Below are 143,841 nucleotides of genomic sequence, written 5' to 3' on the forward strand. Positions count from 1 at the left end.
ACAATCAATGTGAAAACACCTACCTTAATATGGCTCTCAATCAGAGGAAATGAAAACCACCTGCCTCTAATTGAGAGCCATATCAGGTCACCCTTTAACCAACATAGAAACACATAACATAGACTACCCACCCAAACTCACGCCCTGACCGTCAAACACATACAAAATAACAGAAAACCGGTCAGGAACGTGACATTCATTCAGTATTGTTGTAATTGTCATTATTACAAATTAATGAATTAATTAATGTATATACATTTTTTTTTTTAATCGGCCGATTAATCAGTATCGGCTTTTTTTGGTCCTCCAATAATCGGTATCGGTATCGGCATTGAAAAATCATAATCGGTCGACCTCTACTTGGCACACCTGTTTTTGGGGAGTTTCTCCTATTCTTCTCTGCAGATCCTTTCAAGCTCTGTCGGGTTGGATGGGAAGCATTGCTGCACAGCTATTTTCAGGTCTCTTCAGAGATGTTCGATCTGGTTCAAGTCTGGGCTCCGGCTGGGCCACTCAAGGACATTCAGAGACTTGTCCCGAAGCCACTCCTGCGTTGTCTTGGCTGTGTGCTTAGGGTTGCTGTCCTGTTGGAAGGTGAACTTTTGCCCCAGTCCGAGGTCCTGAGTGCTCTGGTGCAAGTTTTCATCAAGGATCTCTCTGTACTTTGCTCCGTTCATCTTTCCCTCAATCCTGACTAGTCTCCCAGTCCCTGCCACTGCAAAACATCCCCACAGCATGATGATGCTGCCACCACCATGATTCACTGTAGGGAGGGTGCCAGGTTTCCTCCATATGTGACGCTTGGCATTCAGGTCAAATAATTCAATCTTGGTTTCATCAGACCAGAGAATCTTGTTTCTCATGGTCTGAGAGTCTTTAGGTGCCTTTGGGCAAACTCCAAGCGGGCTGTCATGTGCCTTTTACTGAAGAGTGGCTTCCGTCTGGTCACTCTACCATAAAGGCCTGATTGGTGGAGTGCTGCAGAGATGGTTGTCCTTCTGGAAGGTTCTCCCATCTCCACAGAGGAACTCTGGAACTCTGTCAGAGTGACCATAGGGTTGTTGGTCACCTCCCTGACCAGGCCCTTCTCCCCAGACTGCGACGCACAATTGGCATAGAGTCGTCCGGGTTAGGGAGGGTTTGGCCGGTAGGGATATCCTTGTCTCATCGCGCTCCAGCGACTCCTGTGGCGGGCCGGGCGCAGAGCGCGCTAACCAAGGGGGCCAGGTACACGGTGTTTCCTCCGACACATTGGTGCGGCTGGCTTCCGGGTTGGAGGCGCGCTGTGTTAAGAAGCAGTGCGGCTTGGTTGGGTTGAGCTTCGGAGGACGCATGGCTTTCGACCTTCGTCTCTCCCGAGCCCGTACGGGAGTTGTAGCGATGAGACAAGATAGTAATTACTAGCGATTGGATACCACGAAAATTGGGGAGAAAATGGGATCAAATTTAGAAAAAAAAAAGTAAAAAAAAAAAAGAATGATTGAGGCCACCATGTTCTTGGGGACCTTCAATGTTGCAGAAATGTTTTGGTACCCTTCCCCAGATCTATGGCTCGACACAATCCTGTTTCGGAGCTTTACGGACAATTCCTTCGACCTCATGGCTTGGTTTTTGCTCTGACGAGCACTGTCAACTGTGGGACCTTATATAGACAGATGTGTGCCTTTCCTAATCATGTCCAATCAATTGAATTTACCACAGGTGGACTCCAATCAAGTTGTAGAAACATCCAAAGGATGATCAATGGAAACAGGATGCACCTGAACTCAATTCCGAGTCTCATAGCAAAGGGTCTGAATACTTATGTAAATAAGGTATTTCTGTTTTTATTTTTAATACATTTGCAAAAATTCTTAAAGCCTGTTTTTTCGTTTTTCGTTATGGGGTATTGTGTGTAGGTTGCTGAGGAATTGTTTTTATTTAATCTATTTTAGAATAAGGCGGTAACGTAACAAGATGTGGAAAAAGTGAAGGGGTCTAAATACTTTCCGAAGGCACTGTATGCCGCTCTGGATCAGAGCGTCTGCAAAATGACTCAAATGTAAAAATGTTATATATTTCCCTCCCTGCTTGTTGCCAATTCAGGATTCCATAAAAGTTCTATGCCCATAAAATGAGCACCAGGCCCTATACAGAATGTGCTCGTTAGGATGATGAGGCAACCCACTGGGCACACCACATCATTTCAACATGGATAATTGGGTATTATTTGGTTGAGACGTTGATCAATGATATTACTACCTATATTCACCCACTCAAAAACACAGCCAAAAGTTTGTTGAATTTCCAATGTGTTATCACTTTGCTTTCTAGAAGCACAACCAAACAATGTCTGATTTTTGGTTTAGCTGTCACCCAAATGTCTATCCCTGCACTTTTAGAAGCACAGCAAAGTTCAAATGTGAATATAATGTCAGAGAATAATCAGGGTGATGATGAAGTCCAGGTGTGCGTAACAATGGGGAGCAGGTGTGCGCTATGATTGTTGACAGGTGTGCATAATGTGGGTTGCCAGGACTGGTGGGTAGTAGGCTGGCGACCTCAGTCGGAAGTTTACATACACTTAGGTTGGAGTCATTAAAACACATTTTTCAACCACTCCACAAATTTCTTGTTAACAAACTATAGGTTTGGCAAGTCAGTTAGGACTTCTACTTTGTGCATGACACAAGTAATTTTTCCAACAATTGTTTACAGACAGATTACTTCACTTATAATTCACTGTATCACAATTCCACTGGGTCAGAAGTTTACATACACTAAGTTGACTGTGCCTTTAAACAGATTGGAAAATTCCAGAAAATGATGTCATGGCTTTAGAAGCTTCTGATAGGCTAATTGACATCATTTGAGTCAATTGGAGAAGTACCTGTGGATGTATTTCAAGGCCTACCTTCAAACTCAGTGCTTCTTTACTTGACATCATGGGGAAATCAGCCAAGACCTTAGAAAAAAAATTGTAGACCACAAGTCTGGTTCATCATTGGGAGCAATTGCCAAATGCCTGAAGGTACCACGTTCATCTGTACAAACAATAGAAGCAAGTATAAACACCATGGGACCACGCAGCCGTCATACCACTCAGGAAGGAGACGCGTTCTGTCTCCTAGAGATGAACGTACTTTGGTGCGAAAAGTGCAAATCAATCCCAGAACAACAGCAAAGGACCTTGTGAAGATGCTGGAGGAAACCGGTACAAAAGTATCTATAGCCACAGTAAAACGAGTCCTATATCGACATAACCTGAAATGGTGCCCCTGTGACAACAATTTTGGACCCCCTTGTGGCCCCCCTAAATGTGGAGTATGAAATAATTTTTACATAACACATTTTTGCTATCGTTCTTTTTTTACATCCGTTATTAGACAGTGGCAACGATGATGATTATGAACATGGTCTTTTGCCTGCTATTGCCTTCAATGCAGTGAAGAAAACGATGACAACTATAACATCTAATGTAACTGGCCCCTCTAACAGTACAACTGGCCCCAGCTTGGCCCCCCCAGTTGAAATGGTCTAGAACCGCCACTGCCTAAAACAGGGAATTTTTACTGGGATTAAATGTCAGGAATTGTGAAAAACTGAGTTTAAATGTATTTCGCTAAGGTATATGTAAACTTCTGACTTCAACTGTATCTACTGCTTGGATAATTCCATGTGAGCAACTGGTTTAATCCCATTCTTTAACTTACATTTTTGGTTGAGTTGGAGACATGAATCCAACATATCATTTTTTAACTTGTCGACTCTTTATTTTTTATTATATTTCAAAAGTGACATTGAATTGTGTTTGGTTGTCAAATCAACAAAATATCAACATTTGAAGTAGATTTATTTTATGTTGGATAGTTCCATCTATTCCACTTACTTAGTCTGGCTTTAATTCCAGTTTGTCTATAAATTAATAATTGTTATGTTGGATTCATGTTGCCATCTCAACTAAAAATCTAGGTTAAAGGATAGGACTAAATCAAATCAAACTTTATTTAAAGTGCTTTGAAAGTTTTGATTGGATTTGATTTAGTCCTATTCTTTAACTTAGATTTTTAGTTGAGATGGAGACATTAATCCAACATATCAATACATATAATAATCACCCCCTAAAACCTGTAAACTCAGGAGTTGTTTACTTCACATAGAGTATGTTTTACTAGTTTACAGTTTTTATTACATTTCTGCAACAAAATGTATCATATACGTCAGAGGTAGAAAGGGGGACTCCATTACCAGTCTCTTTTTTCCCCCTAAGCACTCGCTTCCTCTTTTTGTGCTTATGTCATCATGATTTTTTAAATGAAAGTTCCTTTGAAGACTTTAGTGTGCTTCCTATATGATAATGGAGCTATTGTAGAAGGACACCATTTGTTTCTTTATGCTTGTTCCTATAGGAGTATGCCCTATAAATAAGAATGTAAAAACTGATGTAGAAAAAAGATGTAGCCCCACCATCCACCAAACTCACCCAGCTCCGACTCAGTGATCACAGCGAACAAGGACAGCTCCATTGTTCATCTGTCATCTCACTTTCATAGTCATATTGTTCCTCTGTCATCCAGCTTGACTCTTTAACAGCATCTGGGCACTGAGCCCATGGGTGGAGGTGCCATGGCCCTTCACATCTGTCTGTGAGTCTGAGGAATGGCTGTGTGCCAAGGCTAGGCGCCATTAAACTACTGTACCGTACAGAGCAGATTGAGGTTAGGTTTGTCATGGTGGTAGGAGACAGACGACCTGAAGAGTTAGACATGTTACTCAGCCCTCTGGAATAGTTTCACAGGCAGTCTATTAATAACCATTTATGCTCTGAAGAGAATGAGTCAGTTAATGTTCAAGAGGTCAACCCGTGTGGTTCGTGTGTAGACTCAACAGACCGTGACAACTTAAGTACATTGAAAATACAGTGATGAGAAGGAGTGGGACGGAGTGAGAATGATTGGGCCTATCGAAACAGAGACTGAATTTATAAAAGGATTTCGAAATGATAGAGAAACAGAGAGATTAACAAAGCAAGCGACAGGCGATTGGACTCATGCCACCCGTGGAATTTGAAACCCCCAAAGGCTCATGGGACAGCTGTGAAAATAAATCTTCACATGAAGTGGAATTTGAGGGAGAATATATATCAGATATTTTTCTATTCGACCACAGAGACAAGTTAGGTAACTGGGGTGGAAATTAGGGAAGATTGTGGCTTGTGGAAGGATTTAACAAATTCTGTGACATTCACAATATGCTGTAATCGAATTATCACTGGTCCATATTAAATGATCATCTGTTACATTAGAATAAATGTACACATTTATTATTAAAGAAACATTAATCCCATTGAATAAACATGAGTGTAATGTGCAGTGTTTATATTTAATGTGGTATTAGCATAGTTTCTATATGGCAAGTATAGAGATTGTTGTGGTTTTGGCAGGCTTTCCCCCCTTCTCTGATCACCTCCTTCCTTATTTTAAATGTTTGGTCATTTTGCAGAAGCTCTTATCCAGAGCGAGTGCATGCATTTTCTTACTGGTCCCCCGCGGGGAATCAAACCCGCAACCCTGGTGTTGCAAGTGACATGCTCAACCATGCTCTACCAACTGAACCAACCTTCCTTCCTGTCTGTCTGTAGAGATAGACATTTCAAATAAAGACAGATAGGAACATTGGGCAATGTTGGCAAGACTTGTTGAAGGGAATAGAGAGATTGAACAACCGTGAAAAGAACCAGACTCATACGGGGATGCCCATTCTATGGCTGGCATATGGCGTGATTGCATCACAGTCTGTTTGGGTTGCTGGGAATTTTTTTAAAGCATAAAGCTCAATTGCTCACATCGGGTGGTGGGTATATTACTTTTCATGTAATAGTGCAATGGAAATCTACCTGATTACTTTACGAAAGGACTCAGTCATGCCATGAGTTTTGTGCCAGTGACAAACCTAGGGTAAATGACTTTCTGAGTGGATTCTAGTCAGCACAACGGATATTGGGGAAATTGAAGTTTCATTTAATGACATCTTAGCCCTAGATACACAAACGATTACATTACCCAAAGTCTTAGCTGGACCAATGATCAACATTGACTAAACGTTAGCTGCCACATCCCCCAAGTCCTCTCTTTACTATAACACATCTATACTGATGTCATCTCTTCCTCTGCTTATGGAAGTCCTCACTGAATGGTTTGTTCGAAGGATTAATAGATGAGGTACTGCTTACATGACATATTACAGCACTGTTGAACTATTCACATTGCCTACACCCCAGGAGCTAAGATGTTTAATCCACACACTTTGCCTTTTAAGAAGTCGTAGGCCACCAGAACCAAACCTTTTCAAGCTGGGAGAGATTGGCAGAGCCACACATAGATCCAAAATAGAAACTGTTTATTTAATCATTGTCTATTTGACCACGATTGCAAACTTCCCAAACTGTATGCATATATTTTTTTTAGGAACTGAGTCGGGCTTCAACCTACTCTTAAAAGTTGTAATGGAAGAATGCAATTTTGAAATTGGGTAGTGCATCATCAGTTTTCCTCTTGTCACTGCAGACCTTAGAGAGCTATTTATAACTTGTCGGAATGTCCAGATCAACTAGTCCATGTCAGCTAACGTTTTTGAGCTAGGTCTTTTAGCCCATTGATTTTGTTGTAATGTTTGAGTCATTCAGATATCACACGAACACACAGAAGACATAGCAAAATGTAGAACTGCAGGTAATTAGCTTTATTAACCGCAACATCTTCTCTCCACTCCATGGCAAAATGTGTAGAATTGCAGGAAATCAGCTTTAAACCTGCAAAATGTTCTCTCCGCCAACAAGAGGGATGTGAACAGTTTTTGTCATCGACAGTACTTGTGCCCATAGAAATAGACGTGGCACTCGGGCACCCCTTCCATCTCCAATGAAAAAGTTTGGGAACCACTGAGACTACACCTCTGATTGCATTGCATTGCAGGTATTTGTTATGAGGGTTCATTCAGTGACGACTGTTCTGCAGATTCTGATCATAACCATTAACTGTCTTAGCTCATGGTCAGTGCAAATATTTGATTATTTTCACATACTCCATACTCTGAATCTTCAACATTTGGGAGGGATCCATGTTTTAGATCACCATGACCACTAATTAATTCCCACAATAAGATGTATTACTCAGCAGTCCAGGCCAGCCAGAAGGAGAGGAGGGTGTGGTGGAGTTCTAATCATATGGCATAAAGTCCATTGCTTAGTGATCAAACTGTTCTCTCAAACAAGGGTGATACCGGGTCCCATACTTGTCAACTGTCTTAAAACTGCTAAGCCTAAATAAAATCCTTTATTGAACCAAATGCAGGAATCCCTGAGGGAAATATGAAATGGACCCACACTGGAGACATCCAGTAAAATTAAACAGTGCTCTTTTGTGTCCATATTCATATTCGACAGGAAACCTCTTTCAACGAACAGCGGAGGGTTGCGAAAAAGTTGTACCGAGGACAGCTAATACCAAAGGTCTCCAGCTGGAGACACATGTTCGTTCCCTGCCCACCACACTACCGGTCGGACTATTCTCCAGAGGGGCATGTTCTTGGAGATGAGAATGGGAAACCACAGTTTTAGATATGAGTTGATGTCAGTCTAGTGATGTGTAGCTAATTATCATTGTTAAAGTGTTATTAATGCATTATGACACCTTGACTAACACAATAAGTGTTTTCATTGAAAAGGATTGTAAATAAACTGTCAGTGTTTTGTTGAGATTCATTTTGGATTACCTCTGCGCAGAAAGTAAGGTGAGGTTGCAAAGCTACAAAATAATTATTTATTTGACACATTACACAGTTAGATCAGTAATGCTGATGGAAATCAAGCACGGAATGTAACCATTACAATACTTATTTCAAAGTTCATTAGTCAAAGGTTGAAGGTCAATAGTAGCTCAGACCATATGAACCATTCAATGAAATGGCTGATTGAAGTGGAGTAAGTATAATCGGTTAGCGCTATCTGGTATGCTTGGGACGTCCCTACCCTAAACCCTAACTTTAACCCCTGCACTTACCCTAATCATAAACCTTACCCAACCTTAACCATTTAAAATGTCAACTTCAATGGGGTGTCGTCAGAGTTGGGACGTCCCAATGATCCCATTTAGACTTTTCCAAATAGAATTGTTCGAAACGGGTCCTCATCAAGACTGGTCTAATTGGAGTAAAGCGAAATGTCTTCCTCAGTCTTCCAGAAAATCCTTTTTCAACTCCTACTGTTTTTACACAAGAGATTATGATGTCATATTTCAGTCGGGGGAGAGGGGCTGCCTGGGAAAGTAATTATGGATGGGAAAAAGACATGGAAACTTTGAGGAGCTACTTTTCACCCTTAAAGTGTCACGTAAACCCATCCAGGGAAAGTTTGAGAATGATACTGTATTTTCAAATATACCACAAATTATAATATATGATGTAATGTCGTATTCAGCATATTAGTGAAATAACAGTGATGGCATAGCAGAATTGGGAGTAATCAACAATAAATGATCCATTATAAATGTTATGGTATGTGTAAATATACCCACCATTCATTCTCTCAATATGATTTGAGAGATTGATCCGATTGGATATTCCGATTGGTCCGATTGGATATAAGTCCAAAAATCAAACATACATCAAAAAGATATCTAAATCTATAATTGCTGTGGTTTGTCATAGATAGCCCTATCAATCAAATCAATGCTAGAAGATATACATAGTCTGTAGGTTGTGTGTCAATGCAGGTACACCAGTCTCTCAGTCCATCTTTTCACTTAACGCTAATTGACCATTCTGTATTTCGAGCTTATCCACTCACTCTCTCTCAGGCACCAAATCACCCCCTTATGGCAACATACAAAGAAATATGTCACAGGTTGGGTACTTGTACACTTAATTGAAGCTTGTAGCCTTAATTTATGTTAAACATTTAGAAATAATTTATTCATTTAGTGTGAACAGGACTTTTTTATGCTGCCAAATTGCTTCTGATTGAGTGTATGCTCAGAAATAATAAAATTCCATTACAACCCATTTTGCAAGTGCTTTCCATAAAAACAAATATTTCTTTATATAATAATTTAGAATATATGTATAATGCATAATAGTCATTTATAGTTAACATTTTATATAATATTGAAACTAATCATTCTTGTTATTTAAAGAACACAAAATACAGCTTCAAAGATGACTCCAACAAATCCAGACATTGACTCAAATTTCCATGAGCTTTAATGTCTCCATTCCGGCCGCCGCTACAACGTTGCCATGGCAAGCCACAGGTATAGTTGCTTGTCCATCATCCGGTTAACCATATATGGACAATAAGCGCTTCGACAGATTGTACGGGCAGCATGCTCAGCCAGTGACAAATCGCAATGCTCTTGCAGAAATTGTAAGGGAGGTGGAGCTCTTGTTGAATTAGTCATTCAAAATTCCGACCACTCGCGAATTCAGTGTGATATAAAAGAGAGGCACCAGCAGCACTGTGCAGTTATCTGACAAACTTTGATGACTTCTTAGACGAACAGCAGCTACACGCGTTTCACCTGGGGGAAAAAATCTATATTCGCATTCGATAGTAAAGAGGCTACTGTAACAATTTGGATTATCATAATGGAGGATGTAAGGACTTTCCTTCACTTTGGAGTTTTACTCTCATCGGTACTATTCACAATTGGAGCAGCTGGTAAGTTTGACCGTTTGATAATCAGATAATTTGATAATAACTCAGCCCTGCGGCTCAGAGGAAAAAAATGTAAAATATGTGCATTTAAATCCATATATGTAGGCTATAGATCCTATTCAATCTTTAGGTTAAAGGCCTACTTCGTGGATGATATCTTGATGTGTTTTCTGCTTTATCAATATATTGTAGCACATCTACGTTGTGCAAAACAGAACTAATTAATCATGGCTTTTTTCTCCTGGGTTACAGGTGAAGATTATTTCCCTGAGGCAATGGATGTTCAGTGGGTGTCCAATAACTTCAAGACTATTCTAACATGGGGCCCTGAGCCTACCAACTACACATACACTGTTGAATTTTCTAGGTAAGTAGCCTACGTCATATCGCTGCATTATCACTCTGCACTGTTCATCATCACTATTGCTACACAACAACAACACAAACATCCCGTCAGCACAAACAAATGGACCACTTTCTGGGTGAATACTTCACTATATGTTAACAGAATGCCAACTTAAAACTGAGTGTGCAACCTACAGTGCCCTCCGTAGTTATTGGGGCATGAAGCATTTTTTCTTCTTTTGGCTCTATACTCCAAGTTTGGATTTGAAATCAAACAATTACTATGTCGTTAAAGTATAGATTCTCAGCTTTTATTTGAGGGTGTGTGTGTACATATTGGTTCCACCAATTAGAAATGACAACACTCTTTATTCATAGTCACCACCATTTTAGGGGACCAAAAGTATTGGGACAAATTCACTAATGTGTAGTAAAACGTTTTGTATTTGGTTCCATATTCATAGCACGTAATGACTACATCAAGCTTGGGACTACACATTTGTTGGATGCATTTGCTGTTTGTAGAAATGAATGGTAAATAATGTATTGTGTCATTTTGGAGTCACTCTTATTGTGAATAGAATATGTTTCTAAACAGTTCTGCATTAATGTGGATGCTACCATGATTACGGATAATCCTGAATGAATCGTGAATAATGATGAGTGAGAAAATTAGACGCACAAATATCATACCCACAAGACATGCAAACCTCTCATTACAATAACAGGGGAGGTTAGCATTCTCACTCATCATTATTCACGATTCATACAGGATTATCCATAATAATGGTAGCATCCACATTAATGCAGAACTGTTTAGAAACATATTCTTATTTACAATAAGAGTGACTACAAAATGACACAATACATTCATTTCTATTGGGCACAAAATAATCTGAAACACAACCAAAACAAACAGCAAATGCAGCCAACAAATGTGTAGAGTCTCAAGCTTCATGTAGTTATTGCATGCTATGAATATGGGACCAAATCCTTAACTTTTTACCACTAAGTGAATTTGTCCCAATACTTTGGTCCCCTAAAATGGGGGGGGGGGGTCTATGTATAAAAAAGTGTTGTCATTTCTAAATGGTGAAACCAATATGTACAAAAATACCCTAAAATAAAAGCTGATAATCTATAGTTTAACCTCATAGTAATTGTTTGATTTAAAATCTAAACCTTTGGAGTATAGAACCAAAAGAAGGGGAAAAATGCTTCAACGTCCCAATAATTACAGAGGGCACTGTATACCTAACACCCAACTACACACTACCACTTCATTCATTTGATGTGAATGACAGAAAAGTACAGTTCAAGGACTCTGACTGATGGACTGTGTTTTGTTCAGGTTTGGTAAGGACAGACAAAGGAACCCTCACTGCATCCGGAGCTCGAGGACAGAGTGTGACCTCACCAACGAGCTGCGGAACCTGCAGGAGACCTACTCTGCCGACATCCTATCAGAACCCCTACCCGGCGTTACCTCTGACCTTGTGGAGTTCCCCTACACCCGAGCCGAAAGGTTCAGCCCTTACAAACACAGTGAGTGTTATCACGTTATTAATCTGCCCTAAATTGCATTGTCATATAGTACAATTTTTCTAGGTCATTCATTATTTACATTGTTATTGTGTTGTACAATAATTACATTATAGCATTATTATATTAGAAAGGTTAATTTCGCTGGTTTTTATTTTTATCAAATACTTCATTGCTGTGTTAGTACCGCTATTCAACTTAAGGCTATGGTGCCTAACTTGCATCCTCTTCTCAGCTAAAATAGGAGGACCCGCTTTCAAGATTGTGCAGAGCGAAGACAAGACCAAGATGACACTCCACATCCAGGACCCTCTCACTCCCCTCTACAAAGATGAGCAGCTGTTAACGATCAGAGACATCTTCAAGAACGACCTGAAATACAGAGTGGTATACAACAAAGCTGGGAGCACAGGAAAGGTGAGTTGAACAGTCATAGACATACATTCATTGTAAATGCTTTTGAGACTATACCGGTCAAGGGAGGACTGGCCATAGGGCAGTTCCGGCAAATACCAGATCGGCTGGTCCATTTCTATCCCAGTGGGCAGGTTTAAATTGAGGGGTTTGCCCAAAATTACAATTATATGGCTAATAATGAGGGCGTGTAGGCAAAATAATTGCCATTGTGGGGACCTGGACGGAAGGAATTGGCCAGTATGTTAGAAATGCCCAAGCCGATTTCTGGTCCCAGTCCGTCCCGGATACCTGTCGATTCCCTCCAATGACAACACAAACAGTGTGCGACATGAAATAATACTAAACTGTAAACTCATATCCACAGAAAGAGAAGATGTCAGACCTGAGAGATGTAGAGCTGACCAATCTGGATAAAGGACAGAGCTACTGCTTCATGGTGGCAGCCTATATCCCCTCTCGTTCTGCACAGAAGAGACTGGGAGATTGGAGCAAGCCGCAGTGCTCACCCAGAGAGAGCAAGACCATCTTTGAGGGTAAGTGACCCCGCAATGCAAAACACATGTGTTAGGAGTAAGGTGGAGGGAATTGAAGAAGGGTGAAATTCAATTAAATGTGTAGTGGATTGAGTAACTACAAAAAATATTGTTGATGAAGAAATTGCAATGTGGGCAAGTTAGAATAGTAATTTTTACTGTAGGCTACAATGCTTAGTAACTTCAAGAACTTCAATTAAATGATCGTGTTAAATTGTAAATTCTTTCTTTCCTCAGAATTCAGCTTTGGTGTGATCTCAGGTGCCATTGGCATCATGCTGGCTATATTCATCATCCTCATCATTCTCACCGTGGTGTGTTGCAAACTCTGCTGCTGCAAAAAGACCAAAACAGTGGACAAGGATAACCTGCAGATGAGTCCAGTGTAAAGGTGTGTGTGATAATGGTGCTACTTGACCAACCCTTTCAGAGGGAGGAAGCTGTGCTCCCAATAATCTAGCACAAAAACATCATAACACTGGAAAATGTGAAATGTTAGTGTTGTCTTTTTAAATGTCATTATGAGCTGGTTCTTTTAAATGGCTAGATACATTTTTTACATTACTTATTTATGTTTTATACCAATGTTGAACAAGTACATTTGATTAATTGAGAAATACATGTTATTTTTGCCACTACGTATATAAGAAAAATGTAATTGTATTTATTTCAATCAATGTTTTATAATGTTAAATGTGTATTGATGTATTTTCTTATATGTTGATGATGTGTAGTTCATGTTGAATAGGATTCGTCCATGTGCTGTTGAAACATGGATTTGGTACTTTTGGATGAGAGGAAGGTTAGTCGGAAAATGATTACTTGTGATCACTTTTGTGCATTCTAGTACTTTTTACAATTAAATTCAGATGTATTCAATTCTCATTTGTCTTTCATGTAACAATATCCATGTGAGGGAACTTTGCCATAACAGTGCCATCTGGTTTGCCTTAAAATTATCTATCATACTTAAATCATGTTTGAAACTGATATGAGACAAGAGGAAAGCCTTTTCATAGAGAGTGATTGATTGTAGCTCAATGTCTGCTTATTAGCTTATGACCCAGTAAGCCATGTGGAATACCCCGGGAGAGGAGTGACACCACAATCACATTGGCGTGCCAGAGACCCCTGAGACATGCCCTGGAGCAGGTCCAAGTCATGGGTGTAGCTCAATCTAAAAAGTGACCTCCTCTCCTTCATCCAAATGCCCCACTAACTTAGTCCTTGCCAGAAGCCTTCAGGGGGATTTGCTTTCAATTGCCAACTGTTTCTAGATCAGTGTGGATAAATGAAAGGATATAAGAAGGAAGCCATTTTAGACTATTGGGATGCACAAACTATGCTCTGATATAAGAGAACGCGACAATGAACAGAAGACAGAGGGCCTTAATTGTTTTCGAGAAATATATATTAATGTGTAGTTCAGCTCATAGCGATTGCATTTGAACTGTCCTATGAAAACAAACAAATCCCACGTCCTTAATACCCTTAACAAAATAATCAAAGCTCAACTTACAGTACAGTTACTGTACCTTAACCTAAACGGAGGGATTTTACTATAGGAGACAAAAAAAGAAGACATTTTCAGGTACATGTACTGTATGAACTGTAGTTGACTGAGTCAGACTAGCTATGCTTAAGATACAGTAACTGGCTTCATGAAAGAAGAATGCACTTCAGTATTTAACCTGCACTAGACAAACATTTTAAAAAACAAATCACTTCATGGAACTCTGACATCTCAATTCATAAACATCAAAACTGAACATTTTAAATAAATAAAAACAATGCAACATTAACGGAAATAAAACAAATCGGTAAGGCTAGCTTTTTAGTACATTATTTGCTTCATATACAATTAAAACTCACCCGTACAGACACACACGTCCTTAAATGGTAGACCGCATATGACATCATCATACAGTGGGGCGACTTCCTGTTTCCAGGCATAAACAGAATTCAAAATCTGCCCTAAGGAAGAACCAATACTGTCGGTCTCAGCAGACTTACATTTTGTTTAATATTTCTGTAAGCAGGAAGTGTACCGTGCATGATGATGTTACATTGTGGACCCTACCTTTAATGTACAGGTTTAAGTTTTTCTCTCTTGACATTGAGAGAGCTCTGTCTTCATACTCTAGCGTAACATTTTAAGATGTTAGGACTTGACCTCTGTGCTCTAGGCTTCATGAAGTGCAGAATTACTTAGGACCATCTCTGTGTGCAATACTTGGCTATGGTGAGATCGTTATGACCCAAACTCCACCGTTTCCTGGGTGATGGGTTTGAACTCATAGCTCCCCCTTCCGTCCATGTGCAGGTAGTACTGGAGAAGAGACAAATCACTGGTTAGAATTTGAACAGTATGCTCTAAGCAAATAGATAATACAAGAAAATGCTCTTTGCATTTAAAAAAATGAAAAATAACAGGGTTCTGGTACTCACCTCCATTTTATTGGTATTATATGCAGTAATTTCATGTTTCTTCATTCAGTGTGAAAGGACTTACCTCATGGTGCTTCCACAAAGACTTCCTGTGAGAAACCGTGAACAGCGTGATGCCCACCTGAGGAAAGGTAAATATGACATCCCATAAGCTCAGAAACCACTTTCTCAGCATCCTGTAAACATGCATCAGTTTCCTGGTTCTTTTTCATTCCTCTTTCACAATGTGTGGAAGGATCCCATGGATAGTAGCTCAGCCCGGCATGTGAGTCAAGGTGATCAGAGGCAATTAAGCACAGCTGACAGTATTAATGATCTATTCTCTTTCCCCTACAAGAGAGAGGAGGGAACCAGCAGTGGGGGAGACTGGAGGGGAAAAAAAGAGTGATTGCTTCTCCAGAGACGTGGTAGCCATTCTCGACTCTGGAAGTATGGTTACGTTAGTGGAGGAGCAGATGGTGACCACAGCAACACTGCTACCAGACAAAGTAGCCGTGTCCTGTATCCATGGAGACACCCACTGTTACCCCACCGTGAGTCTGTCCATTCTCACCCTGAAAGGAAGGTGTACAGTCAGGGCGGGGAAAGTACCCCAACTGAAGGTGCCATTATTAAATCGGGAGAGACTGTCCCTTATATAAGGAGCTTCGGCAGATTACTTTAAGCACCGTACAAAAAGGGGAACCGCAGGGAAGCAGAGAAAGACAAAAACCAAGTCCAAGGTAGTAGCCCTACAAGGAAACATAGCCTCGGCCTCGTACTCTGGAGCAGAGGAAGAAATACAGACCCAATGCCTCCGACAGCTATTCCAGAAAACCTCCGATGAAGACACCTGCGAAGGGTTATACACAACGGAGGAAGGAAGGAGCGACCAGAGGCTACCGGATATATTTGAAGCCCCGTCAGAGGAGGGAACCTGGAAGGGATTCTACTCGGGCACCCCACGACGGGGATGGGGAACAACCTCCACACCCCTCTATCGAGGTCGACCTGCCCCAAGAATGAAAGGGACAGTTCGGCACCGCTCAGCATAGAGACCCAGACCTACGGGATGCCATGAGAAAGGTGAATGATGGGAGAAATGTTGACAGATCAGGCGGGCCCTCTTGTATTGGGTCGTGCAACGAAGAGGGGAAAAACAGGAATTAATAATGATGCCTAGACCATGCAGGGATACTGTCCTACAGCTAGCCCATTCCCACTTCCTAGGAGGACACCTGGCACGAGACAAAACGATCGACAGAATCATGCAGAGATTCTTTTGGCCCTGTGTCACCCGAGATGTGGCCAGGTATTGTAGGACGTGTGATCAATGTCAGCATACGGCCCCACCTGCGTAATCCTTTGATTCCTCTTCCCATTATAGAAACCCTCTTCGAACGCATCGTTATGGACCTCGTGGGACCCCTCCCGAAATCAGGCAGAGGACACGAGTACATCCTGCTTGTCGTAGATTACGCTACCAAGTTCCCCTGATGCCATACCCCTTCACAACATGTCGTCAAAGGGAAATCGGCAAGAAATTGTTCATGCTGTTCTCCCGGGTGGGCCTTCCGAAGATGATCCTAACCGACCAGGGAACCCCGTTCATGTCCCGGTTGATGAAGGACCTGTGTTGGTTATACCAGGTTCAACAGATACGCACAAGCATTTTCCACCCACAGACAGACGGTTTATGCGAACGCCTGAACAAAACGATTAAAAGCATGTTGAGAAGAGTGGTGTCCAGAGATGGGAAGAACTGGGACATGCTTCTGCCCCACTTAATGTTTGCCCTGCGTGAAGTACCCCAGGCGTCCACAGGGTTTTCCCTGTTCGAATTGCTGTACGACAGACCATGTCGAGGGATCCTCGACTTAGCCAAGGAGACCTGGTAAGCCCAACCCTGCCCATTCCGGTCGACGATAGAACATGTTACCCTGATGCGGGACGGCCTGTCGGCAGTCTGGCCCATAGTAAAGGAGCATATGGAGAAGGCGCAACAGACTCAAGGCCGGGCCTAAGATAAGTCAGCGACACCCAGGGAGTTTACCGTGGGAGAGAAAGTGATGGTACTCGTGCCCACTGCCGAACACTGCTTGCTGGCACAGTGGAGGGAGCCCTACGAGGTAACGGAAAGGGTCTCACCGGTCAATTATCGCATCAAGCAACCTGACAGTTTGACCTTCTTCCTCCTATCATATCAACCTGCTGAAGAAGTACCATGGAAGAGAGGGTGTGGCTTTGATGGCAGTGGAGGACAAGGAAAAAGAGGAGGCCCCGATACAGGTGTGCCGTGGCCGATCTCTCCTGCCGGAGCAGTTGAGACAGCTAGACAAGCTGATTATGCAATTCGGCAGGGTATTCTCTCCCCAGGACAAGCAGATGTCCTGTTTCACCATATCCACACAGAACCCGGCAAGAAGGTGCATATCCGGCCTTACAGGATTCCTGAGGCACGCAGAGTAATCACAAAGAACGAGGTAAGGGTAAGGATGAGGGTGATCGAGCCATCTACGAGCGGTCCAGTCCCATAGTCCTGGTCCCCAAACATGACGGTAGTATGAGGCTCTGCAACAACTTTAGGGGCGTAAATGCCATCTCTACGTTCGACGCGTATCCCATGCTCTGCTCCGTGGCTCCGGAGGACCGCCCAAAGACTGCCTTCGCCACACCGGAGGGGCTTTTTCAGTATGTGAGGATGCCCTTCGGACTGCATGGTGCTGCGGCAACTTTCCAACGCCTCATGGATGCCATTCTACGGCCCCATCAAGAGTACAGAGCAGCGTACATAGACGATGTGGTCGTACACAGCGAGGACTGGGATAGCCACCTCCTGCGATTTGGGGGTGGTGCTCGTGAGCCTGTAGGCTACAGGGCTGACAGCCAATCCCCCAAAAATGCTGCCTGGGTCTGTCCGAAGCAGAATATCTGGGATACACCATGGGGAACAGAAAAATACACCCACAGGCAGAAAAGACGAGGGTAATTCGGGACTGGCTTCGGCCCCAGACGAAGCGGGACGTCCGAGCCTTCTTGGGGATAACGGGATATTATCGCCGTTTCATCCCTGGATATGCAACCATTGCCACCCCCCTCACAAACCTCATCAAGAAAAACCTGCCAAACTGTGTAGCACGGAAGGAAGAGACGGAAGACGCCTTCCAATTGCTAAAAGATATCTTTGCTCCGATCCCGTCCTGCAGGCTCCTGACTTCTCCCAAGAGTTCACTGTGCAGGTACACCTCAGATACGGGGCTCAGGGCCGTCCTAGCTCAGGGTAAAGGCATATTCTCTTCATAAGTAGAAAGCTCAGTGATCAGGATCGGAGATATGCTACCGTAGAGAAAGAGGCCCTAGCATTAAGTGGGCCCTCGAGTATCTCTGATACTACCTACTCAAGCGTAGGTGCGCCCTCGTTACTGACCATGTTCCCCTCATGTGGATGGCCGGTAAGAGAAACAATAACAGAATAGCCAGATGGTTTCTTGCATTACAACCATTCTCTTTCCATGTCATCCACAGGGCCGGATTGAGGAACAGGAATGCAGACGCCCTGTTCCGAAGCGACCAAGACGGCACTTCTGGTGCCCGATCCTCTGGTCCGGTCCTGAGGGGGGAGGTATGTGGAAGGACCACCAGGGGGCAGGCTGGTCCCACGGATAGTAGCCCAGCCCGGCATGTGAGTCAAGGTGATCAGAGGCAATTAAGCACAGCTGACGGTACTAATGACCTATTCTCTTCCCCCTACAAGACAGAGGAGGGAACCAGCTGTGGGGGAGACTGGAGGAAAAAAAGAGTGTTATAGTTAAAAGTTACTCACCTTGTGTTCCTTGTTCCTGTAAAGAAGAATATTTGTGTTTTCCTTGTGAGATCATCCTTGATTGTTTGAGAAGAAAGAAATACCTCAATAGAGAACTTTGTTCAATATAAGAAAACCTGCTCCCGACTCGTTTATTCCACCTTTCCGCTTTAGAGCAGCCTCAAAGTACTTGGTCCGCTCACAATATCTACATAAATAATATATTTTTTAATAATCATCAATATATTGACAAATGACCTAATAATTTATCATCTGAATAATAGTCTACTGTGTTGCATCTTACCGTCCTACAGTGGCTATAGATGAAGTCCTCCACATCTACACTCACAGCACTGGTGCACTCATCCAGGATGGCAAACTGGGGCTTATGGTAGAACAGACGGGCCATCTAGATACCACACAGAGATAGAGACAGCGAGACAGATCAATGAAAAGCTCCCTTCACACATTCTATAACCCAATGTGCTTGTAAAATGGACTCAAGTCATCACAAGACAAACGCTGTGAAGAGACAAAAAAGAATGACCGACATCTTCACTATTGTTTTCTTTGGACTTACAGCCATCCTCTGTTTCTCTCCTCCACTGAGGACGTCCATCCAGTCCTGGACCGTGTTCCAGCCTCCCTCCCGCTCCAGGATGTGACCTAGCTGAACATTGTCCAGGTACTCCTTCAGCACCTGTTCCCCAGCACAACACACAAACACCATGTCACAGAGATGTGCACACACATACACACTCACACACAAAGCTATGTGTGCTGTTTGCTCAAGGAGTGTCTCTGCGCATGTGTGTGTGCGCGTGCTCTGACATACCACACCCTACTGACAGAGGCCATGTATGACTGTTCTATTTGAGGGGCCTTACAATATCTTGGTACAGTGAAGAGCAGATGTGATTGGATATATGGTCCAGTAAAGGGCTGCTGTGATTGAATATGGCCTAGTAAAGAGATGTGATTGGCTAGGTAGACTACCTTATCAGAGGTCCCCTTCCTCATCTGGTCCTCCACTGTATCTGGGTAGATCACCTGATCTCTCAGAGAGCCCAGGGTCATGTATGGCCTCTGGGGAACGTAGAAGAGCTTCCCTCTCTCAGGTTTGGTGAGACGGCCACCAAACAGAGGCCAGAGCTAAGAGACAGACATCCATTAATACCCATGAGTGGAAAACTGTTAACACTAAAGCAGCATAACAGGCTTTTTCGTCAAATTGTTGATCTCTCTTACCTCTCCCAGGACTCTGAAGAGTGAGCTCTTCCCACAGCCGTTGGGGCCACACACCAAGACGTTTGTCCCTGACGTCACCTTAGGTTAGCAGATGAAGGGAAGGCACAGTTCAGCTGTCTGCACTTACAGATGAAACAGTCCCACAACCATCATCATAGGTCTTTAGATTTCACGAATCTAAAAGGAGTTGATCCTTTGAGATACTCACCTCAAAGCTGAGGTCTTTGATAAGAATGTCCCCATTAGGCGTTGCAAGAGGTGTATGCTCAAACCTGAGACACAAGGAAAATAAATGTCAAACCAGGTGATGCCTACTTTATGAACCCGTTTATTGTACTGCTATAATACAAGTATCTGTTAGACACCTACTTGATGATCTTGTCTTTGTTGATGATTTCACCACTTCCTGGGACCAGGGTGATTCTATCTAGCGATTCACTATCTGAAAATGTATGACAAAAGAAAATCCCAAAAGCAACCATCTTGCACTTCAACTAGTAATATGTTTTAATTTTCCTGCATGACACTACTTCCACATGAGACTACTATCCAACAACAATATCATCCCCAATAGATTATCAGGGAACATGCAGCGGTCACCTCTACCTCCCTGCTGAGAGACCATGGTCCTCTCGTATTTCCCAGAGTTCAGCTCTTTCAGGACCTTCATGATCTCGGTGATGCGAGCGGTGAACCTGTAGGGGGACAGCAGGAGTCAGTGAGGAGGGGACAGCTGGAGTCAGTGAGGAGGGGACAGCAGGAGTCAGTGAGGAGGGGACAGCTGGAGTCATTGAGGAGGCCACAGCAGACGGAGAGAGAGAAGAACAAGTGGAGAGACCTGAGACTGGTGAACCATAAACTCTGAAAAAGTCAACCATTGACTTACTGAACCAGCTAACTATTGATCCAACGAACCAATTAACCATTGAATACACACCAATTGGTTCAATGGTTTACTGGGTCAACGTCTCAATATTTCCCAGATCTGTTTGTGCTCTTGCTTACTCAATTTTTGTCATTGTCAAGCCAAACAGTCTGGCCTCACACCAATCTTCAAATATGAATGAGCATTCTATCATTAATGAGGTCGAGGAGAACAGAGGATAGGATCCTGATTCGATAACCCCACAACTGCCCTCCAATCTCAAGGGTTATGTAAATATTGGAACTCTATCGCAATAACTGACAGGGAGTCAGCATGGTAGTGCAAACAGATGGGCATTCAGGCTACCAGTGAACCGCCAAACCAGTTGTTTGATAAGAGCATTGTGTATGACTGACCCTGAGAGCCTGCTCATCTCCCTGCCAGCCAGGACGATCCTGCCCAGGGCCTGAGACATGCTCAGCAACATACGCCCACTCTGGTAATAGTCCTGAATGAGAAACAGAGAGGGAAGTTAGGCTCTGAACCATACAGAACACACACACCCTCCCCTTGTCTCTCCTCACCTCTAGCAGCTCAGCGTGGGTGCTGTGTAGGTGGCGTGGGTGGGTGTGGTTCAGGAACGGCCTGCTCACCACCAGGTACCCGACAACAGTGGCAATATCTACAGAGGTGGGAAAAACAAGTATTTATCTCTGCTACTACTAAACCACATCAGTGGAGATTATAGAAATACCGCAAATGATAATACTACAAACTCCCATTCAATGACAAGACAAGTATTCTCACACTTAGCAATGACGCTGTCCACAAAACCCGTTGAAAAGCGGAAGACAATGAAATTGTGTAAATGATCCACCTAGGGGTAAAAGGGGCAGAATGTAACGTAAGACATTGTATATCCTTACTTGTCTGACACCATAGTAAGTCAACTACCGCCACTGATACATTGAAAGTCCTAAACCCTCTCACCAGTTTCTGGAAGGTAGAGTGAATGGTCTGCTTCTCCCTCAGGTTTCCATTGTAGAAGGCAATCTCTTCACTGTGGGAAACAAAACACTCAACCTTTTATTTTCACAGTGGAAAAAGAACGATGACTTGTCCAAAAAAGCAGAAGAGAGGAGGAACAGTGGAAAGGAGAGGTGTGCGTCTGACTGACCTGTTGGTGATGAGGCGAGAGTTGACGAATCGGTACTCTCCCTCGTACCTCTGCTCCATGACCGTCATCTTCCCAATGGGCCTCCGCAGACGTGTCAGGATGAGCCCAGAGAACATCAGGTATCCTATCATACAGGCAGGACCCTGTGGGGGATAGATGTATGTAGAGTAGAAGCGTTAGAAACTCTATTCTACTATGCGGATGCATTGGGGATGATCATTTTCATGGTTTCAATTGAAACTAGATATTAGGCATAGAAGGCTACTGATGGGTTCTGACTTCTGAACTTGAATATATGAAGAATCCTAATGTCACTGAGGGAGAGAGGGAAATGTAGAACGTTTACATTCTGTCAGAATATGTTATTGTTAGACATCAGGGATCCTACGGGGAGGAGTGAGGAATTTGGGGCCGAGGTCAGGTCAGATGAAGAGAGGAAGAACAGATATCCCTAAAGTTCTGTTTAGCAACAGAGGTGTATTGGCTGTTCAGAGGTGTAAGGAGGAGACTCAGCATAGGAGGAAGGTTTAAATACTGTACTAGTGCTTGTGTGAAGATGTCTGTCTGTTCAGCTGTCTGACTCTTTGGGCGAATAAACTTGGTTTCAGCTTTAATAGTCATCCGTGACTTTTTACTCTATTTAGAACCTAACACTACATTAGACAGATCAAGACTCACCTGTGCACCGATGGCTGAGGTCAACTTGAAGATGTACAGACCAATGTCCAATAAAGGCTGAAGGTGGGGGGAAAAAACAAGTCTACTTATCACAGGCGCAGTGTATGGTCAATAGCAGTAGATTGTATCAGGCTTTGAGCAGCATTGGTTGTCTCTACAACAGAGGATTTTCTTTTGTAGCCTGGTTGAGCCCGACTGAATGGTGCACTCCCCATAGTTTCATAAGTCTGAAGCATTCAGTCTGGTATAACCAGGCTATTAAAGTGCAGGTTACCTTGCTGACGTTGGAGTAGAGGTCCACCACACTGTTACAGAACCTCTCCACGTCCTGGGTCAGCAGCTGGTCAGGGTTACCGATGCGGTTGTCCAGGTTACCAATCTTATAGTATGTGTAACCTCTGGAGAGGGGATGGGAGGATGGTGTGGTGAAAACATGAAACTCGAGTTTGGCAGGTGTGTTATGTATTTTCTATTACTTTCAGCTTCTGAAGTCATTGTTCCTCACATCAGTAAGTAACTATTGGATTTGGGGCTAGGAAACGTATAGAGAATCAAGGCTAAATCCTTCCAATATAACTCTCTTGCTAAAGGCTAATCATCACCCAGAACCAAATCTCCCGCTACTCGATTTGGCTTACGTTTAAAATCTTAGCGTCTGTCACAAGACACCAGCTAATGGCAGACAGACATATGTTCTGTCTGTTTAAAGACACTAATTTTCTCTCCAAGAAGCAGGTATCAGAAGGACTTACTGCAGGTACTCCTCATAGAGGTGCTTGGTGAGTCGAACCCGGCAGCAGAGCTTCAGTTCATTCAGGCCCAGCTTCAGGAAGTTGTTGACTAGCGAGATCTGAAAACAGGGAAACGGGCCATGATAGTGGTCTCATTTAAAAAGAAGTGCATGACATTTTATAGTGTGAGTATACCAAACCAATGGCATTTATGCACTGAGTAAATAAATCAGAAGAATCATAATAACCTCATAAAAACTCAAAGGCTTATAGGCCAGGGATCACCAGTCTGTTAGTAATCAAGCAGGGTCTTTGTTTTAGTACAGACTCCCACAAAATTACACACAAACTCTCTCCCTAATAAGCACAATATTAACCCCATCCTAAACCACAATTCCCAAATCATGAGGTTACCTGTTTTACAGTAGGATCATAAGTACAGTTGAAGTCGGAAGATTACATACACCTTAGCCAAATACATTTGGATACAGTTTCACAAATCCTGACATTTAATCCCAGTAAAAATTCCCTGTTTACGTCAGTTAGGATCACCACTTTATTTTAAGAATGTGAAATATCAGAATAATAGTAGAGAGAGTGATTTATTTCAGCTTTTATTTCTTTCATCACGTTCCCAGTGGGTCAAAGGTTTACACACACTCAATTAGTATTTGGTAAGCACTGCCTTTAAATTGTTTAACTTGGGTCAAATGTTTTGGGTAGCCTTCCACAAGCTTCCCACAATAAGTTGGGTGAATTTTGGCCCATTCCTCCTGACAGAGCTGGTGTAACAGTCAGGTTTGTAGGCCTCCTTGCTCGCACACGCTTTTTCAGTTCTGCCCACATATTTTCTATGGGATTGAGGTCAGGGCCTTGTGATGGTCAATACCTTGACTTTGTTGTCCTTAAGCCATTTTGCCACAACCTTGGAAGTATGCTTGGGGTCATTGTCCATTTGGAAGACTCATTTGAGAACAAGCTTTAACTCTCTGACTGATGTCTTGAGATGTTGCTTCAATATATCCACATAATTTTCCTGCCTCATGATTCCATCTATTTTGTGAAGTGCACCAGTCCCTCCTGCAGCAAAGCACCCCCACAACATGATGCTGCCACCCCCGTGCTTCACGGTTGGGATGGTGTTCTTCGGGCTTGCAAGCCTCCCCATTTTTCCTCAAAACATAACGATGGTCATTATGGCCAAACAGTTCTATTTTTGTTTCATCAGACCAGAGGACATTTCTCCAAAAAGTACGATCTTTGTCCCCATGTGCAGTTGCAAACCGTGGTCTGGCTTTTTTATGGCGGTTTTGGAGCAATGACTTCTTCCTTGCTGAGCGGCCTTTCAGGTTATGTCGATATAGGACCCGTTTTACTGTGGATATAGATATTTTTGTACCCGTTTCCTCCAGCATCTTCACAAGGTCCATTGCTGTTGTTCTGGGATTGATTTGCACTTTTCACACCAAAGTACGTTCATCTCTAGGAGACAGAACGCGTCTCCTTCCTGAGCGGTATGATGGCTGCGTGGTCCCATGGTGTTTATACTTGCGTACTATTGTTTGTACAGATGAACGTGGTACCTTCAGGCGTTTGGAAATTGCTCCCAAGGATGAACCAGACTTGTGGAGGTCTACAATTTATTTTCTGTGGTCTTGGCTGATTTCTTTTGATTTTCCCATGATGTCAAGCAAAGAGGCACTGAATTTGAAGGTAGGCCTTGAAATACATCCACAGGTACACCTCCAATTGACTCAAATGATGTCAATTAGCCTATCAGAAGCTTCTAAAGCCATGACATAATTTTCTGGAATTTTCCAAGCTGTTTAATGGCAGTCAACTTGGTGTATGTAAACTTCTGACCCACTGGAATTGTGATACAGTGAATTATACGTGAAATAATCTGTCTGTAAACAATTGTTGGAAAAATGACTTGTGTCATGCACAGAGTAGAAGCCCTAACCGACTTGCCAAAACTATAGTTTGTATGTAAACTTCCGACTTCAACTGAACATGATCAAATATACTGTATAGTGTCATGTGTGGAATTACAAATTATGTTATATATAATTATAATGTTATGTGTATATATCTATATATATATGTAAATATCCACGGGTGGTAAAAGACAATTAAGAAAACAAATAAGCTAGAAAAATTGTATGAAAGTTGCACTTACAAATGGCATGACTTTTATAAAGTTGAACAAGAACCTCTTGAAATCTTTTGTTGAACGACCAATGATTGCACTGCAAACCAACATGCAAAGTGAACACACACACACAATGTCACACACAGGGTAAAAGTGGGGTCATACTTTCTACATTTAAAACCAGAGGTGTTCGTTCTGTGGATTGTCAGCCCCTTAAACTGACCCAACTAGTTGGGGCGAGAGTGAGATACTGGACCTTGTGAAAGGCTATCACCAGTATCCTGATAAATTACTGAACAGTGGAAAAGGCCACTGGTGAGAGGTCAACAAAGCAGGATGGGGTCTGCAAAATGCAATGGACACAAAAGAAACTAAGAATAATCAAATTCATAACTTGGGCCAGTTTGGTCCTGTAGGGCTGCGGGGATATCATTTCTATATTCATCTTTTACCACCCCAACCACAAAATGAAACCCGCTCTAGAAAATAACCTACTGTACCAGGATTACGTTAAATGACTAGAAGGTTAAAAAAATATTTATAATATGTGCAGGCCCGCAACCCTTCAAGACCAGTGATGTCCACAATGCAATTAAAGCACAACAACAATACACAAGTAAATTCATAAGCACTTAATTATATTCTGCTACCAGGCACCACAAGCAGCACCGTGTTATATAGGGGTTTAGTGCTTGGCCAAAGTTTTCCATGCAAATGTAGCATGGACACTAGTTTACCCCTGGTACGGCAGCAATATAGTAATGAAAGTGCTTCTTAAAGAGATTGACATCTCTGCTAATGATTCCACTGTGGAGGAACAGAGAGGATGATTACGAGCTGTCGAATAAGACAAATAGTGCTAAACAACTCCTTCATGTTGAAGTGTCGCTGGTGTGAACTTAAGTGTTAGTGTGCAATAGGGTTTTCTATGCAGTCCTACCTCTCGATCATGGTTCCATTCTGGATCATCCACACATCACAGTAGGTTCTGGCCACCAGCATAGCAGCGATGAGGAGACAGTATCCTGACTATAGGCAGATAGATGACCAGAAATAGGCAAATGGGAGATGTGTTGAGATGTTACACAATACATGTCCGTACAGCAATTGAGAAATGATTGGAATCAAGATGAAAATGTTAAAGCGCATTCAAAGTAACACGTTTGTCAAAAAGCTCATACCTCTTTGCAGAACACTCCAGGAACCATGATCTTCACTATCTTCAGGACACGTGCAAAGAACACCTTGTCCACCACCGTCTTTTCCTGCTTGGCCTCCTGCCACACATCACACCAAACATTTATCGATGAATCAGATAAATAAACTCAAATTTAAATCTCACCGACTCAGTCCTGCTTCTTAAATCAGGGGCTAATGTCTGTGGATATTGACATTATTGCTAAGATTTTGGCCATTGGTGTGGTGAGAGTAGGGTTGCACATTTTGGGGAATATTCAGAGGTGGAAACTTTCCGTGGGAATTAACGGGAATATATGCAAATGACTATCATTTAAAATGTAGATGCTTTTTTTGCATTGGATATATTTACCATATCATATGGAGACAGAAACATAAACCGTTTACCTTATCATAAGTAGACATAATTGCAAATGATTAAACCCTTCCAATAGAAATTTAAAAAACGATTTAGTTACAATTTGAACTTTAATTAAATGAGTTGACTAATCAGATGGGATGATTTCAATGAACAACAAAAGAAAGGGAATATTGAATGATCCATCGCATCTCCCAAAAACATTTTCAACATACATCTGTAAAATTATAGTATAGAAACTAAAGCTTTGGTTGTCTTCTTCTCAGGCTTCCATGTCTTCTCCCTGGACCTCATCAATGTCCACCTCTTGAACATCAGACTCTGAGCCCTCATCTTCACTGTCACTTTCCAACCTTGTTGATGATGGCTCATTGTCAGGCTCAAAAAGCCTCAAATTTGCCCGGATGGACACCATTTTTTCAACCCTTGTATGGGTCAGCCTGTTGCGTGCTTTGGTGTGTGTGTTCCCAAACAAGGACCAGTTGCGCTCTGAGGCAGCTGATATTGGTGGGATTTGGAGGATGATGGAGGCAACAGGGGAAAGGGCCTCAGATCCACAAAGTCCCTTCCACCAGGTGGCTGATGAGATATGTTGGCACAACTGCCATATTGCATCTCCAGACTGCCAAGATCCTTGCCCTCATCCAGACCAAGGTGGCGAGACACAGTAGTGATGACACCGTAGGCCTTGTTGATCTCTGCACCAGACAGGATGAACTTGCCAGCATACTTGGGGTCCAAAATGTACGCTGCGGCGTGTATGGGCTTCAGGCAGAAGTCTTCATGCTTTTTTATGCATTTCAGAACTGCAGTTTCCTCTGCTTGGAGCAACAGTGAAGTGGGCAGGGCAGTACGGATTTCTTCTCTTACATCTGCAAGCAGAGTCTGTACATCAGACAGGATGGCATTGTCTCCCTCAATCCGTGCAATGGCTACAGCTATAGGTTTCAGGAGTTCAGGCTGCTTACCACTTTCTCCCAAAATACATCATCCAGGAGGATCCTCTTGATGGGGCTGTCCATATCAGCAGACTGTGATATGGCCATTTCTTGGAGACTCCTTCCCTTCCAAGAGACTGTCAAACATGATGACAACACCACCCCAACGGGTGTTACTGGGCAGCTTAAATGTGGTGCTCTTATTCTTCTCATTTTGCTTGGTGAGGTAGATTGCTGCTATATAGATGACCCTTCACATACCTAACCATACCTAACCATTTCCTTGGCTCTCTTGTAGAGTGTATCCATTGTTTTCAGTGCCATGATGTCATTGAGGAGCAGATTCAATGCAGCACAGCCAATGGGTGTGATGTGAGGGTAGGCCTCCTCCACATTAGACCAAGCAGCCTTCATGTTCGCAGCATTGTCTGTCACCAGTGCAAATACCTTCTGTGGTCCAAGGTCATTGATGACTGCCTTCAGCTCATCTGCAATGTAGAGACCAGTGTGTCTGTTGTCCCTTGTGTCTGCGCTCTTGTAGAATACTGGTTGAGGGGTGGAGATGATGTAGTTAATTATGCCTTGCCCACAAACATTCGACCACCCATCAGAGATGATTGCAATACAGTCTGCTTTCTCTATGATTTGCTTTACCTTCACTTGAACTCTGTTGAACTCTGCATCCAGCAAATGAGTAGATAAAGCATGACTGGTTGAAGGGGTGTATACTGGGCGAATAACATTCAGAAATCTCTTCCAATATACATTGCCTGTGAGCATCAGAGGTGAACCAGTTGCATACACAGCTTGAGCAAGACATTCATCAGCATCTCTGACTACGTTCCTCCAATGAGTAAAAAAAAACTCCCGCTTCCAGGAGGACCATGAGCTGTTGCTATCGATAAGGTGTCCGATTCATCCTTTTCACCTCGAATAGAAGTAGAGGGACTTTTGTCAGAGATTGTTTGTTGTGAGCACTGAGGAAAATTTAGGCACTTGGCCAGATGATTCTGCATCTTTGTTGCATTCTTCACATATGATTTGGCACAGTATTTGCAAATGTACACAGCTTTTCCTACATTAGCTGCAGTGAAATGTCTCCACACATCAGATAGTGCCCGTGGCATTTTCCTGTAAAGATTAATAAAACATTTGTAAAAAATAAAACAAATACAATTCCATGTACATATAAATAGTTAAGCAGTTAGATTAAACAACTCCTTTGTAAGATAAATGTTTATAAATGAAACGTGTATGGAAACAGGTAAATTAACACTCCTCAGTTAGCAGGCTCAAGCAAGCTAAAACCTACATGGTAGAAAAAACTAACTAGCAGAAATTGAAAGTTAGAAATGATTTAAACACACTTTGCTGCAGGCTACTATTTACTGGTTAACAAAAACTCATGTATGTCATAAAATATATTCACCCCAACCAGTATTGTAATCAAAACTTAACAGAAAGCATGTAGTCCTTGGCTCAGACAGTGTAGTAGTGTGGGCTCAATAGCATCTCATTAGTAGTGTGCAAGATCTTGAGAATCAGCTGTACATGTGATGGAAGAATGCACTGCACATGTGATGGAAATGCACTGTGCATGCAGAGGGTTGCAATTCCATTGAATTGGGGATAGTTTAACCAAAATATGCCACAAGACCTATAATTGCCTTATATGTATCCCACAAAAAAAAAGGTTCACTGTTATATGCTAACTTTTTTGATGAATGTAAGCAAAATTCCCCAAATTCCCGGGCTTAACTTCCCATTGAAAATTTCCTGGAAAGTTTCCGACCCTTTGCAACCCTAAACGATTGTGGCACATGCTCCTATGTAAGAGCAATTTAAACATTGAGTGCGGGAAGAGTATTGGTTACATTTATGGTCTACATGCACTTACATCTTTGCTCAACTGTAGCTCTGATGATCTTTTCCCCCTAAACAGAAAACAGGGATGAAGCCTGTCATAACAGTACGGGTCTATGGATGAAGCCATGGAAGGAAAATGATTATTGTTAGTCCTTGGAAATCTGACCAACCAGCGAGCAGGCAGGCAATTCAATTCAATTCAATTCAATGACAGCACCCACCACCGGGTGTCAGTAGAGAACATCAACTCCATAAACTACTAGATATCTAAAACAGTATGTTAAAATAACAGAAAACTCTGATTCAATGTCATCGTCAAACTGCAACTTGTCTCGGTGGCAAATCTTATTCTTGTCTGACTTGCTAGTAGCTAGTCAATGTTGGCTACATCAGTTAGGCATTATGATGGTCGTCACTTTAGCTACAAAAAGGCTTAACTTACCAATTTAATTGGGCTGCATGTCTTCTCCTCTTGAGAAGATACAAGGCAACGATTGTGGCACATGCTATAGAGGAGTTCTTGGCTGTCAAGTATTTACTTATCGACGCCATGTTTCCATCTGCCGACCAAGGGAGTAACGAGATGCATGCTGGGGTAGTGTAGGTAGCTGGCTAGCAACGTGATCTATGGTGCACAATTTCATTTCATCAGACATATGCATTGCAAGTATTCTATGCAGAAACTGTTTAAGGACTAAACATTAAACAAAAAACATGTCCTTTATCTGCACTAAATCATGCTATGTGTGTCAATATGGCATTTTTCACTTGTTTTCATTTCTAACTCGGTACGTTAGCGACATTTAACAGCAGGAGAAAATCGGAAGCCAAGGCAACCCTTCAAATTAAAAGCCCCTGATTTATTTGGTTTTAATTTAGTAAGCACGCTGGCGAAAATACTACATACTAATGATGAAGATATCGTAAAGTATTATTAATTGTGAACATTAACAACAAAAAAATGCTACAGCAACCTCGTTATTATTTTTCATATGGCTTTTATTTTTTCAATGTGGCTAAACAAACTCTGAAAACCGGAAGTTTTGAAATAGTGCCGCTTGTGTAACACGCGCGTAGTAGAAAGACGGATGGAGATTCCTGATCACACAAGCAAGGTATGTTCTTGTTGCAATTTCAATATAATCGTACTGTTTGTTAGTAACTTCCGATAATCATTCCAGATTAATCTAACTAATATTTTTTTTTTTATTATCGTCGGTTCATTGCCATAAATAATGCAGCAGTTAGCTAACTAACCTTAGTTCGTGGGGGCACGATTTCAATTAATAGCTAGCTAGCTATATTACTAACTAGCAACTGTGTACTAACCTAACGTAGCAGGCGTTAAAGAAACTGGCGGGGTAACTATAACTAACTACGACTTCGGTCAAGCACCCGCACACCTGTGTTGTTTCCTTGATATAAAGCAGCTAAACCGGAGATGTTAGTTCATCTGTCTTCAACTTGGTTAGGTAGAAACAGGTTACGTCGAAGTAACGTTAACCAACCAGTTAACTAGGAACAAACAAGTATCTGACCAGCCGACTAACTTAGTTAGAAAGCTAGATGTAATGTCACCTACAGTCGCTTGCTAGCTATTGGTACTGCATTGAAGTTGTAGCAAGCTAATGTCAAGGACTCGGGAGTAGACAATGTTATCCTTGGCTTTGATCCAGTCCACTGCAGAGTGTTCATGGCCAAGCCTTGGCCCGACTCAAGTTAGCAGCTGTTTGTGGCTAGCAATGCTTACAACTTGCAGAAAAATCATTGACAATGTCATGTACGACAGGGTTCCAAATTTGGCCAGCGAATAATTTTATTTGACCCCACCAAGTTTTCTGAGTAAAACAAATGTCGAATGTATTTGTTTGTTGGACATAAGACTGTATACACACCAGCAAATCGGCTCCAATTGATTAACATTTTGGAAATCTGTTCCAAAGTATTCCCACGCATAATGGAGAGAGATACGTACGGAGTATACAAAAATAAGGTTTGATATTATGTTTTAGTCAAATATGTTTTATATATATTTTATGTTGTTTAAAAAATTGTTTGTACCCCCCCTTTTCGGAGGACAAAAATCTACTTTGTTTTTACAGCTTTTTCTTTGGTTGTTACGTGTATTTTTACACAAGTTTTACATACATGGCTTTTTTTACTCTAGTAGTTACATAGCAAGAATAAAGTAATTTGATATACATTACATCTGGATAGTACTTATCAAAAGTCAAATCAAATGTTATTTGTCAAATGCGCTGAATACAACAGATGTAGACCTTACAGTGAAATGCTTACTTACAAGCCCTTAACCAACAATGCTGTTTTGAGAAAATAAATGTTAAGAATGTATTCACAAAAATAAACTGAAGTAAAAATAACTAATGAAAGAGCAACAATAAAATAACAGTAAAGAGGCTATGTACAGGGGGTACAGAGTCAATCTGCGGGGGCACAGGTTTGATGAGGTTATATGTACAGTACCAGTCAAAAGTTTGGACACACCTACTCATTCAAGGGTTTTTCTTTATTTTTACTATTTTCTACATTTATAGAGTAATAGTGAAGACATCGAAACTATGATATAACACATATGGAATCATGTAGTAAACCAAGTGTTAAACAAATGAAAATATATTTTACACTCTTCAAAGTAGCCATCCGTTGCCTTGATGACAGCTTTGCACACTCTTGGCATTCTCTCAACCAACTTTGTCAGGTAGTCACCTGGAATGCATTTCAATTAACAGGTGTGCTTTGTTAAGTTAATTTGTTGAATTTCTTTCCTTCTTAATGCGTTTGAGGCAATCAGTTGTGTTGTGACAAGGTGGGGGGGTATACAGTAGATAGCCCTATTTGATAAAAGACCAAGTCCATATTATCGCAAGAACCGCTCAAATAAACAAAGAGAAACGACAGTCCATCATTACTTTAAGACATGAAGGTCAGTAAATCTGGAAAATTTCAAGAACTTTGAAAGTTTCTTCAAGTGCAGTCACAAAAACCATCAAGCGCTATGCTGAAACTGGCTCTCATGAGGACCGCCACAGGAAGGGAAGACCCAGAGTTACCTTTGCTGCAGAGGATAAGTTCATTAGAGTTAACTGCACCTCAGATTGCAGCCCAAAAAAATGCTTCACAGAATTCAAGTAACAGACACATCTCAACATCAACTGTTCAGAGGAGACTGTGTGAATCAGGCCTTTGTGGTCAAATTGCTACAAAGAAACCACTACTGCTTTCCGCTTACTGGGACTACATAACACACCTCAAAACACACCTCCAGGCTGTGTAAGGGCTATTTGACCAAGGATAGTGATGGAGTGGTGCATCAGATGACCTGGCCTCCACAATCACCCAACCTCAACCCAATTGAGATGAGTTGGACCGCAGAGTGAAGGAAAAGCAGCCAACAAGTGCTCAGCATATGTGGGAACTCCTTCAAGACTGTTGGAAAAGCATTCCAGGTGAAGCTGGGTGAGAGAATTCCAAGAGTGTACAAAGCTGTCATCAAGGCAAAGGGTGGCAACTTTGAAGAATATAAAATAGATTTGGATTTGTTTAACACTTTTTTTGGGTACTACATGATCCCATATGTGTTAGTTCCCAGTTTTGATGTAGAAAATAGTACCCGTCAAAAGTTTGGACACGCCTACTTATTAAAAGGGTTCATTCTTTTTTTTCTTTTTTACTATTTTCTACATCAAAACAATGAAATAACATGTATATATTTTTTTGTGGGGGGGGGGGGGTAAAAAAGACCGCAATAAAATAACTGCGGCTATGTGAGGGGGCACAGTGGGACTACATTGGAGACTTATATTTCCCTCACTAACTTTAAACATCAGCTATGAGAGCAGCTAACCGATCGCTGCAGCTGTACATAGCCCATCTGTAAATAGCCCATCCAATCTACCTACCCCACACCCATATTGTTTTTATTTACTTTTCCGCTCTTTTGCACCAGAATTTTTACTTGCACGTCATCATCTGCTCATCTATCACTCCAGTGTTCATTTGCTAAATTGTAATTACTTCGCTACTATGGCCTATTTATTGCCTTACCTCCTCACGCCATTTGCACACACTGTATATAGACATTCTTTTTTTCTATTGTGTTATTGACTGTACGCTTGTTTATTCCATGTGTAACTCTGTGTTTGTGTCGCACTGCTTTGCTTTATTTTGGCCACATCGTAGTTGTAAATGAGAACTTGTTCTCAACTAGCCTACCTGGTTAAATAAAGGTGAAATTAAAAAAAAACAGGTTAGTCAAGGTAATTTCTACATGTTGGTAGGGGTAAAGATAATAAACAGCGAGTAGCAGCAGTGTAAAAACAAAGGGGGGGGTGTCAATGCAAATAGTCCGGGTGGCCATTTGATTAATGGTACAGCAGTCTTATGGCTTGTGGGTAGAAGCTGTTAAGGAGCTTTTTGGACCTAGACTTGGTGTCCTGGTACCGCTTGCCTTGCGGTAGCAGAGAGAACAGTCTATGACTTAGGCGACTGGAGTCTTTGTCAATTTTTTGGGGCCTTCCTCTGACACGCCTAGTATATAGGTCCTGGATGGCAGGAAGCTTGGCCCGGGTGATGTACTTGGCCGTATGCATTACCCTCTGTAGTGCAACCGGTCAGGATGCTCTCGATTGTGCAGCTTTAGAACTTTTTGAGGATCTGGCGACCCATGCCAAATCTTTTCAGTCTCTTGAGGGGGAATAGGTGTTGTCGTGCCCTCTTCAAAACTGTCTTGGTGTGTTTGGACCATGATAGTTTGTTGGTGATGTGGACACCAAGGAACTTGAAACTCTCAATAAGCTCCATTAGAGCACTGTCAATGTGAATGGGGGAGTGTTCGGCCCTCCTTTCCCCTTAGTCCACGATCATCTCCTTTTGTCTTGCTCACACACTGCCAGGTCTCTGACCATCTGCCTATAGGCTGTCTCATCGTTGTCGGTGATCAGGCCTACCACCGTTGTCGTCAGCAATGCAGCTTCTCCATTGTTTTTGATGATAGGCCACTCTGATGGGCCTAAGTTATGATCAAATAGCCACAATAGCCTACTTGACCACTGTTAACACTGTAACTTAAAGCGGATACAGCCTCTGTGTTCACAGTAAACGTGCGCCGGAAGTTTTAACAAATTTGAGCAATGTCCAAGTTTGTGCTCCGCGGTGCCAAAAACAAAAGAGGGAACATTGGTGATAACTATTATAGAACATGAGCTTTTAAATCCACTCCTCAGCTACTCTTAGTTCATCCCACCCTTCTCTGTAAACCGCCCTCTTATGATTTCAATGTGCCACATTTTTTTCAACTGTGCTGTGATGTTTCACAAATTCAAATATTTGTTTGGGCGTCTTGCAGCCAATTTACAGTTTCCAAATTATTTGTAATTATGTTCCGGCCCCGTGACCATCCACTCAAGAAAAAATTGTCATGCGTCTGAATCAAGTTGATGATCCCCGATTTTATACGATTTGGAGAAAATACCTGCTTAGATGTTGGCAACATTCGTCTGTGCAAACTTGTATCTACATACCTGTCAGGTTTAATATTGTTCTCTTCCTTGCATAGCTATCAAGTGTGTCAGAAGATGAGTTCTCAACAGTATCCACGACCGGGAATACCTCCTGGTATGGGACTAAACCAGACTCCTGGAGGAAACACTGCATTGCTGTCTGGTGGTCAACCAAACACGGCAGGTAACATTATGGAACCTGCTAACCCACAGCAGAACTCACTTTGCATCACAGCTTTCACAACTATTTGCAGTGGTCAGTAAGTGTATGAAATCATTGGTCAGTGGTGTTAACTACTTCAGTAAAAAAATACTTCAAAGTATTTTATCCAGGCTTTATCTCATCCGGCCGTGATTGGGAGTCCCATTGGGCGGCGCACAATTGGCCCAGCGCCGTCCGGGTTTGGCTGGGGCAGGCAGTCATTGTAAATATGAATTTCTTTCTTAACTGACTTGCCTAATTAAATACAGGTAAAAAATATATATATACACACACTACTGTTCAAAAGTTTGGGGTCACTTCGAAATGTCCTTGTGTTTAAAAGAAAAGCACATATTTTGTCTATAAAAATAACAGAAAATTGATCAGAAATAGTGTAGACATTGTTAATGTTGTAAATGACTATTGTAGCTGGAAAAGGCAGATTCTTTTAATGGAATATCTACGTAGGCGTACAGAGGCCCAATATCAGCAACCATCACTCGTGTGTTCCAATGGCATGTTGTTAGCTAATCTAAGTTTATCGTTTTAAAAGGCTAATTGATCGTTAGAAAACCCTTTTGCAATTATGTTAGCACAGCTGAAAACTGTTGTTCTGATTTAAAGAAGCAATAAAACTGTCCTTCTTTAGACTAGTATTGAGTATCTGGAGCATCAGCATTTGTGGGTTTGATTACAGGCTCAAAATGGCCAGAAACAAAGACCTTTCTTCTGAAACTCGTCAGTCTATTATTGTTCTGAGAAATGAAGGCTATTCCATGTGAGAAATTGCCAAGAAACTGAAGATCTTCTACAACGCTGTTGTACTACTCCCTTCACAGTACAGCGCAAACTGGCTCTAACCAGAATAGAAAGAGGAGTGGGAGGCCCCGGTGCACAACTGAGCAAGAGGACAAGTACATTAGTGTCTCGTTTGAGAAACAGATGCCTCACAAGTCCTCAACTGGCAGCTTCATTAAATAGTACACCATTCTCCACGTCAACAGTGAAGAGGCGACTCCGGGGTGCTGGCCTTCTAGGCAGAGTTGCAAAGAAAAACCCATATCTCAGACTGGCCAATAAAAGATTAAGATGGGCAAAAGAACACAGACACTGGACAGAGGAACTCTGCATCCCGAGGTCGCCTCTTCACTGTTGTTCACTGGTGTTTTGCGGGTACCATTTAATGAAGCTGCCAGTTGAGGACTTGTAAGGCATCTGTTTCTCAAACTAGACACTAATGTACTTGTCCTTTTGCTCAGTTGTGCACCGGGGCCTCCCACTCCTCTTTCTATTCTGGTTAGAGACAGTTTGCTCTGTTCTGTGAAGGGAGTAGTACACAGCGTTGTACCAGATCTTCAGTTTCTTGGAATTTCTCTCATGGAATAGCCTTAATTTCTCAGAACAAGAATAGGCTGACGAGTTTCAGAAGAAAGTTCTTTATTTCTGGCCATTTTGAGCCTGTAATCGAACCCACAAATGCTGATGCTCCAGATACTCAACTAGTCTAAAGAAGGCCAGTTTTATTGCTTCTTTAATAAGCACAACAGTTTTCAGCTGTGCTAACATAATTGCAAAAGGGTTTTCTAATGACAATTAGCCTTTTAAAATTATAAACTTGGATTAGCTAACACAACGTGCCATTGGAACACACTAGTGATGGTTGCTGATAATGAGCCTCTGTACGTCTATGTAGATATTTCATAAAAAATCTGCCATTTCCAGCTACAATAGTCATTTACAACATTAACAATGTCTACACTATTTCTGATCAAGTTGATGTTATTTTAATGGACAAAAAATTGCTTTTCTTTCAAAAACAAGGACATTTCTAAGTGACCCCAAACTTTTGAACGGTAGTGTAGATATTACTTAAGTTGTTTTTGGGGGTATATGTACTTTACTTTAGTATTTATCTTCTTAGACAACTTTTACTTCACTACATTCCTAAATAAAATAATGTGCTTTTACATATTGAATGGTTAGCAGGACAGGAAAATTGTCTAATTCACACACTAATCAAGAGAACATCCTTACTGCCTCTGATCTGGTGGACTCACTAAACACTCACTAAACACATACTCTGTTTGTAAATTATGTCTGAGTGTGGCCCTGGCTATCCGTAAATAAACAAAAACAAGAAAATGGTGCCTTCTAGTTTGCTTAATGTAAGGAATTTGAAATGATTTTTACTTTTGATACTTAAGTATATTTAAAACCAAATACTTTTAGACTTTTACTCAAATGGTATTTCACAAGGTTTCTTTCACTTTTACTTGAGTCATTTTCTATTAAGTGATCTTTACTTTTTACTCTTTACTCAAGTATGACAACGTGGTACTTTTCCCACCACTGCAAGTCTTCTTCATAAAAATAAGTACTCCAACTCTTTGTACCACAGGAGGGCCAGACGATAGCAACCGTGACCCTCACCCAGACCACGGTCCTCGTGACCACCCCAACAGTGGTGGTGGAGCATCGACCTTCAGGGATGACAAGCAGGAGACAGTGGTGGTCCGGCCTTACCCCCAAGCCCAGGTCCATGGACCCCCCCAGGGTCACCCCACTCCAGCAGGTCACCTGTCCCTCCAGCAGGGCATGCCTGTCACTGTGTCAGCCCCTCCGCCACACATCCCCCAGGGCCTGCCTCTGGCCTTCACTGAAGGACCCATGAAGGTATGGATGAGAGAGCTCTGTCTGCTGCATTAGCCCTCTCTCCCTGTGTCTTGAGCTGACTCATCTACTTTATCTCGTCCTCTCATCTCTCCAGCCAGCTCTGAAGTCGCCCATGGCCGGTCGAGTGATCGCCCCAGCACCAGCCAACACCCAGGGCCACATCACCCTGCCACCTAAGGTGCCAAGCCACGTCACTGCAACCATGGAGAGCACCGTGCCTCAGACCGCCGGCATCCCTGTAGCAACTATCAGTGGCCAACAGGTAAGGACTGGTGTTTGTAGTTGTAATATACCTCAGCAATAATATACCCTATTGAGGTCTACCCAATGTGATGACATGATGAAAAATGTGGTTCCAAATCTATAATGCTTTGTGTCCATGGGCGTGGCGTTTCCAGGGCAACCCCAGTAACCTGCACCATCACCTGATGACGACCAACGTGCAGATCATCCGCAGCCATGCCCCGCCCCTGCAGCTCGGCTCCCCTGGAGCCCCCCAGCACACCTTCACCTCCCATCTACCCAGAGGTCGGTCAGTCCCCGAGACAGGATAGTAGCATAGCTAACAAACTTTTATCATTCTGAAAATAGTCAGGGTGCTTACCTTGACCCCAAAAAAATCACCATAGTGGTTTGTTCATATTTTAACCAACTGTAGGTCCTCAGCAGAACCATCCTAAGAACCGACATGGATAACTGTTGTTCATTTGTGTTTCCAGGAGCTGCTGCAGCTGCTGTGATGTCCAGTTCCAAAGGACCCACAGTACTGAGACCTGCTACAGGCCCCGGTGGTGGTACTGGCCCACCTACTGTCCAGCACATCATCCACCAGCCCATCCAGTCCCGCCCTGTAGTCACAACGTCCACGGCTGTGATGCCCACGGTGGTTGCCCCATTAACGGCCACCAGGCCTCAGTCCCCAGTGGTTAGCTCAGCCACGCACTCCGCAGAGATGGTTCATGGGTAAGGAAAATAAACACAGTATGACATGCTGAAAGCGTTAACCATTCTTTACCGTATTTTGTAAATGTATCTAGATAGTTAATTTTAGGGAGGCCCAATACTATTCCAGCTATTGCAAGTGTACGTAAAACCAATGTTGACTCTCCCTTTGCTCTCTACCCTCAGGCGTCCAGGACTAAATATCCACCCCCCTTCAGCCACTCTGAGCATACAGCGTCAACCCCCATCTCGGGACAACCCCACACGCATCACCCTGCCCTCCCACCCTGCCATTGGGGGTCAGAAACCCCAGCTGCCCCACACCATGGCACAGAAGCCCATATTCAGCAATGTGACTCCTGTCGCTGCTGCAACTGTTGCCCCCATATTAGCCACCAATACTGCTCCATCGCCTAGCACTACAGGTGATGCTATTGTTGTGATAGAGATACACTACCGGTCAAAAGTTTTGGACACACCTACTCATTCAAGGGTTTTTCTTTATTTTTACTATTTTCTACATTGTAGAATAATAGTGAAGACATCAAAACTATGAAATAACACATATGGAATCATGTAGTAACAAAAGTGTTAAATAAATCTAAATATATTTTATATTTGAGATTCTTCATATAGCCACCCAAATAACCTTGATGACAGCTTTGCACACTCTTGGCATTCTCTCAGCCAGGTTCATCAGATAGTCACTGGGAATACATTTCAATTAGCAGGTGTGCCTTGTCAAAAGTTAACTTGTGGAATTTCTTTCCTTAATGCGTTTGAGGAAATCAGTTGTGTTGTGACAAGGTAGAGGTGGGGTATACAGAAGATAGCCCTATTTGGTAAAAGACCAAGTCCATATTATGGCAAGAACAGCTCAAATAATAAATTGAAACGACAGTCCATCATTACTTTAAGACAAGAAGGTCAGCCAATAGGGAAAATTAAAATAACTTTGAAAGTTTCTTCCAAGTGCAGTCGCAAAAACCATCACGCGCTATGATGAAACTGACCGCCACAGGAATGGAAGAGGAGTGTGCAAAGCTGTCATCAAGGCAAATGGTGACCATTTGTAGAGTCTCAAATATATTATGTTATTTCATAGTTTTGATGTCTACACTATTATTCTACAATGTAGTAAAAATAAAGAAAAACCCTTGAATGAATAGGTGTTCTAAAACGTTTGACCGGGAGTGTAGGTCTAACTAATCTATTTTCATTCCCGCATCATAATGACACTATCAAGACTGACTGTTTCCTTTATTCTGCTTTAATGATGTAATAACCACATTATCGTACCTCACCCAGGCTCCGGACCCCACCCCCAAATGACCAACAGTAACATCGTCACCATGACGATGACTTCTCATTCCTCCCATGCCACAGCAGTCACCACGTCCAACATCCCCGTGGGTAAGTTTCTCAATCATTAATGTTGGAGTGCAAAGGCACCAAGCTACTGTCTGGAGTAGCCTACTCCACATTTCATGGAACGTTCACTTGTCTAATAAGTCATTGATAGGAGTAGAGTGGCAATTAAAAACAGTGACACTTTCGGTTGTCAACGGTTGAATGCATTGCGCCAGATAATGTTTTAGCTTGCTTTGAAGTTATAGAAGAAGTCTCTACAGGGTGATTGTATGTTGTAAAATGAACATTTCACCCAGCTGATTGTACACCATTCCACCTCCACCCTCTTCAGCTAAGGTGGTTCCCCAGCCGATAGCCCACACCTCGCCCAGGATCCAGCCGGAGTACCCCGGAGAGAGGGGAAACCTGATCCCCATCTCTGGTCACCGCTCCTCCCCCAACCCCATCACCATGGAGGCCCGCAATGACAACAGGTTAGAGACGAGGGCTGATTTGAATCATTTTTATTTTGGGTTGATCACAATACATTCATCAACAAGATGATTAATTGTTCCAGAGGATAGGGCATTAAAACACTTATTTCCAATGTGGTCCTCATTGGTCCTGGGCTACAATAGTGTAAAATGTCAGCGCCTCCTTATTTCTGATGTACTTGGAGTAAATTCCTGGTTGTTAGTTGAAAGTTTTCGATATGGTTGTTTTATTTCATTAATTTGATATGCACGTTCCCCCACAGGCAATCGGTGCCAGTGCAGTTCCAGTACTTTCTGCCTAATTACCCTTCTTCACCGTTCCCCCTGACACACACCTACACCCCCATCACCAGCTCTGTGTCTACCATCCGACAGTACCCAGGTACAATTTACCCCTCCTTAACAAAATGCTACATCTGGCTCTTTTGTGACTCTCAACCAGTCAGATAATACTCTTGTCATTTTCACAGAGCCAGATTGTTAACTTCTGAACACTCACTTTAATAAAGATTATTGATCATTTTGTTAATCAATTACATTTTTTATTAGTTCTGACTTTCTCAACCATGTTCAACATAATAATACACTAGTCTAATCTACATCTATAATACCAGATATATATCTCTCATCCTGTGTGTCAAATCCAAACCCAACCCGTCGTCCCTACAGTAACCCCTCAGGCCCCCAGCGGCACGGCCATGCAGACCCAGACGAGTGTGGGCGTGGCGTCGGCGGTGCACCTCAACCCCATGCAGCTGATGACGGTGGACCGCATCGCTCAGATCAACACGCAGAACATCCAGCCCGCCGGCATGGCCACGCAGGGCATCCAGCCAACCACCATCAGCGCCCAGGGCTTGCACGCCGCCACCGGTCAGATCACCGCACAAAACATCCAACCGGCGCCCATCAACCCACAGCCAGCCAATGAGAACAAGACCTCAAGTGAGTTGGTGAACGAAGCAGTTTAAGTTTCGTTGAAAGTTTTAAATGAGTTTCTGTCAGGTCTGAAATATATTATGAATAGAATCATTCTACGCATTTTCTCCAGTCAAGTATTTTCACCCCTTTATTCATCTGTTTGGTTACATTTAATGTTATTTATTGGAGATAGGAAAAAAATAATTACTGTGATTCATAACAGCTATTCTTTTCAGACAACTATTCAAAACAACTATTCTAACAACGTTGCTCTGTCTTCTCAGTTGTGTTAGCAGACGGCACCACTCTGGTAACCAACCCTATCGGCCAGACGTTCGGCAGCAGCCAGCCGCCCACCTCTGTGGGTCAGACACACCCCCAGAACACTGGGCCTGGTGCCCCCACCCTGGTGTCCTCTCCCCGACCTAGTATCCTACGTAAGAAGCCTGCCAACGAGGGGTGAGTTTAGAAAACCCCTCACGGTTTTCCTTTGCTTACTAGAGCAGTCGTGGTCACCAACTCTTGTCACGATTACCCCGATTACGATTACAGTAGCTATTATGCAGCTTGCCTCTTCTTTTGTTTGTACTGTCTGTCCTTTTGTTTGAAACACGAATGTACTTTTGAATATTGGCTGTTACGGTGGCCGTATTACCGCCACACCGGCGGTCACGAGTCATGAAGGCAGTCAAATTCCACGTGACCGTTTAGTCATGGTAATTAGGCTTCTCCATGCTCTGATGCTGGTGATGGTCATTATTAGCCTACCAAACTTGCTAACTGCCTGGTACTCGGCACTCTAATATCCCTCTAATCACTCTGACATCAATGTCAACTGGCATACATAAGCTGCACGTGAGTTTCAAGTTTGGGGAATATAATTTTCACCATAGAAATGCACCTTTTTATAATAAAAGCATTACATGCATAATCGCATTTGTGGTCACTTTTGAAAATGGTGTTTTCCCTAATGGAACATTTGCACATATAGCCTACTGCAGTGTGCGCATTGTTGCGCTTATAATGTGAAGAAATAGCCTAATAGTTTATAAAAATGTTAAGCTAAATGTTCTGATCAGTGCGTAAAGTTTTTTTGATGCTAATGGTTGTATTAATTTGGGATCTATCGCATCCCACAACTCTCCCAGACTGTTTGGAATGTTTATTTCTCGCACAGAATATAATAGGTCAACTTGTATGCTATGGGGGATAGTAGATTGACATAGGCTAGTGATTTTGCTGTTCGTTACGCCTAATCATCTTGTTGGCTGACGAAAAGTAAATGTGGACAGTTCTTCTAATATCTTCCATAAGCACCTCAGAATTGGATAAGGACGTGCTCATTTGCGTCCCTGATGTGTCTGTCTTCACTTGTAGCCAGTGAGAAAGACCAGATCAGGCGATGACGAGCCGTGTGAGTGAGTAGTGCTTCGGAGCAAACAGCACTCAGGGAGAAGGGCTGCAAAGGGCAAGGATTTTTTTAGGGTGCATTATGGCCACACAAAGGGGATGCCACCGGGAAATTCAAGGCATCATCAAGTAGAGGTCGACCGATTAATCGGAATGGCTGATTAATTAGGGCAGATTTCAAGTTTTCATAACAATCGGTAATCTGCATTTTTGGACACCGATTATGGCCGATTACATTGCACTCCACGAGGAGACTGCGTGACAGGCTGACTACCTGTTATGCGAGTGCAGCAAGGAGCCAAGGTAAGGTGCTAGCTAGCATAAAATGTATCTTATAAAAAACAATCAATCTTAACATAATCACTAGTTAACTACACATAGTTGATGATATTACTAGTTTATCTAGTTTGTCCTGCTTTGCATATAATCGATGCAGTGCCTGTTAATTTATCATTGAATCACAGCCTACTTCGCCAAACGGGTAATTTAACAAGCGCATTCGTGAAAATAGCACTGTTGTTGCACCAATGTGTACCTAACCATAAACATCAATGCCTTTCTTAAAATCAATACACAAGTATATATTTTTTAACCTGCATATTTAGTTCATATTGCCTGCTAACATGAATTTATTTTAACTAGGGAAATTGTGTCACTTCTCTTGCGTTCTGTGCAAGTAGAGTCAGGGTATATGCAGCAGTTTAGGCCGCCTGGCTCATTGCGAACTCTGTGAAGTCCATTTCTTCCTAACAAAGACCGTAATTAATTTGCCAGAATTGTACATAATTATGACATAACATTGAAGGTTGTGCAATGTAACAGCAATATTTAGACTTAGGGATGCCACCCGTTAGATAAAATACGGAACGGTTCCGTATTTCACTGAAAGAATAAACGTTTTGTTTTCGAAATGAGTTTCCGGATTTGACCATGTTAATGACCTAAGGCTTGTATTTCTGTGTGTTATTAAATTATAATTAAGTCTATGATTTGATAGAGCAGTCTGACTGAGCGGTGGTAGGCAGCAGCAGGCTCGTAAGCATTCATTAAATCAGCACTTTCCTGCATTTGCCAGCAGCTCTTCGCTGTGCTTCAAGCATTGCGCTGTTTATGACTTCAAGCCTATCAACTCCCGAGATTAGGCTGGCAATACTAAAGTACCTATTAGAACATCCAATAGTCAAAGGTATATGAAATACAAATGGTATAGAGAGAAATAGTCCTATAATAACTACAACCTAAAACTTCTTACCTGGCAATATTTAAGACTCATGTTAAAAGGAACCACCAGCTTTCATATGTTCTGAGCAAGGAACTTAAAGTTAGCTTTTTTACATGGCACATATTACACTTTTACTTTCTTCTCCAACACTTTGTTTTTGCACATATTTAAACCAAATTGAACATGTTTCATTATTTGAGACTAAATAGATTTTATTGATGTATTATATTAAGTTAAAATAAGTGTTCATTCAGTATTGTTGTAATTGTCATTATTACAAATATATATATAAAAATCGGCCGATTTAATCGGTATCGGCTTTTTTTGGTCCTCCAATAATCGGTATCAGCGTTGAAAAATCATAATTGGTCGACCTCTATCAAGGGCTTGTCAAATTGTGAATGAGAGACTGACGAAGTGTGTACAGCCTGCACAAAAAAACAAAGCAGAGCTCATGCCTTTTCAAGCTGCTTTTAAAAAAAATCCTCGTTAGTCGTATCTTGCTGCCTTACAATGTATTAAAAATCAAAACATATAGCCCAACGTTTGTAGAACAACTAAAGTTACATGAATAACTCATGAAGCATCTGGAATACCTATTTCTTTGTTAACCGATCAACACAGAATAGCCGCATGTGCACACTCCCTCAAATCGTTTGGAGATTTGTTCAATATATTATTCATACTATAAAATAATGCCACAGAATTCTAAGCGAATCTTGTCTGCTAAATGAACTAGTGTAGCCCACAGCCATATGGCATAGCCAGATCAGGACCTAACATAAGGACATCTGAGTATGCGATTATGTTCTTCTGAAATCGACTACATTTTCTTCATATCATGTTTCTTTAGGCCCGTCTAAAATAAATAACAGATGTATTGTGAAGGTGTAGGCTATACCACATTGATTAATTAGACTTTTTAAAATGTAGATGTTCCAAAGGTCTGCATCAGTGTCTTGTAGGCTATATGTGGAAGCCACGAGATGATAAATGTGTTTATGTTAATTACCAGTCAATTACTGTGAGACTGACAGTTATTTGCTTGACAATCACCGGCTGACAATTACGTGACCACCACAGACCTAGTCATGAGCAGCTACAGTTTGAGTAGGCTTTTCTTCTATCCCAACACTAACCTGTGTCTGTTTTCCCTATAAAGGTCTGCAGTGAGGAAGAACCTGATCCCAGAGGCCAACAGCCCCAGGATAGACGGCGGAATCAGGCATGCATCAGGGTTTCCACGCCCAGCAGGGTAAGACGTAGCACTGCACATTGTTAGTAGGCCCTGATCAAAGTCTATGCTGTGTACACACGCTGGAATCCTCTGGTCAACCGCATACTCCTGTATTAATAATATCTTGTAGTTGAAAATGTACTTTCAAATTATTAGGTGGTTGATGATCTTTTCTCTGACCTCCCAGTGTGAAACACAAGCCTGATCTCCACGTGTCCCTGGCTCCCCCGGTGATGTCATCATCCATGGAGGCTCTGCCCAGCCATCAGACCAATGAACACCAGCAGCATCCCGGAGCCCCGCCACACCAGCAACCCTCTCAGCCAATCCAGACGCTCCTCTCAGTGTCAGCACCCCCACACTCACAGCCTGGCCCTGCCCTGTCCGCCATCACTCCACCAATCTTGTCTATGGCCAACGTGGTTGTTCCGCCTACCCATTCAGCGGCCAGTAGCACGGCGGCATGTGGAATAAGCTCCACCCTCCCTGAGATCAAGATAAAGCAGGAGGTGGAGGCAATGGATACCTCTAAACCAGGTACATTTGAATTGAAAAATGTATTTGCCACCACCAAAACCAATAATGTTGTTAACTTTTTTTTTTTTATTGGTGTCCTATTGCTGATCTAGGATCAGTTTGCCTTTTAAATCAAAATAAATAAAGGGGGAGGCTGATCAGCATTCACTTTGTGAATACGGGCCCTGAGCTATTGATCTCCTAGTTCTTTCTCTCCTCACCCTCCAGGTCCCCCCACGCCCCATGGTGGTGCCCCATTGTTGTCCATGATGCCCAGTGGGGATGTGACCCCCGGGGCCTCACCCAGGAAGAAGCCCCGCAAGCAGCAGCATGTCATCTCCACGGAAGAGAGCGAGATGATGGAGACCAACAGCACGGACGAGGAGAAGGTCCTGGCCAGACCCCTCAGCATGAGGGCCGAGAAACGCAAGTCGCCCCTCAAGGAGTACATAGGTAGGAGAAAGTAGATACTCAACCTCTTTATTCATGATTCACTTGTCCAAGTTAAGGGTAGGTTTGCTGCAGTTACGGTAGGCTAATTTTCTATATTTGACCTTGTGTAAGTGACCACTGTACGTTTCTCTTCCCTGCAGATGAGGAAGGGGTGCGTTATGTCCCCACCCGTGCTCGCCCCCCGGTCACCCTCCTCCGCCACTACAGGAACCCCTGGAAGGCTGCCTATCACCACTTCCAGAGATACAGTGACATCCGGGTCAAAGGTCAGACCAATGTCTTTATTATTGATAGCATTCAATCATAACTGTATTTATAATGAATTTTCATACATTCTGGGTTCTAAGAACTTGTTGTGGGACTGAAATGCACTTAATCGGACTAAAATGCGACAGGTAACCTAGCGGTTAGAGTATTGGGCCCATAACCGAAAGGTCGCTAGTTCAAATCCCCAAGCCAACGAGGTGAAAAATCTGTCGATGTGCCCTTGAGCAAGGCACTTAACCACCGGAGGCTGCTGAGGGGAGAACGGTTCATAATAATGTCTGGAATGGAAACCATGTGTTTGATACCATTCCGCGAGCCCGTTCTCCCCAATTAAGATGCCACCAACCTCCTGTGCACTTAACCCAAATTGCTCCAGGGTCACTGTTGATAATGGCAGATCCTGGCTGTGACCCCACTCTCCGAGGGTGTGTGAACATTTCCAATTCAAACATGCGTATTAATACACACTTGTACATGTGTGAAATAAGACAAATATAAGCACCAACCAAATTACCCACAACAGATTATATGTTAAACTGGCTAAAGAAGTGGCTGATTTCATCATCACACCTCTTGCCCACATTTTTTATATATAATTTGCAAAGGGCATTGTGCCCGACGAACTGAAAATGGCCAAAATTGTTTCCGATTCATAAAGCTGATCCAGTAAACTTGACAAATTACAAACAATCTGAATATAACGGATAAATAAAATATCTTAACAAGGAAAGTCTGTTATACAAACATCAGTACGGCTTCAGAAAATCTCACTATTTAATTGACGAAATACATAAAGCAAATGATCGCAAAGATCATACATTAGGTATCTTGCTGAAAACTAGGAATGGGCATTTGAAAGTATTTCTTGATTCAAATATGATTTTTTGGGGGGGGGATATCCGAAAATGTGCCTTAAAGAAAAAACGTTTTTGGAGACTTGCTTGCGTGACTCGGGAGAGAGCTGAGGCGCGTTCAGTTCGCTTGAACGTTTGCTACATTGCGGAAAGGTTTGTGCTGAACGGCAAGTTTCCCCCAAACATTCTTGTATGTTCTTGAATAGACTTTATGGTACGTTTGCTCCTTTTTGGTGGATGTGGCGAGGTATGTCTTGAAGCAATGAGTGACTTAAAGGGCAGTGGCCATGTTGACAGGGTTCCCCAACCCCTCCTCTTTTTTCAACTGGTTGTTCAGTACAGCACCGTTTCCATTAAATGTAATGTTCCAGAATGTTAAAATGTGCGTTCAGAGGGGGAGGGAGAGACTACACCAACTCGTGCTAGTTAGACAAAATTTGTTGCTGCCATAGGTTATCTATCATACCATCTGGTTGTGCCTGACTTGACTGAATCAAATCGTTAGAAAGAAGCTAGCTAGCTAAAGTAGCCAGCTAAATTAGCCAACTAGCTAACTAAAGTAGCAAGGCTAATTCAGGCTATTTTGCTGCGCTCCCTGTACTTGTCAACAACAACTCCATTCATATTAAACAACTTCCTACCTGTTGGTTGATCATTATAGCCTACTCCTACTCATTTAGCCAACTCAATTACGTAATTTTAATTCCATTTTGCATTGATTACCGTAATTGCTGGACTATTAAGCGCACCTGAATATAAGCCGTACCCACTGAATTTTTAAAAAATATGTATTTTGTACATAAATAAACCGCACATGTCTATAAGCCGCAAGTGCCTACCGGTACATTGAAACAAATAAACTTTACACAGCCTTTAAACGAAACACGGCTTGTAACAAAAATAAATAGGCTTTTAAACGAAACACGGCTTGTAACAAAAATAAATAGGCTTTAACGAAACACGGCTTGTAACAAAAATTTAAAAAAATAGCAGTAAACAGTAGCCTACCAAGAAAGTCAAACTTCATTGCGGTGGCGATTGTTTTGGCTTTCAGTCGGATCTGCACAGTTGAAACACCTCGGCCGTCTGCTCTCTGTGTGTTGCCCCAGTCTTCAAGCTCATTTTCTAGTTCGGGCCATCTGCTTTTCTTCTCTGAAAGCGTTTGTTGTCTTTTTGCACAGTTCCTCACGCTGCTGTTTCCAACGTCTTATCATCAACTCATTAAGGCCAAGCTCCCGTGCAGCAGCTCTATTTCCTTTTCCAACAGCCAGATCGATCGCCTTCAACTTGAAAGCTGCATCATATGCATTTCTCCGTGTCTTTGCCATGATGAGGGTGACAAAATGACTACCGTAATCAAAGTGATGGGAAGTTTGAGCGCGCTCAATTTACGTCACATTATGTGACGAAGCTCAGTTTTTTGGCGGCGTGAATCTTGTGGGGGAAAAAATAATCATAAATTAGCCGCGTCATTGTATAAACCGCGAGGTTCATAGCGTGGGAAAAAAGTAGCGGCTTATAGTCCAGCAATTACGGTAAGAAATCAGCCACTTCACTTGCTACGCTGCAGCGCTGCTGTGATTGACTGACAAGAACAACAAGCTACCTATGTGAAACGGGTGTGTAGACTACCGGTGTCTATTTTTTTATGGGGCACACTCATAACTGTCACTGTTTTTATTCATTGTGTAGCGACCCGCACAGACAGCTGTGTGTTATGTGTTAGGCTAGTAAGTGGTTGTGTTGTACTGACCAGTACCCAGTGTTCGCGGGGTCCGACATGTCAGTCAACCTGCTATCTGCCAATCACGGGAATGCCTGGAATGTTCTGATGCCGGGCATCCTGGCGGTTGGCGGAGTGGCGTGGAGGGGGGTTGGGCAGGGGGATGGAGCATTGGAAGTTAAGACCAGGTTTCGCCTTTGTTCTCTCTCTTACGTCTGGGCTTCACAAGAGAAGGTCACGATTGGCTTGTGGGTTATCTGTCATTTATTTGGCGTGTGCTACGGCCCAAACAGTAGCCTGTGTAAAGTTGGTTTAATAAACCGTCAATTCGCAAACTCAAGCCTCTGTCTGGACAATTGTTCATTTATGATCTAGTCAGGTCATTACATTGGTGTCAGAAGTAAAAACGTTGATAAAAGTTAGCCAGCTAGCTAGCTGACTTATGTGGCTAGCTACCGTAGGTGAGAACGGGGGTTGAAAATGCTTCGAGGGAATCCGAAAGTGAAGGTGGAGGTAGGGGACGATTATGGCCAAGGAGGTGCGTGTGCATGGACGTCGGAGGTTCTGGCTGAGGAGATCGCCAGGGCGTCGGAGCGCAGAGGCCGCTTGAGGGAGGACGCTAGAGTGATGGCGGCTGAAGCGGGCATGAGCGCCTCGTCGACTGTGTTTCGCGCGGATTCTGGTGGGCGGGCCGAAGTGGTGACGTCGACGCGGCGGGACGAGGAATCTGGGGCTCAGGATGTAAACAAACATGGCGGCGCCCAGTTCCCGGCTGCGTCCGTATCTGTTAAGACCCCGAAGTATTCCGGTAAGGCGGATTGGGAAGCTTTTCATGCTCAGTTTGAACTGTTGGCTCATTTTAGGGGGTGGTCGGATGAAGAAAGGGCACTGCAGTTGGCTTTATGCCTCACGGATTAAGCTCTGGCCTGTTTGATATTGATTAGCCCCGAGGACAGACATAATTATGGTGCTTTAGTGGGAGCACTGAGGAGGCGCTATGGACAGTGTGTACAGCCTGGGCTACTGCGCTCCGAACTGAGTAATAGACGCAGGCAGCCTGGAGAGCCTCTACGGGTGCTAGCTAATGAAATTGAGAGCCTCTCTCGGCGGGCATATGCTCACATGCCCCCTCCGTGCAGAGCGAGCTAGCACGGGACCAGTTCATACAGGCGCTCTCTCCTACAGAGCTGCGCATACAGACCCAGCTGGCTCATCCTGAGTCATTGCAGATAGCCTTGGAGATGGCTTTGGAGAGGGAGCTGGTGTGGGCTGGGGCTTCAGCTGGGGCTTTGGTGGGGGTGCAGGGAGACACACCCTCTGTGCGAGCTGGGGGGCAGAGCAGCCCGGAGCCGGAAAAGCCTGCATGGGTGGCTGAAATGACAGAACTCATTCGTGCTGTGTCGCTACAGGCGGCACGAAACACACACCCTGGTCCCAGGGTCTGCTGGGGTTGTGGCCAGCCAGGCCATCTGCGCCGAAATTGCCCCATGTCCCCCAGAGCTCAGGGAAACGGCTCGGGGTCCGCATAGACCGGGTAGTGCGGACCCCTGGCTTTCTATCCCAACCACCATCATCTTCAGGAGGAGCCCACCGGCACAGACGGGGAAGCAAGGCTCCACTTCCCCCAGAAGCAGACGAGAGCAAGCGGATGGAGCCTGTTGTTGTGGTGGGCCGGACCTGTGTTGGGGACTTTTGTCATGTCCCTGTCACTGTGGAGGGGGTGCCCTGCTCCGCCCTGGTGGACACTGGGTCCACAGTAACCCTGGTGAGGCCAGATATTGTGCCAGGTTGGACTCAGTGTGAGCCTACAACTGTGCAGCTCCGCACAGTCACAGGTGAGCTGGCACCCATGAAAGGGAAGGGAATAATGACTCTGACAGTAGGGGGCAGGACTGTGCGTCATCCTGTGTGGGTGGTGGCTGTGCAGGACCCTTGTATCCTGGGGTTGGACTTTCTTAGGAGCACAGGCTGCCAGTTAGACCTAAATAGGGGCACACTGAGCTTCCAGGGAGGGCCGGAAGTCACCATGGCCCCCCCTAATGTCACATTCACTCAACCCAACAAACCCTTTACTCCAACAGTTAAAGCAGCAGAGACTCATGGCTGCCCCCCCTCCCCCACAGCTGTGTGTGACTTTTCCCCAGCCCCCCTGTCACCTACGGCGGTGTGTTACATTCCCCCAGCTACCTCCATGACACAGCCCTCTGTGAGCCCAGGCCGCGCCCCCCCAGCCCAGCTACCCCAGATGGGAGAGGAGAGGACACTGTCTGCAGTGAGGGAGATATGGGGGAGGAACTGTGTTGGTCTTGACCCCGAGCAGCAGGAACGGTTGTGGCAGTTGCTGTTTGAATTCAGAGACAGCTTTGCGCTGAGTGAGGAAGAGGTGGGTCAGACTCATCTGGTGCAGCATGAGATCGACACAGGTGATGCTCGACCCATCAAGATGCGTCCCCGCCGTATCCCGCTGGCACGTCAGGAGGCGGCAGACAAGGCTGTGTTGGAGATGCAGCGGGCAGACTTCATTGAGCCCTCAGACAGCCCCTGGGCGGCGCCATTCGTCATGGTTCCGAAGAAGGGGGGCAAGCTGAGGTTCTGTGCGGACTACAGGCGGCTGAATGAGGTAACCAGGAAGGACTCATACCCCATACCACGTATCGATGAGTCGCTGGACCTGGTTAGGGGGTCCTCCTGGTTCTCCTCACTAGACCTCCGCAGTGGCTACTGGCAGGTGCCCCTCTCCCCAGAGGCCAGAGCCAAAACTGCATTCTCCACTAACAGAGGACACTGGCAGTTCAAGGTCCTGTGCTTTGGCCTGTGCAACGCTCCAGCTACTTTTGAGCGTTTGATGGACAGGGTGCTGGATGGCATCCCCAGACAGCAGTGTCTGGTATACCTCGATGACATCCTGGCCCATGGCAGCTCCTTCCAGTCAGCCCTGGGGGCGCTACGGCGTGTGCTGGAGAGGGTGGCTGCCGCAGGTCTGAAGCTCCACCCCGAGAAGTGCCACTTCATGAGGAGAGAGGTGTCCTTCTTGGGCCACCGAGTGGGGAAGGAGGGGATCAGCACCATGGAGGACAAGGTAGGGGCTGTCAGAGACTGGCCCACCCCCACCGACCAGCGTCAGCTGAAGAGCTTCCTGGGCCTGGCCTCGTACTACAGGAGGTTTGTACGGGGCTTCTCAAGCGTTGCTGCTCCACTGAACCGCCTGCTGCCGAAGGACAAGGCTTTCACTTGGACAGTGGAGTGTGAGGAGGCGTTCAACACCCTCAAACGTGCACTGATCGAGGCCCCCGTGCTCGCCCCCCCTGACCTCACCTTGCCCTTTATCCTGGACACAGACGCGAGCAATGTGGGCATGGGTGGGGTGCTGGCCCAGGTGGGGCCAGAGGGGGAGAGAGTGGTGGCGTACTTCAGCAAAACATTTGACAAACATGAGCGCCGCTACTGTGTCACCCGGCGGGAGCTCTTGGCTGTTGTGGCTTCCGTCAAACACTTCAAGTACTACCTGGGTGGTCTGCCCTTTACTGTAAGGACTGACCACTCTGCTCTCCAGTGGCTCATGTCTTTCAGAGAGCCAGAGGGGCAGGTGGCACGCTGGTTGGAGGAGCTTCAGCCGTATGACTTCACGGTGGTGCACAGGGCAGGGGCACGCCACTCCAACGCCGACGCCATGTCCCGTCGGCCCTGTACTGCAGACGGCTGCCGCCACTGTGAACGGAGAGAGGGACGGGAGAGAGAGCTGTGTGCAGAGGGGGTCTGTGCCACAGTGTGTCGGGCGAGCGGGCCTGTCTGCTGTGAGCTGCAGACTGTCGACGTGGCTGAATGGCGGCAGCAGCAGGGACGGGACACAGACCTACAGCCAGTGCTACAGTGGGTAGAGGCGCAGGTGAGGCCACCATGGGAAGAGGTGACAGCGCTCTCACTCGCGACCAAAGGGTTGTGGTCAAAGTTTGAGAGACTGCGGCTGGCTGATGGCGTGCTACAGCGGGCATGGAAGGAGTCAGCTACGGGAGAGGAGAGGTGGCAGGTGGTGGTCCCAAAAGCATTGCGGGAGGCTGTGCTCCAGAGTACTCATGGCGGGGTGGGGACTGGACACTTTGGGGTCACAAAAACACTGCGCTGTCTCCGTCAGGGCTTCTACTGGGGGCAGCACAAGAGGGATGTGGAGGACTTTTGTCACCGCTGTGACAACTGCACAGCGAGAAAGGGCCCCCCAGGCCGCTCTCATGCTCAGCTCCAACAGTTCCCAGTGGGGGCTCCCATGGAGAGGGTGGGAGTGGATGTAGTTGGGCCGTTCCCCACCACAGACAGTGGAAACCGCTGGGTGCTCACGGCCATGGACTATTTCACAAAATGGCCCGAGGCCTATGCTCTGCCTGACCAGGAGGCAGAGACCATCGTCGACGCCCTGACAGCGGGGATGTTCAGCAGGTTTGGAGCTGCAGAGTCCATCCACAGCGACCAGGGCAGAAACTTTGAGTCCCGTGTGTTCGCCACCATGTGTGAGAGGCTGGGTATGCACAAGACCCACACTACTCCTCTCCATCCTCAAAGTGATGGCCTTGTGGAGCGCTTCAACAAAACGCTTGGACAGCAGCTGGCCATCGTCTCTTCCAAACACCAGCGTGACTGGGACAAGCACCTGCCTATGGTCCTCATGGCATGCCGCTCCGCTGTCCAAGACTCCACCTCCTGCACGCCTGCCCTCCTCATGCTGGGGAGAGAGATCCGCACCCCTGCGGAGATGGCGTTTGGTCGGCCCCTGGATAGCCCTCATGTTCCCCCGGGGCCGGAGTATGCCCGGAGACTCCAGGACCGCCTGGAGACAGCCCACACCTTCGCCAGAGAGCAGCTGGTGAATGCAGGTGTGAGGCAGAAGAGGAACTATGACGTGCACACCCGGGGAAGGCACTTTGTGGCTGGGGAGCTGGTCTGGGTCTACAGCCCGCTAAGGAAAAAAGGCAGATGCCCCAAGTTAGACAGTCACTGGGTGGGACCCTGCAGTGTCTTGGAGAGGGTAGGGGAGGTTGTTTACCGCGTGCAGCTTCCTCCCAGGGGGAGAAAGGTGGCACTGCACCGGGACAGGTTAGCCCCATACAGAGGGGCCTCTTCTCCCCAAACCCCAGGAACCCCCACAATTCCCCTCTCTGGCAATGCCATTCTCCAGGCACCCACCCCCAGGTGCCGCAGACAAGGCTCCAGACAGCCCACTCCCCCTGTCTCCCCCCCTGTGTCACCGCGTGGTTCCCCAGAGCCACGGACTGTATTACCCGTTCCCGCTTCCTTGTCCCCCATATCCCTGCCTTCATCCCCTGGTTCCCAGAGGGGCACTCTGCGACCATCACGGCCACGCAGGCAAAGGAGACCTCCAGGTCGCTTCAGAGACTTTGTTTGTTCCCTCAGGGACGAGGGACTTTGTGGTGGGGGGGCTGTGTAGCGACCCGCACAGACAGCTGTGTGTTATGTGTTAGGCTAGTAAGTGGTTGTGTTGTACTGACCAGTACCCAGTGTTCGCGGGGTCCGACATGTCAGTCAACCTGCTATCTGCCAATCACGGGAATGCCTGGAATGTTCTGATGCCGGGCATCCTGGCGGTTGGCGGAGTGGCGTGGAGGGGGGTTGGGCAGGGGGATGGAGCATTGGAAGTTAAGACCAGGTTTCGCCTTTGTTCTCTCTCTTACGTCTGGGCTTCACAAGAGAAGGTCACGATTGGCTTGTGGGTTATCTGTCATTTATTTGGCGTGTGCTACGGCCCAAACAGTAGCCTGTGTAAAGTTGGTTTAATAAACCGTCAATTCGCAAACTCAAGCCTCTGTCTGGACAATTGTTCATTTATGATCTAGTCAGGTCATTACAATATTTTGAATGTAGTGGTCTATCCTTGTAGGCTATGTAGCAATGGCGCACAGATCATTGTATTTAAAATTGAAATAAGATTAATACTTTCCCAAGTAATGGAATACTAACGCCGGTTCGAATAACTGCACCCATCCCTAATCATAATATTTTATTACAAAAACTTAAAACTAGGGCGTGAATGAAGAATCTCTGCTTTGGTTCTCTGGGTATATCTAAAGGATAGAAAGCAATATGTGATTTTCAAAGAAATAGAGATTAATTGTGGTGTGCCGCAGAGATCAACACTTGGACCCCTATTATTTTATCGGTATAAATGATCAGCTCAAAGCATCCAAAGTGCTCTCCCAGATATTGTTTGCTGATCATATATCATATATCTCAGTGGCTTAAAATCAACAAATTGTCACTGACTCTAACAAAAAACTTAAACAAATATGATTTATTCCAAAGAACAGAAAATACAGACTATATAGAGGACCACAGTATGAGTCATAATGCCCATAAAACAGAAATTGTTCCAATCGTTTTTCCACCATAAATTTTTCCCATAGGGGATTTTAGAAACACTTAAAATAAGGTCTGTGTTTTATGTAGGCTTACCCCACGTCCACCGTGGGGCTCTATAGGGGTCCATATTGATAATATACCCGTTGATCAAGCCTGTACAACCCTCTTTCTTGGTGTTTTGATTGATGATGAATTGTCATGGAAACCACTAGTAGCCTAGTGGTTAGAGCATTGGGCCAGTAACCTAGTGGTTAGAGCATTGGGCCAGTAACCTAGTGGTTAGAGCATTGGACCAATAACCTAAAGGTTGCTGGATCGAATCCCCGAGTTGACAATGTAAAAATCTGTCGTTCTGCCCCTGAACAAGGCAGTTAACCCACTGTTCGCCAGTAGGCCGTCATAGTTAACAAATTCTTATTTACAGACTTGCCTAGTTAAATAAAGGATCAATTTAAATTAAATTAAAATCACACATAAAGACAATAACCTCTAAGATCAGAAAAAATACGAGGATACTTGGCAAAATGCGATACGTCATAAACCGAAGCACTGCTCTGTCTACACAATGATCTTCCCATTCGGCAGTGACTGTAACATCACATTGACCAGCACACACCATACCAAACTACTATCAATCTATCCCCTGCTAAAACGCTCGTTATATATCATATCTGCTGGTTTTCGAGACCTTTCATCACCACTTTTCAAACTACTAGGACAGAATGTTTATTGAAGGAATTCTCTTCAAGTTCCTCAATTTGTTTACGGCTCTTTTAAATCACTTATTACCCGCTTTCTTCAAAAAACTATTTCACTGCCACGTGAATTCTATAACTACTAACAAGAAACAGACAACCACTACGTCACCCACATTCAAGAACAACTCATTCTGAATGACCTACAGAGGCCCTATGATCTGGAACTCCCGCCTGAATATACCAAGCTATCCCTGGCATTGTACTGAAAACATTTTTTGAGGCACCTACTGTCCATCACAGCTCTACACCCTAGTAGTTGGACTTTCTGCTTAGATTTTATTTTATTTGACCTCTTTTGCATTTATTTTGTTTATTTGTCTACACTGCTTAGTCTGTGTGATTTATGACCACTGGGAGGCCGAGTGCCTCCCGACATGCCCTTTTGGGCTTTTTTCCCCCTCCTGCACGTATTCTTTTTTACTGTGTAAAAACTAAAAACTGTCTTTCTATTTTGCAATTAAATTAACTAAAAACTAAATTTATATTATAAAATGTGCTTTTCGAGAGACTGAAATTCACTTTTTGGGGGGACTGAAATTGTATTATGGGTCTGAAATGTGCTTATTGAGGACTGAAATGGCAGTGATGCTCTGGATGCTTTTTGATGTTGAATTGTTTATTCATTATTTTGTTTGGACAACTAAATTACACAACAATTATTACAACAACATCACACAAGGTTATTATTCTCACCAGATGGTAAGATGCATACATAGGAAAACATTTAGAAATCACACACACACACACACACACACACACACACACACACACACACACATCAAGAGGACAACTTTTCTTGTGCTATGTGTACTGTGAAGCCAAACTGGAAGGTGTAGGAGGCTCTGAAAGCGAATGTCATTTGACTTAACGTTTTTGGAGACGTCACAAAATGCTAATCAGGGAAATGCTATTTACCTTGCTAGCAAATGACCAGTCACTTTCATAGCACACACATTACATGAATAGGGCCTGGAGTTTATCCCTGCCATGTAATTTGACCAGGAAAAACTCCTGACCCTAGTTATAGTTAAATAGCTTAATGGTGTGTGTTGAAGGTATTACTGTATTATAATATGGTTTTAATGGTGCGTTGTCATGGTTTCAGAGGAGAAGAAGGGCACCCTGCAGGACGTAGCCAATCAGAAAGGGGTGGTGTGCAGAGCGCAGGGCTGGAAGATGCACCTGTGTGCTGCACAGCTCATGCAGCTGGTGAGAGAAACACTACTTCCATTTTACAATGATCTTTGTATAATAGAGAGTACAGTTACTCAGTGCCGTCAACTTTTAAGCACTATGAAAAGACAACTTAAGAGTTATGAATTTGGAGGTGGAGTGAAAATGGATGACACTTAAATTGTACCCAAGTGGATCTCGTTGTCTCGCGTCAGAGAGAGCGACGACCGTCTGCACTGATGGTGCTTCATGGTAACGCATCACCTTATGACGTAGCTGTCGGAAGACAATGAAGTGGGTTTAAAACTAGATCTTCTTAGAACAAGATACTTGTCCTCCTGAATAAGTCAGTTGTGGTGTTGGTCTTTATACGTCTCCTCTCTATCGCTAGACTAATCTGGAGCATGACGTGTACAGCCGCCTCACGACCCTCCAAGAGGGTCTGATCCCAAAGAAGAAGGCCGGGTCGGATGATGACCTGCACCGTATCAATGAGCTCATACAGGTCAGAGGTCAAACACACGACAACACAGCTTTTACAAATAAATCCATGCACGTCTGCTGCTCATGGGTAGGAACAGAGTTTTCTCAGACCACGTGACCTAACCAGGAAAGACTCTAGGACCTAGTTATAGCCTACAAACCCCATACGTTTTCTCATCACTATCTGACTGACCACAAGTTTACAATATCTAAGAACTCGCTATTCGCATAAACACTACTACTACACACTATTATAACCAGGCATGCCGCCATGTATCAGTATTTGGTCTGGTTTTGATCAATTCCACAGGTAGCTTTATACCATTTCTGAGGACTCGAGGGAAATTCTACCTGGGCCTCGTCTTTGTTATGAATGTCAGTCAGCCATTTTGAATTGTCTCTCCCTCCCCTTTCCCCAGGGTAACATGCAGCGCTGTAAGCTGGTGATGGACCAGATCACTGAGGCTAGAGACACCATGATGAAGGTGCTGGACCACAAGGAGAAAGTCATGAAGCTAATCAACAAGAATGGTGGAGCCAAGAAGGTCAACAAGCTGAAGCGCAAGGACAAAGCCTAGAACAGAGGTGGGACAACCAAGCCTAGGCTAACCCCTGTACCCTTCTCTTTTTGAGGACCGCACTAGTCTACACCCCTCACTGATCTGACCATGATTTGACCATGGACAATTGGCAGATTGTGGCAGTATGGTGTCTGGGGTTACTTGTTAGCTGTGCGCGACCGTCCAACCACTCTTGACCTAGAACTGTGACCTAGAACCGAGACCCAAGTGGTCGGCAGAAGGAACAGATACAGTTCCACTATGTCCAAGTGGGGAGCTTGTCAACGGACAGGAATGTACAAGTATTAAGACTGCTTCAGGAAGTTGGTATGTCCTCAGTTGTTGATTGGATGGCGGGTAGAATTATTATGATTTGATTGGTTGAACGATGGCCTAGAGGCGATGCACTATGTTGAATTAATACCCTTGAACATTGTGTGGTGTAAAGCATTGATATGGGTTGGTGAACTATCATCAAGTACTTGTGACGTAATACATGTGTAAATCTATACAATGTATTTATCCTTACTTCACTCTGGTAATGGGATCAAATCAGAAGTGTGCTACCATTTACAGTAATTGGAAATGTCACTCTACGGTCCAAATGAAGAGTTTTGTATATCACAGTATTCCACAGCTCTTGGGACAAATATATATATATGTCAAATACTTTGTCATGTGCTTGTTTTAGCTTTGAGTTAGCCGTCTGGCAAACTGAATCAAGTACAGCTTACGTATTTGACCCCAGGTTCAACGTAGTATTCTCTAAGTAAAGATTGTAAAAGAAAGTGCAACTGTCATCTCTTCTATACCTTTCACTGAGTACGTGTTACTCTATTTGGGACAAAATATTTAAGGGATGCCTTTTCTACTGCTATCAGTAGCTGAGTGTACAATGTCTGTAAACCTATAGGGACAATGTACTTTAGGGGGCTTTAGCTTGGAATGTTGTACAAGTATTCTTCTTGGTTTGTGGGCAGAGGGAAAGACACTAAAACTGCAACAGTGTTATTCGTGGCAGTCTGACATTTCAAATGAAGACATGACTAGCATTTTGATGCATCTCCTAATCAATCATACAGTATCAGACCGGAAGAGGCGAAGCGAGACGTTTTACTCCGCCCAATATCTTTCCACGAAAATAAGCCCACAAAGTGAGGAATTTTTGTATGGAGGTCAATGAGTGTCGAATTTGGTCAACAATTTTTTTTAACTAATTAGCTACGTGAGGCTTATTTGATTGAATATAAGTTTCGCAATGATACGGTTGTTACGAATGCACTGACGTAAGTGGATTCTCGTGACATTACGGCAACTTCGGAAAATATAAATAAATAGCTTTTATATCGAGTTGTGCCTGCTGTTATAGAGAGAGATGTAGTACTTATCATGGGTATCACCTGTTTTAGCATGGACATTGCAATTGAGGGCTTCCACCATTTTAAAGTAGTCAACTGGGTGGGGATTTCTGAGTTGGGAGCAATCAACTAATGAAGAAAATGTACTACTTTAAAATGGAGATGTAACCCTGATGCTATAATGGCACAGATACAAAGATGAGTCCTCCATCTCTATGGCCTGTTGTTCAAACGCGCATCTGCCCTCTTTGGCTAGAATGGTCCCACCTGATCGCACCTCGTTCTGCCTGCCTTCCATCTTTTGAGAAAACGTATTTCCATTAGAGCGGTTACTCCATGAGTCTACAGTAGATAAAAGTTGAATAAGGATAGATCTGTTGTCCTCAGTCGCTACATGTCTATTGTCTATTAATGTTCTAATTCTAAGTAAGCATGCAAAATATTGCTAGACAGTCAATGAGGAGTGTCTCGTTATAGAGTTATTTGATGAAGAACACAAGTTCTTTTAAATGTAAATGGACATGTTTTTATGAAACCAATATGAACTGTGAATATACAAGTATACCCACTCATCAAAAGTGACGCTATTATTTGACGCCTTTGGTGTATGGTAGTTGATTACATCAATACAAGGTCATCTGTAGCTTCTGAACAACCTTCAGTGGCAGGAAGGTTCTTTTGTGCTTTTTGTATGCCATATCTTGTTGATTCTGTATAGTATCAACTATGTTTTGATAAAATATGGATTAAGAACTGTATGAAACAAGGTGAAATTGTGCGTCCATGGGCTTATATTGTGCATATGCACACAATGTACAGTATCTATACATTCTTTAATGTTGTATGTGTAAAAATAAGTAGATTTTGTTGATTAAATGGACTTTTTGTATATATTTTTTACCGAGCAGGTTTGCTAGTGTATTTTTCATTTATTTGACTATGCGTTGTAGCTTATGGTGAATGTGTATTACATGCAGTTGGGTCTAGATTATTACATTCTGTTTGTTTGTTTTGCCATTCCCCATCACTGCAATAAAGACACTTTGTACTAAGCAGGTGGTGTGTTGTGTTGGCAGTACCAGTACGCAAAAATGGGAGTTCATTTTGTAACGATATAGATATTTGCACACTGTATGAACGGTTCATTTACAGTAGTATGTGTGAAAGATTAGCCACTCAATCACTTTGTACTCCCCTAAATTGATCTATGTATTACTGGCCCAGGCGGTCTGAGAAAGTACATACCGATGTATATACATGTAGTTGTTCTGGCTTGGCTCGTGCCATGTCACATTGGTAGTTAGAATATAGTCAACCAGGACAGTGCAAATCCGGTCGTGGAAGGTCCAAGGGATGTTAAACTGTTATGTAACAATTTGTATTGGCCACAATTGGCTTTACTTATTAATTATCAGTTGACTAATAAAATTGAACACAAAACTGCTCAGACCCTGCATTCTACCATACCTGGTTTTCTCACCTCCCTCAAAAGTAATCAGTTGTATTTGCAGACAGCTCAACTCCAAACTATTCACTCCATCCTTTTCCCTATCCCTTGGCACCTCATATACTGTATATCGGATAAAGGATGGATGGTTGACGAGTTTCAGGATAATAAATCCTTTTGTTTTCATGCAATTCAAACTCGAGGTCTTAGGGATGTGGAATTGTATGTTCTCACCTCTGAGAACCTACTGCATTTGGTCCCAGATTCAATACTGTATTGCAACTTTTAACAGGGTGTAGAACAAACCAAGGTCGTATAACTGCAAAGCAACCATCAGCAATTAATAACTCAAATTAGAATCATCAAATTATGATTTTCAATGAACATATCAATCACATTCAAATCAATGCAATGTTGCAACCCTTGACTAGGGGTCAAGGTGAATCATGCCAGCTTGGAGAAAAGAGACTCTCATTCCCGCCTTTGCTTCATATCCTTCCATCTACTTCCCCATTGTTGTACTGTACTGCAGTCATGGCCACACTGGTGTCTTCCTTCCAGGGAATGGTTCATTTGTCCAGGCTGTGTGTGCGGGGTTTGACTGGGCCAAAGGACAAGGATTCCCTGGAGTTGGTCTGTGAGGCAAGAATACAAATGATAGTTAAAGTTACTGTCACTGGATCGTAAACAGTAAAATATTCACACATGCACACACTAACACACACACATATCCATGCTTGCACACAAACCCACAGTACACAACATACACAACTATACATTAAACACACACACACATCCAGAACACACATGTCCACAGTGTCAAACAACAGAAGAGCCACTGACCTTAGCAGTCGTCCAGTCAGAAACGGTGTCTACAGACTCCGAGTGGGCGGTGTCTCTCACTCTGAATTGAAAGTTGTTTGGACCAGCGGGGTTTCCCGGTCTAGACTCACAGGGGTAGAGGTCAGTGGTGACTTCAGGGTTATCACTATAACTACTGCTTCCAAACACAAGGTCCAGGTCCAGTAAGTTGCTTCCAGCTGCCATAGTTTGTACTGTTCCTAATGGGTCAGACGCTGTAGGATTGTTACAGTCTGACTCAGCAACACTGTTGGCTCTGCTGAGTTCCAGACCAAGGAGATCCATTGTTGCAGTATTACTGGGTTCTGAACTATAGGGGTCCATTGAAGCTGCGTTACTGAAATCGAAGCTAAAGGAGTCCCTTTTGTTTGTGTTATTGTTGTCTTCAAGGTTTGTATCATCGCTGCTGTGTAAGTCGACGATAGATTGGTTGTCAGTCTCAAAACTTAAGAGTTTGAAACCATAGGGGTCAAATGTGTCTCGGTCGGTGTCATGAGATGTATGTCCAAACCCGTAAGGGTCGAACACGTCTTGGTTCTCAGATTGAGCAGTAGGCTCAAATTCGTAAGGATCAAATGAGGCTTGGTTATCAGCTTCTTCATCGCTGAGTTCAGCGGCAAAAGGATCTAGGATCTCTTCGCTGTGGTGTTCGGGGCTGAGTTTAAATCCATAGTTGTACGAAGTTTGACTACTGGGCTCGTAGTTGGGCTCGTAGTTCAGCTCAAAACTGTTGTTGCCGAAGCTGAATTTACTGTTGTGTTCAGCTGAGCTGGTAAGAGGGTCCATCCCGATAGCACTGTCCAGCTCTGAATCAGCAGAGGGGTTGGAAGAACCTGGATCACAGCCTTCAGCTTTGGGAGTGTCTGGCTCTTCTACAAGGTCAGCCGACGCTCCCCCTTTGAGGCGTCTAGGTGGACGGACCGGGCGGGTTGGTACAGGAGGGCTGGGTTCAGGAAGGTCGCATCCACCTGTTCCGGCAGGTTCTGAGTCACAAGCCTGAATCCCAACAGGGTTGCTGGGTTCCACGGAGTCGTACCCAGGTGGCACCAGGTCAAAGTCAACTGGTATAGATCCAAGAGTGATGTCAATCTCTTCTATGTCGGAAGGAGGGGATACTGCGTTGATGTCAAACTCGTATCCATTGGGGTCAGATTCGGTGGAGAAGTTAGGTCCAGCAGCCCAGGTGTTGGCCCTGGATGCTTGACTGAAGGGTTCGCGCCCAGAAGCTACGCCGGGTTCATCTGCGTCATCTAATTCAGTTTCCAAGGAACAAGTTTGAGCTGCGTAGATGGGCTTGAAACCCAAGCGTTCAGTCATGATCAAGGTTTGGGGCTCAACGAAGGAGAGTTCAACAGCGTCCGTGTGAACAGTGTCCAGATCCTCCCTGCTGTAACTGATTTCTATGTCGCTGGATTCGTCCTCGTCGGGGAACTCGGACTCGAAGCACTGGGTGCCGGTGGAGGCTTTGTTCTCAGCGCAGGAGAGGCTGTTGTCTGTCTCGTCGTTAGATCCAGGTTCTAAGCGGGTGTCCGGATCAGTGGAGGGATAGGGCTCCTCTGACCCCTCTGGAAAGAGGATGTCTGCAGCGAAGGGGTCCGTGCCTTTGAACGGGTCATCATCTACGATAAAGGATCAGTCGCAAACAGAATTAGAGGCCTGGATAATGCTATAGCGTATCATTATAATCAATCAGATTGTCAAAGTTTTAGATATGAACTTCACTCACCAGATTTATCCGTTTTGGCAAAGAGGTCGTCATCTTTGAAAAGGTAATCTGCAAAAAGAAAAGAATCATCATCCCCATCATCATCACCACCACCATAATCATCATCATCAAATCATATGGAACAGATAGATACTCACGTTCAGATTCACAGTGAATGAAGGGGTCAGGGTGGTAGAAGTCGAGCTCTTCGACTGCTATGCTACTGGTGGATCGTGTTTGGGAAATCTTTTCTTCGTCCTCCATTTTCTCTTCCTTTTCTCCCTTATCCTTCTGCTAGAGAGGTATAGGTTAAACATTTCTCACAGTTTAAGGGAGTTTTCCTCATACATCCAGTCTCTTCAAAATTATTTTTGGTTTACAGTACATTACACTGAGGTAATACGGTAGCCATACCTTTGGTGTGCTTGGTGTAATTGTCTCCTCCTCCTCTTCTTGTGTATCAGCCAATCCGTTCTTAGCGCGAGCCGCACACCCAAGGTTTGCCTGTGAAAAGAGAGAATAGGCAACTCATTTCAAAGCCCGTAGGACCCATAATTCAAGCTATCCCAAGTTTTATGGGTTTGATGGACATCATGTGGGATTTAAACACTTTTGTATGAAACATACCAGGATTTCAGCGTAGACAGGCAGTGATTGGCTCCTGCCCCATGACCTGGCTGGTACAGCGGGGACGTCAAGAGTTCCGTCCTCTGTCCTGAGGCTGCTGGGGGATGTGTCGATTGGCTCCACCTGCTGGTGGTCTGGCAGTGTTGCATCTCCCGTCCGCTCCCCACTCAGTATACTGAGCGTCTGCTCCTCCTAGTCCACAGCAGTCATTGACGAAATTAATTATTTGTCATATATATAGATTACCAGTCAAAAGTTTGGAAACACCTATTCATTCAAGGGTTTTTCTTTATTTTTACTATTTCCTACATTGTAGAATAATAGTGAAGACATCAAAACTATGAAATAACATATATGGAATCATGTAGTAACCAAAAAAGAAATATAGTGCCATGAGTGTGCAAAGCTGTCATCAAGGCAAAGGGTGGCTACTTTGAAGAATCACAAATATAAAATATATTTGGTTACTACATGATTCCATATGTGTTATTGCATAGTTTTGATGTCTTCACTATTATTCTACAATGTAGAAAATAGTCAAAATAAAGAAAAACCCTTGAATGAGTAGGTGTGTCCAGACTTTTGACTGGTATTGTACATCTTAGAGAAGTCTATGCATGTGTTAGCTTTGCCCAGAACAATAAGAGATGGGGGCAGGCCTTATGCTCCACTTGGCACGGTAAAGACCAAGTAAGTAAGTGGTTGGGTTTGAGTGCTAGGCACATGGCTATTCAAAGACCTTGTGCTTGTCTTTATCCAATAAAATAGACCTTTTGAACTCTTCCTGAATCAATGACTGTTATCTACTTAAAGATTACGTCTGGTACATCATCAGCAAACAAAAGAAACCCAGCTGATATTAAATATCGGTCCACTACAGCTTGAAGGCTTTTTCTCATGAGACAGAATGATTAAAAGGAACAAAAATCAACATGGAGGATCAATAACACACACAACGGATCGATGTGACCAGCCTCTTCACTCTCCAGTCCTGTGACAACACAGATCAATACACTGGGGGGGCATGATGAAGGCTACACATTAATCACCTGTCAGCAGGGGACTGAAATAACAATGAATCCCCACCCCCTGCCGGTCTGACTGAACCGCTTTATATTAGTATTCTCATGTAACAGAGGTGGTTTGGTGTACCTTCGCCTGAGACCTGAAGCTTTAGCTCAGCGGGCTAACACAGAGAAGACTTGGGTTTCAACCTCAGTCGGTCACACCCACATATACTGTAGCCTGATACCATATTCTTATATTCGCTCTGCATCCTGGCATTCTAGGAAACCCTAGAGGCTATCTTACTTCAAGGGTTCCAGTTGCCACATGAGGAGAATAGCAGGAGACACAGTGGCAGGAAAAATCAGAGGCCATGGTCCAATTCTCTTAATGGGCTTTACAAGCTCGAATACTCTCCCTTGTGACCATAGCCCAGGGCTTGTTCTCTGTTTTTTTGTGACCACTGACCCTTTTGATGACTGCAGGACTGGATCAATGAACTCATGAAAGACTACCCTATTGTAATGCTGTCATCAATCCAATCCTTCCATAGCAGGTATTTTTGGAAGGACAATGAGTTCATAACCAGAGTGGGATATATTTGGAAGGGATGGGTCTTCAACTAAAGACACGTCCACCTGTAAAATCTCCTCATATGATTGGCTGATGGACTCCTCCAGAGGGATGGTGCGTTCGCCCGCCTCCTCCACCTTCCCCTGGGCCCGTCTGACCTCCATCTTCAGCTGTTTGAGTTTCCTCCTGGCCCGGGCCAGCTCCCTCTCATACTCCTCCACCTTTGTTTCCCGGGCCACCTCCTCCGCCTGCAGGGAAAGAATCTGTAAGGAGGGAAGAAGTGGGACAGAGGAGGAGAGGAGGAGACAGCAGAGTCAGAGGGAGATAACGTGGGAGCCGTGAAAGGGTAGCAATAATAAAATGGATGAATATAATCTTTATTCATTTGAAGATTGGAGAATAGGTTTGAACTGACCACAAACCAACTAAGGACTGGATTCAATCTGTAGTGCTGAAGATAAGCTTTGTGATGTGATTGTAATTTAAAGGCAATGTTTACGCGTTTACCGAGATTGCGTTCACTAACAATTGAAACCTTCCATTTCAACTGCGCTACAAAGCTAATCTTCAGCGCTATGCATTGAATCCAGCTCCAAATCTGTCTATGGTTGGTAGAGGTCTTTGTTGTTCAGTGTCCTCGCCAATAGAGCACAGATGAAAATATGGAATAAACTTTTACTGATACAAATGACCATTCACTCATAAAAACAGTACTTGTTATGTTTCATTCAGTAAGAGGCTGATTCAGACAGGTGTTGCTCCCTTGCGCGCACTGATTTTTAAAAATGTAACCACTGAAAACCCGCCCACTTGTTGGCCAACGGATTTTCTCGTTGTGTTTCATTCAATAGGGTTTTCAGTACGTTAATCTTCAACCATCCCTTTAAATACTGTGTTCCTTTAATAGGAATTTTCGACAGGCTCACTAGAATCAAGTGAACAAGTTCAGAATATTAGGGATCAATGAAAGAAAGCCATCTAAATATTTTCTCTTTTTCAGCACCAATTGGTAGATTAAAATATACTCTGATCTTCTAGATTATTCATGGTTAGGAAAGTATTTATGAATCATGCAAAAGCGGGGATGGAGAGCCTTTACACAAAAAATACACTACATGACTCGTCGAACATCTTATTCCAAAATCATGGGCATTAATATGGAGTTGGTCCCCAATTTGCTGCTATAACAACCTCCACTCTTCTGGGAAGCCTTTCCACTTGATGTTGGAACATTTGCTGAGGGGACTTGCTTTCATTCAGCCACAAGTGTATTAGTGAGGTCGGCACTGATGTTGGGTGATTAGCCCTGGCTCGCAGTCGGCGTTCCAATTCTTCTCAAAGGTGTTCGATGGGGTTGAGGTCAGGGCTCTGTGCAGGCCAGTCAAGTTCTTCCACACCAATCTCAACAAACAATTTCTGTATGGACCTCGCTTTGTGCATGGGTGCATTGTCATGCTGAAACAGAAAAGGGCCTTCCCCAAACTGTTGCCACAAGGTTTTAAGCACAGAATTGTCTAGAATGTCATTGTATGCTGTAGAGTTAAGATTTCCCTGCACTGCAACTAAGGGGCCTAGCCCAAACCATGAAAAACAGCCCCAGACCATTATTCCTCCTCCACCAAATTTTACAGATGGGGAAGGTAGCGTTCTCCTGGCATCTGTCAAACCCAGATTCGTCCGTCAGACTGCCAGATGGTGAAGCATGATTCATCACTCCAGAGAACGCATTTCAGCCGACGCTTGGCATTGCGCATGTTGATCTTAGGCTTGTGTGCAGATGCTCGGCCATGGAAACCCATTTAACGAAGCTCCTGACAAACAGTTATTGTGCTGACACTGCTTCCAGAGGCAGTTTTGAACTCTGTAGTAAGTGTTGCAACCGAGGACAGGCGATTTTTACGCGCTACACACTTCAGCACTCGGCAGTCCCGTTCTGTGAGCTTGCTCCTAGACGTTTCCACTTCACAATAACAGCACTTACAGTTGACCAGGGCAGCTCTAGCAGGGCAGAAATTTGACGAACTGACTTGTTGGAAAGGTGGAATCCTATGACAGTGCCATGTTGAAAGTCACTGAGCTCTTCAGTAAGGCCATTCTGCTGCCAATGTTTGTCTATGGAGATTGCATGGCTGTGTGCTCAATTTTATACACCTGTCAGCAATGAGTGTGGCTGAAATAGTCGAATCCAATAATTTGAAGGGGTGTCCACATACTTTTGTATATGTAGTGTATATTGGTGAATCAAAAAGACAGTGGTTTGATTCATCCTGAAAGTTGCCATATTCAGTTTTTCAATCCATGAAAAATTGGAAGGTGAGAAAAGGCTACAATATGGGTTGAACATATATAAATCTATACCTATCTACAAATCTACCTTCGCTAATCATGGAACTGTGATGACAACAGTCCAGTCGTCGTGAACCGTGCATACTGCTACGTATGGTCTGTGTTCCATAAGGATTCAAATAGGCTACATGTCTCAAATGATTGCACAACTTGTTAGAACATTAGCTTCATATGATCCACTATTGCTAGCGACCCTCAGGAACAACCCCACGGACGTGACAGAGGAAAGAAAGGTAAACTAATGATGTAATGAGATGTAAAATGTAGGCTACAAATTGAAGGCAACTAACACTAAAGTGACAGTTGTTATGTATGTTGGTATTACTGACACACCTCTGCCACACACACGTATAACTTGCTGGCATGTTTAAGTTCAAGGTCAGAATACGCGTAGAGAAGAGCATGAAAAGGGAATTAAATTCAATTTACATGTGTGCAACTTAAGTCTGAATTCCCTCCTAACAGCAGCCATAGCAGCTGTTATCTCTGTGTGTGTCTCACCTGCTGGCTCTCTTGGACGCACTCCAGCCTGGTCAGTTTGAGCTGGTCCTCCAGCTCCATCCTGTGCTGCTCCAGCTTCTCCAGGGTCTCCTCCAGCTCCCGGCGGTCTGCCCGCTGCTCCTCCAGCTCAATGCCCTCCTGCTGCACGGCATCCTGCAGGTCCTGGTGGGGTGGAACACACAGGCAGGTGGAGGGAGGGATGGATGGAGGAGTGGAGAGATGAAGAGAGGGAGAGATGGAGGGACAGCAGGGGCAGATGGAGCAGAGCGAGAATGGAGGGGTGGAAAGAATGGAAGGACACGTGGACAGATTCAAAGAAAGCAGGACCAGATAGAGAGGGAATGGGGAGAGAGTGTGAGAGAGAGAAAGAAACAAGGGCCAGATGGAGAGGGGTGGGAAAGATGGAGTGACAGTAGGAGCAGATGGAGTAGAGGCAGCAGTGGCAGAGAGAGCAGGGAAGGGAGGGAGGGAGAGAGAGAGAGAGAGAGAGAGAGAGAGAGAGAGAGAGAGAGAGAGAGAGAGAGATCAGTGGTTACTGAAAATCTGAGGAGATAGAGGCTAGAGACAGACAGCTACTCAAAGTCCCTTTCACTGCAGAAATAAGGCTTACTTGGAGTGATGCTTTTCCATTAATTTTACACAGCAGTATTCAACCTGATCTCCATTCTAAAAAGAGGAATGATTAGACATCTAACTGACTGGAGGGAAAACTGCCAAGAAAGAGGGGGATGGGCAGAAATAGACAGGGAAGTGGGAAGGAGAGGAGTGCGAGAGGGGGAGAGAGAGAGAAAGAGGGAGAGAGAGAGAGAGGGGGGGGGGTAGTGTAAGAGCCAAAGTTCAAGCAATGCTTGAGGCACTTTCCTAGCGAGTATCCAGGGCTCTATATGCATGGTATTCTGATAATGAGCTTGTCGATACACTAGTGCGAGAGGTGTTATGAATGACAGACAATGTGCTGTACTAACGCAGATAAATGACTTTATATTCACAGGCACTTTCAACCCTTCAACTGCTGGATTCTGTTTTTAGCTGGAAAGTCTAAAGAGCATTATAGTGAGCGAAGTAAAGCAAAGTAAAGAGAAATAAAATCTCGCTGTAGTGACTCAGACCTGCATAAACCATGAGAGAGAGAGCTGTTTCACTCAGGCTCAATATGCACAGCTCATCCTGACAGTTGGCTATTGTCTGGAAAGGATTTCAGCCCTTCTGCTCAAGGTCCTAAAAGATGTCACTAGGGGATCAAGTTGTGATATTTTGGGGAATCATCCCAGATACTAACACAGGGACAATTTTAGGCCAACTTGCAATCTTGCTAAACAAATCGGACATTTTCCCAACGTCAAGTTGCTACCTTGGATGGAGGGGCACTTAATAATTCACTTTAGTAGCCTTCATAACGCTACAATGCATCTATCATGCATCTACTACCATTTATGCACAAAGTAGTTCATTCTGCACTGTGACATTGTAGCTATTTGACAGCAGGAAAACACAGCGGATCAGGGCCTGTATTCCCAAAGACCTGATCCTAGATCAGCATTCCCTTTAGAATACAAGCCCAGTAGCATAGACATTTTCAACAATCATATTTTAATAATACCACTAGCTGAGAGACAGGAAATCAGTTTTGGGTGAGATCATGTCGAGGCCACCTCTCGGTAGTCAAAGAGATGCTGTTGCCGGGGGATACAGAGCTCCATCCCAGGTTGTTGCCGGGTTACAAAAATAGAATCTCACACATTGACATCTCGACAGGTAGCGGTGCACGCAAAATGTTCACAGTGTACTGTAGTTGAAATAATGACAGTCTTTCCTATGATGCTGGGATGGGCATTCCTATGACGCTGAAGGACACCAGTAGACACGATCTGTATTCTCATGGCCAGATGGTCCTCTGTAAATGCAGAGCTCGCCTGCTCCAAAAGGAAGGCGCGATAGAGAAAAGGATTTGGAGATATGTCAAAGGGAATCTGCATATTTAAGCCTAGCGATTCCCTAAAGGATTACTAATACCTGTACTTTAATCTGTGCACGCCTTCCTCAATCTTCACACACAGAACAACATGACAACACAGAAGACTCTCAGCTAAGAGACCTGCTCCGTACAGTACTGTATGCTCATGTAAGGTGCCATTAGAAACCCTGCACATCCTGATCAGGCTCGCACATAACACGTACACCTTGCTGTAGGCAGTGAAACATGAGAGCGCACACAGATGCGCACACAGACGTGAACAGTCAGACGTGCGCTCACACACACGCGCGCACACACACACGCGCACACTGTGGGAATGTAATAGGAAACGTGTGGCCTTACTCTGATTTCTCCAGTCTTCCGAGCAACACACTCGTCCTGTTCCACAAAGTCCTTGTCCCTGGGGGACCAGCAGAGAAGACAGGAATGTTTAAGGAGGGATGAAACTGATGCTGCACCTAACCATCCCCCCTTACCTTCATCTCCACCTCCCCCTTCTCCCTTCCCCTCTTCCCCAGCCTCCATCCCCACTCTATCCATTCTCATTAGTCTGTCAGTCAAACAGACGGTGCATATGGAAACTGAGGCAGGCTGTGTGTGTGTTGTGTGTATGTATGGGCACCAGGCAATAAAAGAGGGAGGGGAGAAGGGGAGACAGAGAGTGAGAATGTACCAACTAAGCTTGTGCAGAGGGGTTGCATGTAGATGGAGAATGAGTCAGAGAGGGAGGGTTGTCCATCCATGACAGGAGTATTAACTACCTCCTCCTCCCCCTATCTTCCTCCTCTCATACTATCATTCTCCTCCCCCTATCGTCCCCCTCTCATATTATGATTCTCCTCCCTTCACCTCCCCTCTCAAAACACTATCCGTCATCCCCCCATACCTGATTCAGCACCGTGAAGGGTTAACAATCATAAGAAATAATGGGAATGTGCCATTCCTCAAGAACATGCTGTCAAACCACAGTATGAGAGACATTACTTGTTCATTAACCATTTCCTTGATTCAGAATGTATCTAACAAAGCTAAGTTAATATCACAGCACTGTGTTACATTGTATTATCCCTGTTGTCTCTCTATGCAAATGACTGTTTGCTCCAACCTGCAGAGGAATGGGCTAGAGGAAGGGGCTAAGCCCAGTGAAAATCTCAGGGCTCAGAGGGCTCTAAATTAAAACAGCCTCGTTTGAGAATGACTGTAATATCAATATGACTGCAGTGTCAATGCAACACTATGTGTTAAGGGAGGCCTCACCTGAAGACTCTTACCTACCTAGTTTTATAGAATACGGTACTTTAATAAACATTTGCACCAGTAAATGTTGTACTGCACCGTTTTTTTTCTTCAATAAATATCATACAGTATACAAATGATCATTTTAAATAGCAATGAAAAATGAATGAGTGTACAGGTGAATGTAAAAGGCTTTTTATTATACTCAATAGGAAATAGCCCAACCTGCTATATAGGCCTATTCCATATAGGTGTACATTTGTGAAATGATTTGCTTAAATTTATATTTTTGGGGAGACGATCAAGAATTCCATTTTAGAATTGTATTAATTACAATCAGTTGAAAATTAACCAGTTAACCAATTGCTGTCTGTCTGTCTAAAATAGGCTATATTTTATTGTTGGTGCATGTCGATGAATTGCATTCATAGACCAGCTGTTACTACGATCAATGAGAAGATATTAAACATCCCCGCTTTAGTGCCTCATACTGGTCATTCATTAAAAAAAAACATCTCTTCACAACAGGATTGTTGAAATTGCATACGGGGGTAAACCGTTAACCTTAAACATGACCTCGCTCTATTATGGATGATAGGTCAATGTAGAAAAGGAGATTATCGTCAACTAAGCTTTTCCTGATCCATCATCGTTATCCCAGTACCAACCTCTCACTGCACGGTGCCGGTTGCCTTGGCGTCCGCAAGCAATCCAGTACAAAACGCATCATCTCTGCGGTACTCGCTCTCCCATCGCATCCCCAGGTACCCGACTAGATATTGGCTGCGGTCCCGTACACAGCGTGGGATCCCAAAGCGATTATCCGAGAAGGTTTTGATAGTTCGGTTATTTACCTAGAAATAACCAAGGTCGACTCTGTTTGGAGTAAACTGGCGCTTCTGGTAAATTTTACAATTTCTCATAGCCTGTTCCGACTCCATTCTTGAGCCTTTCATCACGTGGGAGGGTCGACCCTTGATACCAGCTGAGTTCAGAGGCGTCCAAACATCATTAGCGTTGTTTACATTGTCATTTTGCTACGTTACATAAGTTATAAAGCCCTTTGTATGGTGAAAAATATCTATTCGTAACATGCTATTCTGCTGACGCAAATGTGCAGGAGGGCAGATAAGGCTCCAGAAAGCTACATTGGACCTAGAGACAGAGGATGCTGACTGCTGGTGATAAACATATTCACTTTGGAGAGACAGTAGCTGCAATAGGAAATTAAACTGCGTACTTGTCACTTTCTACTCTAAATAGCAAGACAATAACTTCAACACAGAGAACAAATATTTTCTAGAGATGTTATGAAAGGCTGTCAGTGTTTGTGATTAATTCTGCTCTGTAGAAAAATGCCTAGAAGCATCCATATGGTGCTATTTCATTTGTTTGACTTCTAATTGCCTGTAAATATAAATAGTATAGTGTGATGGTGATTTTTAACAAAGGCACACAATATACATGTCAAATCCAAACAGCTCTCTTTTTTTATTACTGTACAGTATTTTTGCACAACAATCTTTGTAATCATAATTTCCCAAATAAGGTAACAAATATCTACAAAAACAATTAAGGGGAGAACAAATGCACTATGCTACATTAGGAAGTATGAGGTTAGTGTTTGAGAGACAAAAGTTTGATGATTTGGCTACAATAGTCCTTGGCTGAATGTCAGTGGAATATAAGAGGTTGATGACTGAATTTGTCTAGGTGAGGTTACAGATGCTACTTCTAAATTCTACCTAATATTATGTATTCCAGTGTGTGACTGAATTTAGTAAGCAAATGGAACGAATGGGAAACTAATCGCTATGCATGTGAATACCAAGTAGGATTCACATTGTGTACACAATCACCCAATGTGAATTAAGTATACAAAACAAACAAGCACCATTGAATTAGACTTCATCTGTAATATTTGGTGGAGCAACAGACTATAAAAGCATACTTACAAGAAATAGGTTAGCATTAAGTCGAGCCTGTAAGAAAAAACACAGTAAAAACATTTGCCAATATATTACCAAATGTGAATTATTATTTGATACAATAACAAAAAGTGTCAGTTTTTTATTAATTAGGGGATAAACTAACAAGTTAAAATCCAATAAATTAATTTTTAAAAATGAAATAAAAAAATGGCACAGATTTTGCAGTAAATGACTCCTTCACCTCCCCTTCTCTCAACATTATTACTTTGAGGACTGACTGGATGGTAAAGTGAAATGATGAATAATCTCTCCCCAGGCTCAAAGAACGAAGTCACCCCTATGAGAAAGTCAAAGTCCTCTAAAGTTCATCCTTTATAGAATCTGTTTCCTCCTCCTCTTCCTGTGCTCCAGTCTCCTCTTCTTCCTCCTCTTCTTCATGCTCCAACTCTTCCTCTTCTTCCTCCTCCTCCTCCTCCTCTTCTCCAGGCTCGTCTTTTGTCTCCTCTTTCCCCGCCATCTCTTCTGCCTCTAGTTTCTTCCTCTCCTTCTCCTCCTGGGACTCCTTCATCTTTTTCTCTGGGTCCTACAGAACATGAAACAGACAGCCTTTTTAACAAACCACAGGAATTAGCATTTTTACAGTTTGTAGTGTGCTGGTAGGCAACGTTACAAATATGTCTTCGTAAGGATCTGACAGCAAAATAGTGGATTTATTCAGACAAAGCATCCTGGAACAAATTGCAAGGGAACGGGTTGGGGGGGAATGCGACTCGAGAGAGACACCAGTGTGAATATGTAAGTGTGAACCTGAGAGGTGAGTGCCACTGACCTTAGTCTGACCCCAGGTCTCATTGCCGACTTCTTCTGCCAGCGTAGCATCATCTGTGATCAGGAAGTTATCGAAGATAGTCCCAGATTTCACCTGCGACGGCAATGAATAAGTCTGAATTACTTCAAACATTTCAGGGCAAAAAGACTTTCAGGGATGCGTTTCCTTTTCTCTTTTCGATTAAATTAAAATATAGAGGGCTTTTAAAAAGAATGATCCCAAACTGAATCCTTTTCAATTCGATTCCACTCTTTATTATTCATTATCAATAACTAAGGTATTAAAAAGACTGAATAAGGGCCTCCACAGTACCTGCCACAGGTCCAGGCCAATGACTCCTATGCTGTCAAATCTGTAGATCTCAGAGTCTGCACTGTAGTCTGGATTGTCAATCTCAGGATGCAACCATTTGCCCTTGTAGTCAGGGTTATCAATCTTACGGGGTTTCCATTCACCCTGAGAAAGCAAACAAATCAATCAAACAGCTGTTCATATAATTGAAGCAGTAATCCAAAGCACAGGGAAAGCTACTGTCACCTTGTCTGCGTCCTTGTCTAATATTATGAGAAATAAAATGTGATCCTGCCATATGTGTAGAGCCAGGAAAACACCCCAGTTATGAAGTGTCTGACTGCTTGCCTTATAGTCAGGGTTGGAGACCATGGGTGGCTCCCATTCACCGTCCATCTCATCATCCCAATCCTCAGGCTGCTTAGCGTCAGGGTCAGCAATGTTCTCGGGGCTATCCCAGTCCTGACAAATAACAGAATCATGAACTAATCATTAATAAAACTACATTCATGAAAGACATATTACTCATAAAAGATTGACAAGATGGATTGCTTTTGAATCAGAATAGCTGGCTAGATGCCTGGTCTGCCAGTCTGTTTCTGCCGTTGTCCTGCCCGCACAATAATGTGGCTAGCTAGCGTAGCATTGTTGAGTGCAGAAACAGCCATGGGTCCAGGCAGGCTAGGAGTCCATCTTACCCACCTCTGGTTTCTTATCGTCTGGGTCCTCCATCCTCTCTCTCTCATCCCAGTGATCTGGTTTCACAGCCTCGGGGTCCTTGACCTTTTTAGGGGGCAGAATGTCCCAGTCCTCCTCCAGACTTCCAGACTCCGCCTTCTTGTTGTCAATCTTCACCTCATACGTGTTGTCAGGGTTCAGGATCAGAGTGTACAGATGGGTGTACTCATCATCCTGCAAAACAAAGACGATTGATTTTGATTCCTCCCAATGAGGATATAAGATATTGAAGAAGCCTGATTTGGGATATAGGCTTACTGTACCTTGCATCTGATGTCCTTTCTGATGAGGTGATTCTTGCCCTGGTAGTTGATAATGACATGAACTTTCTTCGTGGCTGGGCCACAGATGTCTGGACCTGGAGAAAAACACTATGATTAGCAATACAAAATAAATATACGACCTGGACAATTTCTCTGAATGTTGAATGTGTAACAAGGGAGGAACTGGTTCTCAATCAAATCTCATTGTTCCTGATGAACTTTACCGAACATGATGTTGTAGTTAGAGTCTCCATGCATGTCTGCCTGGTCGAGGTCAGCGGGGAATAGCTTGATGTAGCCTCCCCCGCAGTCGATGTTCTGCTCGTGCTTGACAGTGAACTGGATCACCAGGGTCTTGGCCTGGTTGGTGAAGGGCTCAAAGCGAGCAGAAGAAGAGTAGAAGTGGGCATCCTGGCTGGTCTGGAGACCTGGGGGCGATAAGATATGTTTTGGACTTTTTCAACTTCAGAGATGGCTCCTGCTCCACACAGAGAGCAGAAATGTGTAAGACTGACAATCTGACATTCTCAAAACAATGCTGGGGTCATAAAACCAGATATTTCATCACATGGACAGTCATAACCTCAGAGGGATAAAATAAGCCTCTAGCGTGTAATAGAAAATGCATTCAAGGTTCTTTATTCTACTGCATGAAGTCGTAGGTCCATGACATCTACCTTTGTCTTTCTCTGCATCTCCATAGAATTTCCCAGCAGTCAGGACAAATTTCCCATAGTCCGACCTATGGCTGGATTCAACCCAACGGGTATTCCAAGCATCTGACAGAAAAAAATACATTGTTAGAAGCAAATATTAGCAGCTAAGTCAACCATGTATATTGGCATGGTTGAATAAAACCAATTTAGCGAACGGTTCATACAAGATTTAGGGTTAGCTTGATCCGTTAATTATCAATTTGATTAGCTAGATAACTGGCTACCGTGATAGTTAGCCGGCCATCATTTTTGCAGTCAGTGTGGCTAAATATACGTGCATTATCGCGTCTCACAAAGCATAGCTAGCTATTATTGTTTCGTGGTTAGATAGCTCACTGATATTAATTAAGATGCTAGCTGTAAAATGTTTGGTCAGCTAGCTGTTAGGTTAGTTGGCAATAGCTGCAGCCCGCACGAAATGAATGGAACTTGCCATCTTCAAACTGCTCTCGAAAATACACCGATGGTTCAGCACTGGCTAGTGCAATCATCAATAGCACCGACACTAGCATGATGTAGTTGGCTAAATATTTGGATTTAGCAAAACAATATCAAATTAAATATCTGACCACCCTGCTCCCCGAAACATGCACAGGTTCCCCCAGTCTGTCTGACCAATCCCCGTCTACTCGGAACAAATGTCATTGTTTCATTGGCTGACAGGGAAAATAAACGCCCTTGGATGCTGTGGTAGATCTGGTACTGTGGCCGCCTTTACCGTGTACTTCAGAAAGGATTAACCACATTGGAGATTTTACAATCCAAGAAAACTATTGCCAAAGATTAAAGAATTGCTGAACAAATATTGCACATAGGGTAAATGTTACTGCTAATCTAGAACAAAATCCTGCACCCACCGCTCCTGTGTCAAATCCTGATCAGCAGCAAAATATACACTGAACAAAAATATAAACGCAACAATTTCAAAGATTTGACTGAGTCACAGTTAAAAAAAAAAATATTTAATATTTTTTTCTTGTTGGTCATAAGACTAAAAGCACCAGGAAATCAGCTCCCAATTGATTTTAATTTTGGAAATCTGTTCCAAAAATATTCCCAAGCATAATAGAGAGACACGTGATCGTGTACAAATAATAAATCATAATTGATTGGATTTATATAGCATTTTTCTACTAACTGAGGCACTCGAAGTGCATTACATAGTAGGGGGAAACTCACCTCATCCACCATCAATGTTTTAGTACCCGACCATTTTTGTGCCAGAAAGCTCACCATACATCAGGTGGAGAGGTGAGGAGTGATGTATGCCAATTAGGAATGAGGGGGATGATTAGGTAGCCATGATTGAATGTGGCCAGGTTGGTAATTTATCCATCACACCAGGTGAACACTCCTACTCATACAATAAGTGCCATGGGATTTTGAATGACCACAGAGAGTCAGGACACCTGTTTTAACGTCCATCCGAGAGACGTAACCGTATTCAGGGCAATGTCCCCAAATGTAATCAAGGTTTGAAATGATCATTTTTTTGCCAAATATTATATGTTTAGGCTTCTTGAAGTCAATTTGCAATCTACAAATATTTATATTATGTTCCGGCCCCCCGACTGTCTGCTCAAGAAAAAATTGGCCCACGGCTGAATCTAGTTGATGGTCCTTGTCCTAAATGTTGCATAATCCTTGTCAAAATCCTTGTCAAATTATTTGTGAAACATCAGAGAGATATGGTGAATACCTTTTGAAAGTGGACAGGAATTTGCTGGTTTGCCTTCCTTGAGTTTGTGATCAATGATATGTATTTTATCTGATTCTTCATAACTGTCTTTGTTTCAGAATTGTGCAACGATGCACAAATTTGGAAAAACAAAAATCTTTATCCTGGGCAAGGGAATTCCATTGAGAGGCAAGGCTCTGAGACGAAAGAGGCACATTGTCCCTCAGTGCTGCACCTCCGGCTCGGAACCTACTCAGGCCCAAAGAGAGGAGCAGCGGGAGGACCATAGTCCAGTTACAAGTAATACCCAGACTACCAGTACTCAGAGGAGAAAAGGGGAAACAGTGGCTGCATGGAGATAAATGAGGGAGCAGCTGCCAACATTCTTGTCGAGAACATGGTAAAATCCATCTGCTCTGGGTTTTTTATTTAACCTTTATTTATTTAACTAGGCAGGTCAGTTAAGAACAAATTCTTATTTTCAATGACAGCCTAGGAACAGTGGGTTAACTGCCTTGTTCAGGGGCAGAACGACAGATTTTTACCTTGTCAGCTCATGGATTCAATCTTGGAACCTTTCGGTTACTAGTCCAACGCTCTAACCACTAGGCCACCTGCCGTCCGTGTGTGGGATCCAGCCAGAGATAATATGGCTGTACACTGACTGGGGCTGAGACAATATTTTGTTCTGACTGTGTGGTGGCCACCCATAAAGACAAAAACATTGTGCACCACCTGGAGATCTGGCAAGTAATTCTCATCAACAACGTTTCATCATGTGCCCAATTGACAAAGAAACTAATTTCTCAAACATAAGTTACGTTTTTCACCAAACCTAAACTTCTTAAGCTTGTTGGTTGTGTTTACTATGTGAAATGCAAAGTGTTCTACGTTGTTGACCTTGAATTATGGTGAAACTGAATTCCTGCAGATCGTGCCGTTACGCATCACAGATATGTCAAAGAAAACAATTTTAAATTTGCATTTGGGAATGTGTAGTTTTTGCTCCATTCTTTTTAATGGAGCTTTTCATGACTAACTCTTGTTCTTCTTTCAGGCAGAGTGCATGATGTGCGAGTAGAGCTCTGCCAGTGTGAGCCGAAAGCAGTGTCATTGGTCAGGTACATGAGCCAAAAGCAGTGTCATTGGTCAGGTGCATGAGCCAAAAGCAGTATCATTGGTCAGGTACATGCTCTGGCCTTGCACACCCCGTCAGCCTCAGACTGCAGTGGTCTGCTCACTACTCAAGCAGATAACCAGCCTGTAGCTTGAGAGTGGTGTTACACTCAGGGCCATATGCCTGTCATTACGTTTTCCTCACAGGACAGTAAGTAATCCCTTTTATAATCTGACTCTATTACCATGTCTACTTTGTCTGCAAAAGTTCATAACCAAATTCCTGTTTTGATAAATGGATGTCACAGAAACCATGTGCCACTTGTATGTGAAGATGCATTGTCTGTCTGTGTTGATGGCTTACTCTGATGGAATGCAGTAATGAATCAAAGTGACTCTGTTCATTCATTTCAGGGAAGAGACTTGTATATTGCCCTGACAAATGAGGCCTATGAGGAGTTCCGACATGCTATGTCTGAACTTGACATGTTGCGCCGTCTGCCTCCAGAAACTGCCGGTGCCCGTTCTGTCCCAAGGTTTGTTGTATTTTTGGGGGGCCTATTCAATGTTTTATCACCCCCCCCCCAAAAAAAACATCAAAGCATAAGATATCAATTGTGATGTCGCCCTCTTTTATAAACACAAATGATCTATTAGAAACATCTGTTCCTTTTTTGTAAAACAATTGTACAGACAGCAGCATATCACCCTGCATCCCATCCATTTTGATGATTGTTTCTCATTAAGAGACATTCACTAAGAGGATATAAGTTGTTCAGACCAGTGTGCTACTCTAACGTTTTAACACCGTGCCATGTGACTATACAGTAGCCTACATCTATAGTCTACTGTAAAATCATATGCTGCTTTCGGCTAAATACTGTAGTTTGTGTTTTTCAATAGGACAAATAGAAAGAATAGCTACTGTATTCGAAATTGTGGTGTAGTGTACCTACAATGTTACCCTACCTTAATAATGCAAAAGTCACATTTTACTTCATTCATGAGAGAGAATGCAGGAAGCAGGCAGCGGACCATTTTTTGGTGCTGAAAGGTAAAGCTGCAACCGCAGCGCAATCAATAGGAGGTGACCAGTGCATGGTGCTGAACATATAGCTAACTTGTTATGCAAGTGTTGCACAGCAACAGATGGAGAAAACCTACACCAGTCGAGTAATTCATTTCAACAATAATCTTAATTTTAATGTGACTTTACAAATAACATGAGGGCTTAATTGGAGTCAATTTCTCCCGAGGCCTATATAAAATACCTTAACTGGCTCAAGTAGGCTATGAGGCTTAACAGCGTCTTTTAAAAATAATATATATATATAATTTTGATGCTCAGAAAAATTGAGGGGCCAAATAAAACCACAGTCAGTTGGGGAACCCTGTCCTAAATCATCAAATGAGAAACATGCAGTTTAAAGACATTTGCCAATGGATTGGAAAGGAAGATGCTACGTCCATGGCAATAGATCCAACACATGATTCCTATCTGGGTTTTGCATCCCTAAATATATTGTGACATTTTCATTGTTTTCACAGCCCTTCAAGTAATGAAAATGTTTAAAAATATTAACAATATTCTGAATAGGATGTATACATACATGCAACCAAGTGAATGCAGCATTACTGCAAAAAAAAGGAGGCAAGTGAAAAGGGGAGAAAGTAGAGAATATGTCTGTCTGCCCTATATTAACCACCAAAATAACAAAATACAAATAGGAAGATTTGTTCTATTTGAAATGTTCATAAAGTTGGGAGATGTCCAATGTCACCAGGGTGTTTGGGGTTATCTGTAACACAAATGTATGTATTAGGACTCATTATAACCAGTTATGAAATTAACTAAATACTAACATGTACTGCCATGCAGTTAAATACTATCACACGTATAACACAAACAAAACTATTCATTTGACTTTCATTCATCTTTCTGTCTCACAAAAACAGCAGACTTATCCTCATAAGATGGACGCATTTAATTTCAATATACTGGACCCTTAATTTCAACATATTTTTGTGACTCAATTCCCACCATTAAAAACAAAGCAAACAACCACATTTTTATGGCTCACATCTGACACCAGCATGGCGTGGGCAAGAGTGTCAGTTATGGGTCCCACTGACTCAGCAACTGCAGGACCTGGGGACTCGGGGGATTCAGGCAAGACAGGCAGACCCTACCCCACAAAAAAACACAAGAGAAGACATCTTCATTTTTGTACACTTCATTTTGGCCCATTCTACCCCTCACCTTCCCATGCATGCAAATTATCCCCAGTTTGTTGTTGTAATACAGTTTGTGTTCTCAGTCAACTTGCTTGGTGAAATAAATATAAACTGCTGAAAGATGTGGTAAAGGACAACATAGCTAAACCAGCAAGGATGATGAGGAAATATATGTCCTTGCAGTGAAGAGAAGTGGACCCACCAGAAAAGTCTCCAAGGCAGGAAACCCGGAAGAAACCACAAAGGTCTGAAACAAATAAAGTAAAATTGCTAATTATACATCATCACAGTTATATGGCCCATAGCCTTTCCCCTGAATTCACAAACAGTTAGGTGCTACTACTTTGTAGCTCAGCCCCTTCAATGTAGCTGAAATATGATTGGTCTCAACTGAACATTTTGGTTTCAACAACCCTGTTTTTGTTGTTGCATTGGGATCTTCGCTAATTGCAATGTGGTTGCAGAAGCATATTTTGGCAGACTTTTGAAAATGGCCATGAAATGATTGGGGAGAATGTAGACCCACCGGCTGATCAGGTGAGGATGCAACATGGGGTCTGGGGGGCCCCAGAGGTCCGCTGAGGCCAAACCGTTCATCACCACGTCTGAGGGGCACTGGAGGTCCACTGGTGCCCGGCTGGCCCTCGCCACTTCTTGGGGGGGCTGGAGGTCGACTGGGGCCTGGCTGGCCCTCGCCATATCTGGATGGGACTGGAGGTCCACTGGGGCCCGGCTGGACCTCACCACTTCTTGGGGGGACTCGAAGTCCACTGGGGCCCAGCTGGACCTCGCCACTTCTTGGGGGGACTTGAAGTCCACTGGGGCCCGGCTGGACCTCGCCACTTCTTGGGGGGACTCGAAGTCCACTGGGGCCCGGCTGGCCCTCGCCATATCTGGATGGGACTGGAGGTCCACTGGGTCCCGGCTGGCCCTCGCCACGTCTGGAGGGGACTGGAGAAATGTGCAAAAGGACTATTGTTAAGTTACACTAATAGGCTATCAAGAAAGATCTGAAAGATTAAAGGTGAATATTGAATAACAAGGCAAAACCATAAGTTACAGGACATTACTGCCATTAATAAGGCATTATTCAACACATGATCAGAGAAGGAGAGCCATTAAGTTTCTTACCCATGAGATTGGCTCAAATGCCTGAGGCCTTGGGTTTTGAAAACTCTGTGAAGGGTTGTTTTCCTCATTTCTTCACATCTGAGGAGAATCTACATTATATTGGATATTATCCCAGCCCCGAAATGTACGGGTGTGATCAAATGTCTCCCAAAGAGCGAGAGAGATTCACGACATGGTATGAGACAGTACGTCATAGTACCTTTGATTTCCATAAAGAGATGGAATTATACTGTGACAATGATGTGGTTATCCTGCGTGACGGATGCCTCAGATTCAGAGAAGAGGTAATCAAAGATGCAGCCATTGACCCCTGGAGTTGTACAACTATTGCATCGGCATGCATGAAAACCTATCGTACAGCATCCATAGCTGTACGATAGGCATCTATAGCTATTCCATCGCCTGACAACTACCGCCGACAATTCAAGTCATAATCTAGCGGGTCCATTCAATGGTTGGAGTACTTGTCCCAGGATAACAACATTTTTATTCAACATGCTTTGAATAAAGGGGAGAAGAATATTGGACCCTACTATGTAGATGGTTACACACAGATTGATGATGTTGAGACAGTGTATGAGTACAACGGTTGTTTCTTCCACGGTTATAAATCTTGCTTTGTGCCCCAGGACATGTGTGTCTTAACCCAAAATACTTTTGGGGATATGTACCAGGAGTTCCAAGACAAATTGGAATCTTTACAGGCTGTTTATGGGTTGAAAGTGAATGTGATTGGGAGCACGAGTGGACAGAACTCAAAAAGTCTGATCCTCATGTTTGAGCTTTCCTTTCCACCTATGACATACCCGAACCCCTGGAACCCCGACAGGCCTTGTATGGAGGTCGTACCAAGGCTTTGACATTACGCTATATAGCGCAACCAGATGAGACAATTGGATATGTAGATTTTACATCCCTTTATCCGCATGTAATGAGTTCCTCGTTAACCTATGGGTCATCCTGAAATTATTCACCGTGACTTTGACTTACCGCAAAACTATTTTGGTCTGATAAAAGCAACTGTTTACCCTCCCCTATACACCTTGACCCTGACAGAATAGAGGTCAACAAAACCAAAATAAATCTGTCAAAATTATTTCTTAACTCCCTTCGGGGTAAATTATCCCAGAGAAGTAATATGCTAACAACGTTGATCATTAAAGATTCCGAAGAATTTATGGAATTTGTTTTTCTGGAACAATACGAAATTTCACATTTTTCGTTCTTGAGTCAAGACATTGCCCTGGTGCAATGGAGACGTAACAAGAAGTGGGTTCTACCCCCGGGTAATGTAAACGTGTTTCTTGCAGCATTTACCACGGCCTATGGTCAACTTGAACTATACACCCTCATGGAGCACCTGCAGAGGAGGATTTTTTATCATGACACAGACTCGGTGGTCTATGTAAGCAAATCGGGTGATTGGAACCCCCCGCTTAGCAACTATCTGGGTGGTTTAACGAGTGAACTCGAAGATGGTGACCATATCATAGAGTTATGCTTTTAGGATTAAAGACAATCACATGATGTTGAAAGCCAAAGGCGTGACTCAAAACTATGAAAATGCCCCCCGTGTAAACTTGGAATCAATCACACGCTTAGTCGAGGGGTTCATAAACGACAGGAATTGTGAATTATAAATGTTGAACTCCTAAAAAAAAGATTGTTAGGGATAAAAAGGGGTTCCATCTACGTAATTCCCCACTTACTAAAAGATTCCGGGTAGTCTATGACAAGAGATTGCTTTTACCTGACGGGACCACCTTGCCCTTTGGTTACTGACTTTATGTTACAAGCCCCGTGTGTCTTAACCCTTAACCACTTTACCAAAAGAGCAACTTCTATCTACAGAAATCTATTATTGTGCAGCGCTTCACTTCTTTTTCACACAATAAAACGTCTTGCAAGAGTCATTTCAGGGGCCGGCCTACAATGTCTATTCAGTTATATCAAGATATAAGATATAATTAATTTACACCTAATCATTTCAAATTTGAAGTCCTCTGCCTTTGCCAGTATGTCTATCAGCTGTCTCTTTCCAAAAGATGATGGTCGCTTGATGGTTAACTCCAGCCCCAGACATCTAATGACAATGGTCCCCTCCTCAAAAGAGCGGTAGGGGAACCGACCTTTTCCACCACATTCATCTAACAGGGAAGACACAGGGAGCTTGGCATGGATAACATACTGTAGATATCAAACATAAAATGTTACATACTACATTACTGGTAACACTAAACAATACAATTACATTTTGTCTGCAATCAGTTGATGTGACTAAATGTATCTGCAATCTATTCATGTGACTAAATGTATTTGTAATCTATTGATATGACTAAATGTATCTGCTGTTTGCTATTGTCAGAAAGGAAATCACTATAAACATACTACATTTAGAATTGAAGATGTCTTTAACCGTCTGAACTAGATCTGCTCGGTTCCTCCCACCCTCCTGTGGTCCAGTTGTGTTTACACCTACGAACAATTAAAGAGCATGGTGCAGAATGACACTTGACATAATATAGGACAAGTATAATCACCCACTGAATAATAATATGCTTTGGAAAACAAGAAACACAGCAAACACATTGTCTGGCTTTTAATCTGCTTTTCAATAGTGCTTTACCTGCAAAGGAAAGACCAAATTCTCAGACAGCTCCAGTTGGCACGACAACCTGTTGCGCTCCACTAGTAGCCTCCTTTTGTTCTCCATGTTTCTTCAAGATGAGGACAACAGCTTCCACCCCAAGATCCTCAAAATTTGACAACTTAATAAGAATAACATTTATTAAAACAAATGACTAATTACATTTTCTGTAACACAATCATTCTGTCTAAGTAATCTCTGAACCTATATTAACCGCTTCTTCTTTCATACTTCTTATCTTAAGCCTATGTGAGGTAATGAAACAGTAACACTTTTTAAGCTCCCACTTATCAGGGACTAATTAGCAGCTTTTAAGTAAAAGCCAATAGCTGCAAGGTCACTGGTTCAAATGACTGGAGGGTTGCTGAAATCAAATGTAATTAATACCTAATAAGGGTGCAATAAACTACCTATGAAACACACTGGCTTAAAATTGTGGGCTAAAATATAGCGTTAGGCTGCCATCCTACTCTGACCTGGGTTCTAAATGACTTTATGTGGTCATCAACTCTTCTTGCCCTAACGTCTTCAGTCACCTGTCCTTTATCCCTTGACTCTGAGCTCCTCAGTCATCTTCTGGAATTTCCTCCTCTCCATCTCACCGAAAATCCCCATCTGCCACAGAGGGAGGATCCCCTTCAAACTACTCATTCTCCCCTACAAAGCGCTCAATGGACTGGTGCCCTCATACCTTACTGACCGTCTGCACTCCTACATTCCGACCTGCTCACTGCACTTATCTAACAACGGCCTTATCATTCCTTGGAACAGGCTCCGCTCCATAGGAGACGTTGCTTTTAGCAGTGCAGCCCCCCGAAATAGCACACAAAAACGTATAAAAACTGGCACGAATCTCCAGTTTATTGTACAGATTCGGTGGTACATGACAATGGGTGCTCTTGTTCCAGCGCCACGGGACACAGTTCTACCGTGACAGAGCTAAGGCGAGCACACCATTTAACCAGATATTCAACTGACTAACAGGTCAGATACAAGTACGTTATAAACACCCAACAACGCAAGTGACCCATGACTGTATCAATATTATAAAGATATTATAGTCCACATATAAAATGATCAAATAATATATGATAATATACGCCATTAAGCTGACACTGTGAAGCAACTTAGTCACGCGACTTAGTCATGCGTAGCTTGACCTCTTTCTAAATATGTTGGAAAACAAATGGCTTTATGTAATGAAGAGTACATGTGTAATAAAACAAATCACTTTTAAATTATTCTCTAATTAAACATAACGGAATACCCATGTCGACTGTTTTATTGGTGTGACATGCGTCACCTAACTGTGATTGCGCCCAGGTGCGTCTCGTTATTGGTGGGTGGGGTTTTCCCTATACATTTCCAGTGTTTCCCAGTGGCCAGAATATTCCCATTATATGTAAAGGTTGGCCTGCCTTGAAAGGACAAGAGAAGTGAAGGTGAAGGCTGCATCAAGGGATTTGCGCTTCATTGGCCAGTCAATTCAGGTGTGATAGTGCCAGGCTGAATAAAAATGCTTTCTTACTGTTCACTCGAAACAAATTAGGAAAAATGGCATCACTTTGTACTTCCATAATAACTACTATGTAATTACAGTCTAGCGGTATTGGTTATTAGATAACAGCATAACTCCAGCCAACATGTTTCAGAACAATGCCTTCAGGACATCCAGAGCTGATGAGCATGAACCTCCTCAAACGCAACAAGACAGAGGCTCATCAGCTCTAAATCCACTCTCTACAAGCATCACCATTGATGGTTTCCCTGTCCCTCTGTAAACACAAGTCAAAAGCATTGGTGTCTCCCTGGATAGTTCCCTCTCTTTCGAACCCACATAGAAACCAGCACCCGGACAGCATTCTTCCACCTCCGCAAAATCTCCAGGCTCCACCCCTCACTGTCACACTCCAGCACCGAAAACCCTATCCATGCCTTGGTTACTTCCTGACTAGACTGCTGTAACACTCTACATCACCAGATGCCCACCAATCTCATCAATAGATTCCAGCTGGTTCTGACCTCTGCTGCCAGAATCCACACTAGCACCAGATCAATTGAACACATCAAACCAATACTGGCTCCCTGTGCAATCTTGTATTAACTTTAAAATACTCCTCCTCACCTACAAAGTCCTCCACAACCTGGCACCCACCTACCTCTCTGATCTTCTCCCAGTGTATGCCCTCTCCTGCTCCTCCTCTGCTGGTCTCGTCTCGCCCCCATTCCACCTTTGCACCACGGGTGCCCAGGCCTTTAGCTACTATTCCCAACCCTACCCCTAAACCAACCCTACCCCCTTAAACCAAACCCTTACCCTAAACCAACCCTACCCCCTTAAACCAAACCCACACCCTAAACCGGGTTTGTATCCTCTTCCCAACCCCTCCCTCCTCTTTTTATCTGTCCTATTTTGTCTGGTCCTTTGATTTTATATTGCTTAGATTTTATATTGCTGTTGATTGATGCACTTGATATTATGACTTTATGTATTGCACTTCATTTTATGTAGGCCTACATTTAATGTCACATGTCCTTGAGTGTCCTGAAAGCGTCCACCAAATTAAAATGAATTATTATTATTATTATTATTAGTAGTAGTAGTAGTATTAGTAGTGAATCGGGGGAAAAACACCCCCCAAAAATATGGAATTGGCCAGTTAATATCATTATTTAAATAATAATCTCACTTTAAAACCCGCTTTAAAAATAATCCAACAGGATCAGTCATTTGAATTGAGAAATTTCTCGTATTTTTCTGACTTAAAAAGGATTCCTGTGGAAAGACGCATCATTGAATGGAGAGGTGAAAGTGATTCTCAACATTTGACATCAGAATGCAGGACTATATTTTTATGTTGGAATAAACATTCATCTGAGAATACATACCTTTCCCCTTCACCACCTCTGAACAAAACAAGTTATAGGCAGACACACTGCTCTTATAAGCAGCAGCTTTGTGGCACCGGGTCTTGCAGGAGGTATTAAGTGAACGCCCATAGTTACCAATCCGGTTCTGTCATTTGAAAGGAAAGCATTGTCGTTAAATGTAACTCAACTAAAAACATTCAGCAATAACACTGTATAACTTCTGTGTTGATAAAATGTTGTTTACAGTACCATAATTAAACATGATTTTACACTGTTGCCTGATCCTGCCTAATCCGCAGTGTTTTAGTGGTGGGTTGTTTATTCTTTAATTCACAATATTCTAATAATACAGGGGGTTAGGGAAAGAAACCACTTGGCCTGGGGTCGTTCAGTGGTCTTGTGCTGTCGTGGAATGTCTCCCCATTATGCTTGCACCAATCCAATGCTTTTAAATGCATGAGGTGAAATGAAAGTGTGAACACTTCTGGATGCTGGGTATCAGAACACAGCCTATTTCTTTCCCCGAAATCAATTTGCCCCCCCAATCCCTCTTTCCACTAACCCCTCAAAATACACCAACCCTGTAGTCACAGGTCCCTAATTCCACCTCCCTCCCACCCCTTCCCTCAATTTCATACCTTAACTACAGACACAGGTAGTCCTGTAGCTGCAGCAGCCTCCGTGGCCCTCCTTTCATACCCTGTTCATGATAAGACACAAGGGTGCCCCTGTTAGCCGTTATGTTTCTTCCTACAAAAACAATATATGGAATTTTAAATTGTAACATGGGTGTATGTAAGTGTTTCCTTGTCTATGAACAAGAGACTTCAGGCCTTTTGTTCAAACTGAAAGGTAATTAGCCGTTGCCAGCAAGACCAAAAGCCCTTGGTCATTATTGTAGTAGGAGCCAGTCTTTTCATTATACCGCACTGACATAGACTACTGCAGGTTACAATATGAAGCAAATGAAAAGCACTTAAAGCAGCAATCAGCAGTAGAAACAATAAAGCATCTTCCATCTTCTTGGGACTGGGCTGGAGAAATGTTACCACTCAAATTCATAGCCAGAGCTATAGATGCAAGGCCCGACCTTCCTTGATATAGCTTGAGGCTACAGTGGTTACATTTACTTTGTTAAAAAACATTGGAGTTAAACTAGCTTTTATTTGGGGTTCTGGTGGGGTATGACAAACTAAGCTCATAAGGCATTTATAAGTTATATCTTCAAGAATCAATGGGTACATATTCATTTTTAAATCCAAAGATGTATAAACTGCTGATTTCCCCTTTAAAAGCCTAAAGACAAGTAGCTAACTAATCTAATTAGTTAGCTAGAGACAAACATTGAAGGGAATTGTTGAACATACCTTTTTATTTTTACCTTTAACTAGGCAAGTCAGTTAAGAACAAATTCTTATTTACAATGAAGGCCTAGGAACAGTGGGTTAACTGCCTTGTCCAGGCCATGGAACCTTGGTTGATGGGAGACGCCATCACTGAGTGGGAACAAAGAAATTACAGGTAGCTACGTGATGAGGATAGCTAGCTAACATTCTTTTGGTGGTACTAGCCATCTCGAAGACTGTAACTATGAAAATCAGGGTCTAAACAGCTCAGTGTTATAAAGCATGCTTTTATAACTATACTTGCCAATACCGTAATGAAGTTGTAGAATAACTTTCCTTTACACGGTACACTCCCGATCAAAAACAAGGACAATTACCCGCGAAACCCAGGACTGACACTAGAAATCTCCTGGGAAAGATTTTGGGGGTTGAGTATCACAGTACAATGTGGTTCTGTATCACTATTCAAAAGGTAACGCACCACACGTGGAATACCACATTCACCATATAGTGTGATTAGTGGCTAATTGTGAGAATGTGTTTTATGCACTATAGCCCACCACCACATTTGTGATTGAATAATGTATGCTGTATCTGCTTTGAGCATGTGTGCTTGTGTGTGTGCTGGAAGTAACATTTTGCCCCAGATAGTGTGCTGAGAAGCTGTGGTTAACCTTGAGCGAGAACAGTATGCTTTCTATGCAGGTGCAAATAGCTCAGTGTTACAGAACTGTCTGACCAGTCTCTAGGGTGTGGGAGCGTAATCTACACAGCAACAGCGCTGGACATCTGGAGCGCTGTGAGGCTGGGACCAGCCTGGGCGCCAACACCAATGATAGGCCAGTAAGTCTAAACCACACTGAGTCTCTACTCTGACAGGCTGGCTCAGAAGCAGGAACTACTTCTGTCAGGAGTATTAAAAGATACCGTTAGGGTGTTGGCCAGTTCTGCTTTACCCTGCGTGGTGATACAGTGAACCCGTATATACGAAAATTGCATTTACCATTTATCACGTTTAATAAAAATACTTAAAGTATATTCGGTGACTCTGAATCACATTTTATCCTGATCAGTATTGAAATAAATTAGGCCATAATCTACAGATTTCACTTTACTGGGAATATGCATCGGCTGGTCAGCCCCCAACAGGCAGGGACGTGGATCAGAAAAACCAAGTCAGTACCTGGTGTGACCACCCTTTGGCACGACAGGGTCTTCAGTCGGTCAGGCTGATTGTGGAACGTTGTCCCACATCAATGCGAAGTTAGTGGAGCTTGGTGGGAACATGCCGATCCGGATCATCCCAAACAGTCACCGTGTGACATGTCCGGCGAGAATGCAGGCCATGGAACTCCAGCTTCTGGGAATTGAGTAGATCCTTGCGACCGCACATTATGTTGAAACGAGGTTATGGCTGCAGATGAGTGCCAAGACAATTGCCTGCCCATACAGTCAACCACCACGTGACACTGCTCAAAATTTACACCAGCAAATCCATGCCAGCTGTACACTGCCATATTCTTTAATGTTGGTGGCTTATGGTAGAGAAATTAACTTCATATGCATATACACAGCACAATTTGATCATGTACACCATTATTGTTATGGACAATGGCAAGTGAAACACCAATGCTTGGAGTATTTTTATTGACAAAGCTATAGCTCACACTACATGTACAGTTTTAAGTATATTTTGACAGCACAATCAAATAGTGAAGAACATTGCAGGCCCGTGGTAATTTCTTGCACCTTCATGACCAAACCCTGTGGGAAGGGAAAGACAAGTTAGCCAAATGAAGTTACAGTCAACCACTAGGACATCAATGGGGCAAGATCAGTATTCTTATAGTCATCAAAATCTCAGGGAGAGAGTTCAAGAATTGAATCATCATTTGCTCACCCCCACATAAAAACATGGACCTGGTATAGTCACTGAAACAATGGCAGTGACAGACTTAATTAAACAAGCCACTTCCTCTATACACATGAAACATACCTGCTCAGTTGATATTGAGGCGTCAAGGACATTTATTGCAAACACAACTGGCCTGAGCCTCTAGGAACCTAAAGTGGAATGGAAAAAGTTTAGTGCAGCACATAGCGAGAACATATGCTAAAATGGAGCTCATTGAAGCCTCAGAAATAAATGGAACGGTAGGAGTATAATCAGTGTACTCATATGGCAGAATATTTTCATCACAGGCTGCTGAAATGTAAAGTCAGTGTAGCTCAAGCTCTTACCTTGGCTTGCTGTTCATTTTGCGATGTAACCCTAAAACGGCAGCATCAGCCAACTATCCATGCCTGAAAAATAAAAATGGTGTCAAGAAGAGCAGAGGGAAGCCATCTTCATAATCTCATATATACACACTGAACAAAAATATAAATGCAACATGTAAACGGTTGGTCCCATGAGCTGAAATTTCCCATGCACACAAAATGCTACTGAAAATGTGTAATGCATTTCCATCCCTGTTAATGAGCATTTTCTTTGCCAAGATACTCCATCCACTCTACAGGTGTGGCATATCAATAAACAGCATGACCATTATACAGGTACACATTGTGCGGGGGACAATAACAGGCAACTAAACTGTGCTGTTTTCACAAAGCCAGACATTGAATGATAGTACAATTGGCATGCTGACTACAAGAACTTCCACAAGATCTGTTGCCAGAAATTGCAAAATTTCTGAGACACTCCACCCAGACAGCTGATTAAACTGGGGGATTTCTATCAATTAAAGCCTTTGTGGGGGAACTTGCCTACCTGGCTAAATAAAGGTGAAATTAAACTCATTCTGGTTGGCTGGGCCTTGCACCGCTGCCCAGTCATCTATCTCAATTGACTTGATTTATGAACTCAGTAAAACCATTGAAGTTGTTACATGTTGAATTTATATTTCAGTATAATAGCTGATACATCAGATAGGAGCGAAAGACAATGCTGAGTGTTCTTCATGGTTAATCTGCTGAACTATGCTGTCATCATTGTATCGGCAATGGTTAAAAGTGTTCCAGCTGCAGTAGACAACTTACAGGCAACTGTAGTGATGAGTCCGACGAGGTTCCAACCATCCGACAACTGAGGAACAAATAAAGCTAGTTAATTTTAGCTGCACGTAGAGGGGCAGGGTCCTTTTAAAATTATACTGCAGACCGTTTCAGTGATCTAAATTCTTTCACATAGTCTCAGAGAGATTCCCAATGATACTTTAAACATCATCAACGGCATAGTCAACAAAGCACATGGTTCAAAACTAAGGATTCCATGCAAAGCACTTACCAGGAGTGGGGGATGTCCTGGTTCCTTTAACAAGGTCAGCTTAAAGGTGTTTTTAACCTAAAAGGAAAACAGTCGCTTTATCTATTTGTCCAGTCAAAACAATTAAATAATGCTGCCAAATGGAAATCCATCAGTTTGAAAATGTGTCAGAAATCACTTCTGTCCACTACTCTTATTCAAATATTCATCACATAGGTTTGATATTAAGTACAATGAGTTGGATGTGAATCCATGCCATACCTGATCATACACCATTGTCACCCAGGATTGAGCAGATTGATCTTCATAATCTAAAAGGTTAGAAAAGCATGATAAAATAACAGGTAGCGGTTTAAGTGGAACAAACAGTTAACGCATATCCATGTCTGGTCAGTAAAGTTGGCGTTTCCTCATTTATTTCAGATGTCCCTACCAACATGTTTCTCATCATATCAGACATGGGGTTAAATTCTACCAGAAAACTACGGTACTACCCGACATACCTAGGAAGCTAAACATGAGGCAAATTCTCTTAGCCAACTTGACAGAATCACTTGTCCACCAGCTACTCTTAAACTAATGTATGCTTGATATAAAAATACAATGAGTTTGATGGGAATGCGCGCCATACCTGATCGTAAACCATTTTCGCTGAGTCATCATCAGGATCAAGTAACGTTAGGTTGTACACCATAATCTGAAAGGTTAGAAGAGTATAAGATACCAGGTAACAATTCAAGTGGAATGATCAGTTAAAAGCGCAAATCCATGTCTGGTCAGTAAAGTCGGCGTTTCATCAAAAGTCCCTAACAAATTTAATCATAAACGAGAAGACAGACATTTTCAAATTAATAAAACAATGTCTAGTGAATCCAAAAAGATGTAACGTTAGCCTCGTTAGGTAGTATACTTGAGCTGGTGTTAAAAATGTGCACGTGGCGGCTCAGGCCAAGACCGCCAATGCCCAGGAAATTCCGATTAAACAGTTCTTTAAGCGCTATGTGTTCCTGTATTGTTGTAGTATTATATTGTTGAAATAAAATAGTCAAATTACGTCCGTAGATTAAATATGCAGTTGCAATGAGCAACTATCTTCATTTACTCCAGTTACGGCCGGTATGCACTTCCCCCCCAAAAAATATTCTAAATTAATCTACAAGCGACCGAAAACATCCATTCGGCAATGAACAGCTCAATACATTCGCGGTGAGATGTACATACCGGCTGTAAATGAAAATAATTACTCAGCGGAACTGTGTTCAACGAACGTATTTTTACATTAATGTTAGCAGAGCTGGTGGTGAATGGAAGTTTGAATCGGCAACGCACTGATAACGTTACTAGTTCTAGGCCAGGCATGAAAATACACCATGCAATACAAAAAGCCAAAGAGGTACGTAGGTCACACAAAATACACATTTTGAGTAGTAGGCATAAATAGTCCAGTTCTTTTAACGTTACACTATCTTCCAAAGCAAATAAAAAATGAATAGTTACCATTTTGTGGCCCACACAATATGACCTGTACATCATACACTGTTGAGTTAAGCGCGGAAGAGGATTTTATGAAGGGGTGACGTTGGTATTTATACTCTCACCCTGCTGCCTTGTGGGAAAAATCGGTTTCACATTACATGATGTCATACATAGCCATACTGTCGAAGACAGTACATTGCGTGATAACACGTTTTCCCGAAGCCGCACGCTCACTTGTGCGCGAGTTTCATTCAACATTGATTTTGTTCTACCAGAAAACATTATGGTTTTACTTTTAATAGTTCTACCTTGTACACGTACGATAAGAAAGCAGTGAATGTGTTTAGCTAGCTAGTCAACTATAGCAGCTAACCAACTAGAAAACTGGATTATTGAATTGCTCCCACTGACTGAGACATGGAGGGCATAGTTTAGCCTTTTCTTTTCATACTGGTAAATTAGCTAGCCTGATTAAGCAAGATAGCCATAGTCTGACTAAGCAAGACAGTAGACACTATACTAACGTTTACCAGGCCAGCTCTGATAAACAACATGGGCTTGCATTTCTGGTTCCTAAACCCCAATCTAATGAGTGTGTAGTCTATTTTAATTTCCATTTCAAGTCTATCTGACCTAAAACAGGGACTTTTTACTAGGATTAAATGTCAGGAATTGTGAAAAACTGAGTTTAAATGTATTTGGCTAAAGTGTATGTAAACTTCCGACTTCAACTGTATTTGCATACACTAGAGATGTCACAATGAACTGATATTGCTCACCTTAACCCAATTTCGTTTTTTTATACATTTTAGAGAGGAAGATGAAGACAGAACCTTCAGAGACTGAAGACGGGAATGACTCCACGTTCAATGGAACATATGCATCACAGCTCAGCGTAAGAGGTGCCTCCCCTCCCTCCACTGATGTTTTAAAGTCGAGTGAGGAGGATGAAGATGCACTTTCCTCTGCGACAAAAGCCATAGAGACCAGAGCTTCAAAAAAGAGAAACAAAAAACATCTCCGGCCCTAAAGATAGCACAGAAACGTGGCAAAATAAGGCCATGCCTCTCTCCATCCTCTCCCCCCTGGACACCCAGCCCTGCCAAATCCAGAAAAAAAACGCTAATCTAGCCACATCTCTTAACAGTGGGTCAGCGAGTAGGTGGAGGACTGAGGATGAACCAGACCAAGAGCCTAAACTGTTCCCCCTCAAACCAACCAGGACTCCGGGACACCAGCTAAACACTTCAAAGTACTACACCCCACTTGAGCTCTTCCAGCTGTTCTTCAGTAATGACGTTGTTGATACTCTCTGCTCAAATACAAACAAGAATGTCAAGAGAAAACAGGAACAGGGATTTAAAGAACCATGGAGATCTGTATCCATGGAGGAAATGTACAAATACCTCAGCATTGTAATCTATATGGGTCTGCTGAATGTGCACACTGTATCAGACTACTGGGTCCCGAACAGGTTTTATGGTATTCCTTTTTGCCGTACAGTCATGACCATAACAAGATTTCGGGCCAATCACCTATTCACTGCACTTGAGTGACCCAGCAGAGGGTGAGGAAAACGACAAGACGAAGGGTACTGCGGGGTACAATCGGCTCATGAGAATCAAACCTCTCAAAGACCAGATATTAGAGGCATGCAGGGACTTCTCCCATTCCAGAACCTTTCCATTGACGAGCTCATGGTGCGCTCCAAGGCCCACCAATGCCTCAAACAATACATGAAATCCAAGCCCTACAGGCATGGATTCAAGGTCTAGTGTTTTAGCCGATTCACGAAATGGTTACACCTGCGACTTCAATGTATTTGTGGGCAAGAACCCATCTGCTTCAGGAAAAAGGGAGTTCTATGACGCTTTCATGATCTTGTTGAATGTCCCTTACTTGGGCACAGGGTACCACATTTACCTTTGATAACTATTTCACCGGCGCAACTCTCTTCAGTGACCTGTACAAGAAGAAACTGGGAGCATGTGAAAACCGTGTGGGCCTCTCTGGCATCCAACAGAACAGCATGCCTCCCAGAGCAAAGAGAGGAACCATCCGCTGGCTTTGTGAGAGGGAGCTGTTCTCCAAGTGGATGGACGCATGACCAGTCACCATGTTCTGACATTGCACTGAAAGGGGATGTTCAGGAGGAGAGGGGGGAGGAGCAGAGTAAACAGTGAGTGGGAAAGCAGAGTGAAGAAGAGGAGGTGGAAAAGAGTTCATTGTGCTGTCCTGTGCTCACTAATGATCCCATCACTGTTGAGACAAGGGATAATGCTAGTGAGGGCAGGAGGGTCTGTCTTTTGTTCATGAAAAATATGATTTGGCAGTGCGAGTCCTGCAAGGTGGCACTCTGCATTATACCAGTGGTGGAAAAAGTACTAAATTGTCATACTTGAGTAAAAGTAAAGATACCTTATTAGAAAATGACTCAAGTAAAAGTGAAAGTCACCCAGTAAAATATTACTTGAGTAAAAGTCTAAAAGTATTTGGGTTTTAAATATACTTAAGTATCAAAAGTAAATGGAATTGCTAAATTGTATTTAAGTATCAAAAGTAAAAGTATAAATCATTTCAACTTCCTTATATGCAGCAAACCAGACGGCACAATTTTCTTGTTATGTTTATTTATTTACGGATAGCCAGGGGCGCACTCCAACTCTCAGACATCATTTACAAACAAAGCATTTGTGTTTAGTGAGTCCGCCAGATCAGAGGCAGTAGGGATGACCAGTTGAGCAAATGTAAGTGTTTTCTTCCCAGGCGTAGTAATGCAAGGCATTATCGCTGGGATATGAGGTAACAACAGGACCTGGCCTATGTTAAAAGTATTTTTTTTTTTAAGTACTAAGTGTTTGTTAGGTGTTAAGCCTGTGTTAAAAATATGCCTAAAATAATTAAAATACAAAGTGATTGTTGAATTGTGTTTGGGAAATAAAGATAGACATGGTTTTAAAAAGGTAGTGGTAATATTTCATCCAATACAGAAATACCCATGGTAAGTGGTGCCAAGATACTACTTTTTTGGGAGAAAGAAGCTATGTTTTCAAAACTAATGTTTACATGAAGAACATTTCCAGGGATACTCTATTGCCCTTGACGGAATCATTTTGCTATTCTTTTAAAATTAGCTATTTTGTATTTAGCATTTTGGAACTTTTTTCTCATAATTCTGAAAATATTGTTCACCGCTATGCCTTGGGATGGCCATCTTGGACACATCTCAGCTTGCCTGCTTTGGTTACCAGTGTTAATTCACAAAAAATCTAGAACATTATTTTCATTTTGTTTCATTAAATTACATTTTGAAATATATGCAACAAAATTAACTATGTCTTTGTTTTTAAGTGTCTGGTTTTGAAATAACAATGTACCATATTATGAGGGAATAGTATATGATAGCATCAGTATATAATTGATTCCGTTTGGATTTTCATTTTACTTCCAAAATATTTATTAGGATATAACTTTCATATGATCATTCTGGGGCTGGACTTTTCACCGTTGGATCATGTAAAACCTGCAAAAATGATGAGATAAATTAGCATCTTGGTAATGTGAACATTATTCCACCATTACATTTTTGCTATTGGGAAATTCACATAAATTACTGTTGTCACCAGTAGTTCAGCTCATATTCAGCTCCCCTCTAGCTCTATTCTTTACCATTTTTGCAACTTCTGCCATTTGGTTATTTTCTTGGTCCGCAGAGGTGCAGTGGACTTCTGTACAGTAGCAGGCCCTACTCTGCCCTCCTGGCCCTGAGTCTCCTCCCTCTGGTAGCCCATATCCCAACGTCCCATCATCTCCACCCTGGTATGACCTCCAGGGTACTGGGACTGGATTCCTGGATTGGCAGAAATGAACTCCTTGATCTTCTGGTCTGCCTCTAGATTCAGGTCTATCAGCCTATTGAGCCTGGCCTGTTCCTTTGCCTTCTTCTCCTGAAGAATAGTTTTTATCTTCTGAGCCCTCGCTTTCTCCCACTCCTTCCAGCGCTTCTCCAGCCTTTGTCTTCGCTCCTCCTTTTTTACGAGTTCCCGCCTTATGATCTTCTGTAGGTCCCATTGGCGAAGTATGGCGTTTCCGTAAATGGCATAATCATTGCATACTAAACTCTGGATGTTAAAGGTTGTGTTGATTCTCTTGCGATAATCTTCTTTGACTCTTGTATTGATCCAATTGACTATCCTCCTCCTCTTGCTCCTAGCCTCCTTGGGGTCTGTCTCCTCCTTGTCATAACTGTACCAGAGACATTTGTATCCGTCCCTGCAGAGTTCGCAGTCGCAGGGCCCATACATTAAAAGGTATTCCACCTCTTCATCACCGTCAGCCTCATCTGCTTCATCAGGCAGTGAATTGTCCTCATGACTACCCTGGCTGCTGTTCTTGTCCTCCAACTCCCTGTACCAGAGCCCATTTCTCTGTACCCTCTTCAGCGTGTTCTTTCTTCTGTCTCTCTTCTCCCACTCTTGCCAGCGTCTTTCCAGCCTCCGTCTGGTTTGCTCACCTTTGAGGAGTTTTGCCCTCTTTTCTCTCTCTCGCTGGGCACGGCTGCAAATCACTGCACCGTTTATGTGCAACTGATCACTTTGAGTCTCCTCCCTCCAGTATGTTCTTGCAATCTTTCTCTCATTTCTCTCTTTGACTTTTTTGTTCACCCAGCCAATCACTTTCCCAGTCACGCTGTCCACTTTGGTAGTTCTCTCGTCTGCCTCATTACTGTTTGAGGAACAGGTTCCTCCCTCCATATCTCCATTAGTCATACTATTGGCAACATTCATAGGTGGTGCGCTGTCTTCTTTACTAATATTACTAGAGCCTGATAATATTTCCTCATCATTGTGTCTGTAACATTTCTCGATGGCTTCGGCCTGTCCTCTATGCCTGGCCTCCTTAGCCTCCTTTTGAAGCTCATGCTGGGCTTCTTCCAGATCTGAGGAACACATAATCTTATTGTTGCCCATGAGAGCCAACTCTTCATCCTCACACTCCTCATCCTCAATGTCCTGCAGCTCCATGTCTGCCTTAGCCCTGGGCCTGGGTGCTGGGTTAGCCTTGGGCTCGAGTCCATTCTCAGGTGTCAGGTCTGGTTTCAGCCTGGGCTTGCACTCAATGACCCTGACTTTTAGCACAGGGACAGCAGGCTCCAACTTTCTCTGGACCCTCTCTTTGTCCTGTTGCACACTCTCCATATCTGTGTTCCCCCATGTCTTCTGTCCTGTTTTTCTTTCATATTTTTCTGCCTTTGTCTTATCCTCTTGTACCCTGAAATTCTCTATCTCTTTCAGTCTCTCCTTTGTTTCCTTCTCCTGTTGCCTCCTTGCCATCTCAGCCTCCTGCATGTCTTGTTGGCACAAAACAGGGATATATGGAGGTGATCTGAAGAAGAAAACACAACTGTGTCTCTTCTTGGGTACTCCTTACTTATGATGTCATTCCATTCTATCATTCATACCATTGTCATAATCCAAACCCTTTTTGTGATGACAGTGTTAAATCGTTTGTCTTGAAAAGATGATTCTGAAGCAGCAATTCTTTCCCTGATTAACTGATAGTGTATCTCTGTAAGGGTATAAAACTAGGCTCATCAATATGAAATAGCGTACTACTTATCTTGTTTAACCAAAAGTAAAATACTCATGAAGTTGTCACTTCCTATTTCACTTCAAAATGTGTTGTGAAATTGTGATTTCCATTGTGTTAAGGAAATGAGAATTTCCTCACGTGAAGCCCATTGATTTCCAGAACTGGCCTCTTTAGATTACTAGCAGATATGTTTTTTAAATAGTATTATTATTAGTGGTTTACTGATGCCTGCTGCTGCGAAACAAATGATTTAATTTAGATCCATTCATTGTGCAGAGGGACGCGCTGTTGTGTCTGGACTGGACGCGCTGGAGATAAGGAAAATGGCATCCCTTGAGAGGGCAAGAATAAGATGTATGTCAGGAGAAGTGCAGTATTATCATAAGGAGACATACTTGGAATACGGAGGAGGAATGAGGGAAAAAGAAAGGCAGAGGAGGTTGAAGAGAGAGAGGGGTAGGAAGAGGGTGAGCTTGAATCATTTAAAAATGACAGGAAAAAAGGGAGATGGTTTGTTAAAGAAGATTGGTAGAAAGTGTAAGCAGAGTGAGCTGTACGTCGGATCGAAGACAAGCGAAATATCGGAGGGGGTAGGTGTGGTGAAGTTCTCGGAGCCTGAAGCTTGCACCGAGGGTCAGGATAAAGATGAGTCTATGACGTAATGAGTGCATTTTTTTTATTTTAAGTGGACCGTTGCGTTTTGGATGATCCATTTGTGGTTTCCAGAGTTGGGTGCTGTGGAATCGGTGAAGGTAACCAGAAGTGGGCTGGTGATAATTTTTTGAGTTTCTGCTGGTCAGAGGGAGCTGGCGCTCCTCATTAAACAAATGGGGACAGGAGATGTGAATTGTTTTGCTCTCAAGAAAAGGGTGCCATTGAAAGGAGTGATTTCTGAGGTAGCTGTAAATGTGAAAGTTGACTAACTGAAGTTGAAGATTCCTGGTGTTTGTGATGCTCGTCATTTGGTGCGATGCAGACAGGGTGGCATGAGTGGTGAAACAGGAGAGTCGTTGTCTGTTCTTTTGAGTTTTGATGTTGAATCTCTGCCCGACAAAGTGATGTTAGGATATAAGTTATCCTAATACATTACGTTGTTACAGGTGTCAAGCTTATGGGCATGTGGGAGCAGTGTGTACGAAAGGAGGTTCTTAGGTGTGAGAAGTGTGCAGAAGGGCATGAGACAAAGGAATGAGTAGCATTGGGGAAAGTAGTGGTATGTGTTAATTGTAAGGGTGCCCATGGGGCTCAGAAATGTCCGTTATGAGAGAGGCAGGTTGAGGTTTCCAGGGTTAGAGTAGTGCAGAAGTTGTCATATGCTGAGGCAGTGAAGAAAGTAGAGGAAGATGGGTCAAGGGGGAAGGATCCTGATTGGAGTGGTGTGAGTAGTATGTCTACTAGTACAGAGAGATAGGTCAACAAGTGATATATGCTTGATTAAGATTCGATTTTTAGTGTTTATAGAAATGGTTATCAACTGTACTGGAGGGATGGAACATAAGTTGCTGAAAAATGAGGTTGTGGTGGCAGCTGCAGAGAGGTATTTGGGTGTACAAGAATTGTCAGAAGAGTTACAGGGTGTGTTGAGTGGTGGTGTCCTGTCCTTTCAAGCTGTTGGCCTGAGGTAGGACTAGATCGATTTAAATAGTGGAGTAGGGTGGTGCGTTTGAGTGTAAGATATTTTTGTTGATTCACTTTTAAGCAAAGTATAAGGGAGTTATACTCCAGTCTAGTAGGTGGCGGTAATGCAAAAGTGTTTGGATGCCAACCGCCGTTAAACCTCATCGAAGAAGAAGCAAAGGAAGCGAAGTCGCTCTCGGCCAAACCCCTTCCTTTCGCTAATTTCACTGTGTGTGTGATCCGGGTGGGCCAAGCCCCTCCCTTTCGCAAATTTCACGGTGTTTATGATCCGGATGGAGACCCCGCGAGCAGTAAACGTGGTAGATGTTTTCAACACCGCTATTACGAATCTAAGCAGTGTCCATTCCATCCCGTCGTTGAAACCACTGCAACAGTTGTGCTTAAAATGTTTGACTTGCAAAGGGGATGTTTTCGTATGCTTAAAAACATACACCAAGCGATCTACTTTATGGAATGTATTCAAACAACCGTGTTCAGCAAGCTGTTGATAGGACTGGCAATTCCTCCTACTCATGCCTTAAGCCAATCGAAAAAATAGCCATGTGTCTCACACAAAGTTCCCTCCAATTTTTTTAGGTGCAAATTTCAGGTTTGCTTAGCAAACTTTAACGTTATGTGCAACTTCAAGCGCGCGTTTATTGTGAACACTGATCAGACCGCACACATGTTGATTTTGTCCATCCACACCAGACGCGATCAGGACACGCTGGTTGAAATATCAAAACAAACTATATTAATTTGGGAACAGGTCGAAAATCATTAAACATTTATGGCAATTTAGCTAGCTTGCTGTTGCTAACTAATTTGTCCTGGGATATAAACATTGGGTTGTTATTTTCCTTTAAATGTACAAGGTCCTCTACTCCGACAATTATTCCACAGATAAAATAGTAAACGTTTGTCCATTAACAAAATGTGCACACGTGGCTACATGCAGCTCTCGCTCTGATCTCAAAACAAGCGCATCAAATCAGTTTATTTGTCACGTTCGCCAAATACAACAGGTGTAGACTTACAGTGAAATGCTTACTTATAGGCCCTAACCAACAGTGCAATATTTAAGTAAAAAATAGGTATTAGGTGAACAATATCAACAGTTTTTATTTAACTATGCAAGTCAGTTAAGAACATTCTTATTTACAATGATGGCATAGGAACAGTTGGTTAACTGCCTTGTTCAGGGGCAGAACAACAGATTTTTACCCTTTTCAGCTCAGGGATTCAATCTAGCAACCTTTCTGTTACTGAACCAACGCTCTAACCACTAGGCTACCTGCCGCCCCAAATAAGATAAGTAAAGAAATAAAAACAACAGTAAAAAAACAGTGAAAATAACAGTTGCAAGGCTATATACTGGCATTGGTTAGTTGGGCTAATTGAGGCAATATGTACATGTAGGTATAGTTGACGTGACTATGCATAGATGATAAACAGAGTGTTGCAGCAGCGTAAAAGAGGGGGTGGGGGGTGGCGGGACACTGCAGAAAGTCGGGGTAGCCAATGTTCAGGGGGCTAATTGAGGTAATATGTACATGAGTGTATAGTTAAAGTGGCATCTACTCACCACTGCTCATGCTGTTAACACAGTCCAGTTCAAAGTAAATAGCACAGATCCATATATGGAAATGGTCTATTTGCATATAAGCCTATTGCAGCTCTGATTTGTTTATGCCACACCAGTCTATGTAAAGTATGGGCTGAGTAGTGTGTCAATGAAATAGAATTCTACTCAGATGCGTTCTGCCTAGAACAAAATCTCTTGCGTCGTTTGTTTAGTTTCGGTATGTTGCATTGAAAGTGGCTATTTGATTCCATCACAATTGCCACAGTAAAGGGAAATGTTGATAGTGTTAACAAGGAAAACTCTAGAACAGTGGTCACCAACCTTTCAAGTGTACTTTGAGTCAAAATGCAAGCTGAGATCTACTGCTCATATAGTTTTTTTTAACATGACTTACTTATGCAATAATTAAGCATTTTAACATGACTTACATATGCAACATTAACCAATTAAAAACAGTACTGTAGAAGTGAGGTTTGTGCAGTAAGCTATAGGCCCAATACATTATCACTGCATATTAGCTTTGCTTGAATTGCCCTGCCAATGAATGCATTGTTGTTCGGCACATTTAAAAAAATATGCTACATGGTCACACCGGTAATGGATCCGTTTTTATTTTACTTGGCTCATGGTGCCTGCATCTGATGGTCAGTCTCAGTAGACTGAGGGTCCGCCTCTCAACATCACTCCGCTCTACCTTTCCTCCACTGACACTGACCAAAAAGGGACACGGTCTTCCAGCTGATGGTAAAACTCGAGTCGCACCACATTATTTCTGCCTCATGCAAATATTCAATATTATACTCCTATGAACAGAGAAAGTTAAATATTCCTCGATATTAAAGACCCAAGCCGCTAATAATGACAACTCGATACACTTTCCTCCTCATTCATTACTGCTGCAGTGCTTGTTGTAGCGCTGAGTGGAAATAGGAATAACTCACATTATGGGTTATAAAAGTGTTGAATACAAAGTGTTGACAGTGCTGAGAAAGAACTTAAACATGAATTCACTCATAAAAACAGCATCTCTTTGCCATTTTGAACCATTTCATGTGTCTGAAGGTACAAACTCTGCCTTCCCGGCGGGCCCAGAGAGCTGCAGTCATCTGAGCAGTAGGCCTATAGTGCATTTGATTTGCTCTCTGGGCCCATCGGAGAAGGCAGAGTTTGCTTCTCTCTGCCTGGTTCCAGAGGCAGTTTGGAACTCGGTAGTGAGTGTTGCAACCCAGGACAGACAGTTTTTACGCGCTTCAGCACTCGACCGTCCCGTTCTGTGAGCTTGTACCATTTCGCGGCTGCGCCGTTGTTGCTCTTAGATGTTTCCACTTCACAATAACAGCACTTACAGTTGACCGGGGCAGCTTTAGCAGGGCAGAAATATAACGAACTGACTTTTTGGAAAGGTGGCATCCTATGACGGTGCCACATGGGAAGTCACTGAGCTCTTCAGTAAGGCCATTCTACTGCCAATGTTTGTCTATGGAGATTGCATGGCTGTGTGCCTGAAATAGACAAATCATTAAGGTTTATGGACCATTATTTCAAGCAAAAAACATGAATAAATGTGGTCTCAAATATTCAACATTAAGGAAGTTATAAGTTACAGTATAGTAAATATCTTTGTTTTTTCAGTGGATGACCCCTCATTTTGAATGACTTAAAAATGGGAAAAGGGGAGATAGTTTGTTACAGAAGACTGGTAATTTGTTTGAAGCCGTAACTATGTGGCAGAGTGCGAAGTAGGTACATGTCCTTCTTGTTTCTGTATTGGGTGACGGGACCATAGCTCATCATATGGAGTATCATGATTTGTGGATTCTTGTTCTTGACATCTCTTAGGACAGACTCCAGGTGAGCCCATACTGCTCTCTCATCATGTCTAAGAGAGTCAGATATGGTGGCGTAGGACTGGCTTCCCTTCGATCGTAGACTGCTGTCTACTCCCCCCAAAGTAGAACGCCTGGGTTTCTGTGGCTAATTTGCAAGTGAGTGAGCAGTAATCTGTATCCTGACGATAAAGGCATCTGCAAATTGACCCTCAATTAATATAGGTAGATAGGTTAGTAGTTGTTTACATAAACGTATTTTCAGTATTAGCTGCTTGATGATATACTATAAAAAAATGTTTTTGACATAAAACACCCTTATCCTACAAAAACCTGTAGATTAACTTAATACAAAGACAAACATATTGACATCATTCAGTACAAACATTTAGTCATTCATTTTTATTTAACCTTTACTTAACTAGGCAAGTCTGTTAAGAACAAATTCTTATTTACAATGACGGCATAGGAACAGTGGGTTAACTGCTTTGTTCAGGAGCAGAACGACATATTTTTACCTTGCCAGCTCGGGGATTTGATCTAGCAACCTTTCGGTTACTGGTCCAATGGTCTAACCACGAGGCGACCTACCGCCCCCGTCATATGGTGTAACCGGAATTTCTGGTGACTGCGAATGCTTATTTTAGTTACACCGTATGACTTTTATCACATGTGCTTATACACCCATGTGAACACTTGACTTTGACATCAAGTAATTTCTAAACGTTAAAAAAGATATGTATGAAAATACCCGCAAATAAGTATAGAGCCGGTATTTAAAGTTAGAGCGAAATTTAGTATAAAGACAAGTTTAAAGTTTAGCTTCACTGTCCAGATAAATACATAGGGGAGTATAGGCCCGGATTCAATACAAGGTGTTATAGAGCAGCACAATATAACAAACTTCTAATAGTAAATTATGCTTGAGCCGACATGTGTAGCGCTAACCATCAATGCAGTCTCCGCGAACGTCAGGGGAAAATGCCTTTTTAAAGGCGCGTTGTTGGCTGTTTAGTGCGCTGCATTATAACGCAACTTGCATTGAATCCCAGCCATCAGCGATGTAGTGGTAAAAAAATAGTTGGGTAAACGCTGATCGCCGTTTGCGGTAAGTAAAGAAACACTCCCTTTACTTTGAATGCATTTTCCTGCTAAAGGTGGGTAAATGCTCACACAAAATAAAAATAAAAAGGTTTGTAAACTGCCAGCCATAGATTACTACACACATTGATCAATAGCTTAGCTGTTATATTGCACCTGTTATTCATCCCTGTTCCCTCCCAGGTGAAGACTTGTTCCATGTGTGAGAACAAAACAGGCTACTGCTCAAGAGCATGGCCCCTCTCCCAGTGCTTGCTGGGAAGGAGGAGTTCAAAAGCAAGGCCGACCACTTACTTGAGACGTCCCATCTTTCCCACCATCTACCTGCAGAGTGTCCAGGTCTACTAGGAGCAGAACCATAAAGGTAATACTACTGTTTATCTGTCAGCAAAACCAGTCAATACACCTACAGGTCCATAGGATTTGACTGACATTTTTTATTTATTTATTGCGCCTTTATTTAACCAGGTGGGCTAGTTGAGAACAAGTTCTCATTTACAACTGCGACCTGGCAAAGATAAAGCAAAGCAGTGCGACACAAACAACAACACAGAGTTACACTTGGAATAAACAAACATGCAGTCAATAATATAATAGAAGAGGTCTATCTATATATAGTGTGTGCAAATGAGGTAGGATAAGGGAGGTAAGGCAATAAATAGGCCATAGTGACGAAATAATTACAATATAGCAATTAAACACTGGAGTGATAGATGTGCAGAAGATGAGTGTGCAAGTAGAGATACTGGGGTGCTAAGGAGGAAAATAAATAACAGTATGGGGGATGAGGTAGTTGGATGGGCTATTTACAGATGGGCTATTTACAGATGGGCTATGTACAGGTGCAGTGATCTGTGAGCTGCTCTGACAGCTGGTGCTTAAAGTTAGTGAGGGAGATATGAGTCTCCAGCTTCAGTGATTTTTGCAGTTCGTTCCAGTCATTGGCAGCAGAGAACTGTAAGGAAAGGCGGCCAAAGTCGGAATTGGCTTTGGGGGTGACCAGCGAATATGAAGCGAGGGCCAGCCAACGAGAGCATACAGGTCGCAGTGGTGGGTAGTATATGGGGCTTTGGTGACAAAACTGTGATAGACTGCATCCAATTTGCTGAGTAGAGTGTTGGAGGCTATTTTGTAAATGACATCGCCAAAGTCAAGGATCGGTAGGATAGTCAGTTTTACGAGGGTATGTTTGGCAGCATGAGTGAAGGATGCTTTGTTTGCGAAATAGGAAGCCGATTCTAGATTTAATTTTGGACATAATCTAACAGTTACAAAATACACTGTACAGCTGTGTAGTTTTACAGGTCCCACAATTGTCACACATTTGTTATAAACAGAAATGGATAGTAACAGTGAATCCATTTTACTTTGTAACTTAGTTTTTATACAAAAGGTATTTGAAAACATATGACCAGGTTTTTTTCCCCTCTGCTTTGCCTCTTCAGATTCCTCCAGGTCTGTCGGGGTACAAGTCTAAAACGTTCCAGAAGTTCCTGTCCCTTTATCTGAATGGAGCTGTGTGAGCTGCAAAAATCAGCGCCTGAATAACACTAATAACCTTCCCATTTATACTGTCAATACTGTCATATCTGAAAATAAAGAGACCCTAGATAATCTATCTATCCATCATAGTCAAACGTTTGATTGTGTTTCTCTACCCTCGGACTGTTGTGCTTTTGAATTTCACTGAACAAAAATAAATGCAACATCCAACAATTTCAAAGATTTTACTAAGTTACAGTTCATATAAGGAAATCAGTCAATTTAAATACATAAATTATGCCCTAATCTATGGATTTCACATGATTGGGAACACAGATATGCATCTGTTAGTCACAGATACTGTACCTTTAAAAAATAAGGTAGGGGTGTGGATCAGAGAACTAGTCAGTATCTGGTGTGACCACCATCTGCCTCGTGTAGCACGACACGTCTCCTTCACATAGAGTTGATCAGGCTGTTGATTGTGGTCTGTAGAATGTTGTCCCACACCTCTTCAATGGCAGTGCGAAGTTGCTGGATATTGGCGGGAACTGGAACACGCTGTCGATCCAGAACATTCCAAATATGCTCAATGGGTGACATGTCTGGTGATCTTGTCACTGTATCTCTATGCATTTAAATTTTCATTTTCAATTTTCAAAATTTCATAAAATGCAATTGTGTTTGTTGTCTGTAGCTTATGCCTGCCCATACCATAACCAGACCGCCACCATGGGGCAATCTGTTCACAACTTTGGAATCAGCAAACTGCTTGCCCACACATCGCCGTACAGTTGAAACAGGGATTCATCTATGAAGAGCACACTTCTCCAGCGTGCAGGTGGCCATCGAAGGTGAGCATTTGCCCACTGAAGTCGGTTACGACGCCGAACTGCAAACAGGTCAAGACCCTGGTGAGGACAACGAGCATGCAGATTAGATGGTTTCTGACAGTTTGTGCAGAAATTATTCGGTTGTGCAAACCCACATTTTCATCAGCTGTCCGGGTGGCTGGTCTCAGTCAATCCCGTAGGTGAAGAAGTTGTGGATGTGGAGGTTCTGGGCTGGCGTGGTTACACGTGGCCTGCGGCTGTGAGGCCGGTTGGACGTAATGCCAAATTCTCTAAAAGGACGTTGGAGGTGGCTTATGGTAGAGAAATTAACATTAAATTATCTGGCAACAGCTCTGGTGGTCATTCATGCAGACCAGCATGCCAATTTTATGCTCCCACAAAACATTTAACATCTGTGGCATTGTGTTGTGTGACAAAACACATTTTAGTGGCCTTTTATTGTCCCCAGCACAAGGTGCACCTGTGTAATGAGCATGCTGTTTAATCAACTTCTTGATATGCAAGACCTGTCATTTTAAATGGATAATCTTGGCAAAGGAGAAATGCTCACTAACAGGGATGTAAACAAATTTGTGCACAAAATTTGAGACAAACTTTTTGTGCATATAGAACATTTCTTGGATCTTTTATTTCAGCTCATGAAACATGGGACCAACACTTCACATGTTGCGTCTATATTTCTATGTCATTATGATAAACACATTATTTTAATGATTTTTTTGGTTTCCATAACTTATTGAGTGGTTACAGATGTCACACAATTAAAATGGACTGTATGTCGTACTCAAGATACAATGAAATATGCCGGTGAAATGATCCATTCCACCTTAAAATGTGGAGGGTGTCAGCGTCACGTCCTACCCACAGTCACTAAAACGGTTCCACCACAATGTCATAACCACCTGAAGCGCGCCCGAGGTTGTCGACACTACATGGGCAGAGTACACGATCTGGGAAAACTCAATCTCGAAATATTCCGTGCGTGTTATAACTTTTGAGGTAAATTAATCGACAACATCGAAGTATCTTCCTTGTATCCTGATTCCACTGCTGCGTGGGCATTTTGATTTAATGTTTGTACTTTGGAGTGAACTTTTCTCTGCAGTTAGTTACCCTTGCGCTCACTAGTGCAGTGCCCATTCATGCTGGTAGCTCAGATTTAATTTAGCTAATATGCTGCTACGTTTTTTACGACGGTACTTGCAGCTGTCGAATGGAAAGAACTAGCATTGCTGCTACTTAGCTGTCTAGGTTAGGGGAAGCTCCTATAGCAGAACAAGATTTTGCAATCACTGGTACTGCGCAAGAATCTGTCACACCTACTGTGTATATTTGAGTTCAGGTGAGTCATGGAGCAGGCGAGCTCTACTGCCACAGTTAATTTTGCTACTGCTCTTTCTATTTAACCCTTTGAAGACCCAGGGATTAAAAAACCCAGGAATTATAAAGCATATTCTATATTTCATTTTAAATGGTAAGTATTTCTGTATTTGCTGGCTATAGCCTATTTTTATGGGTAACATGTTGGTCATTGTAGGTCACCCAAATGAAATGCATTAACTAACATGACTCTTCCTAGAGAAAGTATCTCCGGGACCCCTAAAATGAGCAGACACCAAAATGGGGAGGAGTACAGGAACCCAACAGAGGTGAAGAAGAGCCAGATAGTGATGCCCTGCCATGCCAACCACCGCCAGGAGCTCAGTGTGGGAGAGCTGCTCAAATGGATGGACTCTACAGCCTGTCTGTCAGGTGTGTGTTCTCTTGCTCACAGTGGGCTAGTGGGAATAGGCCTATTGGTCCAGTTTTGGATTATACATGGGATGATCATTTTAAGGATTTTTTTTATTCGGATCCCCATTAGCTGTAGAAGAAGCAGATGCTATTCTTCCTGGGGTCCAGACAAAACACAGAACTTGACAAAAGACAGAACACTAATGGACAAGAACAGCAACACAAGTTGAAACTAAGACCACTAAAGGACAGTGGGATTGAAGTTTCTTAGTAAGACATGATTAGGTTGCATAGCTATGAAACCTAAGGGAAACTTTTACTAAGACATGATTGAGTCATAATATCTCATACACGTCCACATCATGCTCAGGAAGTCCTTTGCGTATATAATGATGGCATAGTTTCTCACTATGAAATGTCAACACATTGTAACACTGTAATAGTTGGTGACACTGACCAGCGTTATCTTCACAGATAAAACCAGCGGTGATGTTTCTAGGACGTCTGAATACTCCACTGTTACTGACCATCTGGAGTAATAGGCTATGCTTATGATAACGGATGAAATATACTTTGTAGACTCTTTGACTCTGGCATAACAATTTGTAACGTTTGTTTAGGGGGAGAAATCATACGGTCAGGTTAGGCTAATGGACTGTATCCAGGGATTGAAAGGTCACACTTTTCCTACTGATGTGCTGCTGTGACATAAAGAAAGTGACTCTTGCACTCAGTAGAGCCCTAAGCTTGGCGCACAAGGCTATGTGTAGTATTTTGAACAGTAGTCCATTCTTAACTGTAATCAGCACTCTCTGGACAGGAAGTATAACCTCATTATTTATTTACTCACCACAGCTGAAAGGCATGCCGGGTGTCCCTGTGTCACTGCCTCGGTCGACGACATCCACTTTGAACACACTATTGGGTAGGTGTCTGGGTTGTTAGGTCGCCTTCTATTGTTGTGTGGACTAGTTCTCTCTTAATGACAACTTCTGCTGATAAAGTATGGCTTACTTAAGGAAGTGTGTGTGTGTTTCTTCAGGGTTGGACAGGTGGTCAACATCAAGGCCAAAGTCAATCGAGCTTTCAACACCAGCATGGAGGTCAGGCCTCGTTCAAACCCTATGACATATACCCAGTCCAAATCCAAACGGATTGATTTCCAACTGCGCAATAGTTAAATTCCGGTGTTTTTTTTTTTTAATCTACTGTGATGCTTTGTGTGTGTCTAAAGGTTGGCATCGTGGTGAGCTGTGAAGACCTGTTCAGCGATAGCCACTGGAGGGTGTGTCAGGCGGTTGCCACGTTTGTCAGCCAGAGCACCACTGGAGGGAAGGTGGTACTGGATTGGGGGGCCGTAGTGTGTGGACGACCTTCAATGAGAGAATGCCTTTATAAAGATGCTGTGATAACGTTTAAGAGTTGATACTGAGTAATGTTGAGTGTGTGTCTGCTCTCTGCTGTAATCGACATTAACTTGACTTTGTGGGTATCCACTCTACAGGTGCAACTGCATCCGTTGGTCCCCTGTACACAGGCGGAGCAGGTGGAGCACAGTCTAGCAGCTGAGAGGAGGAGGATGAGGCTCGTCCACGCTGATATCGTGAAGGACCTGCTCACCAACAGGGCCTTCCAACAAGGTCAGTCGCTGTGGCATTGACCTTTGCGAGAGGACTAACACCACCACAGGAACTGTAATGGTGCATGACACTTCATGCTGAGTAATATTGAATTTGTGTATGCTGACGAGTTCTGTAATAACCTGTGTGTGTGTGTGTGTTTTAGTGGAGGTCCAGGAGGCTGAGAAGGCAGTGCCAGCAGAGAGGACACGGGTGGAGAGTGTTGAGTTGGTTCTTCCTACTCATGCCAACCACCAGGTCAACACGTTCGGAGGACAGATCATGGCCTGGATGGAGAACGTGGCTACCATCGCTGCAAGGTATAACACCCACACCAGATGCACACCACCTGTAATTCTCTTAAATATGCAAAGATGTGATAGGACTGCACTCATAAAGCTTTTTTGGACTGCGTACCTATCACATTTTTGCATAGCTAGATGAATTGGTTTTTACGCTCCAACCAAACTTTTGGGAGAGTGCGATGGTCGTATTTTGACACTAGCCGAGTGTAGTAATGTTATTACACATTGATTCCAGATAAAACAAAACGTATGACATTTAAATGACTTTTTTTGACTCCTCTGTGTCATCCTCTCCTCCTCCTCTCCAGTCGTCTGTGTAACGCCCACCCCACCCTGCAGAGCATAGACATGTTCCATTTCAGGGGTCCCTCACACGTGGGTGACCGGCTGGTCCTCAAAGCCATCGTCAACAATGCATTCAAGAACAGGTGAGCTTCAGATCATATACTGTATAAAGCAAAATTATAAATTGGTTTGACAGTGATTTTTTTGCTGTTGTTGTATTTGAGTCTTTCAAATCAATGGGGGAGTACTTGTGCTCACGTTATTGGTTGAGTAATCGGGGTAACATTTTACGATAAGGCTCCATTTGTAAAGGGGTTATAATTAATGATATATTTAATCATTTGTAAATGCATTATAAGCCATTAATAAACTGTTGTATCGCATTGGTCAAAATAGTGCAATAACAGGTCAGTGTTTGCCAAATACTGAGCCAATATTTACCTCCAGTTATTAACCATTTATAAATAGACCCTTATGTATCATCATGCAGCCTTATTTTCAATAGTTGCACAGTTGAACAATAGTTTATTTTCTTACTTTTGGGTTTGATGCATTGGTGCTCTGTCCCAGCAACAGAAGAGGTTGGTTTTCATGATGTCTGGACCCACCTTTGATACCTTGATGCCCTGGCCAAATTTACTTCCAGGACATTATTCAATCATCATTCCTAACATATTACCCCTTTCTAGATGATGTCAACACACCTCTCTGTTTACAGTATGGTGAACGCTCTGGTGTGAAATGGTAACCGTATTACCTTCGGTTGGGGAAATAGTGGAGGTATCCTCTCACAACGTGGAATGTTTTGGTCTTCATACCCACCATTCATTGACTGAGCATGTTTAACAAAGTGTTGAATCTTCTCATGTATGTAGTGATGAGTACCCAATACTGCCTATAAGTGCACAATATATACAAAAGTATGTGGACACCCCTTCAAATGAGTGGATTTGGCTATTTCGGCCACACCCGTTGCTGGCAGGTGTATAAAATAGAGCACACCGCCATGCAATCTCCATAGACAAACATTGGCAGGAGAATGGCCTTACTGAAGAGCTCAGTGGTACCGTCATAGGATGCCACCTTTCCAACAAGTCAGTTAGTCAAATTTCTGCCCTGCTAGAGCTGCCCCGGTCAACTGTAAGTGCTGTTATTGTGAAGTGGAAATGTCTAGGAGAAACAACGGCTCAGCCGCGAAGTGGTAGGCCACACAAGCTCACAGAACGGGACTGCCGAGTGCTGAAGCGCATAGCGTGTAAAAATTGTCTGTCCTCGGTTGTAACACTCACTACCGAGTTCCAAACTGCCTCTGGAAGAAGTGTCAGCACAAGAACTGTTCGTCGGGAGCTTCATGGCCGAGCAGCCGCACACAAGCCTAAGATCACCATGCGCAATGCCAAGCGTCGGCTGGAGTTGTGAATCACGTTCGCTGCCATTGGACTCTGGAGCAGTGGAAATGCGTTCTCTGGAGTGATGAATCACGCTTCACCATCTGGCAGTCCGACAGACGAATCTGGGTATGGCGATGCCAGGAGAATGCTACCTACCCGAATACATAGTGCCAACTGTAAAGTTTGGTGGAGGAGAAATAATGGTCTGGGGCTATTTTTTTTTATATATTTAAAAAAAAAAATTTTATCCCCTTTTCTCCCCAATTTTCGTGGTATCCAATCGCTAGTAATTACTATCTTGTCTCATCGCTACAACTCCCGTACGGGCTCGGGAGAGACGAAGGTCGAAAGCCAAAGCACAACCCAACCAAGCCGCACTGCTTCTTAACACAGCGCGCCTCCAACCCGGAAGCCAGCCGCACCAATGTGTCGGAGGAAACACCGTGCACCTGGCCCCCTTGGTTAGCGCGCACTGCGCCCGACCCGCCACAGGAGTCGCTGGAGCGCGATGAGACAAGGATATCCCTACCGGCCAAACCCTCCCTAACCCGGACGACGCTAGCCCAATTGTGCGTCGCCCCACGGACCTCCCGGTCTCGGCCGGCTGCGACAGAGTCTGGGGCTATTTTTCATGGTTCGGGCTAGGCCCCTTAGTTCCAGTGAAGGGAAATCTTAATGCTACAGCATACAATGACATTCTAGATGATTCTGTGCTTCCAACTTTGTGGCCCTTTCCTGTTTCAGTATGATAATGCCCCCGTGCACAAACGAGGTACATACCGAAATGGTTTGTCGAGATCGGTGTGGAAGAACTTGACTGGCCTGCACAGAGCCCTGACCTCAACCCCATCAAACACCTTTGGGATTAATTGTAACGCCAACTGTGAGCCAGGCCTAATTGCTCAACATCAGTGCCCGACCTCACTAATACAAGTCCCCGCCGCAATGTTCCAACATCTAGTGGAAAGCCTTCCCAGAAGAGTGGAGGCTGTTATTGCAGTAAAGGGGGTTCCAACTCCATGTTAATGCCCATGATTTTGGAATGAGATGTTCGGCGAGCAGATGTCCACATACTTTTGGTCATGTAGTGTATGTCTAAGCTCTGAGTGAACTCTCAAATCATCTATAAATGATTTACTCACATGTATAACTACAAAATGTATACCTTATTTTAAAGTGACAATCCACTGACCATTAACAAATGAGTTACCAACATTTATAACTGCTGAAAAGATACCTTTATAAGGAAAGTGAAAACCTACTGATCATGCATTAATGAGTTAGGCCTACCAATATTTATAACTTCTAAAAATATAGCTTAAAAGAAAGTGGAAACCTTCTGGCCATTCTCCTGAGGGATCCCCTTTAACATTACAAGTCAGAATAGAAATTGACCCACTGTCACATGATGAGTGTCAACAATAAAATTCTGGTCACGTTCCAGGTCGTCTTTATTTCAATCGCGTTTCACAGATGAGCAGATCTCACAAAGTCGGGGATTTCTCCGAACCATACCAATAATATGACTTGAGATCTTCAGATGAGGCCTTAAATCCTGGACAAAAAAAGAAGTGTAATTATAAACCCTTTACAAATGTAACCTTAGTCTAAAGTGTTACCGGTAATGGATTGATCAATCTCTAATATGTTCAAATTTCACTCATTAACTTTCATTGGATCTGACTTGCTGATCTGAGATGGTAACGTTAGTATCCCCGTGGTGTTGCAGCATGGAGGTGGGCGTGTGTGCGGAGGCTTATCAGGGGGAGGGGCCTCTGAGACACATCAACAGCGCCTTCATGACCTTCGAAATCCGCGACCGGGAAGGCAAGCCGTGCACGTTGCCAAGGATACGACCCGAACCGCTGGTCAGTCACCTGATGCTAATTCACAACTGATCAAGATGAGATAAATATTCACATTTTAACCAAAAATGTTAGAAACAGTAACTAAGAGCCCTATTTTCATCAATTTTTACAATATTGTCCTGTTGTCTGATCTGAATCTCACTGACAGGAGGGAAGGAGACGTTACCAGGAGGCCATCGCTAGAAACAAGATCCGACTCGACAGGTGAACAGATGAGCCCATTTGTTAACATTAGTGCAAAATCTAGATCATAATTGGAATTAGGGCACAAAACAGAGATGCCAATAGATTTGTTTGTGTTTATTCAGGAAGTACATAATATCCTGCAAGCAGACAGAGGTGCCCTTATCTGTACCGTGGGACCTCAGCAACCAGGTAAACAAGGAGAGGGGGGCCCCAAATGTCTCACTGACTACAAGCTTTGGTTCTCACTCGGGTTCTCTCTTAACATAACAGTTGATACAACTTAGACGTGAGAGTTAAACAGTACTGACAGGAGTTGAAATGCTGATCAAGAAGGATGAAGAATAATAAGCATGTCTCAGTCACGAGTAAAAACCAAAGTTCATACGTGGGCCGGTTTTATGGACTGTCCAATCACGTTAGCTGTGAAATCAGATATAAACCATATCGCCGGGGTGATAATGTGATTGCAAAAGTGCTATCTCATGTCTAACTGTCCCAATGAAAACATTGCACTTACTGTGTTTGAAGCTAAATTAGTGTAACAAGTCCTATTCACATACAGTAGTATGTGATAGTAGTAACAACTGACTTTGAGTGTTTTGTGAACGGCTGCAGGTGTACCTCAGCTACAACAACGTGTCTGCTCTGAAGATGCTGGCCGCTAGAAACAACTGGTTGTTAAACTCTGAGAAAAACAAGGTGAGCTTTCTTGAGACTCTTTTAGGTTAACCACACGGCAGAGTGGACCACAGGTTATGGCCAAGGGGGCCCTGAGTTTTTCCTGATCACATGACCGAACTAGGAAAAACTCGGGGCCCATGTTAAACTAAGGGCTCTAATCCTGGTTTATGTAATCCTCCTCTGTCCACCAGGTGAGCCTGTACACCCTGGAGCAGAAGCAGGTGTTGAGTTTTAAGGTCGAGACGGAGGTAGACATCCCAGCTGAGAGGGCCTTTATGCTGCTCTCTGACTTCAGCAAGAGAGTGGAGTGGGACTCAAACTACAAGTGGGTATCTGTATGCACGCACACTCCGGACTCAGGTGGCGTATAATAAGGCCTCAAGAGTGTACACAGCGGCCTCCCCCACATTTACAGTGCAATGTGTCACACTGGCTTCTCCTGATTTCATGACTTTCCCCTGTGTAGGAGGTGTGAGCTGATTCTTAGGGTGGACGATGATGACTTTCTGTACCGCGTGGTGACTCCTTCCATAGGCCAGGATGGGGCCAGTAACAGCCCTTCAGCCGATCAGGGAGGGAAGGTCCAGGACTTCATCCTCCTGGCCTCCAGGAGACCACCGTGTGACAGCGGGTGAGTGGCAGACTGACAGGCAGACTGACAGACACAGGCAGGAAAAAGAGAGGAGACCACGCGAGCGAAAGCGATTGAGTGACAATGTTTTTCTGCGCCTTCCAAGGGACCCTTATGTTATTGCTCTGCGTTCGGTCACTCTACCCACACACCCTCCTACAGAGGGCTACAACAGGGGAGAGGTGCTGTGTGCCGGCTTCAGCATCCTGGAGGTCTCCAAAAATATCTCCAAGGTAAGAAAGGGTGGAAACAGTCATTTTGTAGGTCTGCTCATAAGTTCTTCCCCTACACTTGTTTTTAAACCAAAGCGGTGGGTCTTGGCAAATGTAATTGTTTGCCTTTTGCTTTGAAGTACCTTGAATTTCCACTGGGGAAATGAACATGACAGATTGCACCGTTAATGATGATGACAACTCCTATCCTTGTGCTGGCTCTCCTAGATCTCCTACTTCAACCAGGCGTCTCCCGAGGTCCTGCCCTACATCTCCACAGACATCGCCGGGCTCTCCTCCAGCTTCTACGGCATCTTCTGCGCCTGTAACACCTTCCTCCAGGAGAACAGGGATGACCATGCCTCCACCCCCCAGTCCCAACCACCCTCCTCTACACTAAAAAGTGCACAACTGTAAGCTCTTATCCTTCACCACCCTGACCCCCTCACCCTGGATGACTATTGTACTGATCGACTGAACACACTGCCATTACATGCTCTGATTATCTTCAACTGTTTATTTTATTAGAATGGTTTATGAAAGGAGCCTAATTCCCAGATTTGTTTGTGCAGTCTTGCCAACTCCTATGGTCATTGACAATGACCATGATTGTAGGAGTTAGCAAAACAGATCTGGGACCAGGCTATAATGAAAGGATTTTTAGAGCATCTACAGTGAAATGGGGTTTGAACAGGACTCAATCCAGCACCTGGAAAGTTTTTGTGGCTGTGAGTAATTATGATTGCCCCTTAAAGCACTTAAGGTCTCCTTATACTCCCCACCTGTGTTCATTAGATTGACACCCAACCCCCTGTGACCTGGCTCAACGCTGCCGAGAGCACTCTGGCCTCTTCACACACTAAGCTGATCCATGTTGACAACAAGGATTATTAGTGTGGAAAACTATATGTTTTTCTTTTTGAACAATGTTCCAATCATAACTTGTGAAAAATATGAGACAATGTTTGAAATCATTTTAAAAGTATTTGAACTTTTCCAGAGAAAGAATACTAACGAGATGTCGTTTTTTTTTACTGAGACGGGCTCTTTTATTTGATAATAGGGTCAGAATTGCATTTGATATGTCGGATATGTTTTATTAACTAGTTTATGGCGAGGCTATTAAATGTTTCACTTTACACAAACAATATTGTATCTTAGATAAGATATTGTTATCTTAAACTAAGGCGATTAAAAAAAGGGGGATATATTGAAAATTGAATAGAAAATACAAAAGAGTAGACTATTGCTAATAATTGTACAATCAATATTTTACGATGAAATTGAAGACATATGATTTTCTTTTTTTATAACTGTAAATCCAAAAAAACAAATAAATGTAGCAAACTGCCGTTTTAAGAGGCCATCATGTCTTCACATCTTAGACCTGTCCCACTGGGCACAGAAGTCAATTCAATGTCTAGTTTGGATTTACAATTGGTTGAGTTGTCAACTAACATTAATTCAATGTGAAATCAACAAAAAAGGTCACCATGTCATTGGATTTAGGTAAAAAGTTGGGTGATAAAAAGAATGCACTTACGTTGATTACTTTTTACAAATCCTATCCGTTTTCAGTCATCACCTAGATTTTTGAAATAATGTGGAAACAGTGTTGATTCAACCAGTTTTTACCCAGTGGGGAGGTTCTCAGATATACAAAACAAGCTTCTGTCTTCGCTCTGAGGTTGGCCATGATCGCCTGCAGTCCAGCCTCCTCACTGATCCCACTTTCTATGCTGTGCTCCACTGTCGGTGAGTATCGTGGCTGCCCCTCCTGAAGCCTCCTCTGCCCCTTCACAGACCTACCTAGTGGCTCGGCACTCACCTGCAGCGACACTCCTTGCCAGGGCCCCCTCAATACCTCCTCCATGTCTTCCACCATGGCCCTGGTATACCCCACCCCCAGGTCTTCAAGGGGCCATCTAGGGGCCAGAGGGATATAGAAGACCTGGTTGAATGTGTGGAGGAACTCCGCTCCCGGTGATGTAGCCCTGGGTCTGGGAGGCACCATGGGACAGGGCCATGTTGACCGAGACGGGGCCGTACAGGAGGTCCCCGTGGTAGGTTGAGCTGAGGAAGTGGAGAGGGGGCTCCAGCTAGTTCTGGGACTGGATCTTCAGGTAGGTACCCCAGGGCTTCGGGGAGGCCAGAACCAGGTCCAGGCAGTCCTGGAGAGGGAGCTCTGGACGGGAGCTGTCCACCACTGGGACTCCAGGCTGGGTAGAACTAGATCCCACTGGAATGATGAGCATCCCACTGGCACTGTAAGAGATTATGAAGCAATCAGGAGATTTGACCTCTTGTATTCAATTGTCAATTTTAGAAAGTATGAATGTCACTGGACTCAAACTGTGATGAACCCCCCCCCCCCAATCTGTATATAACCCATCATTGCAATTGTCAATGGGTGGCATTTAGGTTCCACCCCATCATAATCCCTCCAGGTCTACCTGACAGCAGAGATAGCAGTGAGGCTCTCGGTCTGTGACTGTTCCACTGGATATGGAGGAAATCTCAATATTTTGGCTGAAAATAGTCAAATCAGGTCTCCAGGGTAGAACCTCCTCGGCCGGTCTCTGCTCTGCAATCACACCAACACGTACAACTTAGTCCTAACATCAAGATGGACTGGTTGGAAATACCATTTGGTTTTACTAGTTGTTGAAAATACCTTATTTTGAAGTACTTACATTTTCAAGACAGGAATGGGGAATGGTAATAATAACAAATATGATAATGATTTGTATGACCGTACATAAATTAGTTACTGTAGATTACCTCATACAAAGGATTTGGGAGTTCCATAGCTTTTTCTTACTGGCAGCTTCTTTGAACTGGGATAGGTTCATAGATGTCGTAGTAGACCCGTTCAAGGTTGGTGTTGTCCCTGACGAACAGCAGGTCGTTCACACTATTGTTTTGTGAGCGAAACGTTTTATGCTCCTAGTTCAGAACAGTCTAACCAAAAGTGGAGATCCTTTGTTGCTGTCCAATGTGATAACTAGTGAGTGTGAACGAGTCAAACCTGAGATATTTTCGTAACCTCCACCAGTGTGATTGAAAGATTTGAAAGTCCTAACTAGATCAATTACTGTATATAGGAGCAGTTCCAGTTACCTTGGCGATTGATTGAGCAGCCAGCTGTTGTGAGGCCATCTATTTCTGGCCATTACAGCGTGGACGGGAAAGGTGACTTTCTGTGGGACATTTTCGATGATGGCGTACATCTGGCTAATAGGATTGCTCTTTCCTGGCTACTCGCTCACATCCGTTAATGATAGGTCAGAAGACTGGGACGTTGGACCCAGGGAAGATGTCAGTATTCAGCCACACTGGTCGGTTCATCCCTTTAGTCTGGTTTGTCATGCTCAGGATGTCCAGGGAGGGAGTCACCGCCTGAATGCTTTTGAAGTCCAGCTTTATGCCTGAAGGAGTCCGAATACAATAGTATCATACACCTGTTGTATGCGTTAGGTTAGTTCTTAGGAGCATATTTAGACACTACACTACCACTTCCACACTCCATCCCCAGGTGGCAGCATCACCCTGTCAGGTGCTGTGCTTTGCCAGGGAGTCTTGTTAAAGCTACATGTAATTTAAAGCTACAATACGTAATGACCAAATTCACATAGAAATTTAGGTTATAGATCTTTCATTCTCATTGAAAGCAAGTCTAAGAAGCAGTAGATCTATTCTATGTGCACTATTGCTATGCTTCCCGTTCTTAAGTTTCGTTTTTGCGTCCTTGACTTTCGGTTTAGTACACTAGCTTTAAAATGCGGAAAATATATTTCACAGCGGTTTAGATGGTACAATGATTCTCTACACAATGACTATCTAGAACCCCTAGCCTTAGCGAGTGTATCAATATCATTAGTCTAGCTAGCTGGTTTCGTAACACATAACATTTGATTAGATGTGCTATGTTATCTTGTGCAGCTGATCCTTTTAGGTAATTGATCGACATTATTGATTGGTACTAAAGGACCAGAAGAAGCTAAGGCCCTAACTGATTTAAAGTTGAATTGATATCTAAAGTTGTATTGATAGATTTGATACCTTTCTTTGACTGGAGCACTACATCCAGCCACTGGCCCAGAGTGTTGATGGGGCTGGTGGTCACGTTGACCGCCTCCAGAACCATGATAGAACCTAGAGGGGTGGACAGAACAGGGTTGTATTCATTAGGCGACAACGGACTGAAACATGGAGGGACTACCTGAATGTGTCCAATAGGAAACACATTCAGGTAGTCCCTCCCTTTGGTAAACATTTTGCTAAGGTGTGTCCTAATGAACACTACCCAGGCTTTTACTACTGCAAATCCCCTCGGTATACTGTCAAATGTATACTTGATGTTGTCACTTTCTGTACTATACTGCTAAAGTTACATAGAATTCAGAGAACAATTCATATTTTATCAAAATACATTACTTTGGAGTGCTTTGTTCATCTCTGACTTGTTGGTACGGTGATACCAGGTGGCATGCAGTGTGTCTCTCTCCCTGATGTCTCCAGTTTGGACAAGGAAGTCTAGCATGTGTCCATCGGTCGCAAACGGTAGGATCGTCTCAGAGGTCCCTAGCAGTATCCACAGGCACAGTTATCTTCTAGTCACAGCTGGTTATCTATCATTACCATGTAAACTGTAGTTATAAAGTTATATACAGTAGGCTACAGTAAATACAAAGGTCATTTTAACATTATGACATTAAGATAAATACTGTAGATGATATGTTCCAAGTATATATGATTACTGTATGCTGGTGAATTTGTCTTTTTTGTTCTGTCTTGAAAAAGGGAAACAAAAGAAGAAGTTTGAGTTACCTGCATTTTGAGTCACAACGGTAGAGGTGGTGGTTAGAATCACTACAAGGAGACCTACACTGACACAGCACGATCTACTATTCTTTAGTAAAGTATTGGATATACTGTATCTCCTCTGGTTCTCATCCTCTTCATCTTCTTTCCTTCTTCAAATGGTTTCTTCCTCCATGCATCGTTCACTTCGTCATAAATTCTTTCTCTGTTCTATGAGATCTCAAAGCAAGTGCAGTAAGATTGGGTGCAGACAAGAACTGTTGGACTGTTGTGGAGTGAGAGAAAGTTGAGTGTTTTACTGTGTGTGTGTTTACTCTCCAGTGCAGGCCAAACAGTGTTATTTGTGGACCAGAAATCACATTGATTTCACAGAGCAGATAGTGCTTTGTATTCTACCTATCACCACTCATCTCACTCTAATGACTCGACCCTTCAGGGAGAACTATTGGTTTTTCACGGGTCAAGGATAAACTTAGAAGGAGAAAGTGATGATTTAGAACAAATTTATTTATCCAATAGTTGATGGGTTAATTATTTATACCCTTTTATCTAAATATATAGCAATAATAACTGCAGGTGTGATGGGGAGTTTATTTTCCTGCACCTTGTATTTTAATGTCACATTATCAGCTAATCTGGACATTGTTTTTCTCCAGACAACAGAAAATGCAAAAAATATTTTGCAACAGAAAACAAAAATGTGTGTTTCTTAGTGGACTGTTTCAGTGTGTTTTCTTCCATTTAGTGCCTGATGAACATGACCTAGTGATTCACCACTGAACCCTGTGAAGGACAGTCAGTCCCAATACCGCAGAATAATTTGATGATTGCAATTTATTCTCATGACTATGGATATTGACCATGGTAAACATACAAACTTTGGGCCCTTCTTAAAGCCTAACATGGTATTTGGAAACCTCAGAGCCCTATGAGGGGATCACATGAGATGACTAAATGTGAATAAAAAAGTTAGTGGGCCAAGTAAACAATGGAATAAGTGACTCTTGTCATTCGTTTTAGGCTCAGGTGCAAGCTGGTAACAATGGTAGACTGCCTTATTCATTATATAGTGGATTATGTAGTGGCACAGCGGTCTAAGGCCCTGCATCTCAGGGCTAGAGGTGTCACTACAGACCCTGGTTCGATCCCGGGCTGTATCACAACCAACCGTGATCGGGAGTCCCATAAGGCGGCGCACAATTGGCCCAGAGTTGTCCAGGTTAGGGCAGGGTTTGGCTGGGGTAGGCGTTATTGTAAAATAAGAATTTGTTCTAAACTGATTTGCCTTGTTAAATACAAAAAATATATATATATAATATTCACACACAACCAAGGCTAAGAGATTACAAGGTTACCATTCAGACAAATTCTTCAGTGAACTTCATCCCACTGTTCCACTCATGCAGGGGTGGTTTCGCAGATACAGATTAAGCCTAATCCTAGACTAAACACTTTTTTAAAACTGGACTAACTGAAATGGCATTTCTCAGACATGGTTTAAAATAGTCTCAGACTTGCCCTAATTCTAGATTTTAAAAGTCTGATTTCCAGAAGGATGATTAGAGTTAATGTAGATCTAAGGGAAGGTTTAACGTCAGATTAACAGATGTTGGCCCCCAGGATGTTGGCCCCCAGGTTGACCATGGCAATGGATTACCTGGACTATTTCAATGATGATCAAAGAGCACCACCAAGGCCAGACAGAAGGGCGGTTATAGACAGACCGCAATCCACTGAATGATTTTGATCATCTATTTCTGTGACCGTTTCCGTATGTACAAAGAAAATGCAGCTGACATCATTTGTTTGCTTGAGCCAAGGCTTTCATCTGACTCTCTTAGGGGAAGGTCCATTCCTCCTTCCCTACAAGTACTGATCACCTTGAGGTTTTTGGCATCTGGAACCTTCCATCATGAAACAGGAGATTTCTGTGGTGTAAGGGAACAGACTGTATGCAGAATAGTCCACAAAGTCTGCAATGCTATATGTGAATTGAAAGACAATTACATCAAGTCCCCTGATTCTGCTGCCCACGCCAACTACAAGGTAGAGTTATGGATATAAGAACTTCCCTGGAGTCATTGGCTGTATAGAGGGATGTCATATTCCCATCAAGTGTACCTCTACAGCAGATGCTGAGGAGTGCTGGAATCGTAAAACCTGGTTCTCAAGAAATGTACAAATTGTGCACTCCCAATTTGCAGTTCTCCGACATTGTTGCACGTTGGAAAGGTGCAATTCCTGACTAAAAGATTTTCCAAAACTCCTCTTTGTATGCTCAGCTCGATAGAGGACACCATAGTGGAATCATACTTGGTGACAGTGGGTATCCATGGTGACAGTGGGTATATGCACAGACCAACTTCTTGTTCACTCCCATCTTCATGCAATAGGACCTGAGCAACAACGGTACAACCCAGCTCATATCTGCAGCAGAGGTGTAGTGGAGCGCATGTTTGGTGTGTGGAAGAGTCGCTTCCAGTGTCTCAAACACAACTTTCAACCAAGAAGATGCTGCACTGTCATAATTGTAACAGCAGTGCTTCAGAAATATAATTTTATTTGTTTTTTAGGGGGTAGATCAGCTTTAATACAGCAGACAGACTGTAGCTTCCATCAATGCAATTGTCTGCATCATTTCCAATCCCTAAAATATATATTTTTTGTAAATATATGTATATATATTAATATAAATACACATACATTGACATTGACATACATACCCACATTTATATACATATACATACATAGACACATAAATATATATATATATATATAGTACCAGTCAAAAGTTTGGACACACCTACTCATTCAAAGGTTTTTCTTTATTTGTACTATTTTCTACATTGTAGAATAATAGTGAAGACATAAACTATGCAATAACCACATATGGAATCATGTACTAACCGAAAAGTGTTCAACAAATCCAAATATATTTCATATTTCATTTTTATTATGGGAGTGCAAGAGATGACTGGCGACATTACATATTCCCTACAGTCCGGGGATGGCACATGTTTAATTGATGTGTCCCACCAAATGAGGTTTGAAATGGTTGCTCGTCTGAGTTGTCCATATGGTCATCATTGGGATACGGTTGCTGGCCATCAATGATCCTGGTCAAGTCCACCAGCTCATCTGTCTCTGGTTTTACTGGGGGTCCGCCATCAGTCTTGAAATGCTCCCTACGAGCAACAGCATTTATCTTCTTTAAGTTGAATTTAGTTTTTTCACAGGAACTTATCACAAGACAATATAGAAATTATATTAGTAATTATGTATCATATCGTGTGTTATATTTCTGTCACACCATCCTTTTGTTTACATTACAAATAGTAGTCCATAGATTATTTTTCTTGCTTTCTGATGATGAATCATGCTGTTTGTTCTCGATAATTGGGGGGTTTGACACAATTCCCTTCAACGTTTTTTTTCAAAGTCACTGAAATTCTTTGTATGTTTTCTTTAACCTCCGTCCATTGTTTGGTTTAGGTGACTTGCTCCAATTCCACACAATGCTTATTGTATTAGTGTCCCATCACTGTTTTTTTACGCATCCTTAATTCAGCACCAAATGCACATAGTTCATCTAATTAGGCTTCACAAAGATTAACTGGTTAGTCCTTACTTATCTTAGTTCTAGACTAGGGAGTCCCAGACTAATTAATCTAAAGTTAAGCAACATCTCAGAAATACTTTTTAAAAATCTGTATTAATTTGAGTAGAATTAGGCTAGTCCAATTTAAAATAAACTCTGTCTGGGAAACCACCCCTCTTAGTTTACCTGGAAATAGAGCCCCTTGCTGTGCTACAAACCCCTACAATGAAGTGTCACTGAAGAAAAGGACTAGGGCTAGAATGGACTGTAAACTAGGTTCAGGACTGTTCCTGTCACCATGACGCATCAGTCAGAACGCAAATGAGGAGATGGAGCAGGAATCCAGGTTTAGGGGTATATATTACAGTTGAACATAGGAACAAACAGAGCATATGGGGGATGGTTTGGATGGAGGTTAGGAGTTGGGGCTTGTAGGGCTTGTAGGGCTTGTAGGTAGGTAGGTAGGTAGGTAGGTAGGTAGGTAGGTAGGTAGGTAGGTAGGTAGGTAGGTAGGTAGGTAGGTAGGTAGGTAGGTAGGTAGGTAGGTAGGTAGGTAGGTAGGTAGGTAGGTAGGTAGGTAGGTAGGTAGGTAGGTAGGTAGGTAGGTAGGTAGGTAGGTAGGTAGGTAGGTAGGTAGGTAGGTAGGTAGGTAGGTAGGTAGGTAGGTAGGTAGGTAGGTAGGTAGGTAGGTAGGTAGGTAGGTAGGTAGGTAGGTAGGTAGGTAGGTAGGTAGGTAGGTAGGTAGGTAGGTAGGTAGGTAGGTAGGTAGGTAGGTAGGTAGGTAGGTAGGTAGGTAGGTAGGTAGGTAGGTAGGTAGGTAGGTAGGTAGGTAGGTAGGTAGGTAGGTAGGTAGGTAGGTAGGTAGGTAGGTAGGTAGGTAGGTAGGTAGGTAGGTAGGTAGGTAGGATGTGTTAGAAGTTGTGGCTTGTAAGGCCTTGGAGATAGGCTTGGATGTGGATAACAAGGATGTGCTTTATGTAATGGTTTCTCCAACAACATAATAACTAGGCACTTTCTCATATCACGCACAAAAGGAAGGGAGGAAAAGCTGCTTATATGGTGAAAGGTAGAGGAGAGGTGATTAAGGGTAATTGGAAGCAAATGGAGTCCTGTGGGGTGCCATGACCCTTCACAACAGTCACCTTGTGTAAGCCTAAACCCAATGGAGAGGATTTAGAGTTCAGTAGGGCTGTCAAACTAAACTGTATACACTGCCATGTGTCTACCCTGTGCCAAATGTTACCCAAACCAACAACATGTGTAACTTAAAATAAGGATTCAGGAGACTTGAGGACAGGGCACATTTTATTTCCACGTTTATACAAATTTTTTATTTGTGTAAAACCGAATTTATAAAAATACAAGTTATCTACCAATGCACACACTTGACAAAAATTCAGCATTTAATCATTTATAACACCTTGAGTCAGGTGTTAAAAATAGGATGACGGGTTGAGTAAGTGCATTGGCTGACAAATAAATATGGTAAATATTTCATGTACAGTATGTTTTTTTTAATCAATTATTTTTATTTTATGATCAAGCAACTAGGCAGAATAATAAGCATAGGACAAATAACATTTTCACATGATATTCAATATAACATGACATACAGTATGTTGAGAAGTTCTATCACTGTAATAGAGGGCATCGTTCTAGGTTCACTTGAGCATTAAGATGAAGCGGTCATTTTGAGCTATCCTTTTTTTGAACCCACAAGGAAACACAATAGGACAATTCAAATCCACTTATCTGATTTTCCTCTCCAGAGCAGTTGGCGGTCTGTTAGTGGTTTTCTCAGGCAGCACCAGTCTAATCCTTCTGGGTGAGCCTTCTGCTGAGGTTAGGTACTCCTGTGGAACGGGCGGCCGCGGATGCTGCGTTCATACTGTTGTTGTTGGAGAGATTCTCCCCATTTAGTGAGCCTGGACCTGAACCAGAACCCTGGGCAATTGGAGAGATATTCTGCCCAATTAGTGATCCAGCACCCTGGGCAAGCAGAGTGAGATCTTCCACGCTTTGGAGTGCTGGAAACTGGGCTGGCTGAGAGCCGATCATGGCCTCCTGGTTAAAGTTGCCTGAAACTGGCTGTGACAACAGCGGGATAAATGGATTTACAGGCAAGCTCCCTGCATTGCCTGTGTATAGTGGGAATGTGTGTGGGATGTTAGTCAGTAAAGGTGGAGGACTTAAACGACCTTGTTTGCTCAGGCTTTGAGCCTGTAAATTGTCTAAACTGCCTTGTCTGCTCAAGCTTTGAGGCTGTAAATTGCCACCGTAAGCAGGGTTTGGAGCAACAGTGTTTTGTAATAGTATAGAGTTTCCTCCCTGAACAGGAAGGTTACTGTAACTGGAAGTAATTTCCATTCCTGTGAGGGGGTGTGCTGCTGACAGTTATGGGTTACTCAATGCCCTCTGAAGAGGCACTCCATCGCCTAGGTAACGGTGGTGTTGGGGTACCTCAGGGATTAGTGCTTGGCCCTGTCCATTTTTGTATTGCTTCACCTGCTGCCCATTGGCTGAACTACCACCAGCTCTGTTGGGGTCTGACTGGTAAGGACTCAAATTGCTTGGTATAGGTGCTTCACCAGATTCCTCAGTTACTCCTCCAGTTCTATTTTCTGAGATGTCAGCCTTCTTCTGATCTTGAGCAGCTCTACTCTTCTTGGGATGGTCATTTGAGCCTTCCTGGTGTTCCTGTTTTGATTTTGAGGTTGTCTTTTTTTGCTTGGAGGATGCCTTGTTTTGCTGTGGCACTGGATCTTCTTTCTCTTCCTCCTCTTCGGACTCATTATCTTCATAATTATCATCAATTTCTTTAGATTTGCTAACGGTAGATGTATTTTTGGATGTCTGATTGGCTTTGTTTTTGGCAGTCGAGTTTCCTTTACTGGATTTGTCTGTTTTTCCTTTAGACTCGGACTCATCCTGGTGGTGACTTTTGCCTTTGACATCTTTACCCCTCGTTTTCAGTTGTTTTCGGTTCTTGGAGTTGGTTGGTTCTCTGTCGCCCTGTTCTAGGTTCTTGTGGCTGTTTTTCCTTGGATGGACCTTGCTTTTCTTAAGTGGGTTAAGGTTGAGCTTCACTTTTAGTAAACCATTTGACTGGACTTTATGTTTATGCCTTTTAGAATTGTCTTCTCTTTCAAGAGCATTACTCCTCGCAGATCGTCCACTGCCTTCATAGCGCAGTGTCTGCTTGTCACCATATTCCGCCTTCCTAGAACTTTGAATCCTGTCATGTTTGCCTTCCCTATCACGGTTCATCTTTTGTACATCAACGACATGCACTCGAGATCTTTCCAAGTCAAAAGTCACACTCCTCTGCTCACTTGCATGCTTTGCATAGATGTCCACATTAGACTGGTTGTAGTTCATGTTCTTTCCCATATTTTGCCTTGTCAGTTGGTTGTGGTTGGGGAATCCCTCATATCCAGCAGATTCTCTTGCATGGAGTCCATATGAAACATCCCTGGCTTTATCCGCTGGCTGTCTGTACTCATAGGTTTTGTGACAGTTCCCACAGCTGGCGGTTTGGGGTTGATAGTCAGTCACAGGTCTGCCACTCTCTGGTTGGAAATTCATATTTGACTGTTTGTTGTCAATGTAATTTCCAGGCCTTGCCATCTCATCTTTTAGACCGTTATGTGTGGACATGCTTCTTTGAGCAGGTGAAAAGTAGCTGTTGCTGCCACCCAATGGCTGGTTCTTGCCATTAGGACCATGTTTTTTATAACCCTGTTGGTGATAGAGTAACTCCTGATGACTGAGAGTATGGTTGCTCTGACCCTCTGGTGGCCTGTTGAATGACCTTTGACCTCTTAGATCTAAGTCTGAACACCGGGAAAGACATTGTTAGATAAATCTTTGATAATCTGAAGTTTGTGTCTGCCAATGATTTATTGTACTGTCTGTAGTCTAGTTTTCTTTAATACTAATACTTTTCCCTTCATTCTCCCATTCTAACAGTTTATGCCGTTTTAATGGATGTCACTCTCCTTGCTTAGCGACTGGGTTTGGGAGTAAATGATTACATGTAATCAGTTACTTGTAATCTGATTACAAAGAAACTGCAATCAGTTACGTTACCAGCTAAAATATTGTAATCAGATACTTTTAAAAAAACTAGATGATTACTTCTTGGATTATTTTTCAATTCAGAAAAAACATGACATTACGACATTCAATTCAGCATTGAAAAAAGTTTACGTTTATTCCACCTGAGCGAGTCTGACCACAAATCAGAGACCACTATGATGACACACTACAGTAAATGCGTTTGATGCCTTTTTGTCTTCTTTAATTGCCTCTTAAGGGGAAAGTAATCCAAAAGTAACTGAAAGTAATCAGATTACGTTACTGAGTTTGGGTAATCCAAAAGTTACATTACTGATTACAATGCACCATCGAGAGCATCCTGACTGGTTGCATCACTGCCTGGTATGGCAACTGCTCAGCATCCGACCGCAAGGCACTACAGAGGGTAGTGCATACGGCCCAGTACATCACTGGGGCCAAGCTTCCTGCCATCCAGGACCTCTATACCAGGCGGTGTCAGAGGAAGGCCCTAAAAATTGTCAAAGACTCCAGCCACCCTAGTCATAAACTGTTCTCTCTGCTACCGCACGGCAAGCGGTACCGGAGCGCCAAGTCTAGGTCCAAGAGGCTTCTAAACAGCTTCTACCCCCAAGCCATGAGACTCCTGAACATCTAGTCAAATGGCTACCTAAACGATTTGCATTGCCCCCCCCCCCCCCTCCCCCTCTTTACACCACTGCTACTCTCTGTTGTCATCTACACATAGTCACTTTAATAACTCTACCTACATGTACATACTACCTCAACTAACCGGTGCCCCCACACATTGACTCTGTATCGGTACCCCCCTGTATATAGTCTTGCTATTGTTATTTTACTGATGCTCTTTAATTACTTGTTACTTTTATCTCTTATTCTTATCTGTATTCTTTTGAAACTGCATTGTTGGTTAGGGGCTCGTAAGTAAGCATTTGACTAATAAAATTGGATTTGATTTGAATTTTGGAGAGGTAACTAGTAACTAACGGATTACATTTAGAAAGTAACCTACCCAACCCTGCTTAGCGAGTACCACTTCCTCCTGATTCGGCTCATACCGACGCTTGAACCCAGGACCTCTGCTTTGCTAGCACATGTGACCGCCCTCCCGAAGCACTTTACCAGTCGTCGCCTCCGAAAAGTTAATAATTTGGTGGCACAGGTGGTGACACTTCATGCTGAGGAGTACGTTTCACACATCCCCATGTGCTGGCTACGCAGTAAGGGAAAATATTCACCAAAACATGCTTACCTTCCATCTTCGAGATCAGTGCTTGCGTTGGCACGTGTCTCCTCCTCTCATCTATGATGGCCAGACTCCCCATCTTATTGGGCTGGGCTCCTCCCTGCCTGAGCATGTCCAGGGTGTTTATGTGTTCGACTCCTCCCCCCTGTTCCACTGCAGACCCAGTGACTGCAGGGCCACAGTTGGGGCATGTAAAATGGCAGCCGTCTTTACCCATCCTCAGATCATACATGGCTCTCTCCCTTTCCCAGGGCTGAAGGTGGCTGCCTTGCTGGTTGCTATTGGGGAGCATCAGCTTGGTTTCCAGTCCCATTTGAGCCAGGTGAAGGGCTTGGTTCTCCCTGCTCAGATCCCACTGGGGGACTGTTTGGGTGGGTGCTGTCCTCTTATTCTCCTCCTCCTTAGCTCCAGTCCGGTCTCTCTTGTTCGTCTCCAGTTTGTGGTAAATTATGTACACCACAACTAGGGTGAGTCCAACACCACCTTTAAATTATTAGCATAGTTATGAGTTACAGCTGACTGACTAAGGATTTATGTAAGGGGATAAAAGAGAAAGCACACTGTATTTTACAGTGTTGAATTATACAGAAGCCAATCAATTTCACATACTGTATTTACCACTATTTAAGAATAGAAAAGTTACATGTGGCCATTGATGAGATAGTTCCTGAGGTACTGACCAGCGAAGCAGAAGGCAGCGGCCAGAGCCAGGTCTCTGGTGTAGCGCTGAGGAGAGACAGAGTTCTTGGCCTCCACCTGCACTGTGATGTTCTGATTGGGTGGAACACAGTTGGCCTCCGTCAGCTCCAGCACCGTCTTCACTGCCGGGTTATCAGCACTCACACATACCATCCTACGCCCGTTGAACAGCACCTGAACAAGAATAACAAACATTATTTAGCGCCTTTTCATACAATGTGCAGTCCAAATAAAATCATTATATGAAAAGACAACAATAAGAGGTTAAAACAAACAACCTTGTCCGGAGCCTCCATATAGCTGGTGAGGAAAGACGCCAGCTCCCTCAGCTCACACGTACAGTTCCACCTGTTCAGTTCCAGGTTGAGACTAGTTAGCCAAGACAGGTAGGAAAATGCTTCAGGCAGGGCATTCCGGAGCTGATTCCTGGACAGATCCAGACTACGGAGCCCCGGCAGGCCCCGGAAGCTATCCCTCCCCAGATCTGTTATCAGATTATCGGACAGATCCAGGGTCTCCAGCCCCCGGAGGTCGGCCGAGGCAAAGGTGGTGGCGTCCAGCCTGGTGAGGAGGTTCCCCCCCAGCTGCAGTGTCCGCAGGGCCCTAGAGGCGTGGAACCAGGAGCCTTTGACTTCCCTCAGGACATTGTTCCCCAGCTGGAGGATCTCCAACCTGGGCAGCCAGGAGAAGGTGGCCCTGTCCAGGGTCTGGCTGGAGAGGTGGTTGTGGTCCAGGAGGAGGGTGTGGAGGATGGTGAGGTTTTGGAAGGCGTCGTGGGTGAGGGTGGTGATAGCGTTGTGGCTCAGGGACAGCACGGTCATGTTGGACATGTCAGAAAGGAAGTGGCGATCCACAGAGACGATGGCGCCATCGGTCAGCATCAGGGCCTTGGTGGTCTCAGGGGCCTCTAGACGGGGAAGAAAGCATACACCCGTCAGTCAATCATTACTGCTTTAATAGGGCCGGCTACACAGATAGCGACACAAATAGTCAGGATCTTTATGATAGCCACAGGCTAGCGTGGAGCCAGACATTCCAACAAATCATTTTCAAATTAATGCCATATTTCCATCAGTAGACGACAATATTTGTTCATCTCAAATCGGTCAATGCTCGTTCTTACCTATGACGTTGGAGAGCTTGTGGCAGATGACAGCGTCGTCAGAGCACACCACACAGGAGGCTGGACATGAAGAGAGGCTCTGGGTGCGTGTGATTGACAGCATCAGCATCAGGAGAACACCTGGGTTTCACCAAGGACGCACGCACACACAAACAGCTGGTTAGCTTGGGAGGGGGAATGGTATACCTAAATGCGGTGTTACTGTGTTTCTTGTCAATATATTTAGTATCTTAGCTGTTCATACATTCCATAGGCTTACATTGTAATGTAAAGCATTAATCCAATAGCTGTACAGCACATGAGTACAAAGAGAATATACCTTCTATTTATTCAATATTGACATATGGGTGTTGTAAGGGTATGGTAGACTTACTTCTCATGGTTTGGTTATTGGCCAGGCTGCATGGTTTATTGTTTGCTCATCCATGTAAGTGGTCTCAGGGAATCATCGTCTTAAAGCTTGATGCATCATCTTGTCTTAACTCCTTCACGGGCCTAGTCTTACTGCTCCTATGGACAAAAAAGAACAGATACAATATCTAATTATTATATTGTTAAAAACACATTCAGCTCAGTAACAAATATTTTGCTCATTTGGCAGGGGAGACCAATCAAACTGGAGGAAAAGCGATGTTAACAATCTGGGAGTAATGCAACATGCATGGAGTCTATTCAGTTCACCCATGTTACATGTGTGTTTATCAGTCATAGCTAGACTAGCAACAGCTGCCATGTACACAGTGACCAGATAGGGGGAATCCAGCGGTGGAAAAAGCACTCAATTGTTGATAGAAAATCACTCAAGTAAAAGTCACCCAGTAAAATACTACTTGAGTAAAAGTATTTGGTTTTAAATATACTCAAGTTTCAAAAGTAAATGTAATTGCTAAAATATACTTAACATAGTCCCAGAATGTTGACGTTTTAAGTCAGTGTGTTTAGTGAGTCCGCCAGATCAGAGTCGGTAGGGATGACCAAGGATGTTCTATTGATAAGTGTGTGAATTGGGCCATTTTCCTGTCCTGCTAAGCTTCCAAAGTAAATAAATAAAACGTTTTATGTTTTCTTTAGGAATGTAGTAAATGTAAAAGTTGTCAAAAATGTAAATAGTAAAGTACAGATACCCCCCCAAAACTACTTAAGTGGTCCTTTAAAGTATTTTTACTTAAGTACTTTCCACCACTCGGGGAATCTTAGATGGGTCTGACACCTAAGATGTCAGGTTTCTGTGGAGGCTGTTCATGTAAACGGTCTCCTCAACTCACCACCAGGACAGAGAAACAGGTCTGTGGGACAAGCATGTAAACACCCCTCCCACTGGGCCATGTATCATCTGGGCCCTGTTTTTTACTTCCCAGGATCAGATCGATCTGGCTGTTTTTGAGCCGTTTTTTTCAGAAAATAATCAGATAGGATCATTCTGATCAAGATCACAGAATCCGGACTTTCAGTGCTTTGAACAGTCATTACGCCGATTCTGTTGCAAAACGTTTCTTAAACGGGATCAAACGGGGAGGGACTTATCTGAATCTGTCCAATAGAAACTAATTTTCATAGCAAAACCGAATGTTTTGCAACTGTTTGGAGTAGTGATTAGACCCAAGGCTTACACCTTTCCATCTGTTGAACAGGTTGTGGTACTACTTCTACACCGTCAGGGAAAAAGATGAGTCAACTACATGAATTAAAGTATGATAAAAAAAATATTAGATCTTTCATATCACTTATAAGATGCATTTATTTGGCACTTATCAATATAACTGGCACTTATCAATATAACAACTGACCACCTACCTACAGTGCATTCAGAAAGTATTCAGACCCCTTTCACTTTTTCCACATTTTGTTACGTTACAGCCTTATTATAAAATGGATAGAATAAAATTAAATCTACACACAATACCCCATAACGACAAAGTGAAGAAAAATAAATAAATGTTTGCAAATTTATTACAAATAAAAAACAGAAATACCTTATTTACATAGGTATTCAGACCCTTTGCTATGAGACTCGAAATTGAGCTCAGGTGCATCCTGTTTCCATTGATCATAATTGAGATGTTTCTACAACTTGATTGGAGTCCACCTGTGGTAAATTCAATTGATTGGACATGATTCGAAAAGGCACACACCTGTCTATATAAGGTCCCACAGTTGACAGTGCATGTCAGAGCAAAAAACAAGCCATGAGGTCGAAAGAACTGTCCGTAGAGCTCCGAGACAGGATTGTGTCGAGGCACAGATCTGGGGAAGGGTACCAAAAGATTTCTGCAGCATTGAAGGTCCCCAAGAACAGTGGTCTCCATCAGTCCTGAATGGAAGAAGTTTGGAACAGTCAAGACTCTTCCTACAACTGGTCGCCCGGCCAAACTGAGCAATCCGGGGAGAAGGGCCATGGTCAGGGAGGTAACCCAAAACCCAATGGTCACTCTGACAGAGCTCCTCTGTAGAGATGGGAGAACCTTCCACAAGGACAACCATCTCTGCAGCACTCCACCAATCAGGCCTTTATGGTAGAGTGGCCAGACGGAAGCCACTCCTCAGTAAAAGGCACATGACAGCCCACTTGGAATTTGACAAAAGGTACCTAAAGAATCTCAGACCATGAGAAACAAGATTCTCTGATCTGATGAAACCAAGATTGAACTCCTTGGCCTGAATGCCAAGCGTCACGTCTGGAGGAAACCTTGCACCATCCCTACGGTGAACCATGGTGGTGGCAGCATCATGCTGTGGGGATGTTTTTCAGTGGCAGGGAATGGGAGACTAGTTAGGATCGATGGGAAAGATATAGGGAGCAAAGTACAGAGAGATCCTTGGTGAAAACTGCTCCAGAGCGCTCAGGACCTCAGACTGGGGCAAAGGTTCACCTTCCAACAGGACAATGACCCTTAGCACACAGCCAAGACAACGCAGGAGTGGTTTCAGGACAAGTCTCTGAATGTCCTTGAGTGGCCCAGCCAGAGCCCGGATTAGAACCTGATTGAACATCTCTGGAAAGACCTGAAAATAGCTGTGCAGCGACGCTCCCCATCCAACCTGATAGAGCATGAGACGATCTGCAGAGAAGAATGGGAGAAACTCTCCAAATACAGGTGTGCCAAGCTTGTAGCGTCATACCCAAGAAGAACGTACAGAGTAAAGGGTCTGAATACTTGTGTAAATGTGGTATTGTATTATTTGTAATACATTTGTATAACATTTCTAAAAAACATTTTTTCTTTGTCATTATGGGGTATTTATTGTGTGTAGATCGATGAGGGGAAAAAAACAATTGAATCCATTTTAGAATACGGCTGTAAGGTAACAAAATGTTAATTCTGATTTAAAAGTCAGATTGAATTACAGAATTCCTATCCTGAGGATTAAAACCTAATTGTTCAGTTTTTTGGCAATCGGATAACATTTGATGCTATACGATTGCCAAAATCTGATCAGATCAAACTGGGCTCAACTGTTGTTGAGTGTTCAGATTGAGGGGCACTACAATACTACTTCAAAACAGGACCTGACGATTGTACCCACATTGTTTTTCTTCAAAATAGTACCAGATAGCGGTTATTTGGCTTGTAACCAAAGTGAAACCTTTTTGGTGCTATATAGAACCCTTTTTTGAAAGTTCAATAAAGAACCATGCTCATAAGGTTCTCAATGGAACCTTCCATAAAGAACCATTAAAAAAGGATGCATATAGCACCAAAACAGGGTTCCGCTATGGTTACAACCCTTTTTGGGGCTATATAGAACCCTTTTTTATGGTTATTTATAGAAAGTTTATGGAGAATGGTTCTATAAAGAAACGTTCTCATTCTGAAAGGTTCTTTGTAGATCCTTTTAAAGAAACATACAAGTTTATTTTTTATTCTGATCAGCCATATTATATTGTTAAAATTCCATAGGTGTTGTTATTGTGTTAATTGACAAGTTAAATCAAGTGCGCAACCTCTGCAACAGGTGGGGGTCCCCTGAGGAGGGAATTGAGAACCACTGACTGATTTTGTCAACCTTTCTTAATTGGCACAAGGCCATACGTGAGTCTTTCACAAGACATCGTCACTGCCCATAGTCATATACAGTCGAAGTCGGAAGTTTACATACACCTAAGCCAAATACATTTATACGTTTTTCACAATTCCTGACATTTAATCCTAGTATAAATTCCCTGTCTTAGGTCAGTTAGGATCACCAGTTTATTTTAAGAATGTGAAATGTCAGAATAATAGTAGAGAGAATGATTTATTTCAGCTTTTATTTCTATCATCACATTCCCAGTGGGTCAGAAGTTTACATACACTCAATTAGCTTTTGGTAGCATTGCCTTTAAATTGTTTAACATGAGTCAAACATTTCCGGTAGCCTTCCACAAGCTTCCCACAATAAGTTGGGTGAATTTTGGCCCATTCCTCCTGACAGAGCTGGTGTAACTGAGTCAGGTTTGTAGGCCTCCTTGCTCGCATATGCTTTTTCAGTTCTGCCCACACATTTTCTATAGGATTGAGGTCAGGGCTTTGTGATGGCCACTCCAATACCTTGACTTTCCTTAAGCCATTTTGCCGGAACTTTGGAAGTATGCTTGGGGTCATTGTCCATTTGGAAGACCCATTTGCGACCAAGCTTTAACTTCCTGACTGATGTCTTGAGATGTTGCTTCAATATACCCATATAATTTTCCTGCCTCATGATGCCATCTATTTTTTTGAAGTGCACCAGTCCCTCCTGCATCAAAGCACCCCCCCAACATGATGCTGCCACCCCCGTGCTTCACGGTTGGGATGGTGTTCTTCGGCTTGCAAGCCTCCCCCTTTTTCCTCCAAACATAACGATGGTCATTATGGCCAAACAGTTCTATTTTTGTTTCATCAAACCAGAGGACATTTCTCCAAAAAGTACGATCTTTGTCCCCATGTGCAGTTGCAAACCGTAGTCAGGGTTTTTTATGGCGGTTTTGGAGCGTTTGCTTCTCCCTCGCTGAGCGGCCTTTCAGGTTATGTCGATATAGGACTCGTTTTACTGTGGATATAGATACTTTTGTACCTTTTTCCTCCAGCATCTTCACAAGGCCCTTTGCTGTTGATTTGCACTTTTCGCACCAAAGTACGTTCATCTCTAGGAGACAGAACGCGTCTCCTTCCTGAGCAGTATGACGGCTGCGTGGTGCCATGGTGTTTATACTTGCGTACTATTGTTTGGACAGATGAACGTGGTACCTTCAGGCGTTTGGAAATTGCTCCCAAGGATGAACCAGACTTGTGGAGGTCTACAATTTTCTTTTCTGAGGTCTTGTTGATTTATTTAGATTTTCCCATGATGTCAAGCAAAGAGGCACTGAGTTTGAAGGTAGGCCTTGAAATACATCCACAGGTACACCTCCAATTGACTCAAATTATGTCAATTAGCCTATCAGAAGCTTCTAAAGCCATTACATAATTTTCTGGAATTTTCCAAGCTGTTTAAAGGCACAGTCAACTTAGTGTATGTAAACGTCTGACCCACTGGAATTGTGATACAGTGAAATATAAGTGAAATAATCTGTCTGTAAACAATTGTTGGAAAAATTACTTGTGTCATGCACAAAGTAGATGTCCTAACCAACTTGCCAAAACTATAGTTTGTTAACAAGAAATTTGTAGTGGTTGAAAAACGAGATTTAATGACTCCAACCTAAGTGTGTGTGGACTTCTGACTTCAACTGTATACAGTATACAAGAGTATACAAAACATTAGGAACACCTTCTTTATGAATACCCCCTTTTGCCCTCAGAACAGCCTCGATTCATCAGGGCATGGACTCAACAATGTGTCGAAAGCGTTCCACAGGGATGCTGGCCCCTGTTGACCCCAATGCTTCCCACAGTTGTGTCAAGTTGGCTGGATGTCCTTTGGGTGGTGGAACATTCTTGATACACACAGGATTACATTTATTTTATTTAACCTTTATTTAACTAGGCAAGGAAAACTGTTGAGCGTGAAAAACCTAGCAGCATTGCAGTTCTTGACAGACTCAAACCGGTGCGCCTGGCACCTACTACCATACCCCGTTCAAAGGCACCTTATTTAACCTGTCTCCTTCCCTTCATCTACACTGACTGAAGTGGATTTAACAAGTGACATCAATGGGAGGCTTTGAAGCCTCTGATCGGCCATATTGGCATTCCCCAGTAGGAACAATCTTCCATAGGAAAGAATAGAATTCTACAGTATTTATATTAAATTAAAAGGACAAAAAAATGTTTAAGTCATCTTCAAGGATTTTTTTGTTATGTTTAGCTCACATAATATAATTTAAAAGTATACATTAAGGTTTATGTAATAGAATAAATGTGGCAAAAATGAATGTATTTCTATAACTTCCAAAATATTTTTTAAACAACGGTGGGGGAGTGCCAAGATGGAGGCATGTTGGCTTCAACATAGAGCCCTCTGTCCTATAAGTCATCTAGTGTATATATAAATCATTGAACACAACACAGTAGATAAACTCGAATCAAATGTTATTTGTCACATGCGCCGAATACAACAGTGAAATGCTTACTTAACCAACAATGCAGTTAAGAAAAAAATTAAATAAAAGTAACAAATAATTAGAGCAGCAGTAAAATAACAATAGCCAGGCTATATACAGGGGGTACAGGTACAGAGTCAATGTGTGGGGGCACCGGTTAGCCAAGGTAATTGAGGTAATATGTACATGTAGTTAAAGTGACATGCATAGATAATGAACAGAGTAGCAGCAGTGTAAAAGAGGGGGGTGGGCAATGCAAATAGTCTGGGTAGCCGTTTGATTAGCTGTTCAGGAGTCTTATGGCTTGTGGGTAGAAGCTGTGGACTGGAATGATACTCTCACTCACATTTGTGCAAAAAGAGCTGTGGGCAAACCAAGGCCGCAAATGTTCTAATGAGCCACCTCCCATACATTTTAATTATCACTAAAAGAGCAAAGAACCCTTTTGTGAACTGTAAAGAACCATTGAAGAGCTCAAGGGTTATCTGAGTCATTATAGTTCCACATAGAACCAACACCCATCCCAAAGAACCCTTGAGGAACCTTCACTGTTCAGTGTGTATAAATGTAAAAGAAGCGTCAGCATCATATAAGTACCATATAAGTGACAGCAACAAAGAAACATTATCTAGATCATAAACAAGTCTTACCTGCAGGCCTACATGGACCAGAGAATCAAACAGTACAAAAATAACGCCGGACTGCTCACAGATCAGCTGCTAGTCCATTACAGGTGAATACATGTAATAAACATCATTTCTCATTGTGCTTCATCATGTCGATGTTGACCAGCCCAGGTTACGGTAGTCAGTTCTACTGTGTCACAGTCAACCGTCTGTGTTCCTATTGTAGAGGCTGGGTAAGGTTACCTGTGCTCCTCTGGGCATGCTCAGTCCGCAGGGGCTGTCACCTGAGATGGCATGGATGGGATGGTGTCATACGCACTCCTGACTTCTCTTGTACCTGATAGAGGTCAAATACTGTGCACTTCAACTCTATTCATCTGAAACAGGCGGCCTTCCCTTTGTAACAATTTAGAAAAATGGCAATCAGATAAATATTTATTTCATAACATTTTTCTTATGGCCAGTGAGCAATTGAAATGATTCGACCCAATGCATTTAAATTACAACAAATTCACATGATTAAAGACAGGCAGATAACCAAAAGTGAGCACCATCGTCTTCGTCTGTGGCAAGATGTCAAGCAACGTGAATTCCATATGCATGAAACGCTTCCTCCACGACCTCATGTACAGTAATCAGAATTTCATCCTCTATGTCGATCAGTAACATTTAACAGTAAGTAGTTAGGCACTGGTAGGTATGGAAAACTATCTCAAAATAGAATACTGGTGAATTGAGTATAGCTAGATATAATTCCAATGCCTTGGCTGACAATAGGAAAATAAGATGTCACGCCCTGGCCTTAGTATTCTTTGTTTCCTTTATTATTTTAGTTAGGTCAGGGTGTGACATGGGGAAGGTATGTGTTTTTGTATTGTCTAGGGTGGTTGTATGGTTTAGGGGGTTAAGTAGAGTAGATGGGTTTGTGTTTAGTGTAGGTGTCTAGCTGTGTCTATGGTTGCCTGAATGGTTCTCAATCAGAGACAGATGTCATTAATTGTCTCTGATTGGGAGCCATATTTAAGACAGCCATAGGCACTAGGTTAATGTGGGTAATTGTCTATGTTGTACGTTTGTAGCGTGTGTGTGCACTTACGTCTATAGCTTCACGATCGTTTGTTGTTTTGTTTCAGTTTGTTAAAGTGTTCGTTGCGTGTTTTTTCCTTTCTCTAAAATAAAAGAGAATGTATTTTGCACACGCTGCGCCTTGGTCCACTCTCTCTCAGCAAGACGATCGTGACATAAGAGCAGTTTTTACATGGCTAAAGGAGAAGGATTACTCATTCAATATATTCTGACAAAGTGGCCTGGGAAAAAGAGCGGGCCAGTAAATTATATTTCTGTCATGGGCTAAGGAGTTCAAAAGGTGTTGCGATCCTATTCAAAAACAATCTAGATCTTGAGGTGCAATCCGTTAAATAATATCCTCAAGGAAGATGGATTCAAATAACTGTATTCTAATGGTAGGGGACTACAACAGTTTTAAGCATGTCAATAGACCGTAAAGGGAATCATACTACCATCTATAACCCTCTGGTGCGCAAAGAGATTATGAATATTATGGACACATTGGAGTCTACAGTCACATGCAGTATCCCACTCGGGTCCATTTTGGGGCCTATTCTGTTCCTAATCTCATGCTCCCTCTTGGCCATATCCCCAGAGACTATAACATCAACTTCCACAGCTAGGCTGACGATACCCAAATATACACTGAGTATGTAAAACATTAAGAACATGAATCCAGGCGAAACCATGTGAAAGCTATGAATGGGCAAAACAAAAGATTTAAGTGCCTTTGAGTGGGTGTTCCTAATGTTTGGTATACTCCGTAAAAGTGAAAAAAGTGAAAAAGAGTGTTGAATGAGTCGAATGCGATCAGATCATCAACTTACAGTGCCTTCAGAAAGTATTCATACTCCTTGACTTATTCCACATTCTGTTGTGTTACAGCCTGAATTCAAAATGGATTCAATTTTCTTTCTCTTACCCATATACATACAATACTGCATAATGACGAAGTGAAAAGATGTTTATAGAAATTTCTGCAAATGTATTGAAAAGGAAATACAGAAATATCACATGTACATAAGTGTCACACCCCTGAGTCAATACTATGCAGAAGCACCTTTGGCAGTGATTACAGCTGTGACTCTTTCTGGGTAAGTCTCTAAGAGCTTTCCACAACTGGAATTTTATTTTCAAAATTCTTCATGCTGTGTCAAATTGGTTGTTGATCATTGCTAGACAACCATTTTCAGGTCTTGCCATAGATTTTCAAGTAGAGTTAAGTCAAAACTGTAACTCGGCCACTCGGGAACATTCACTGTCTTCTTGGTAAGCAACTCCAGTGTAGATTTGGCCTTGTGTTTTAGGTTATTGTCCTGCTGAAAGGTGAATTAATCTCCCAGTGTCTGGTGGAAAGCAGACTGAACCAGGTTTTCCTCTAGGATTTTGCCTGTGCTTAGCTCCATTCCGTTTCTTTATCCTGAAAAACTCCCCAGTCCTTAATGATTACAATCATACCCATAACATGCAGCCACCACTATGCTTGAAAATATGGAGAGTGGTACTCAGTAATGTGTTGTATTGGATTTTCCTCAAACATAACAGTTTTTATTCAGTACAAAAAGTTAATTGCTTTGCCACATTTTTTGCATTATTACTTTGATGCCTTGTTGCAAACAGGATGCATGTTTTGGAATATTTGTACTCTGTACAGGCTTCCTTCTCTTCACTCTGTCAATTAGGTTAGTATTGGGGAATAACTACAATGTTGTTCATCCATCCTCAGTTTTTTCCTATCACAGCCATTAAACTCGGTAACTCTGTTAAAGTCACCATTGGCTTCATGGGTGGTGGACCATTCTTGACACACACTGGAAACTGTTGAGCGTGAAAAATCCATCAGCGTTGCAGT

The 143,841-nt window shown here is 43.0% G+C and overlaps 5 protein-coding genes, 1 long non-coding RNA gene, 5 other non-coding genes and 1 pseudogene across 21 annotated transcripts; 3 read left to right on the forward strand and 9 right to left on the reverse strand.

Annotated features, from left to right (window-relative positions):
* Nucleotides 1–9,486: 9,486 nt before the first annotated feature.
* LOC120055517 (tissue factor-like) lies at nt 9,487–13,407 on the forward strand. The gene is made up of 6 exons (XM_039003382.1): nt 9,487–9,694; nt 9,944–10,058; nt 11,388–11,581; nt 11,814–11,995; nt 12,360–12,528; nt 12,766–13,407. Exons 1-6 carry the CDS (start codon nt 9,622–9,624, stop codon nt 12,915–12,917), a joined length of 885 nt encoding a protein of 294 aa, XP_038859310.1. The 5' UTR covers nt 9,487–9,621; the 3' UTR covers nt 12,918–13,407.
* Nucleotides 13,408–13,917: 510 nt separating this feature from the next.
* On the reverse strand, nt 13,918–30,565 carry LOC120055837 (ATP-binding cassette sub-family D member 3-like). Of its 5 annotated transcripts, none has more exons than XM_039003836.1 (22): nt 30,410–30,565; nt 29,999–30,035; nt 26,790–26,885; nt 26,549–26,637; nt 25,636–25,705; nt 23,478–23,575; nt 23,000–23,123; nt 22,726–22,782; nt 22,048–22,190; nt 21,861–21,930; nt 21,678–21,747; nt 21,455–21,552; nt 21,287–21,378; nt 20,612–20,700; nt 20,375–20,447; nt 20,214–20,277; nt 20,006–20,083; nt 19,754–19,909; nt 19,338–19,457; nt 19,062–19,166; nt 15,041–15,097; nt 13,918–14,857 (listed from the first exon to the last, which is right to left on the reverse strand). In XM_039003836.1, the coding sequence occupies exons 1-22, from the start codon at nt 30,517–30,519 to the stop codon at nt 14,780–14,782; spliced, it is 1,974 nt and encodes a 657-aa protein (XP_038859764.1). In that variant the 5' UTR covers nt 30,520–30,565; the 3' UTR covers nt 13,918–14,779. The 5 variants fall into 5 exon arrangements, with proteins under 5 accessions (XP_038859764.1, XP_038859763.1, XP_038859768.1 ...); XM_039003835.1 differs by having other exon boundaries at nt 20,606–20,700; XM_039003840.1 differs by having other exon boundaries at nt 20,606–20,700; nt 29,999–30,078; nt 30,410–30,526.
* Nucleotides 30,566–31,031: 466 nt separating this feature from the next.
* Nucleotides 31,032–61,491, forward strand: sap130b (Sin3A-associated protein b). Its single transcript, XM_039003841.1, has 19 exons — nt 31,032–31,082; nt 35,543–35,670; nt 38,087–38,361; nt 38,456–38,623; nt 38,760–38,889; nt 39,081–39,324; nt 39,490–39,728; nt 40,612–40,716; nt 41,006–41,147; nt 41,411–41,529; nt 41,817–42,092; nt 42,353–42,527; nt 45,863–45,955; nt 46,125–46,474; nt 46,682–46,906; nt 47,047–47,172; nt 57,980–58,083; nt 58,439–58,552; nt 58,950–61,491. Exons 2-19 carry the CDS (start codon nt 35,562–35,564, stop codon nt 59,106–59,108), a joined length of 3,153 nt encoding a protein of 1,050 aa, XP_038859769.1. The 5' UTR covers nt 31,032–31,082; nt 35,543–35,561; the 3' UTR covers nt 59,109–61,491.
* A 13,419-nt stretch (nt 61,492–74,910) lies between these two features.
* LOC120055519 (calreticulin-like) lies at nt 74,911–78,004 on the reverse strand. The gene is made up of 9 exons (XM_039003383.1): nt 77,926–78,004; nt 77,454–77,555; nt 77,001–77,204; nt 76,777–76,871; nt 76,478–76,687; nt 76,124–76,237; nt 75,797–75,940; nt 75,485–75,577; nt 74,911–75,238 (listed from the first exon to the last, which is right to left on the reverse strand). The coding sequence occupies exons 1-9, from the start codon at nt 78,002–78,004 to the stop codon at nt 75,014–75,016; spliced, it is 1,266 nt and encodes a 421-aa protein (XP_038859311.1). The 3' UTR covers nt 74,911–75,013.
* Nucleotides 78,005–92,146: 14,142 nt separating this feature from the next.
* Nucleotides 92,147–95,340, reverse strand: LOC120055520. Its single transcript, XR_005477694.1, has 8 exons — nt 95,279–95,340; nt 94,413–94,478; nt 94,043–94,092; nt 93,803–93,859; nt 93,556–93,601; nt 92,758–92,820; nt 92,513–92,580; nt 92,147–92,280 (listed from the first exon to the last, which is right to left on the reverse strand). It is a non-coding gene; the product is annotated as an uncharacterized LOC120055520 (long non-coding RNA).
* On the reverse strand, nt 92,649–92,721 carry LOC120056326. Its single transcript, XR_005477775.1, has one exon. It is a non-coding gene; the product is annotated as a small nucleolar RNA SNORD47 (small nucleolar RNA).
* LOC120056329 lies at nt 93,433–93,516 on the reverse strand. Its single transcript, XR_005477777.1, has one exon. It is a non-coding gene; the product is annotated as a small nucleolar RNA snR60/Z15/Z230/Z193/J17 (small nucleolar RNA).
* On the reverse strand, nt 93,674–93,750 carry LOC120056322. Its single transcript, XR_005477772.1, has one exon. It is a non-coding gene; the product is annotated as a small nucleolar RNA SNORD79 (small nucleolar RNA).
* On the reverse strand, nt 93,929–93,998 carry LOC120056334. The gene has a single exon (XR_005477782.1). It is a non-coding gene; the product is annotated as a small nucleolar RNA SNORD75 (small nucleolar RNA).
* On the reverse strand, nt 94,163–94,242 carry LOC120056327. The gene has a single exon (XR_005477776.1). It is a non-coding gene; the product is annotated as a small nucleolar RNA SNORD74 (small nucleolar RNA).
* Nucleotides 95,341–110,181: 14,841 nt separating the features above from the next.
* acot11a (acyl-CoA thioesterase 11a) lies at nt 110,182–119,581 on the forward strand. Of its 7 annotated transcripts, XM_039003849.1 has the most exons (18): nt 110,194–110,313; nt 110,731–110,788; nt 110,894–111,066; nt 111,904–111,973; nt 112,091–112,151; nt 112,283–112,384; nt 112,553–112,688; nt 112,834–112,987; nt 113,281–113,400; nt 116,378–116,516; nt 116,665–116,720; nt 116,825–116,891; nt 117,318–117,401; nt 117,575–117,708; nt 117,850–118,014; nt 118,121–118,247; nt 118,455–118,639; nt 119,022–119,581. In XM_039003849.1, the coding sequence occupies exons 3-18, from the start codon at nt 110,919–110,921 to the stop codon at nt 119,041–119,043; spliced, it is 1,770 nt and encodes a 589-aa protein (XP_038859777.1). In that variant the 5' UTR covers nt 110,194–110,313; nt 110,731–110,788; nt 110,894–110,918; the 3' UTR covers nt 119,044–119,581. The 7 variants fall into 7 exon arrangements, with proteins under 7 accessions (XP_038859776.1, XP_038859777.1, XP_038859771.1 ...); XM_039003848.1 differs by lacking the exon at nt 110,731–110,788 and having other exon boundaries at nt 110,182–110,313; XM_039003843.1 differs by having other exon boundaries at nt 110,731–111,066.
* A 26-nt stretch (nt 119,582–119,607) lies between these two features.
* Nucleotides 119,608–121,486, reverse strand: LOC120056289 (annotated as a pseudogene).
* Between the last annotated feature and the right edge of the window lie 22,355 nt (nt 121,487–143,841).

This window comes from Salvelinus namaycush, chromosome 11 (assembly GCF_016432855.1).
Source record: "Salvelinus namaycush isolate Seneca chromosome 11, SaNama_1.0, whole genome shotgun sequence".
Taxonomy (NCBI): domain Eukaryota; kingdom Metazoa; phylum Chordata; class Actinopteri; order Salmoniformes; family Salmonidae; genus Salvelinus; species Salvelinus namaycush.

What these genes read in the sequence shown, in the direction of transcription:
- LOC120055517 (XM_039003382.1), top strand. Translation starts at nt 9,622, where the DNA reads ATGGAGGATGTAAGGACTTTCCTTCACTTTGGAGTTTTACTCTCATCG. An exon ending in GTTCAGCCCTTACAAACACA is followed by an intron (nt 11,582 to 11,813) that starts GTGAGTGTTATC and finishes TCCTCTTCTCAG; the next exon opens with CTAAAATAGGAGGACCCGCT. An exon ending in AAGCTGGGAGCACAGGAAAG is followed by an intron (nt 11,996 to 12,359) that starts GTGAGTTGAACA and finishes TCATATCCACAG; the next exon opens with AAAGAGAAGATGTCAGACCT.
- LOC120055837 (XM_039003835.1), bottom strand. Translation starts at nt 30,519, where the DNA reads ATGGCGTCGATAAGTAAATACTTGACAGCCAAGAACTCCTCTATAGCA. An exon ending in CTCTATGAGGAGTACCTGCA is followed by an intron (nt 23,124 to 23,477) that starts GTAAGTCCTTCT and finishes TCCCCTCTCCAG; the next exon opens with AGGTTACACATACTATAAGA. An exon ending in CCCACGCTGAGCTGCTAGAG is followed by an intron (nt 21,379 to 21,454) that starts GTGAGGAGAGAC and finishes TTTCTCATTCAG; the next exon opens with GACTATTACCAGAGTGGGCG.
- sap130b (XM_039003841.1), top strand. Translation starts at nt 35,562, where the DNA reads ATGAGTTCTCAACAGTATCCACGACCGGGAATACCTCCTGGTATGGGA. An exon ending in GGGTTTCCACGCCCAGCAGG is followed by an intron (nt 45,956 to 46,124) that starts GTAAGACGTAGC and finishes CTGACCTCCCAG; the next exon opens with TGTGAAACACAAGCCTGATC. An exon ending in AATGGATACCTCTAAACCAG is followed by an intron (nt 46,475 to 46,681) that starts GTACATTTGAAT and finishes CTCACCCTCCAG; the next exon opens with GTCCCCCCACGCCCCATGGT.
- LOC120055519 (XM_039003383.1), bottom strand. Translation starts at nt 78,004, where the DNA reads ATGCTAGTGTCGGTGCTATTGATGATTGCACTAGCCAGTGCTGAACCA. An exon ending in AGATGCAGAGAAAGACAAAG is followed by an intron (nt 77,205 to 77,453) that starts GTAGATGTCATG and finishes TATCGCCCCCAG; the next exon opens with GTCTCCAGACCAGCCAGGAT. An exon ending in TCTCCAACCCTGACTATAAG is followed by an intron (nt 75,941 to 76,123) that starts GCAAGCAGTCAG and finishes TTGCTTTCTCAG; the next exon opens with GGTGAATGGAAACCCCGTAA.
- acot11a (XM_039003843.1), top strand. Translation starts at nt 110,880, where the DNA reads ATGACTCTTCCTAGAGAAAGTATCTCCGGGACCCCTAAAATGAGCAGA. An exon ending in AGAGCACCACTGGAGGGAAG is followed by an intron (nt 112,385 to 112,552) that starts GTGGTACTGGAT and finishes TCCACTCTACAG; the next exon opens with GTGCAACTGCATCCGTTGGT. An exon ending in AACAAGATCCGACTCGACAG is followed by an intron (nt 116,721 to 116,824) that starts GTGAACAGATGA and finishes GTGTTTATTCAG; the next exon opens with GAAGTACATAATATCCTGCA.